Source organism: Bufo bufo, chromosome 7, assembly GCF_905171765.1.
Source record: "Bufo bufo chromosome 7, aBufBuf1.1, whole genome shotgun sequence".
Taxonomy (NCBI): domain Eukaryota; kingdom Metazoa; phylum Chordata; class Amphibia; order Anura; family Bufonidae; genus Bufo; species Bufo bufo.
In genome coordinates this window covers 9,981,910-10,126,088 of record NC_053395.1, presented here as the reverse complement: position 1 = coordinate 10,126,088, position 144,179 = coordinate 9,981,910, and the positions used below count along the sequence as shown (strand labels likewise).

Sequence of the window (144,179 nt, the reverse complement as noted above, 5' to 3'; positions counted from 1 at the left end):
ATAAAAGTGAATGGGGCTGCGTGGAAATCGCAAGCAAGTGCGGATGCAGTGCGATTTTCATGCACGGTTGCTAGGAGACGATCGGGATGGGGACCCGATCATTATTATTTTACCTTATAACATGGTTATAAGGGAAAATAATAGCATTCTTAATACAGAATGCATTGTAAAATAGGGCTGGAGGGGTTAAAAAATAAATAATTAACTCCCCTTAATCCACTTGTTCGCGCAACCCGGGTTCTTTTCAGTCTTTATCTCTGCTGTGCACAGGAAAAGGACCTGCGGTGACGTCACTACGCTCATCACATGAGCCATCACCATGGTAAAAGATCATGTGATGGACCATGTGATGAGCGCAGTGACGTCATCAAAGGTCCTATTCCTCAAAGAAGAAGACAGAAGAGATGCCGGCTGCGCAAACAAGTGGATTAAGGTGAGTTAAATCATTTTTTATTTTTTTTTAACCCCTCCAGCCTCATTTTTCCCTATGTTATAAGGGAAAATAATACAATCTACACAACACCTAACCCAAACCCGAACTTCTGTGAAGAAGTTCGGGTCTGGGTACCAAACATGCCGATTTTTCTCACGCGCGTGCAAAACGCATTACAATGTTTTGCACTCGCGCGGGAAAAATAGCGCATTTTCTTGTGACGCACCCGCATCTTATCCGGGCCAAAAACATGACGCCCGTGTGAAAGAGGCCTTAGAGAAGAGGAGAAGTTTATTGGGGAAAACTTTACAATTGAAAGGAGGCTGTAGGACCCTGTTGCCCTGTCCTGGATACAAGATGAGATACGTTGGACATGGAGGCAGTCAGGTATTGTGATGTGTACTGCCGCTCTAATAGCATAAAAACAGCCCCTAAATGAAATATGAGATGATGAGTGGCTTATACAGTCCCTGCACACTGGTCGGTCGGATGGGGAGCGATTCCCCTGAATCCCGAAGGTTCTACCACTTGCTGACTGCACATAGACTATAAATGTCTGCATGTATCTCTGCAACGACACTCCTGTAGAGTTAGCAGGGGCAGGAAGCCTGCCGTCAGTGACCCCATAGAGCAGGCAGGGGTGGTTTTTTTGCTGTCCCTATCACTGTATATACAAATCAGGAAGCTGCTTTCTGCCGCAGTCCGGTGATCACTGGAGCAGGGTGTCTGCACCAGCTGCTGGGTCTTACCAGATCCACACCAGCTCTGCAGTGAGGCCTTTGTGGGCTGCGCTTTCCAGACCAGGCCGTCCCAGCAAGACCACAAGATGCTGGAAGATGTCAGGACCAAGCCAGGACTCCATGTCAGGACCTGTTAGGCATTGTTTGCGTTCTTGTGGTTAGCTGAGCCGCTTTAGGCCAGATTTAAGAATGGCGACTAGAGATGAGCGAAGTGAGCTTCGAATGTTATATCTGAAGTCGCTTCGTTCAAAACTTTGGATTACTACAGTACGAAGATCTGAGGTACCAGTCAGAACCGAAGCCGAGTTCAGTTTCAAGTTTTAAAGTGGTTTCTCCAGTTTAAAAATCAATTACCAAAGTCATTCAAATAGTCGGGCGCAACTTCACGAATAACTGACTTCGGCTCATTGGAGCCCATACATTCTAATACTGTACGGAGACGGATCTGCGTACAATATTTATATGAAGCTTTGACTTCGGCTGTAACATCAGAAGCTTGCTTCGCTCATCACTAATAGAGACATTTTCAAGAAAGCACAAAAATGTCTCATTACAGTGGGGGAAGGGAGTAACATTTTGAGACATTTAAAGCGGCGGCTGCTTTCTGCTTACTGTTAACCGACGTTCTTACATGGCACTTACTGATATAGTCCTTGGTGACTTTGCACCATTTTCTATATTTTGTTAGGTATGCCTTTTGTTTAACAAGTCTTTTGTTCTGTCCACACACAGAGGTCCTGTCCATAAAATGGCCGCTGATGGAGGGTCATGTGACCAGGCAAATCACCTCCAGTGATGTCTCCTCCGTTCAGATACAGTGACCGGCCACCTGTACCAGTGCGCAGTGTACCTGAATCACACGCCCCTCCATCAGCGGCCATTTTATGGACAGCAAACAACAAAAGTTCTATTAGTAAGTCATATAGTCATCTCATATACACATTGGTCACAAGTAGCCAGAGAATAGCCAAACCCTTTAACCCCTTAACGCCCAGCGCCGTACAGTACGGCGCTGGCCGGGTCTTTAAAGATGGGGCCTGCTTCTGAGCGCTGCAGGCGCCATAGCCGCGGGTAGCCGCTTGCTTTTTATAGCAGACACCCGCGGCTCATGTCCGCAGTCGGCAGTAATGCCGATCGCGGACATTTAGCCCCTCAGATGCCGTGGCCAATCCTGACTATGGCATCTGAGCGCATGAAACACCGGAAGCGTGCGCTTCCAGTGATGCTCCCCCGTGCGGCAATCGAAAGGAGGCGGAGCTTGTGTGCAGCAGCCCCGGTCTTTGTGAATGACGGGAGGCTGCTGCATAGTATTTCCTATGGAGCCCTCGCCTGTAATAGGGCTCCATAGTAAAGTAATAAAATCATCATAGGTGCAAGTGCATTGGAGTCTATGTTAATAGCAATCAGATGACTGCATGTTATAGTTCCCTATGGGAACTATAAAAAAGTGTAAAAAAGAAAAAAGTTTTTAAAAAGATCACCCCCCTTTTCCCAAAATAAAAATAAAAGAACTAAAAAAAAATTAAAAAGATACACATCATGGGTGTCGCAATGTGCGAAAACGCCCATAGTATAAAAATATATTCCCCATACGACAATTTTTTTCTTCCAAAAAATTTAATAAAAAAAGTGATCAAAAAGTCATACACATCCCAGAATGGTATCAGATCGCCCCGCAAAAGTGATTCCCCATATAGCTCCGTACACATAATTACACAAAAGTTATAGGGGTCAAAATATGGTGACAAAAAATAAAACAGATTTTTTTTCCCACTTTTTAATTTTTTTATCAAAACGCAAGAAAAACTATACATATAAGGTATCACAGATTTGTACTGACCTGTAAATAAAAGTAACAGGTCAGTTTTATCGTACATCGAACGTCGTAAATAAAAAATTAAAACTGTGGTGGAATTGATTTTTTTTTTTTTTTCAATTTCACCCCATTTGGAATTTTTTCCCCCCGCTTTCCACTACATCATATGCAATATGAAAGTACAACTTAAATCAAGCCCTCATATGGCTATGTGAACAGACAAATAAAAAAGTTATGGCTCTGGGAAGGCAGGGAACGCAAAACGAAAACATAAAAAAAAAAATTATAAAATCAGGGCCTGAAAGGATTAATTTTACACCAAATTTATCAAAGTGCATCTATATCAGAAAATTATTTAAAAAAATTTAAATAAAATAAAATACAAATAAAAATAAAATGTGCAAAATAAAAGTGTATTCATTGTCCCCAACAGTGTTTTTATGACCTCTTGGAGAAAATATTATGTGGCAAAAATATATTTAAAAAATATTAAAGAAATTATTTAAAAAAATACTAATAAAATACAAATAAAGGTAAAAAATATAAATTAACAAGTGCAAAATAAAAAAAAAGTGTCAGTGTCCCTCAAACGTCTTTTTATGACCATTTAAGGGACATATTATGTAGAAAAAATAAATAAAAATGAAGTAAAGAAATACATAAAATACACCCACACCAACCAAAGCCTTTGCGATTATTGCCCAAATCACATGAATCTATACATATTATATAACAAAATGTTTGACACAAAATAGGGAACTAATTATAATTTATTTTTGTGTAAGTTTGCATTTTTAAAGAATAAGGAGCATATAAATTACTTTTAAAATGTTTTGTACAGTTTTCCCCCAAATAAAACAGAAAAATTAATGATAAAACCCTTTGTGTTATGTAAAAAAAGTTGCAAATATTATTTTGATAGTCCAACAAATAAAAAGAGTTACAACCGCTTGAACCACCATGTGCTCTAAATCAGACAAAAAATGTCTGGTCCGTTAGGCCTTTTCAGGCCTGGTCATTAAAGTGTTAACCATGAGCGCTTTCCCTGCTAGTAAGGTAAAGTGCTTACTGGTTATTGCATGGCGCCTGTCACTGGCAGGAGGCGGTAATAACCAGTGAGCGCCGTCCTCTGCGGTGAAGGAAAGCGTTGATTTATGAATAGGAGGCAGGAAGGAAATGTCGCCACTTTTCTGTGTTTTTCCAGTTTGTTTTTTTTAACGAGTTCCTGCAGCATGGCTTCTGAGATAGAAGATTCATACTTACCTGCTCCCCGCCGCTCCGGTCCTCCACACTGCTCCTGCTGCTTCCATCTTCTGGTCCCCGCTCTGTTTACACCTGGCAGTGCTTGGGCATAGTCATACACCGCTCCAGCCAGTGATTGGCTTCAGCAGTGACATGCTGCTTGTGGCCACATCACTGCTGAAGCCAGTCATTGGCTGCAGAGATGCATGGGACTATGCCCATGCACTGCCAGGTCTAAACAGCGCAGATCTCCCGGTATAATCAGGAATGAGAACTAAATGGGGGAGGAATGATCACTACCACAGTCACTTGGCCTGTGTAATAGGCCGATGCAAATCAGTGCTGATCGACATTTTTTCATTTGCAGCCCTTGAAATAGATGTGACAATGTGGTCCTCAGACCGAAAAAGGTTGTGCACCCCTGGTCTATATTGAGGCAGCTTCTCACATTCTGGTGCATGGGATGAACAGCTGTAGATACCCTGCACCACCGCTGCGATCTAGAGGTCTGCCCCTAGACATTGGAGAGCACGCAGCGCGCGCACAAGCACCATGACCTCTTCAAGCAGACGATCTGCGGGGTGCTGGGAGTCAATGTGTATGGATGACCTGTCCTGAGGATAGGTCAGCAATATCATGACACCAGACAATCTCTGTAAGGGCAGAACAATGGGAAAACTCCTCCAGCAAACACCAGACTAAGCCAGTCGATGACAGAACCAGATAGTCCATATATACGGTAGATGGAAGGAAAGATTGTGAGAATCCCTGTTGCTGGTGACACTTTGTGATTGAACATTGCATTGTCGCAGCGGAGGACACATGGCCGGTACAGCCAGGGTTGAGGTTGGTGGGTCATTTTTGGCCCCAGGGAACCTCTCTTCAGTAGAATGGAGCTCTGTCCCTTCACATCTCCTTCATTGCGGTGATGGTCAGAGACTTTTGCTGCGCACTGAGGTTCTCAATGGGACAGAGAGGCTGAAGGATGGCCATTTGCAGCCTCCATTAACCCCTAAATGTCGCCCTCCATTTTGGATCTTCATTGCAGCAGCGCATTTTGTTTGCTTGTTTTATTCGCCCTGATTTTTTGGGGGGGGGGATTTGATACGGAGGACTCTATCTTATTTCCATAATAGTATTTATATGCAGCAGTCGCCATCTACAACCTGATCCTCGGTGCACGGCTCGGTGACATTAAGATACATGTTGATAGCACATAGATTTGCATCCAGTTCTCGTATTCAGTCATATCCAATACAGAGAAACTAAATAAGATCAGCACCAATGTTTGTAAAAAAGGTCAGGTCTGGTTCTCCAGCCTCACTTCACTGAATCCAAAAAAATAACAAGACATCGACATCCGTCCCAGACTTTATTTTCCTATGCAAACTGTTTACATTGAGATGGAAGCTGCACCCGGCATGGACGCCAATATCTTTGCATCTTTTGGTCCTGTACAATATAATCATCCACTACGAGTAATGTAGCATTAGCTTCACACAACCAGACGAGAGCTTAGACCTCGTCTCCACCATGTTACTTATTCTAAGCTACGTGAACCTGCTCACAGCCTGGACCACCGTCATACCAGGAACCTCCCTGAACCTCTTCATTATTGCTGTGTATTTAAAATTCTGGAGAAAGCCGACCAGAGCCGGAGTCTGTGAGAAGATCCTGCTGTCCACAGCTATCACCCATGTCTGCCTGCAGGTCACACTGGGCCTGGATGCTGGCTTGGACTTTTTTGAAATATACTGCATAGACGCATTAGCATACAAAGCGATCTTCCTAGTTATTGTCTTTTTGATTGATGTTACGTTCTGGAACTCCACGTGGCTCTCCATTTACTGTTGTTTAAGACTGATCAATATCTCCCACCGTTTCTTCTTTGGATTTAAAGCTTGGTTCTCCTCCAGCATAGTCCGTCTTCTTCTTGGATCTGCAGTCATTGGCTTGGTCAATGCCATACCTTTTATCTGGATGTTTAACCTCAGAGGTTGTCCAAATGGGACTGAAGACTCCAGTAGAATAATGAGGGTGACTTACTACTGGGTGCTGGTCAATATTACATTCGGCTGTTGTCTACCATTTTCCTTGACTCTCCTGTGCAATGGACTAAGTGTGATCCACCTCCTGCGACATGTCTGGAGAGTAAAGCAGAACAACTCTCCGATGAGTAGCCCTCAACTCAGTGGCCATGTCCAAGCTGCCAAGACAATGATCCTTCGTGTCCTTGTAGAGTTCGGCTTCCAAGTAGTCATGGTTTTCTTGATGTTGTCAGTCGATATTTACAATTCTGTACAAATGGTGTGCTGGACAATTCTCTGCTACTATCCATCCGCGCAATCCATAGCCATAATCCTGGGAAACCCTAAATTAAGGGAATTGTTCTGTGGTGGAGGAGCATCCTCCTCATGAGGTCTTCTGACCTTCCTGTGCTTCTGTACAGTAGACTAGAAACAGCTAACATACACAGGACCAAAATGGTCGCCAATGTGACTTAGAATTTACAAATGGCGACAAGACTTTTTAGTCTTGTCGCCATTTGCAACTAGACCCGCCGCCGCAGCTCTGCAGTTGAATACAGCGGCGGGGCACAGGAGATGATAGTCCTGTGCCCGCCGCCGCCGATGTTCTTCTCAGCAGCGAAGAGGAGGAGTCTCTCCCTTTTCCCTGTGCTGCTGCTGCCGCTGCCAGTGAGAAGAGGGACGGGAGGAGGAGGGGAGGGGCTGTGGCCACTGCGCCACCAATGAAGATAACTGAGCTGTTAATACAAATACAGGAGGCCGGTGCCGGAATCAAATAGCCGGCACCTGAGGGGTTAACTGCAGCGGATCGCAGCTTCCTGTCATAGAGGTCGGGTGCCGGCTATTTGATTCCAGCACCCGCCTCCTGTATTTGTATTAACAGGTCAGTTATCTTCATTGGTGGCGCAGTGTGCCCCCCCCCCCAAACACCCCATTATAATAAACATTGGAGGTGCAGTGCGCCCCCCCCTAGGGTTGCCATCCGTACGGGAATGACCCGGACAGTCCGGGTTTGCAATCCTGTGCCCGGGTACAAGCCTTTCTCAGACCCGGGCACAGGATCAGCTGTGAATGATGGCGGCAGCGGCTGGGCACAGGGAGATGAGCGCTTCCATTGTGGAAGCGCTCATCTCCATAGTCATCTGTATCGCCGTCCTCAGGACAGCGATACAGACGGCTGTGCTGCGGCAGGGGAGGGAGAGGCGTCTCCCTCCCCTGTTCCTCTGTTAGGCTGCGGGCCTTGTGCCGTAAACTGCCCATACCCCTAAAGACGCCACTGCCCATACCCCTGAAGACGCCACTGCCCATACCCCTGAAGACGCCAAGTGTGTTTGGCGAAACATGTCGGGGGGCAGAGTGTGTTATGTGTGGTTTTAGCCAGTGAATGTCCTGCCGAGCAACGATGTATGACATGATTGTCAGCACTTAGTGCACTGGGAGGACGCTCGATACCTACAAGGGGCGCACTGTGGATTAACAGTGCGCATCAAACTAACTGTGACAACTGTTGTAACAGTGACCGTAGGAATTACTAAAGATAATGGCTTGAGTGCCCCCCAGTGGCCTAAAGTATATACACACCAGATATAATTGCAATAAGGCAGGCATCACTGACAATTTTAAGGTGTAAGGTGTGAGTTCTAGTTATATGTTTTATAGATAATACTAATAAACGTTAAATTTTAACATTGATAATTTAGTAGCACGTGTTAACCCAGAGACAACCTATGGTCATAGTGACCAATTGAAAATATTTAGTGCTTTATGTCTCAACACGCGCTAGTGGGTCCTATGTAATTTCAGTACCATGTGATGAGCACAGTGATGTCACCACAGGTCCTGAAGAAAGAACAGGAGACCGTCAGCTACGCGATCAATTGGAGGAGGTGAGTTAATTTATTTTTTAACCCTCATTGGCACAGCCCACTGCGCCACCAATGTTTATTATACTGGGGTGTTGGGGGGAGGGCGCACTGCGCCACCAATGTTTATTATACTGGGGTGTTGGGGGGGGGGCGCACTGCGCCACCAATGTTTATTATACTGGGGTGTTGGGGGGGCGCACTGCGCCACCAATGTTTATTATACTGGGGTGTTGGGGGGGGGCGCACTGCGCCACCAATGTTTATTATACTGGGGTGTTGGGGGGGAGGGCGCACTGCACCACCAATGTTTATTATACTGGGGTGTTGGGGGGGGGCGCACTGCGCCACCAATGTTTATTATACTGGGGTGTTGGGGGGGCGCACTGCGCCACCAATGTTTATTATACTGGGGTGTTGGGGGGGCGCACTGCGCCACCAATGTTTATTATACTGGGGTGTTGGGGGGGGGCGCACTGCGCCACCAATGTTTATTATACTGGGGTGTTGGGGGGGGGGCGCACTGCACCACCAATGTTTATTATACTGGGGTGTTGGGGGGGGGGCGCACTGCGCCACCAATGTTTATTATACTGGGGTGTTGGGGGGGCGCACTGCGCCACCAATGTTTATTATACTGGGGTGTTGGGGGGGAGGGCGCACTGCGCCACCAATGTTTATTATACTGGGGTGTTGGGGGGGGGGCGCACTGCGCCACCAATGTTTATTATACTGGGGTGTTGGGGGGGGGGGCGCACTGCGCCACCAATGTTTATTATACTGGAGTGTTGGTGGGGGCGCACTGCGCCACCAATGTTTATTATACTGGGGTGTTGGGGGGGGGGGGCGCACTGCGCCACCAATGTTTATTATACTGGAGTGTTGGTGGGGGCGCACTGCGCCACCAATGTTTATTATACTGGGGTGTTGGGGGGGGGGGCGCACTGCGCCACCAATGTTTATTATACTGGGGTGTTGGGGGGGCGCACTGCTCCACCAATGTTTATTATACTGGGGTGTTGGGGGGGAGGGCGCACTGCGCCACCAATGTTTATTATACTGGGGTGTTGGGGGGGGGGCGCACTGCGCCACCAATGTTTATTATACTGGGGTGTTGGGGGGGAGGGCGCACTGCACCACCAATGTTTATTATACTGGGGTGTTGGGGGGAGGGCGCACTGCGCCACCAATGTTTATTATACTGGGGTGTTGGGGGGAGGGCGCACTGCGCCACCAATGTTTATTATACTGGGGTGTTGGGGGGGGCGCACTGCGCCACCAATGTTTATTATACTGGGGTGTTTGGGGGGCGCACTGCGCCACCAATGTTTATTATACTGGGGTGTTTGGGGGGCGCACTGTGCCACCAATGTTTATTATACTGGGGTGTTGGGGGGGGCGCACTGTGCCACCAATGTTTATTATACTGGGGTGTTTGGGGGGCGCACTGCGCCACCAATGTTTATTATACTGGGGTGTTTGGGGGGCGCACTGTGCCACCAATGTTTATTATACTGGGGTGTTGGGGGGGCGCACTGCGCCACCAATGTTTATTATACTGGGGTGTTGGTGGGGGCGCACTGCGCCACCAATGTTTATTATACTGGAGTGTTGGTGGGGGCGCACTGCGCCACCAATGTTTATTATACTGGGGTGTTGGGGGGGAGGGCGCACTGCACCACCAATGTTTATTATACTGGGGTGTTGGGGGGAGGGCGCACTGCGCCACCAATGTTTATTATACTGGGGTGTTGGGGGGAGGGCGCACTGCGCCACCAATGTTTATTATACTGGGGTGTTGGGGGGGAGGGCGCACTGCGCCACCAATGTTTATTATACTGGGGTGTTGGGGGGGAGGGTGCACTGCGCCACCAATGTTTATTATACTGGGGTGTTGGGGGGAGGGCGCACTGCGCCACCAATGTTTATTATACTGGGGTGTTGGGGGGGGGCGCACTGCGCCACCAATGTTTATTATACTGGGGTGTTGGGGGGGCGCACTGCGCCACCAATGTTTATTATACTGGGGTGTTGGGGGGGAGGGCGCACTGCGCCACCAATGTTTATTATACTGGGGTGTTGGGGGGAGGGCGCACTGCGCCACCAATGTTTATTATACTGGGGTGTTGGGGGGAGGGCGCACTGCGCCACCAATGTTTATTATACTGGGGTGTGTATATAATATTTATTATATTGACCTTGTACTTTGCATGCTGTTTTCAGAATGCTATTATTTTCCCTTATAACCATGTTATAAGGTTAAATAATACAATGAATAGACTTTCATCCTAGCAACCATGCTTGCGGATGCTTGCGATTTTCACGCAGCCCCATTAACTTCTATGGGGCCTGCGTTGCGTGAAAAACGTACAAAGAGGAGCATGCTACGATTTTCACGCAACGCACAAGTGATGCGTGAAAATCACCGCTCATGTGCACAGCCCCATAGAAGTGAATGGGTCTGGATTCAGTGCGGGTGCAATGCGTTCACCTCACGCATCGCACCAGCGCACCCGCGCGGAAATCTCGCCCGTGTGAAAGGGGCCTAAGGGTGAATAGGACAAGGGTTTCAGCCCCTAAAAAAAAACACAAACACTAAAAATATTAAGTTTAAATCCCCCCTTTCCCAATTTTACATATAAAATATATAAACAATAAATAAATAAACATATTACATAACGCTGCGTCCGAAAAGTCCAAACTATTAAATTATTAAAAAATATCTCCTATGCGGTGAGCATTCGCCATTTTTTAGACACCCTTGTCACCCCAAAAAATAGGATAGGACTGTTCTATTATGGGCCGAACGTTTCATAAAATGCAAAATGCACGTGGCTTTTTTTTTTGTGCGGTATTGAGTATTGCAATACTTTTTTATGGTGACGAAACGAATCAATATTTTGGTATTGAAACAACCCTACGCCGATCTGATCGGCGTAGCGTTGTCACGATACCAAAATTTTGATTCGGTTTCGATTTGGCGACTAAAAATTTTATTTGGCTCCTAAATTTTTCAGTTCGGGAGCCAATGGCTACTAGGTATTTTTTTTTTTTCGTCTGGAGCACTGATACACATTCGTAAGGTCCTTTTCCACCGGCAGATGATCGGCTGAACGACCTTTTGTTCAGAATCGATGCATGTTTGTTGGCTCATCGCATTTTTCAAGAAGTTGCACAATTGAACATTTGTAAATGATCACAAGTAGTGAGTGGTTGTTCATTCGGATGATTATCTCTCTGTGTGATAGGTCCTTAAAGGGTTTGGCCCATCTGGAACTCTGATCGCGTATCGCTTCTATATAGAGAACAGAGCCCCCGAAGTAAAGTAGAGGACACTGTGCATGCGTGGCGTGCTCTCCACTCAACGGTGAGTGAGTGCGGGGAATGGAGAGCGCACCACACAAGCGTTACCACCTCTCCTATCATTCCAGAAATGCACAATGTATCGATCACTCCTGACCTGTAAAGCTCACACTCTAATCTCTCCACCATATACAATGTATCCCTCCCATCATCCCTGTCTCAAAGATTTATATATTGTCAGATCTCCATCTTCACACTGGTGACGATTAAAGGGATTTTATGTTTAAATATCTGGTCAGATCCCTCGAGAATTCCTGTGTCTCATTCCTAAAGGATACGTTATTACTTATTACATGTGCGGTGCAATCACAGTTTATTATAATCTACGGGAGATCATACCCTGCGTACAGAGAACTGCACCATAAAGTCAGGGAGTCGGCTTTCACTATCCTTTCATGTGAAAATATTCTAAATATGCAGTTGCAAGTATAAAGCAACCCTTTTGAATCGCCTGGATTTCTACATTGACGCATAAACGTAAGTAAGCATCCACGCTGCAGGGAGAAAATTAAGTGAACCTCTGTCTTAATGACTCCCCCTAGAGCTAATTGTCAGAAGGCGTTTCAGTTAAGGAGATAAGATTAGAGATTTGGTCCCACCAATGATTTGTCCAATAAATAGAGGCACACAAAGCCTGGTTACTGGCAAATCTGTTCTGAAGAAAGACTGGTTAGTATGGGTCATTCCTGAATGCAACTTCTGGGCCTGGTAGAGGGAGCATCATGGTTTGGGGCTGATTGGGGGGGGGGTGGCATCACTGTTCGAGGCTGTTGGAGAAGCACCTTGGTTTGGCAATGACCAAGGGAGCATCCTAGTTCTGGGCTCCAGGAGGCGCATCATGGATTGGGGCTCATGGAGGAGCATCATAGTTTGGGGCCCTTGGTGGGGATATCATGCTTTGGGCCTGATGGAGGGAGCATCCTGGTTTGGGAAGACAGAGGGAGGATCATAGTTTTGGACTCCTGTAGGAGCATCATTGTTTGGGGTCATGGAGGGGCATTACGGTTTGGGGTAGGTGAAGGATGCATAAGTCTCTGAGGCTGGTGGAGAGGGCATCATGCCTTGGGGCTGGTGGAGAAGGCATCATGGTTTTGCACTCCTGTCAGGGAACATGGACGCTGGACCAACAAGCACCGCTCAGGCGTCGGCTATTTAAACAGGCAGTTGCAAGCATGCTGTGGCCAGGGCTGAGAGCAAACTGTGGAGCGGAACCAGAACAACAGCACAGAGCGAGCCCAGGACTGCAGCAGTAAAATGGGAAGCACCGGCCGCAGATCACCGCTGAACACGGAGCCCGGAACCGCGGCGGTAAGCAGGGGAACAGCGGCGCACAGCAGCCGCTGTTACAGCTACTTTTATTACTCTGGATTGCTGACCTTTTTCTCTGGATTTACCACTGTTTTCTAATTCTGCCTCTGACGTGACCTCCTGGTATTTGACTGCTTGATCTTGGACTCTGTTTGGTATTAGACTCTGTTATCTTCTGGTTTCACTTTGCTGTGTATTTGACTTAGCTTTTCAGTTCTGAACCAGCCCTGGTTTTGCCCTCTTTCTGTCCGACTGCTCTTTTCCCCATTAGGTTTAGACCCCTGCACTTGGTCAAGTCAGGGATCAAGTTTTGGGCTGTTATTTAGGGCAGACCATGCAAGTAGGTAGAGGAAGCAGTGCGGGTGAAGTACAGGGCCGCACTGTTGCCAACCTTTCATGACAGGTGAAAAAGAAGATTTGTGTTTTGCTATGGCCGAATCAGAATCCTGTCCTCCACCCTATGCAGATGCTGCGACAAGAAGAGGGCTCTGCACACACAGCATCCCGGAAATATCGAGGAACTGAAACACATTTTCAGGGAGGAATGGTCCAAAATACCTCCTCAACATTGTGCAAACCTTATGTATGGCTACAGGAAAAGTTTGGTAGAGGTGATTGCTGGGGATCTACAGGCTATAAAATGCGAAGGTTCACTTAGGGCTCTTTCACATGAGCGGATGCCGTGCAGGTAATCCGCTGCGTGAAAGAGAGCCAAGCCCCGCTCCGGACAGCGGAGACACCGAGCAGTAACATGACTGATAACGCTCCGTGCCTCTCTGTGATCTTTTTACTACAAAATCATGGCGACAACTTTATCTCACTGTGATTTTGTAGTAAAAAGATCACAGAGAGGCACGGAGCCAGTGATGGTCAGTTCGCAGTGTTCGCCAGCGGACACATGCGGGCTGCCATCTTTAGTAAGGTAGACTCACCCGTCCGGCGATGCACAGGTAAGCCCTAACCTGTGCCTGTGCCGGTCTGAAATCAAATGCAGCCACCGGGAGCAGGCAGTTCCGAGAACAGCCGCCGGGGGCCTTCATCGGGCTGTTCCGGAACTGCCTGTTCCCGGTGACTGCATTTGATTTCAGACCGGCTCCCGGCACAGGTAATGGCTTACCTGTGCATCGCCGGACGGGTGAGTCTACCTTACTAAAGATGGCAGCCCGCATGTGTTCGCTGGCGAACACTGCGAACTGACCATCACTGCATGGAGCGTTATCAGTCATGTTACTGCTCGGTGTCTCTGCTGTCCGGAGCGGGGCTTGGCTGTCTTTCACGCAGCGGATTACCCGCACAGCATCCGCTCATGTGTAAGAGCCCTTAGGGCTGCTTCAGACGAGCGTGTCCAGTGCGTATCCTCTGTTCTAGACACTGCTCGTTTCTCAGGAGCACAGGGCATTATACTGATTTATAATGCTGTGTGTATCTGCGTGACCTTACTGCTACAGAATTAGGCTACATGCACACGACCGTTGTGTGTTTTGCGGTCCGCAAATCGCGGATCCGCAAAACATGGATGGCATCCGTGTGCGTTCTGCAATTTGCGGAATGGGAAGTCACGCTCACACACAGAGTTTGATTTCCGCAGTGGACGCGCTCGTCAGTAACAGACATGCAAAGTTTGTATAGAAACATTGTAACCTTCATGGAGCTGCACAATCAGGACCCCTGGAAAGCTGGATGATATCTCCTGTAGATGAGGTGGTCACCCAGCTTCCCACAGCCTCGGTGCATGGACACTGAAGGTCAGATGTATGGTGCACAGTCAGGACCCCTGGAAAGCTGGATGATATCTACTGTAGATGAGGTGGTCACCCAGCTTCCCACAGCCTCGGTGCATGGACACTGAAGGTCAGATGTATGGTGCACAGTCAGGACCCCTGGAAAGCTGGATGATATCTACTGTAGATGAGGTGGTCACCAAGCTTCCTACAGCCTCGGTGCATGGACACTGAAGGTCAGATGTATGGTGCACAGTCAGGACCCCTGGAAAGCTGGATGATATCTACTGTAGATGAGGTGGTCACCCAGCTTCCCACAGCCTCGATGCATGGACACTGAAGGTCAGATGTATGGTGCACAGTCAGGACCCCTGGAAAGCTGGATGATATCTACTGTAGATGAGGTGGTCACCAAGCTTCCCACAGCCTTGGTGCATGGACACTGAAGGTCAGATGTATGGTGCACAATCAGGACCCCTGGAAAGCTGGATGATATCTCCTGTAGATGAGGTGGTCACCCAGCTTCCCACAGCTTCGGTGCATGGACACTGAAGGTCAGATGTATGGTGCACAGTCAGGACCCCTGGAAAGCTGGATGATATCTACTGTAGATGAGGTGGTCACCCAGCTTCCCACAGCCTCGGTGCATGGACACTGAAGGTCAGATGTATGGTGCACAATCAGGACCCCTGGAAAGCTGGATGATATCTACTGTAGATGAGGTGGTCACCAAGCTTCCCACAGCCTCGGTGCATGGACACTGAAGGTCAGATGTATGGTGCACAATCAGGACCCCTGGAAAGCTGGATGATATCTACTGTAGATGGGGTGGTCACCCAGCTTCCCACAGCCTCGGTGAATGGACACTGAAGGTCAGATGTATGGTGCACAATCAGGACCCCTGGAAAGCTGGATGATATCTACTGTAGATGAGGTGGTCACCAAGCTTCCTACAGCCTCGGTGCATGGACACTGAAGGTCAGATGTATGGTGCACAATCAGGACCCCTGGAAAGCTGGATGATATCTACTGTAGATGAGGTGGTCACCAAGCTTCCTACAGCCTCGGTGCATGGACACTGAAGGTCAGATGTATGGTGCACAGTCAGGTAGTTTGACCATTCAGAACCCTTGCAGAGAAGGAGGACATCTACTGTACTGGTTGTCACCCAGCTTTCCCAGAGAAAGATATGAACTGTCTGACTAAGATTACAATTTGACAGGATTTGAGGGCTAATATTTATGGCTCTTTAATACTCATCCCTTTTCCTTTCAGTTGGCATTTCATGGAGGGTTGGGTCTAGATTCTGTTTCTATTGCAGGCCTTCCCCTTTAAGACGATGCAGCAGAGTCCTCTGTGCGATCACATTCAGCAGCACTAGGGAGTGACTGAGCTTAAGTGAAAGTGAAAGAAACTTTTACTTCAAATTAAAATAACAGACAGTAAAATCCTAGGATCCAGCAGGAGACAGACCCCTGAACGCTGGCCTGTCCTCACCGGAGATAGAAGAGGACGCCGCTGCTTCCCCCCAAAAATAGAACAAGAACCTGAAGAATAAGCAGAGCCTTAGAGACGAACCCAAGTCACAGCAGATCAGGAGAGAGGACGAAGAGTAACAAGATGGGGTCATGGTTCAGGTACGGCGTCACCCCTCAGATACCGGAGGTCACGTATCAATGGCGACTACTGTGCGCCTCGTGAAAATAATTAATATATATATTAACCCTGTAAGGTGCAACCTATTTAGGGACTTTACCCCTTAGGCCTCTTTCACACGGGCGTTGCGGATTGGGGCCGGATGCGTTCAGGGAAAATGGTGCGATTTTGACACTAAAACATGTCAGTTTTCACCGCGATTGCGTTCCATGTTTGCGTTTTTTCCACGAGGGAGCAAAACGATGTAATGCGTTTTGCACGCGTGTGAGAAAAATCTGCGTGTTTGGTACCCAGACCCGAAACCTGGACTTCTTCACAGAAGTTCAGGTTTGGGATCGGTGTTCTGTAGATTGTATTATTTTCCCTTATAACATGGTTATAAGGGAAAATAATAGCATTCTGAATACAGACTGCATAGTACAATAGCGCTGGAGGGGTTAAAAAAAAGAATTTAACTCACCTTAATCCACTTGATCGCGCAGGTCGGCGCAACGCCCGTGTGAAAGAGGCCTAAGTGCCGCCGGAGGAGGTGGAGTCATGGAGATGGCCGAGCAGCCGGTGAAAATACCATACCCCACGTGACTTCCGGTGAAGCGATCAGCTGGAGAAGGGGGTGTGCGCCTCAGTGCAAGAGCACTATTGGCCAGGGATCGCTCGCACAGTGAACCACCATCCAAACTCGCTACCCCTCAGTGCGCATGCATGGACTCACGGACACCGCGCGTGCGCCCTCAGGGGTAAGGAGATCTGATGGTTGTTTATCTTCTGAAATCTCCTTACCCTCACACTGCGCACGCGCGGACACAGCGCTTCAGATGCGTTGCTGGCTGGCTTCCATCAGGTCGGTCTCTCCCTGCTCCCAGCACTATCAGCCGTGCGCACTGAGGGGTAGGGAGTTCAGATGGTGGTTCGCTGTGCAAGCGATCCCTGGCCGATAGTGCGCTTGCACACCTGTGGTAGTGCACTTGCGCTGAGGCGCACACCCCCTTCTCCAGCTGATCGCTTCACTGGAATTCACGTGGGGTATGGTATTTTCACGGGGTAGTGCTTTTTGATAGAACACCGGCGCTCCGCTATTTCTGTAATTCCCATAGCAGTCACCGGGGGCCACACGAAGAGCCCCATCCACCACCATAAGAGTGCTGGCCACAGCAGAGCGCTGGGTTTGCTATATATAACGCAATCATTTTTATATTTTATTTCTGAGGGGAAATGCAAAATCTAAATTTTTTTGGTGTTAAAAGTTTTGCTCTGTCCGTCATGTGACATAATTGGACAGTTTGGGTCGTTAATGACGCGCTGATACTAATTCTGACCTTCAGAGCGTCTGCTGCTGGTATCACTGGGGGTACTGTTTTCCTTATGGATAATGACTAGAAGGTGAAAGGAGTCTTAAAGGGTTTGTCTGAGTTATGTAAAAATATATAAAGCTGATGTCGGCAGTATATGGGTCCATTCAGATGTCAGTAGTGTTTTGCAGTCCGCAAATTGCGGACCGCAAAACACTGACACTGCACATCGCCAGCACTATATAGAGAATTCCTATTCTCCGCAGCTGCTCTATTTTTTTGTGGAGCCGCAGACCGGAAGTTCGGGGCCGCGGAATGGAAGTGCGGATGCGGACAGCACACTGTGTGCTGTCCGCATCTTTTCCGGCCCCATTGAAAAAGAATTGGTCCGCACCCGTTCTGCATAATTGCGGAACGGATCTGGACCATTCATACGGACGTCTGAATGGACCCTTAAACTAAGGGTACTTTCACACTAGCGTTGTTGGATTCCGGCAGGCAAGTCCGTTGCCTGCCAGATCCGGAAATCCGTATGCAAACTGATATAATTTGTTTCTAGATTCATCTGACAAATACATTGAAATACCGGATCCGTCTCTCCGGTGTCATCCGGTATTTATTTTTTTCCCCATTTTTAAAGGTAAACCGTTTCAGTCAATGTGGCAATTTCCTGAACTTGGTACCCGATCCGGCATTAATAAATTTCAATGGAAATTAATGTGTGTTCCGGAATTTTGGCCGGAGAAAATACCGCAGCATGCCAAATACCGTAAAAGACATCCTGATGCATACTGAACGGATTGATTTCCATTCAGAATGCATTAGGACAAAACTGATGCGTTTTTTCCGATATTGAGCCCCTAGGAAGGAACTCAATACCGGAAAACTTTAACACAAGTGTGAAAGTACCCTTAGCTAAACAGGTTTTAGGCAAAAAAAAAATGCTATTTCTGCATTTCGCTCGTTCTCTTCTGTCCCTTTTTTTACCTTCAATAACAACAATCTCTGAATATTCGTGTCCCCCCCCCCTGTAAAAGGAAGTGAATAAAAGTGCTGCCCTGAGTGACATGTCTGACTGCTGGGATATGCAGCAGCATGTTATCTGTGTAGCACTACAAGTCCTAGCTGTACAATGACACTGCTGATACACACAGGATCTTTCCCTCTACCTGTTCTTGTGCAATGCTCTGCAGAACTCCTCTAGTCTGTGTCTGCACGATGATGAGGGAAGATCCTGTGTCTCTTCACTACCTGCAACTGCTCTGCAAAGCCTCCAGCCCTGAGTCTATGCTGCTGAAGGGGTTAATCTTTCCTGAAGAATCCAGTGGGTGGGAGACACAGGGCACACAGCAGCAGACAGTGCAGGGGGGCGTGGCCAGCACAGTAAGGACTGGTGCACAGACACAGACCTGCTCCTCAGGCCTGTTTACAAGACCTCATCAGAGCAGGGAGAGAAGCTGACCTCACAGGTCATGTGACCCTCAGCGAGATCTGAGAAAGCAGCCACTGCAGATGAAGTAAGTGAATTGCAAAGCCCTTACATTTGATTAGCTAGAAACATACAAAGTACAAAAAAATAACTCAGACAACCCCTTTAAAGGGCATGCAATTGCCTTAGGTCTACTAGGCAGTCTCCATAAATAGGAATAGTACATCGATGATTGTGATTATAATGATGATAATGATGATAATCCTGTTAAAGATAATGATGATTTATTCTGTCGTTTTCAGATGCTGTATTTGCATTAAAGCAAAAAAAGAGTAAGTAAATTTGTGTCACCTCTCACCTAATATCCTGTTATATTCTGTTTACATGAAGGAACATGTGCCTCACAGTGATGGTGATGAGAGTGATGGTGATGATAGTGATAATTATAGTAATGGCAATGAAAGTGATGATGATGATAATCATGGCGATGATAGTGATTGTGATGAAAGTGATGGTGATAGGAATGGCAATAAAAGTGATGATTTTGGCGATGATTGTGATGATGATGATAATGTTGATGATGCTAGTGATGATAATAAATCCTTGAATCTTCCTCTCCTGTTACATCGCAGCATTTAGTCTTCATAGACACGTATCCTACATAACAATAAGGACTTTCAGGACTGTGGCGCAGCCGTTTTGCAGTGCGCCGTGGTATCACGGATCAGTGAACTACAGGTGGCAGACGGAACATAACGGCGCTTATAATACTAAACACAAAGGTTATATATAAACCAATACCCCATCCTCATATGATAAATTACTGAGGTCCTTAGCAAGTATATTTTGATCAAACCACACCTGTGCCCACCTACCACGGCAAGGTGACCTCCATCCAGATAGGAACCTACCCATCTACATTCAGGAGAGCAGACCCTGCTGTATAGCGTGCTGCTCCTAGTCACCCCTGTGTGCCCCCAGCATCCAGTGAGAGGAGGAGCGGCACAGCTCTATGTACCACCTAATGAAAGCTGCCTGTGGGGTAATAGGAGTGCATTCAGACTGTATAGGCCAAGAACCTCAGAGTTATTGGGGTATTACTTTACATATAACCTTAGGGGGTCATTTATTATACTGAAATAGGCCTAAATTAGGCAGATTTCAAACGCAGGTGGCAGCACAGCGGTTAGTTACGCCGCTATCTGCGACTTCACCCCGCTCATGCCAGGTCTAAAATTGTGGAAGGGGAAGGGTAGGGGCCGGCAATTCCCTCTCATTTACCATTTTCTACGCCTGTTTTAGGTGTACTACCCCGACAATAAACACACGTGTACCAGGACCATTAGAAGTCCAAACGATCATAAAATATCAAATCCTTTATTTCATATCATAATCATATTAATTCAAGATTAAAAACCATAAGAGTCCACATTACATGACTGAGGGACCACCGGAGAAGGCTGGCAATAAAGCTCTATATATCAGAGCAGGCAAACACCATAGTGGCATATTAGTACATCATATTTCACAAAAAGAAAATAATATAATCAGTAAAGTAATATAAACCTAAGTCTAACAGTGAGATTAGATTGTGAACCATGTACACACCCAAAATATCCCTGCCATACCAGTGTCCCTCACCTCAGGTTTCCCCTGACGAAGCCGTTGGGCGAAACGTGTTGGTTCAGTGAGGGACACTGGCATGGCAGGGATATTCTGGTTTATTGTAGGAGTTGTATTAGTATTTATGTGGCCCTGGTAGGTCGGTTCTTATAGGTATTCTGTGTTAGGTGTAGAAAAAGGTCAGCAAGAAAGCTCGGAAGCCGTCTTACATTTAGAACTGGCGCTGGATGCGCTGAAGTTATGGAGAAGCCGGCGCCACTTAATAACTTCGGCGGATCCTCTACCAGTTTAGGGGGCGTTATTAAGACCGCCATCTAAAACGCCAGTCTTAATAACTGTGCCCCTTAGTATTTAGTACTTTGACAGTTATGTTGTGTTCCCTTTACTTGTTGCCATGTACATCCGCGTATCTTTTTTTATAATCTCGCAGGGTGTTTTTATTTTTTTGCATGTTTTCTTTTTAAAGGGATTCTGTCACCAGGTTTGACCCCTGTCAGCTAAACATATGCTGATGTTCGGGGCCTCATCAGGATTCCTAATGTGGGCTTATAAATGTCATCTGTGGGTCATCTGTGGGCTTATTTAGCTAAAAAACAGCTATTACTAACCTGTCAGTCAAACAAATAAGGTGCCCAAGGGGATGTTAATGGGTGCAAGGTGCCGGCCGCACCCACCGCCGTTCGTGCCCAGCGCCGCCTTTCCGGACTTCTGCGCCGCCTCCTAATCCTCTGTGCCGCCTCTCGCTCTCCCTCCCTCCCCCCTCCTCCTGCTGTAAGATCTCGCGCCAAATGGAGAAGTCCGCACGGGCGCATCAGGCAGAGCCCTGTGCGCAAGCGCGAGATCTTACAGCAGAAGGAGGGGGAGGGAGAGCTAGAGGCGGGACAGAGGATTAGGAGGCGGCGCAGAAGTCCGGAAAGGCACGAACGGCGGTGGGTGCGGCAGGCACCTTGCATCCATTAACATCCCCTTGGGCACCTTATTTGTTTGACTGACAGGTTAGTAATAGCTGTTTTTTAGCTAAATAAGCCCACAGATGACATTTATAAGCCCACATTAGGAATCGTGAAGACGCCCTGAACATCAGCATATGTTTAGCTGACAGGGGTCAAACCTGGTGACAGAATCCCTTTAACTACAGGTGTCAGACCTCATCGTGTAGCCTCACCCGTCACTCCAGGAGCTCTGCTGTCTCTCATCCATTGGATGGGCTGGCAGCAGATCAGTGTGGCAGTGTGACTCGCCAACCGCAGCCAATCACACGGCACAGACATTTTGAAAGATTTGTACTATTTTTGACAATCTGTAAATTCACCCTCCCTCTGTCGATACTGATAAATCTCCAATGTACACTGTAACTGCCCCCTGCTGAGGGCCACACAGAAAAGCACTGAGGGCCACAGAGGAAAGTACTGAGGACCCGTGGGGGCATCCAGTGTGTTGTTCTGACCTGTGTTTTTTTTCAGTGATGGACAGTCTACACAGCCGGGTAAGAAGCCGAAATCACCGCGACAACACGATACTGAGACCTCACCACCTGGACCAGTGTACGGAGGTACGTATAAAGTGTGATGTGCAGAATCGCGGGGTGGAGAGACAGCGGAGCTGAATGGCGGCCCTGCCTGGCGTACTGCCCTGAACCATCTCTTGGCATTCAGTCCATCGACTCTTATTGTATAGAAGTCACATGACATGTTTTAGGGCCACATTGCCCCCCCTATGTGAAGTCACCATCACTCCTAATACTGTTACCATCAAACAGTGACGGATATAGGACTGTAAGAAACAACTTCCACACACACATGTATCATACATGCCAGAAGAGGGGGCGATCCCACAGACCCCAATCCATGACTACAGGGAGTGAGGTCTGGGGTCTGTATTTCTTTAGGGGGTCTGATCTTGTCTCGTGGCTTGTCCTCCACCCCTAATCTGGTGTCACCCATTCTCCTCCCTCTGTCCTGTGTGACGTCTCCTCACTTTGGACTTCATCTTCTTGTTTCTTTTTCTTGTAGATGAGTTCGGTGACGACACATTTAAAGGAAAAATGGAGAAGTTGCAAAAAACAATGAAAAGTAAATGTCTTTTCTTACATCTGTTCCCCATTTCTCTGTCAAATATATAAAATGAATCTTTCTGTTCTTTTTTTTAGCGACACATGGCAGTAAGGTAAGTGGAGATTTATTTTGCATACTTTTCCTCCTGTAGAAGCGTGCTCCAAAAGTCTAAACTGTGTACTAGGACCCACCTACCGTGTGCCATTTATAATACCGCTGTCTTCTTATGTGGCAGAGAGGCCTTTGGGCTCCTTGACAGATTAGGGCCCGGGTGTGACTGATGTCTCTGCACCCCTCCCCTGGTCTCCACTACATGCAGTTTTGGGTTGATCCTGGTCATCCTCCAGCTGTAGGGTCATAAAATAAATTAGCTGTAGGATGATACAAGAAATCTAGGTAGACTAACCGTAAAAACCTGCACGAAAAACAAAGAAACAATTGGTGCAATTTATCTGCCAGATAAAGGGATCAGTCAATCAAGGGTCTAACATCCGCAAGTCTCGAAGCATCTACTCAAAAGGATGGCTGACATCTACTTTGGCCACCAGTACGGCTCACAGATGACTTTTCGAGACTCCTGAGTAGAAAAGCTGTTTATTCTGTGATAGATTCCAACTCTAGAGAAAAATGAGGACAACCTCTGTGGGAGCTGTCCTGGTGGCCATATTGAGATTCACTTCCCCCAAAAGAGATATAAAAAAAAGTAATGACCGAACTTTTTCACAGTTTGGAAGTAGAAGATGACTTGGAGACATCATGTGAGAGATAAAAGGCCTGCACTCTGACTGGTTTTAAAGGATAACTGTCACACTTAGACCCTAATTTCAATTTTCATATATGTAGTTACTAATAACATGATATTCCATAATCAGTTACTATTAGACTGACTTACCCCATATTTAATAAGATTCAGCCCTTAGCAACCAGTCTGCATAAAACTGCAATTTCACTATTCAGTTAAGATGGCCGCCACTGCCCTCACCCTGAGGCTAATCCCGCCTGCCCTCACTAGCCAGTAACAATAGCCCCCCAAAAGTGTCAGTAACCAGAGCCCTCCCCCCTAAAGGGTTAATCTCCTGCAGCACAAAGGGGTCCTCTTACCACATGTTGCTTTCAGTTATACACTGAGCAGACGGCAGATCTCCCTTCCTGGTCTGCGCTGCTTCGACTCTGCCTTCTCCAGCTCTGCTGAGTGAGGGAGCGTCTGCCAAGCGCAGGGACAGGGAGAAGTGCACACAGCCCAGGCACTGTTACCAGCTGCTGGGGAGGACCTGGCTTTAATCATTTACTTACAGTCCCTGGCTGTCTGTAATCTGACCTTGCACGCTGCCTGCTTCTGCGTCCTCCGTCCTTCAACAGATAGACGGACCATGCCTAGCAACAGATAGACGGACCATGCCTAGCAACCCTATTTTAAGCACAGGTAAAAGTAGGCAGTACAGGGGACAAAAATGTGGAATTAAGGGGTAATTGAATACACAGTGAAAAGTTGAAATAGGGCCACCAAGGAGATATTAATCACCACAATCCAATACTCCAAAAAATATATATATGACAATTATCCTTTAATGACATGAATTACAATGGATTTTATATTCTGTTTTTTAAGGAAGTCAGAATTTTTTCGAGATCAGCAGATTGTGAATATGAATGGCTGAAAAGAAGGCTGGAATCTGAACAATTCAAAAATATTGTGAAGAGCGTCCGGCCTTGTTGTATCACCAACGACGGATTCGAGCAGTTCCATGCAGACGTGGCTCTGTGCAATTTCGGGATTCTGTATCACAGCAAGAACAGAGGGCGAATCAATATCACTGATGTCACCGACTCTCTGTACGATGAGGAGCTACGATATCTGTCTGATAAGCTAGGTGAGAGAATATGAGTGGCCATGGGAGTGAGCAGACAGGTGAAGCCACTGAGATAGGCTTTGGTTCTACAACTGTGTGTAATCCATTTCAATTCTTCGTCTTTTCATTATATCTTTCACAATCTTCTAATATTGTTTGCTGAGAGAATATTTCATTTCTGAAATACAGGAGCAAAGAACGTGATTGTGGTGATCGATGATCTGGAGGACAGCAGTGAAACGCGTAAAAGCGAAATCCTGAACTCTCAGCACAGCCTAAAAACAATGGCCAAGGACGTCTTCTTATTCTCCCCTGATGAAAAGAAGTAACGGAGAGTCACAAGAAAACAGGGTCAGAAGCTGAGACCCGTCCCCTCTCTGTCACTCGTGTGATCACAAACCTTCTAGAAATCTATACTGAAGTAAATAGTCACATTAGATTATTATTATAATGTTTGTATGTGGAGTGTTTGGGGGTACTATATCTTCTTATGGAGAGGGCCTAATCGGAGTGAGGAGTCTTAAAGGCCAGGCAATGCTCCTCTGGAATTCTGGGAAGAAGGGATGCAAATGAGATCTTAACAAGCTCTGCCTCTAAAGCCACCAGATGTAAGGCAGTTATCCTAGACCTCAATGTTCGACCTTTTAACTAGGCCTTGAGACATAACTTAAATGAGTATTATCATGATTTTGTTTTCTTCGTGAAAGTTGGGATGTACTAGTGCTGGTTTGTTATGGCCCAAAATAGCATGGACAATTATGTCTAAAATTAAAATACTGTAAAAAATCTGTCTCCTGTGGTGTGGCAGCGACCCTCATCTTGATTCTTAATGAGTTAGGCTACTTTCACACTGGCGTTTTGGCTTCCCGTTTCTGAGATCTCACCAGCGGTCCAAAACGGATCAGTTTGCATTCTAATGCATTCTGAATGGAAAAGGATCCGCTCAGAATGCATCAGTTTGCCTCCATTCAGTCACCATTCTGCTCTGGAGGCTGCCTGCAGTGTTTTTCTGTCCGTCCTGGGATCCGGAGCGAGACGGATCCGTCCTGACACACAATGTAAGTCACTGGGGACGTTTTCTCTGACACAATAGAAAACAGATCCGTCCCCCATTGACTTTCAATGGTGTTCAATACGGATCCGTCATAGCTATAGAAGACATAATACAACCGGATCCGTTCATGACAGATACAGGCTGTTGTATTATTGTAACGGAAGAGTTTTTGCAGAACCATGATGGATCCTCAAAAACCACTAGTGTGAAAGTAGCCTAAAGTAAACAATATGAAGAAACATTTCAGTGACTTTTTCAATGGACTCACTGGTGGCTCCATCATCTTTACCCTGTCTGTAAGGCTGGTATTAGACCAGCGACCAACAGATGAGGGAGACGATTGCCCTTCTCGACAATCACCTGCTCGTCAGAGGAGGAGAACGATGCTATTACATGCAGCCATCGCTCGTCCCCATACAAAATCATTATCCACCGGCAGCAGAACGTGATTAGGCAGCGCGATCTGTCGCCAGCAAACAATGATTTTTCAGCCTGATTAAAAATTACAATTGCCCGATGAACAAACGTTTGCTCGTTCATCGGTTAATCGTCGGCACTAGTACACAGGCAGATCAAACATCACTAATGAGCTTTCCTACAAACGCTTGTTAGCTGTGATCTGTCGGACTATCTGTAGGTGTAATACAGAGGAGCAACAAAATGCTGGGCCTGAGCACCTGGAGGAAGTGAATAGAAGGAAGACCGCTGCAGCAGCTTTAGATTTGGTCTAGAAGAGCCTACATACTCTAAAGAATAACCACATAAATCACATCACAATTCCTAAGTATAGAAGGCATTCAGTAATAACACAGCTATACAACTAATCACTTGAAAGTGCAATTAAAACCAACTCAAAAAGACCCAGGCACAATGGCTTGGCCTAGTGTAACCCAAGAACACCCGCATTACCATGATCTTTAAAAGCCTGGTGACAAGCACTGGCCTGGTGTGACCTGAGAACACCCGGACCATGAGCTCCAAAGACCCAGGCACAATGATTGGCCTGGTGTAACCTGAGAACCCCCGTATTACCATGAGGTCCAAAGACCCGGGTGCAATGACTGGCCTGGTGTAACCTAAGAAACCCCGTATTACCATGAGGTCCAAAGACCCGGGTGCAATGACTGGCCTGGTGTAACCTGAGAACACCCGCATTACCATGAGCTCTAAAGACTCGGGCACAATGATTGACCTAGTGTAGCCTGAGAACACCCGTATTACCATGAGCTCCAAAGACCCGGGCACAATGATTGGCCTGGTGTAACCTGAGAACCCCCGTATTACCATGAGGTCCAAAGACCCGGGCACAATGATTGGCCTGGTGTAACCTGAGAACCCCTGTATTACCATGAGGTCCAAAGACCCGGGCACAATGATTGGCCTGGTGTAACCTGAGAACACCCGCATTACCATGAGCTCTAAAGACTCGGGCACAATGATTGACCTAGTGTAGCCTGAGAACACCCGGACCATGAGCTCTAAAGACCTGGGCACAATGATTGGCCTGGTGTAACCTGAGAACACCCGCATTACCATGAGCTCTAAAGACCCGGGCATAATGATTGGCCTGGTGTAACCTGAGAACACCCGCATTACCATGAGCTCTAAAGACCCGGGCACAATAATTGGCCTGGTGTAACCTGAGAACACCCGCATTACCATGAGCTCTAAAGACCCGGGCACAATGATTGGCCTGGTGTAGCCTGAGAACACCCGCATTACCATAAGCTCTAAAGACTCGGGCACAATGATTGGCCTGGTGTAGCCTGAGAACACCCGCATTACCATGAGCTCTAAAGACCCGGGCACAATGATTGGCCTGGTGTAGCCTGAGAACACCCGCATTACCATGAGCTCTAAAGACCCGGGCACAATGATTGGCCTGGTGTAACCTGAGAACCCCCGTATTACCATGAGGTCCAAAGACCCGGGTGCAATGATTGGCCTGGTGTAACCTGAGAACACCCGCATTACCATGAGCTCCAAAGACCCGGGCACAATGATTGGCCTGGTGTAACCTGAGAACACCCGCATTACCATGAGCTCTAAAGACTCGGGCACAATGATTGACCTAGTGTAGCCTGAGAACACCCGTATTACCATGAGCTCCAAAGACCCGGGCACAATGATTGGCCTGGTGTAACCTGAGAACCCCCGTATTACCATGAGGTCCAAAGACCCGGGCACAATGATTGGCCTGGTGTAACCTGAGAACCCCTGTATTACCATGAGGTCCAAAGACCCGGGCACAATGATTGGCCTGGTGTAGCCTGAGAACACCCGCATTACCATGAGCTCTAAAGACCCGGGCACAATGATTGGCCTGGTGTAGCCTGAGAACACACGCATTACCATGAGCTCTAAAGACTCGGGCACAATGATTGACCTAGTGTAGCCTGAGAACACCCGGACCATGAGCTCCAAAGACCCGGGTGCAATGATTGGCCTGGTGTAACCTGAGAACACCCGCATTACCATGAGCTCTAAAGACCCGGGCATAATGATTGGCCTGGTGTAACCTGAGAACACCCGCATTACCATGAGCTCTAAAGACCCGGGCACAATGATTGGCCTGGTGTAGCCTGAGAACACCCGCATTACCATGAGCTCTAAAGACTCGGGCACAATGATTGGCCTGGTGTAGCCTGAGAACACCCGCATTACCATGAGCTCTAAAGACCCGGGCACAATGATTGGCCTGGTGTAGCCTGAGAACACCCGCATTACCATGAGCTCTAAAGACCCGGGCACAATGATTGGCCTGGTGTAGCCTGAGAACACCCGCATTACTATGAGCTCCAAAGACCCGGGCACAATGATTGGCCTGGTGTAACCTGAGAACCCCCGTATTACCATGAGAACACCCGCATTACCATGAGCGGTAAAGCATCTGAACATTATATACCCAGGATTCACTAGACCATCAATCACTTCAGCCGTACCCACCTCAGGCCGTTATACAAATCAGTTTGCTCTCCAGCCCCAGTGTTTTGCAGTATGATGTCAGTAACAGGAGATGGGGCTGTGACAACCTCTCCAAGATGATATACAGGCAGGTTGTCAGCAGTAATAGATGAATAAATGGTGCTGTAGTATAAGGTGCGTGGATCTCATGTCTGATCACAATGGAGTTATATTAATGTTAGTGACAGGATTATAATAATTTTTCTTTTTTTTTTTTTTCTTTTCTGCATTTAAAACTAAAGTTCATTAATCTGAGCAAACTGAACTTGTGAAAGTCTTTAACTACCAAATAGAGATTCACCGCATGCAGCACTCACCATAAAACGTCTTCTCTTTATTTATCCATTACAACACAAGCGGTATAGGACGCGGTACAGGCCAGCAGACATCTGGGCTTCCTGAGATCTGAGGGAAACGGCTGTTGCCTGCTGGTCTGTACCGCGTCCTATACCGCTTGTATTGTAATGGATTAATAAAGAGAAGACGTTTTTATGGTGAGTGCTGCACACTTTGAATCTTTTTTAGTTGTACATTTTGGTTTCTACTATATACTGTGCACCACCGGATACATAACTAGACCTTCTGTGTGTCTTCTACTCCTAGAGGCGGACATGCTTTAGCTCAGCAGTGCTGGTCAGTTCATACCTTTGGTTTCTTAGTACAGACTTGTACAGTCTTGAACGGTATGACAGGATTAAGTCATCCGTGATTTACACATTTCATGCTAAAACAGGTCTACTCCGTCTGTACTGGTGAATTCAGTCTGTTTTCCGAGCTTCATACAATCTTACTAATGTTGAGTGAACTTGTAGTTTCAAGTTTGGCGTACAAGGTTCGGGATATCTAAGAATTCCGTTATGGATTCCGCTACCACGGACCATAACTTAAAGGCTATGGACGCCTTTGTAAAAAATTTTTTTTTACATTTTTTTACACAAATTCATTTATTTTATAATTTCTTCAATTGGTTGTTTTTATCCTTCTTTTTCTTCCTATGCTCAGCAGCTACTCTCAGTGAAATGCAGAGAATCCCTCGTCTGACGGATTTTCTGTAACTCCTCCTGCACTGTCTCCCTCTCCCTGCTAATGACAGCCCCGACCCGCGATGTGTTTTACAGCTCCTAATACACAGCCCAGGCATCTGCACTTTCATTATCAGTCCTACCATGTCTATTAGGTGCTAACACAATGGCCAGTGCTGTCATTAGCATACACATTGTATGCTAACGACAGCGCTCTGGCCACTCATGTCACCTCACATATAGTGCTATCAAACTGGGGGACCGCTCCCTGCTCATTGTCCATTTGTCACGTTCGGGTGTGGGAGGGAAACACCACACCGAACATAGGAGGCATAGGGGGAGGGGATAAGGCCTGAAAACTAAGGAAAGGAGATGGACACCTCCTAGTAAAACCCTAATCAAAGTCCTGACTAACTACCAGTATAAACAGACCCCAGAGGTAGGTGAGTTCATGCACAGGAATACCTAGTGTCCTAACTCACCCTATAGGACCCTAGTACTAATGTCAGGACTGAGACAACCTGTTCCTCCAAAAGGAAGGACTAACTGGAGTCTCCCTTAAGGCCTTAATACAAATGACAGGGATAAGCAACACACAAAATTACCCAAACAAAATACAAAAGGGAAAGAAAACACTTAACTTCAAGTGGCTATGGCAGCACCAGGAACTCAGCCGAGAACCAAACACAAGCTATCCACAACTGAAACAGAAGCTATAAACCGCATAGCATTGTGGGAGAAAGAACAATAAATAGAGAAGGTTAAATGACCATAATAGCCGCACCTGGGGAAAGAAGGTCTGGTAAGCACCAGAAACAACACAGACATCATTTGATCCAAACGGAAAACATGTCAGATCAAACCACGTGTTGCCAGTCTCACCGATCTCCTGCCACCTGATGCGGGAACTTCCGTGACACCATCATCCCATTGCCACTTGCTCTTTCAGGTATGCTGCCTGAGCCCTCGTCGCCAGACAGGACTCGTCTGTCTGTGCTGTGAGCAGAGGAGGATGGACGGCACGGGAAGGGGGGGGCGGGGGGTCCGGGGGGGGTTTGCGAGCAGTGACTTGGAGATACGGGCTGTGCTGGGTGAGATACGGGCTGTGTGAGCAGAGGAGGATGGACGGCACGGGAAGGGGGGGGGCGGGGGTTTGCGAGCAGTGACTTGGAGATACGGGCTGTGCTGGGTGAGATACGGGCTGTGTGAGCAGGGGAGGATGGATGGCACGGTGGGGGGGGGATGCAAGCAGTGAGCGGAGGATGAATGGCACCAGGGGTTGGGTGTCAGGTCAGGCTGTCATGTGAGACCGGTATTATGTAATAAAGCATGCAGTACATGGCAGCCTCCCCTCTCTGCTCTGCCATCTACAGCTGGTTAATTTGGCAGTCATATATGCACACACCACAGGTGATGCCAGGATGGTCCAGGGCTGGCGTTGGGTGTGTGTTTATATGTGCCATAATAAGCACTAGTACATGGCGAACAGCCGGCATAGAGGGGAGGCTGCCAGGTACTGCAAGCTATAGTACAGAATGCTGGCAGAGGTTGGGATGAAAGTTAAAATCACACCATTCCCAATATTTTATATAAAGATAAATGTTAAAAAAAAAGGGCTTCACTATTAAAAATATATAAATGTTTTTACCAGACTAACAACACCCCCACACACACACCAAAAAAAATAGAATTAGGGGCCCATGCACACGACCGAATGCCCTCCAAGACTTACGGTCTGTGAGTGGGTCACAGCATCGTAGGTTACTAAGAATGACTACGGGACAGTACACAGCGTCATAGTAAGCAACCTTATGAAGTTTTGTTTTTTGTTGGACAATTTGTACTTTCCAACACCGTCATGTACATGTAGTGGGAAGTTGGGAAAAAATTCAAAAAGTGGCGGAATTGGAAAAAAATTAACAATTTTTTCATTTTTATAGGTTTTATTTTTTTTACGACGTTCACTACGCGGTAAAACTGACTTGTGATCTTTATTCTACAGGTCAGTATGTGTCTGGCGATACCACATATGTGCAGTTTTCTAGTGCCGGTTAATCTGCCCAATTCTCAGGCTGTGAAAATGAATATTTTGGCCAATGATCGCTAACGAGTGTTCATATGAATCATCTCGCAGTTTAAAGGCCCTATTACACTGTCAGAATATCAGAACAAAGCAGTATTGTGGGTGCACAACCAAAAATATAAAAACCAAGGGGGTACTACACTGTCAGATTATCGTTACTATGATCCCTGACAAGCATTTGTAGTGACGCTCATTAGCGATCATCTGGAAGAGAAATACTGCTGCCGATTACCCAATGAACAATCATCAGTCAACGGGTAATCGGGATCCTTAGACATGTTAGAAAATCGTCATTGTTTGCCGGCGGCAGATTGTGCTGTCTAATCAGCGCTCCGCAATGAGAATGTATAGGGACGAGCGTTGCATTAGCGATCATTCACCCCTATATTGAGGAGATTACTGCATATAATAGCAGCGGTCTCCTCTGCTAACGGGCAGTCAAATGACGGGAGGGAGCTCTTCCCTCTTGACACTCGTATGCTACATCTGCCCGTGCCGCCGATTGCCCGATGAACGAGCAAACACTCATTCATCAGGTAATTCAAACATTTTAACATGTTAAAAAAATATTCTTTGCAGGCGGCAGATTGTGGTGTCTAATCACAACCTGCTGTCTGAAAATAAGTATACTGCGTGAGGATGAGTGATGGCATAGCGATTGCTCCTCCCCATGCTGCAGTAATAGCAGAGGTCTTCTCTGCTAGCGAGCAGACGATTGTCGGGAGGAACATGGTGCTCACTGCATACACCGCTGTGCCACATGGCGCTGACTGCATACACAGCTCTGCCACACAGAAAACTGCACAACATGCTCACATAGCCCTGCTTTATATGTACACATGCTCCACTAAGGAACCTTCATACCAGCACAGTCCTACACGGACTCTCAGGAGTTCGCTTTACTCCTCCCATACATGTGGCTGATCACATGACTGTGACATCACGACAGGTCCTGTACACATAATGCGCTGTTTAGTCTGGATATGTCAGAGAGGGGCGGGGCATCCTGTGTGCGGGACCTGGCAGGCTGCTGATACTCTGGTCCTGACTACAAAAAGACCTGACCATGTACAGGTATTATTGTGACCTCTGGTAGACGCTGAACAAATGTACTCTGCTGTACATAGCATCGTGTCGTCACACTGTACTAATCTGTGTGGGACAAGTGAGCGCTCACTGTGTGGACTGCACACAATACTGTATTCAGAAGAGAGTGCACGTAGTGAGAGCTGTCAGTAATGAGATCTATATCCTGCGTATAACGCCTGGCTCTGACTGTAGATCACTGCATTAACGTTATCAGCAGAAATAGCTATTGTGTCTACAAATAATGGACTTTTTACAGAATGGAAAGTGAGAAACAGATCTGCTGATTACAGGCTGTAAGACTCACCATGTTGTGGATTGGAATGAAATCTTACTACCAACTTACTGGCAATTTCCAGCAGCCTATATGTAAGTGGCTGCTAGCTGTGCTATGTAACAGGATATGGGGGCGGGGCAGCAGAGCTTGTGCTGTGTAACAGGATATGGGGGCGGGGCTGAGGAGCTTGTGCTATGTAACAGGATATGGGGGCGGGGCTGAAGAGCTTGTGCTGTGTAACAGGATATGGGGGCGGGGCTGTGGAGCTTGTGCTGTGTAACAGGATATGGGGGCGGGGCTGTGGAGCTTGTGCTGTGTAACAGGATATAGGGGCGGGGCTGTGGAGCTTGTGCTGTGTAACACGATATGGGGGCGGGGCTGTGGAGCTTGCGCTGTGGAACAGGATATGGGGGCAGGGCTGTGGAGCTTGTGCTGTGTAACAGGATATGGGGGCGGGGCTGTGGAGCTTGCACTGTGTAACAGGATATGGGGCAGGGCTGTGGAGCTTGCACTGTGTAGCATGATATGGGGGCAGGGCTGTGGAGCTTGTGCTGGTACATGTAAAATCCACAGGAACGCCCACAGAGCCTCAGAAGAGATGACAACAATCAGGGCTGGGACAGGGTCCACCACTAACAGAGGCTGAGCTGCCCAAGTGCGCCCCCCCCCCCCCCCCCCCGGGCGTTCCTTGTAATTTTACCCCATCCAGAACCCTATCAGACCTCAGATCAGACGGAAAAGATTATTATCTTTATTTAAGAACTATCTTACTTCACTTTAGGGCAGACTCTCACGCTCTATCCCTGCTGGGGCCTGGGCTGGGTCGTGACACAGTGCTGTGCTGCTGCCCGCGCTGCTCCTGGTCTCCAGAGGGCGCACATGTGACCTGACTGCGTACAGCGCGTCAGGTCAAAGTGCGCGCTGTACTCAGCCAGTCAGGCAAACGACTGAGCAGAGACCAGAGCAGCGGAGCGGCCGAGCCAGGAGGCGGAGCGGGGAGGGAGCACGTAAGTCAGTGCCAAGTGCTCACTACTCCCTCCGTCCTCCAGCGCGGCAGGCGTGGCAGCAGCAGCAACGTGGTCTGTGGCCTGCCTGCCGCCCAGAGGCTGGGGAGCTGGCCTGCACCCTGAGGCTGGAGCCTCCCCAGCCTCTGTGTCGGCCCGGCCCTGACAACAATGAGCAAAACTCATAGAAGAGCATTTCTGAGAGCATGTGAAGCAAAGCTGATACCGGTAAACAAACAAGTGGAATTTTATTATGTGCTGCATTACAGTAAGATATGGGTTTATTGATTTTTAATGCACAAAGGTGTCCATAGCCTTTAAGTTCTCTCAGCACTAAATCTTACGTGTCATGGAGAATGAGGGACTCAAGTCAAGAGCCGTCTATTGTGATCTTCTAGTGACAGGGGACCTCTGAAGATCTCTGACCTAAAGGTCCTTTTACATGGACTGATGTGTCAGGCAATTATCAGGAATGAACCAGACATTCCCAGTAATTGCCTGATCTTCAGCAGCGATGAGGGGTACATTCACCTGCAGTGATCCCCTGTCCTCATAGAACAGGGATCAGCAGCAACCTTGGACACTCCAGCTGCCGTGAAACTACAACTCCCAGCATGCAAACATGCTTGGCTGTTCCAACTCCCACAGAAGTGAATGAAGCATTCTGAGAGTTGTAGCTTCTGAACAGCTGCAGTGCCCGAGGTTGCTGATTCCTGTCACAGAAAGTCACTGTATACGGCAGCACAATCTGCTGCACAGGAACAATCAGCTTTGGTGCCAGCAGAACGGCACGGTCACCCGATGAAGGAGCATCCGTTATTGAGAACAACCATTTATATAAACACTCATCCCGATAATTGGCCTGGTTTGTGGAAAAGGACCTTCACACGTGACCTCACCGGCTGCTGCTTGTGCCTGATCCTGCCTTCCATGGTGCTGAAATCTCAATGAGGAAATTCTGAGCAATGATGACCTCGCCCCAGCGCTGGCTTCACTTCTGATCTTCGCAGCAATAAGTACGGCTGTAATATAAGCTTCCGTATTAGACTGGCACCAGCCGTACTGGACTGGACACTTCACAGTTTTATACTGCTGCACAATTGTCGATATTTGCAGATTTCTCACATAGAACCACGGCTGGCTGCAAATCTCAGCTCTGTGAAGATCTGCATCCTTTCTACCCGAGGAGGCCTTCTCTCCTCACAGAAGATGACAAAGGTTGTGTGTATGTGAAGCGCCGTGTAAAACGGGTGCGCGCCTCTGAAAATACTCTAAAAGTCTTTTACTGCGAGAGGGAAACGAAGGACAAGCAAAAATGTGCAGAAAAAGGAATAAAAACAGAAAAGTCCAAAACCTAGCTTTTCCACATGGAAATGTCTTTTACCTGCTTCTAGGGAGATGATTAGAATATGTTTAACAATCCAATAGGATCGGGCCCCAGCTTGTGTCATTTTTATGTGGATTAGGTCATAATTTGTATACCCTTAGGCCTGGGCAGGTAGAAAGGTTTCCCTTCCTTCTCCCTGGTCGGCCCATGAGGAGGACACGTCCTTACCACAGTATTAGCGCACCAAGCAGCTGCCTATCTGCCCCCACCACCAGTTAGTAAACCTTCTGTAATGGTGTGGTGCTCCACCTCTCATAGCAGTGACCTCTTAGAGATTGTAATTCCCCCTGACGATCAGATACTGCTGGACTGGGCCCATTAACCGAACCAACATTAATACGCCCAAAAGTATAGGATAACTGAGGTTACTACACCTACAGAGGAAGCTGGTGACAAGCATACCAGGTCCTAGCGATCATTGACATGTAGAGCCCAAGAGGAACTTATGAAAACCGTATTTTCTTAGAAACCATATTGTCCAACCAAACGTAGAGGATGACCTAACAGCAAAAACCATGTTGGGACTCCCGAGGTGCGGGGCCATTGCTCTTACTCCACCACTTAGATGGATTCCATGGGTTAGAACACAGTTCGGGGCAGCGAACAGGTGTCTGGATGGAAGATGACGTGTTTCTGGTATCATTGTCTATGACAGAAGCACTAAAAGGTATTAACCTCAATTACTAATCCGAGGGTCTGTTTACAAAAATATTACCGTCTATAACAAATGGGAAATTTGTCCAGCCTGCAGATATGTGACTACTTCACTACTTACCTAGTGCAGTCATAGTCTTCATCAAACCATTTCAGGGATTTTTCTCATTCATATCTGTGCCCTCAAATTCAGCAACGTCCATCATTTTACTATTAATGTAAAGAAACAAACTTCAATAAAAATAATTTAAAATAAATTTAAAAAAGAACTCCTCTCGCCTCTTCCACAACGTAGGGTTATTCCGAGGTTCCAGACTTACCATAAGACCAGCTTCACTTTATTCATCTAATAGAAATTGAAATCTTGCTTTTTCCGCTCTGCTCAATGGCCCGGCCCAGATCTCTCATGTCTATCGCTGGGATGATGGGGGAATATCTCCTCCTTTTCACTCCCCTGAGGGATAGGATGTCATCTTATACTTGCCCTTTTGTAATATTTAGGTTGCCCCATAGGTTATCTGCCCGTCAGAGATTTCACTCCCACCCATGCTCAATGAAGCCGGGCGTGCTTGTATACAGGGGGGGATCAGACGAGACAGCTGTCGGCCAATCGAGTGTTCTGCCGACAGCTGTCTAATGTGTACGACGGGCTTAGTGGCTGCGCATCCTGTACGTTTGTAATAGAAATTGATTGAGGAATTTCTTTCCCCCGATTAATGTTTTCATGCATTAAAATTAAATAAAACATTCTTGAAGAAACCATATACACCATGTGGCGCACATCGGTAATAATATGTAATGAGTGCGGCGCAGGAGCAGTGCTGGGGGCGTCCCCAGAAGACGCGTCCCTACTGTCCCCCCCACCAGTAGTAGTCCCCGGCCTGCAGGTAGGCCTCCAGGACTAGGAACACATTAATACATTTCTACGAATATTTTTTATTCAATCTTATAATGTATAAAAAATAAACGTGAAAGTAAACTCCTCCGAGAATTTAATCCATTTCAATGAAAATAGAAAAAAGTTATGACAGATGAGTGACAGCAGTACAAGAGTAGAGGAGACAGTGTGAGAACCTAAAGTGTTAATATCATCATACAAGGAGGAGGAGTGAGGTTCATCCAACCCCCTACCTCAGCCTATCACATCTCCATAAACACCTAGCTGGGGTGAGGCCACTGGGTGGCTCCGTGATTCTCCCTAGGATATATACCCCACCAGTCCCTCAGCCTCTCTCTTTTCCTGCTGGAACCAGTAAGTAGCCCTTACCTTGGGTCCCTGCTTGTGGTTGGGGCCCCATGACCTCTCTAGCTCTGCTCTGCTGTCTGCTATCATGTTAGATGTCATTGTCATTTCCCTTCTTTACATGGTTGACTTACCTGAGGCTGTAGTTTTCTCTCTTATACAATGTCTCACCGGCGTCTCCACTTGTGGCCTCACGTCTTGGTGAATCCTTGGGAGACATAGTCCTGAATTTCCTGAATCATCTTCTAATATGATCTCATTTATTGAGGAACCCAGGCTTATTCTATTCAATGCAGGCAGCTGTGGACTGGGATGTACTGGGGGCACCTACTTACCCCGGTCCTATAGTCCCTACAGTCGCCATGTTCTGTGTATATTAATACTAGAGCTCCTTTCCATTATTAGAGCTTTTGAGGACACTTTTTCTGCAGAGTTGTCGGCCACATATTGTGTAATCTTTCCAGTTCTTCCCATTTCCTGGTAGGCAGCGGAGACACGAGGTTCCCGTTACTTGCTTGTACTAGGAAGATATCTTCTTTCCTTGTTTATTTGCTTTATTATCTCCTTTTGAAGAAGAAAAACAACATTTTAATGTTTTCGCTGTAATTATTTGAGCCTATTGTAGTTACTCATCAGCCTTAAAGGGAACCTCCACATTTTAATACTGTGTAGTCTTCAGGTTTTCTTCTCTGTACAGAGCATTGCTGTCATTATGATAACATTGTGGCTGCCTACAGTCACCACTAGGGGGAGCTGAGACGCTCACTGCATACTGTCTCATTACTGAGTCCGGTTTATAAATGTTTGCAGAGCTCTCCCCCTAGTGGTGGCTGCAGGGAGCAGGTGTTCTATCATGTTACTATGCTGTGAAGAGGTTTTATCAGAAAAAAACTATCTGCGACTTCTATTAATATATATATGAGATGAATGGGAAAGGAATTTTAGGCCAATTTATATAGACAGTGGTGATGTACGATCCGCCCGGCCACCATAATGTCACCACAAAATCAACCAGAAACAATCATTTATTATCCTACATCCAGAGTAAGGAACTGGTGATATCTGTGTGTTACAGGTTCTGTTTTCTGTCAAGGAATGAAAGAGACGTACAGAGATAAAGTCACCAAGATATCATCGACCACGAATATCACTGAACATAAGATGGCTTCAGGACCCTCTGAAAAGGTAAGAGACACATACAAATGCCCAGGTTATACCAGCCGTACATATATAATTATATACAGGAGATGCCCGGGTTATACCAGCATGGTCCATATCACTATATACAAGAAGATGTATAACCGATACCAGCTGTACATATATAATTATATACAGGAGATGCCCAGGTTATACCAGCATGCTCCATATCACTATATACAGGAAGATGTATAACTTATACCAGCTGTACATATATAATTATATACAGGAGATGCCCAGGTTATACCATCTGTACATATATAATTATATACAGGAGATACCCAGGTTATACCAGCTGTACATATATAATTATATACAGGAGATACCCAGGTTATACCAGCTGTACATATATAATTATATACAGGAGATGCCCAGGTTATACCAGCTGTACATATATAATTATATACAGGAGATACCCAGGTTATACCAGCTGTACATATATAATTATATACAGGAGATACCCAGGTTATACCAGCTGTACATATATAATAATATACAGGAGATACCTAGGTTATACCAGCCGTACATATATAATTATATACAGGAGATACCCAGGTTATACCAGCATGGTCCATATCACTGTATACAAGAAGAGCCCATGTAGAGCTGAACTGGCTCCATGTAGAGCTGAACTCCACATCCAAAATGGTGGTGACTTTCACGAGAGAGGGCAGGGTGTCTGAGTCTCCCACCCTTGTATCTGGATTGACTGAAGATGACTCGGCTTCCCTTATGCCTGAAGGCCCTGTAAAGTGAACCCACCACTGAAGAGGTTTTCACTGCTGTGAAGTGAAGCAATGCAGCCCTGGTATCCCGAACATAATGGATAACGTGAGCGAGGATGGCATCATCATCCATCATGATTTGAACCAGGAGACTGAGAGAAGGGGTGAGGAGAGAAATGTGTGGGAGAGCCTGAGGATCAATGGATCCCTGTGCAGAAAGACCATAGGAGAGCGCTCTCTGATGTCTCTGTCCTCACTGCAAAATCTGATGACCTGGGGGGCAGAATGAGGCCCACAACATAAGGCTTATTGCAAGTTCCCGAGAAAGTGGAAGGTGAACCCTGGTAGCTATTTTAGAGACGTGGTAAGGATAACTTAACAGTCTAACTGCAGTAGAGAGGGCTCATCAGGTCCATGCCTGGCCCGTTCTGCCTGGAGGACTGCAGAGATCTGTTCTGCCTTATACAGTTTGGGACATAATCCTGCAGAAAGCAAGAGATCAGAATCAGCTTACTGTGGAGCGAAGCAACGTTTCAATATTTCCAGACTTTTTGGCAGAAGTCCAACCCGATTAGGGAAGTATCTGGATATTAAGAGATGTCTTCAGTCTCTGGAAGTCCCTCACTCAATGTTCTACCCTGCAGGACTCGGGGAGGTGGCGCTGAATTCTACACACATGAAAATCCCAGAGATACCAGGTCTATGTGAAGGAAGCCTGACCACAGAGTGGTGTCACTTTTACTGGTGGGGTTGTTATTCTTTCACAGGACTCCCCCGACTTCAGGGCATCTGTTCCTCTTTGGTTATGAGAGACCTTCTTTGTTCAGTTTCATGTCAGACATTGATGGTCTTAAACTTGTGCTCATATAATTATCGAAATACGCTCTTTATGGCTTATATGTGGGTCTGATGGAAGTTTTGCAGGTCTTTATTGTTTATTATGCAGTGTCTCAATGTTGCTTTTGGGTTCAGACAGATTTTATGTTCCAATATTTTTTGGTTGCGGAGCTTAGGTAGTTACTTAGGAAATGGCGGCAGAGGAATCGTGGGAGGCGCTGAAAACTTTTGTCCGGGGTCTATTAATTAAAAAGATTAATAATCATAAAAGCCAAAGCAGGGAATGTAATACTGTTCAGCATAAGACTGCTGGTATCCAGGGAAACAGGGGAGGGGGTACCACCTTTAACTCACCCTTGGCCCCTTTACCCAACCTGACCCATAACAAAAGACACCGACAACTGTGTCACTTTATTGCTGGATGGTGATCGGCCACAGCTTCTTTATTAAAGCGGCAAACCTTAATAAACCATAATATCGGAGCGGTGTGCCAAAGGCTGGACTCCCAGCGGGCAAGTTAAACCGTAATCATCAGAGCGGTCTGCCAACCGCTGGACTCCCAGCGGGCAGTTACGCCATCTGCTACCACCATATCTCCGCTGTACTCAAATGCCGCCAGCTGTGACTTCATAAACTCGACCAGAACTTGCAGCTCTCAAAAGCCGTAATCATCGGAGCAATATCGAAAACCACTGGACTCCCAGCGGGGGCTCTTAAGAATAGAAAAAACAAAACAGAATAACCAAGTATCCATAACTGATCATAACCGGCACCTCGACCCGCCTCCCAAGAATAACCGCAAAAAGGGAGGTAGGGAGGGAGGGCCAATCTGCTTCCACTTGCAAGAGAAAGTGACCAGAACAGAGAGGAGGTATATGTGACCTTCAGGATTTCCTGCACCGCCCCCATCCTGTCTAAGGAGGATCCCCAGTGAATTAACCCTTAATGACCCTAATCTGCAACCTACTTAACCATTACTGAGACGGGGCCAGACTCCCTGAACGCCCCTAAGGGGAAAAAGGGGGAGGGGGGAGGACCATCAGTCCCTGAGCACCCTCCCTATACAATTGGGCGCTTGCCAAACTGTGTGAACCTGAAGCTCACTCTATAGCATCGCCCGCTGCGCTATTGGAGGAGGCCGAGGTACATGTGAGGACGATCTTCGCTCTCGGTGGCCGATAAAAAGAGGTATTTCCTCAGGCAGCGATATTTGGAATCAGGGGAAATTTCCGGGGGAACTTGTTGGCTTCTATTGTACGGACTCAGGAGGGTCCTCGAACTATATCTTTTCTCTCCAAGGGAGAGGTGAGTGTTAGATGGTGATACCACTTCTATAGGATACCTGTAGGACTAAGCTGGTGGTTAGCGAGTAATCTGTCAGGAGTCTGTGTCGGGGCTTCTCTACCATCCATGAGAGAGGCTTTAGCTGTGGTCTCGCTGAGGTCTGGAAAGGACCTCTCACTCCCTGAGTCATATCGACCCATCGCCCTGTTGTCTCCGGAAATCACTGTGTTTGTTCAGGTTTTAGCTAATAGATTATTGGGTGTCTGGTCTTCACTGATTCACAGGGACTGACTGGCTCTACACCAGCCGATCCATGGGGGCCAATCTTGGGTGTCAGTTGTTGAATATGCAGTTCTATCCCCAGGGGATAGGGTGGTATTTTCACTTGATGCTGTCAGGACTCTTGACAGCAATTTTGAGAAACAGGGGGCACACCAAATAATCCAAGGAGTGCAAAAGAGTGGTAAGAAAATTAGTACAAGAAACGCCTGACCCAAGAGAGAGTCACAAGAACCACCCTATCAATGCACATCCAATAATAAGTCAGGATAAAATATGTAAAGTTTATTAGACACACCAAAAAACGCACATTTAAAATTGTATACAAAATAGGCAAAGTGTCGGTATACAAAAGAATATATGTAACCGACACATACAGAATCCACTGAGCGTCCACTAAATGGGGACATACAATGTAAACCAGCTATATATAAAATATACCTGTGAACAGCATGAAGAAAATGTAAAATAAGGTGAGGCCACTAATGAGTAAAACAGACCAAGATGAAGTCAAATATCAAGAGCCAAAACCCACATAAACAGCTGGTACAGTGGACCTGGAAACATGAGAAACGCCCAACGCGTATCGCCGGCGCAGTCCGGCTTCCTCAAGGGTAATGAGCTACATGTTGGGGTGTCATATATATACAGATTATATTGAGCAATCAATAAAATGTAATACTATTCACCTGTGCAGTAAGGATAGTGGGGGTGGTGCAGCAGCATGACAAACACAGCAGTATATCGAGGGCCGGAAATAGGGAAGTCACATGACCAGCAGTAAAAGGCAGTGAGAGGCAGATGGAACGCAAAGTGCGTTCCACCGACTCAATCACTGCTATTTAATGTACATGAAACAAACAAATATATAAATCCAGAAGGCACTCCTAGTTATAAATCACATGCATAAATAACATGCATAAATTGCAGACATAGTCCGAAATGTAAGTGGGGACGGAAGCGCCTCTGTAAATAACATACACCGGATGTGCGGGAAGCACATGACCGGAAATAAGAGGCATAATGCGCTCCACAGACGTGAATGGAACGCACGATGCGTTCCACAAGCGGAATGGATCACTAAGGACCGCAAGCAGCACTTGGAGAAGTGGGGGAGGGTTCATTAGACCATAGAGGTCCTTGCATCTGTGGCGAAACCAACCTCGCCACTGGGTTTTGGAGGGGCCTGGCTACTAGCCTCTTGCCCCAGAATTATGGGCCCTCTCATCAGCCAGGCCTCATTTGTTCACAAAGGACTTGGACTAATTTGAACCCTGGTCTAATTCGTGCCATTTTAGGATGTTAAATGTCTATGTGTATTGAAAAGGATGGGACATTGTATACGTTGAGTAGGGAGGTCTGTTCCATTGTCTCTCTGTGTGTATTGGCGTTGTCCTTTGTCCTGAGAGATAATTGAATTACTTCTCGGTTGTCTCCAGGACAGAGGATATTGTGTATTCGCCTGCCTGTGATGAGTGCATCAACCCAGTGTGAGGTAATTCTATCATGGGCAGAGGGGAGGATTTTGTGTGGGAGTGTCTGAGTGTATTGTACGTGGTTATTGGCTGTTTTTACAAAACCCTGTGGGTGGTAACCTTGTTGGAAGATGTGTATAAATCAATGCTTGTGTTAAAATGAAGAGAGTTCCTGTTTTTATACCTTCATGAAGCTTTGGCTCATGTTTGGGGAATGGGATAACTACACTCTTGGGGATTGCTATATCACCATACTCCCCTGAGTATAAGCTCTTGTAAGAGCTTGTTCCTGGTTCCTGTCTCTGCATTTAGGAGCGGTTCACCCACTGGAGCCTAGAGCCTTGTCGTAGGTCCAGGGTGGGTAGGAGACGGCGAGACCTCCACCAAGCTTCGGCGGTTTGTGGGGTCTGCAGTGCTGACGGTGTCAAGTGGAGTGCTTGGAGTCCTCTGGAAGCACTAGGAGCATCTATCAACGGAGGTACCCGGTCGGGGTGCTAGGCGTTCCATTACATTGGTGGCAGCAGTGGGATAGCGTCCTAGTGAGAGGAGAAGCAGCTCGGAGACACCGTTCATGGATTTTACAATTGAGGGCAACGCTAGTATCCGTACAGCACCCCTGGCTACAGCAATATGGATGCCGTTGGTTCCTGCACAGCATTCCATGAGGAAGATCACCCGGATTACAGGGATGCCGAGCGAAAAGGCGTATGGCACCAGGCCCTGGAGGACGTGCAGCGTCGGAGGGGTGAGAGTCTTCCCAGTGAGGAGCAGAGATTACGAATGCGATTGGCGCTGCGACTACCTCTACTGGGAGAGCAACCATTGATGGAGTGGGTGTCAGAGCTTGACACACTGGTATGGCAGGAAACCTGGCTGGATGACGCTTACCAAGCACTATGGTGGGACACAGTACGACAGTCTCCATGGATGGAGGAGTACGCCAAGCTCGAAGATGAGGAATATAATTGCCCTGGTATATTGTGGGAGTCTTTTGAAGACATTGACTTTGGGAGCACAGAAGAGTCTAGATTTTGGGACATTACTGACTACAGGTGGGACTTGCACAATTGGCCTACAACTAGTGGGGTGAGGGCAGATCTGACCTTTCTGGTCCAAAGGGAGTGGGAGCTGGAGCAAGATTATCAACAGTTGTTTTGCTCCTTTCAAGCCCAGTGCAAGATACAAGACAGTTGAATACCAGGCCCAGACCTGCAGCCCTACCCCTGGCAAGTCACAGCTGAGGTATCCCCTACTTCCTCACCAACTGTGGCGGTAGGGGACTTCATAGTCTGGTACTGGGAGGAACCCCAGTCGGCAGGTGGAGATGGGACCGTAGTCACTCCACCGTCCCAACAGCGTGGCTGGGCAGGCGGCCCAGATCCCCAACTGCCACTGGGAGTACAGGGAGAGGAGATTGTCGGTCCCTCATCTCTGCAACAACCAGAATCACTGGTAGTGGAGACAGCCGGTCTCACTACCCAGCGGCAGTATACGCTACAGGGAGAGGAGACAACTGGTCTCTCTCCTCAGCGGCAGATGGGGTATCCAGAGGAGGGGGTAAGTGATAGCCCCCCTCCACAGCTCTCTCCCAGCCCAATACTGAGGGTAGTGGGTAAGGCTTTAAACCCCACTGACCCCTCTCCAGCAGAAGAGCTGGGATCAGAGCAGGGCGCCGCTGGCCTCTGCCCAAACCGTTCATTTACTAGCCAGCAGGAGTTGGCAGCATGCATCCTAGCTGAAGTGCTGGCATCAGGGCAGAGCGCCGCTGGCCTCTGCCCTCCCCTATCCCCTTCTTCAGAGCCGGACTTCCCACAGGCTACCCCAGCGGAAGAGCTGGCATCTGGGCAGAGCGCAGTCGGCCTCTGCCCACCAAGTACCTACAGCTCCAAGCTAGAGAACCACAAGGAAGCAAGGAGTCGCAGATGCCCACTCAACAGCTGGGGACATACAGAACAGAGCCAGGCGCCAAAATTCAACAGGTCCAGTATTGGCTTGTGGTTGGACTGCCAGACTAAGTCAGGTACTGACCGTGAGGTCAGGTATCTGGTTAGTCTTCCCTGGGAGGGGGAGATGTGTGGCGAAACCAACCTCGCCACTGGGTTTTGGAGGGGCCTGGCTACTAGCCTCTTGCCCCAGGATTATGGGCCCTCTCATCAGCCAGGCCTCATTTGTTCACAAAGGACTTGGACTAACTTGAACCCTGGTCTTATTCGTGCCATTTTAGGATGTTAAATGTCTATGTGTATTGAAAAGGGTGGGACATTGTATACGTTGAGTAGGGAGGTCTGTTCCATTGTCTCTCTGTGTATTGGCGATGTCCTTTGTCCTGAGAGATAATTGAATTACTTCTCGGTTGTCTCCAGGACAGAGGATATTGTGTATTCGCCTGCCTGTGATGATTGCATCAACCCAGTGTGAGGTAATTCTATCACGGGCAGAGGGGAGGATTTGTCTGAGTGTATTGTACGTGGTTATTGGCTGTTTTTACAAAACCTTGTGGGTGGTAACCTTGTTGGAAGATGTGTATAAATCAATGCTTGTGTTAAAATAAAGAGAGTTCCTGTTTTTATACCTTCATGAAGTTTTGGCTCATATTTGGGGAATGGGATAACTACACTCTTGGGGATTGCTATATCACCATACTCCCCTGAGTATAAGCTCTTGTAAGAGCTTGTTCCTGGTTCCTGTCTCTGCATTTAGGAGCGGTTCACCCACTGGAGCCTGGAGCCTTGTCGTAGGTCCAGGGTGGGTAGGAGACGGCGAGACCTCCACCAAGCTTCGGCGGTTCGTGGGGTCTGCAGTGCTGACGGTGTCAAGTGGAGTGCTTGGAGTCCTCTGGAAGCACTAGGAGCATCTATCAACGGAGGTACCCGGTCGGGGTGCTAGGCATTCCGTTACAGCATCTACCTGGAATCAGTATGCACCATGTACACTGCTCAAAAAAATAAAGGGAACACAAAAATAACACATCCTAGATCTGAATTAATTAAATATTCTTCTGAAATACTTTATTCTTTACATAGTTGAATGTGCTGACAACAAAATCACACAAAAATAAGAAAATGGAAATCAAATTTTCAACCCATGGAGGTCTGGATTTGGAGTCACACTCAAAATTAAAGTGGAAAAACACACTACAGGCTGATCCAACTTTGATGTAATGTCCTTAAAACAAGTCAAAATGAGGCTCAGTAGTGTGTGTGGCCTCCACGTGCCTGTATGACCTCCCTACAACGCCTGTGCATGCTCCTGATGAGGTGGAGGACGGTCTACTGAGGGATCTCCTCCCAGACCTGGACTAAAGCATCTGCCAACTCCTGGACAGTCTGTGGTGCAACGTGACGTTGGTGGATAGAGCGAGACATGATGTCCCAGATGTGCTCAATTGAATTCAGGTCTGGGGAACGGGCGGGCCAGTCCATAGCATCAATGCCTTCGTCTTGCAGGAACTGCTGACACACTCCAGCCACATGAGGTCTAGCATTGTCTTGCATTAGGAGGAATCCAGGGCCAACCGCACCATTATATGGTCTCACAAGGGGTCTGAGGATCTCATCTCGGTACCTAATGGCAGTCAGGCTACCTCTGGCGAGCACATGGAGGGCTGTGCGGCCCTCCAAAGAAATGCCACCCCACACCATTACTGACCCAATGCCAAACCGGTGATGCTGGAGGATGTTGCAGGCAGCAGAACGTTCTCCACGGCGTCTCCAGACTCTGTCACGTCTGTCACATGTGCTCGGTGTGAACCTGCTTTCATCTGTGAAGAGCACAGGGCGCCAGTGGCGAATTTGCCAATCTTGGTGTTCTCTGGTAAATGCCAAACGTCCTGCACGGTGTTGGGCTGTAAGCACAACCCCCACCTGTGGACGTCGGGCCCTCATATCACCCTCATGGAGTCTGTTTCTGACCGTTTGAGCAGACACATGCCCATTTGTGGCCTGCTGGAGGTCATTTTGCAGGGCTCTGGCAGTGCTCCTCCTGTTCCTCCTTGCTCAAAGGCGGAGGTAGCGGTCCTGCTGCTGGGTTGTTGCCCTCCTACAGCCTCCTCCACGTCTCCCGATGTACTGGCCTGTCTCCTGGTAGCGCCTCCATGCTCTGGACACTACGCTGACAGACACAGCAAACCTTCTTGCCACAGCTCGCATTGATGTGCCATCCTGGATAAGCTGCACTACCTGAGCCACTTGTGTGGGTTGTAGACTCCGTCTCATGCTACCACTAGAGTGAAAGCACCACCAGCATTCAAAAGTGACCAAAACATCAGCCAGGAAGCATAGGAACTGAGAAGTGGTCTGTGGTCACCACCTGCAGAACCACTCCTTTATTGGGGGTGTCTTGCTAGTTGCCTATAATTTCCACCTGTTGTCTATCCCATTTGCACAACAGCATGTGAAATTGATTGTCACTCAGTGTTGCTTCCTAAGTGGACAGTTTGATGTCACAGAAGTGCGATTGACTTGGAGTTACATTGTGTTGTTTAAGAGTTCCCTTTATTTTTTTGAGCAGTGTATATTGGATATTTGATATAAAAAGAATATATATAAGAATATAGGGCAGGGGCCAATAATCAATGATTAATTCAAGACTAAACTTACATATGAATAAATAAATAAATAAAGATTATGATAAAAAAGGGTTATTAAACTAGTACACACCCATATGAATTCATGAAAGATCATAAAGAGTCATAGACAATCATTAAATATACATGATATATCAATTGAACAAAAATATAAAATACATACTTAGTGAGGAATGATAATAGTGATTATTAGAATTAGATGAGAATAATAGTGATGGTGAAGTGCATCAAAATAACATAGTGAAAAAAGATGAGATAATGTGTGCATGCAATAGAGTAAGAAAGAGTGAGAAAAAGTGCAAATCAGGTGAGTGTGCCTGTAAGGAATTAATTGATTATTAAATACATAATTATAACATGTGAAAAAAAAAAGGAGAAGGGTTATTTGTTTTTTATATATGTAAAGTGACTAGTGCTTAATAAATGCCAGTGTATGAAAACATGTGCATGTGTCAACGCTGTCCCCCAAACATATCCTAATTGACCCCTAATATTGTTGCCCTGACAATGCAGAGTACACTAACCTGCCTTGGTGTGCAACCTATTGAACCTAGATTAGTACCTAACTGCAGAACCCTAGGTCAATAAACAAATAATCCTCCACAAATCCTTGTAAGAGGCCCAAAATTAGGTATTATAGAAACCCGTGAATGGGAGTTCTTCATTTAGTCCATGAGGGGCCACTGTGTCCAAGGTAAAGATCCATTTGGACTCTAAGCGTAGTAGCTGGGAAGTGGCCTCCCCTCCCCTCAAATTCGTGCGTACCAAATCAAGGCCCGCAATCCTAAGTCCAGAGGTTATGCATTGATGACAATCCAGAAAATGCGTAGCAACTGAGGTTAAAGGTTTCCTGGCTTGGATCCGGTCACGTCGGGCCAAGGCAATGTTTGATAGATGCTGCTGAATACGTTTCCGCACTTCCTGACCAGTCTGACCAACATAAATTTTTCCACATTCACAAATAAGTGCATAGATCACATTCCTTGTTCGACAATTGATGTAATGTCCAAGAGAAACCCGAGCCGGATGCCAGTTTATCCCGCAAGTTTGGGGCTCTTCGTGCAATGATCTTCGGACTTGGATTGACATATTCAAGCATCTTTGAGTCCGCCAATAAGAGATGCCAATGTGCATTGAGTATTTTATACAGATCACGCCATTGATTATTATATCTGGTGATAAGATGTCCCTGGGTGCTTTGGGATTTTGGTTTTGGCTTCAGCAATTCAGAGCGGTCAGCCGCCTTTGCCATTTCGAACGCCCCTGATATTACTTTCTTGGGGTAACCACGTGCTCGAAATCTGGTCGTCAGGTCACAAGAGGCTTCACTGAAGTCAGGCCTAGTAGTGCAGTTGCGGCGTAGTCTCAGAAACTGTCCCTTAGGGATCCCCTTTCGCAGATGGGCCGGGTGAAAGCTGTTAAAATGTAACAAGCTATTGGTTGCCGCTTCTTTACGGAATAATGACCTACGTATACCCTGGTCATCCAATTGCAATCGCAAATCCAGAAAGTCAGCAGTGGTATCCGAAATCCAAGAATGTATGATGTGCCGGATCTCCGGAAAGGAATTTTTGAAAAAAATATTGAGTAGCTTGAACACCATCAATGTGTGAGATATTTGAATATAGGGACTCTATCAATAGGACTCTTGACAGCATTGATTGGGAGTTTCTTTGGGTGGTTATGGAATGGATAAGCTTCGGTAAAGAGTATGGGGGTCATTTATCAAACTGGTGTAAAGTAGACACCAATCAGATTCTACCTTTTGTCAAAAATGAAAGGAGGAATCTTATTGGTTCTACTTTACACCAGTCATAGATTGCAGTGTAAATCTGTACCAGATTACGCCTGAGATAGGTGTTTGTCAGTTCATAGTTGCAGTCAGTCAGGACTTTGATTAGGGTTTCTCTAGGAGGTGACCGGCTCCTTTCCCTAGTTTCCAGGCCTTTTCCCCTCACCTCTTTCCCTCCTACGTTTGGTGAGGGTTTCCCTCCGACACCGAAGCGTGACAGTGTATTTGTGGATAGTAAATGACCCCCTATATGTCTTGGATGAGGCTTCTATAGGCATCACCACTGGCAAGGACCAGATGTAATGTCTGTTATATCTGAAGTTGGTGATGGGTACCTGGCAGATTTGCCCCTTTTCTCCATTTTTGTTGGCCATGGTGATTGAACCCCTGGCATACCTATTCCAGGCTTCTTCAGAGATAGTGAGTTTCAATATGAGCAGGGGAAGGATCGTTTCGCTCTCTATGCAGAAGACGCGGTGCTCTTTGATGGCTCCTATTATGGTATCTGGCTGTTACCCTCAGCTTTCCATAAGTTGGAAGGTTTTAAGACTGCGAGTTTTGAAAATGCAAAAACATAATAAAAATATCTGATTTAATTAGTTTCATTGTGGAACATTGTGAGCGTGATGTCACCATTCTCCATAGATAGAACATTGTATTGTGTTTTATTATTAATGTGACTTCATATATTTCTTGTCTTTCATGTTTTAGGTTAAAGACTCATCTGCTTTAGCGACACAAATCAGCAGCAACAAATACAGGTGAAGTATAAAACCAAACCTTTGACTGCGAGTCCGGCATTCCAGATGTTATCTAGAAGGTTCTAGTGTGTAATCATCATACCTCCAGCCTTCCAATACATCACTGTCCTCTGTAATATACAGTCCTAAAGGGGTAAATCACAGATTTTTAAGAAATTTTCCTATTTGGACAATCTTTTTTTCACATAACTGGACACGTGGAAGTAATGGAGGTTTGGGGTTACTGATTTGGACTATGTGGGGTGATCACTCATTCAGACACCAGGTGGACACTCATTAATCTAAAGACCTGAAGCCAGGTGGACAATTACTCCTCTAGAGGTCTAAGGGCAGGTGGATGCTCACTCCTGTAGAGATATGAAGCCAGATGGACATTTATTGCTGTTGAGGTTCGAAGCTTTATACCCCTGGATCAGCAACAATCAACTGTCTGTATATATCCTCCAACATGGCAAAATAAAGGTGGTCTTCACAGTGCGCCCGCTCAGGAGCCTCCTCTGCTGCAATAGTAGCAATACATTCATTGTCACTGAGGAACACCCCTGTAGAGGTAGAAGGGCGGCCATACTAGCTTGTCAGTATAGAATTAAGAGATATTTAAAAGCCTGACAGCAAAGTACGACTTATCTTTTTCAGGGTTGAAGTGGAGTCAATGTTCCATTGCCAGGAAACTGGGATAAAGTTTAAAGTCGAAACCAAAACTATTATAGAATATTCACTGGAGTATGGGAATGACTACATCAACCTGATCCAGGAAAACGGATGTGAATTACTGGGTCCCATATTCAATGTGGACATCAAATCTGTCCGGGTGTCAGCCGTCTACCTACCACATTATGTATGTCTAGAAGGTAGGTGAGACAAATCATATATTCTTCTTGTGTCTACCTGACAGCCGAGATGTTGTTTGGTGTGTAAACGAGTAAATTCCATGGATGGGAATCTTATAGAGTAATTTTACTTTCAGTGTAAAATTCAATGCGTTTCAGGACCAGACCGATCCCTTCTTTTACAATGCAATGGTGTAAAGCAGCACCTGAGGTCCCATTTTCTCTGCTCCTGCTAAAAAGGTCACCCATCGATAAGCATTGAGGTCAAATTATCGTCATCTTTTGATTTTACAATGGCTTACAGGAAGCAAATTAGCTTTTTGATGTGTTGCTGTTACAGTAGCTTACTCTACTGAAAATGAAGTTGTTGAGGGTCAAATGAATTACCGGCTGGGAGACAATAACCACACACAGAGTTGGGGTACAGTAGAGTCGGGGTTCCCCTTCCTCAGTGTTTATAAATAAAGACACAAACACAAAGCCAATCAGATGCTTACGGTATAGGACACTGAGCCAATCAGAGGTTTAGGGTATAGGACACTGAGCCAATCAGATGTTTAGGGTATAGGACACTGAGCCAATCAGAGGTTAACGTTATAGGACACTGAGCCAATCAGAGGTTTACGGTATAGGACACTGAGCCAATCAGATGTTTACAGTATAGGACACTGAGCCAATCCGATGTTTACGGTATAGGACACTGAGCCAATCAGATGTTTATGGGATAGGACACTGAGCCAATCAGAGGTTTACGGTATAGGACACTGAGCCAATCAGAGGTTTAGGCTATAGGACACTGAGCCAATCAGAGGTTGACGGTATAGGACACTGAGCCAATCAGATGTTTACGGTATAAGACACAAAGCCAATCAGAGTTTTATGGTATGGGACACTGAGCCAATCCGATGTTTACAGTATAGGACACTGAGCCAATCCGATGTTTATGGTATAGGACACTGAGCCAATCAGAGGTTTATGGTATAGGACACTGAGCCAATCAGAGGTTTATGGTATGGGACACTGAGCCAATCAGAGGTTTACGGTATAGGACACCGAGCCAATACGATGTTTACGGTATAGGACACTGAGCCAATACGATGTTTACGGTATAGAACACGGAGCCAATCAGAGGTTTACGGTATAGGACACTGAGACAATAAGAGGTTTATGGTATGGGATACTGAGCCAATCAGATGTTTACGGTATAGGACACTGAGCCAATCAGAGGTTTATGGTATAGGACACTGAGCCAATCCGATGTTTACGGTATAGGTCACTGAGCCAATCAGATGTTTACGGTATAGGACACTAAGCCAATCATATGTTTACGGTATAGGACACTGAGCCAATCAGATGTTTACGGTATAGGACACTGAGCCAATCAGAGGTTCACGGTATAGGACACTGAGCCAATCAGAGGTTTACGGTATAGGACACTGAGCCAATCAGATGTTTACGGTATAGGACACTGAGCCAATCAGAGGTTTACGGTATAGGACACTGAGCCAATCAGAGGTGTACGGTATAGGACGCTGAGCCAATCAGATGTTTATGGTATAGGACACTGAGCCAATCAGAGGTTTACGGTATAGGACACTGAGCGAATCAGATGTTTATGGGATAGGACACTGAGCCAATCAGATGTTTATGGTATAGGACACTGAGCCAATCAGATGTTTATGGGATAGGACACTGAGCCAATCAGAGGTTTACGGTATAGGACACTGAACCAATCAGATATTTACAGTATAGGACACTGAGCCAATCAGATGTTTACGGTATAGGACACTGAGCCAATCAGATGTTTACGGTATAGGACACTACAGGTGATAAGTGTCTGATTGGTGGGGGTCTGACTTCTGGGACCCCCATGATCAAGGGAAGGTGGTCTTAAGACCCTTGTGTACATAGATTGGCGGTCATGTAATTGAATGTCTCCGGACCCCTTTTTTCATGATCAGTGGGTGTTCCAGCAGTCAGACCCCAGCAATCTGATATTTATCACCGATCCTGTAGATAGGCGAGAGGTCATTATGGTCGGACAACCCTTTTAATTATACTGTAGATTTGTCTCACTTCAGTAAATGGCATTTATCATGCAGTTATTGCAAGGCACTTACTAATGTATTGTGATTGTCCATATTGCCTCCTTTCCATCACATTATACACAGCACTTATCCGTGGTTATGACCACCGTGTAATCCAGCAGTGGTGGCCGTGCTTACACACTATAAGGTAAGACTGGAAGTGCGCATAGGCCAACACCTTTACCTATAGTGTGCAAGCACGGCCACCGCTGCTGGATTACACGGTGGTAATAATAACCACGGATACATGCTGTATATAATGTGATGGAAAGGAGCCAATATGGACCATCACAATACATTAGTAAGTGCCTTGCATTAACTTTCTCTACATGATAAATGCCAATTGCTGAAGTGAGAGGACCCCTTTAACCCCTTTAACTGTGCTACACTTAATAGGGTTAGGCATAAATGTCTTAGTGTGTGCATTGCGTGTTTCCTATGTGTGATTGGTGTGTGCTATATACAGTCAGGTCCATAAATATTGGGACATGGACACAATTCTAACATTTTTGGCTCTATACACCACCACAATGGATTTGAAATGAAACGAACAAGATGTGCTTTACCTGCAGACTGTCAGCTGTAATCTGAGGGGATTTACATCCAAATCAGGTGAACGGTGCAGGAATAACAGCAGTTTGCATATGTGCCTCCCACTTGTTAAGGGACCAAAAGTAATGGGACAATTGGCTTCTCCGCTGTCCCATGGCCAGGTGTGTGTTATTCCCTCATTATCCCATTACAATGAGCAGATAAAAGGTCCAGAGGTCATTTCCAGTCTGTTATTTGCATTTGGAAACTGTTGCTGTCAACTCTCAAGATGAGATCCAAAGAGCTGTCACTATCAGTGAAGCCATCATTAGGCTGAAAAAACACAACAAACCCATCAGAGAGATAGCAAAAACATTATGCGCGGCCAAAACAACTGTTTGGAACATTCTTAAAAAGAAGGAACGCACCGGTGAGCTCAGCAACACCAAAAGACCCGGAAGACCACGGAAAACAACTGTGGTGGATGAGCGAAGAATTCTTTCCCTGGTGAAGAAAACACCCTTCACAACAGTTGGCCGGATCAAGACCACTCTCCAGGAGGTAGGTGTATGTGTGTCAAAGTCAACCATCAGGAGAAGACTTCACCAGAGTGAATACAGAGGGTTCACCACAAGATGTAAACCATTGGTGAGCCTCAAAAACAGGAAGGCCAGATTAGAGTTTGCCAAACGACATCTAAAAAAGCCTTCACAGTTCTGGAACAACATCCTATTGACAGATGAGACCAAGACCAACTTGTACCAGAGTGATGGGAAGAGAAGAGTATGGAGAAGGAAAGGAGCTGCTCATGATCCTAAGCATACCACCTCATCAGTGAAGCATGGTGGTGGTAGTGTCATGGCGTGGGCATGTATGGCTGCCAATGGAACTGCTTCTCTGGTATTTATTGATGATGTGACTGCTGACAAAAGCAGCAGGATGAAGTCTGAAGTGTTTCGGGCAATATTATCTGCTCATATTCAGCCAAATGCTTCAGAACCCATTGGACATCGCTTCACAGTGCAGATGGACAATGACCCAAAGCATACTGCAAAAGCAACCTAAGAGTTTTTTAAGGGAAAGAAGTGGAATGTTCTGCAATGGCCAAGTCAATCCCCGGACCTGAATCCGATTGAGCATTTCAATTGCTGAAGACAAAACTGAAGGGAAAATGCCCCAAGAACAAGCAGGAACTGAAGACAGTTGCAGTAGAGGCCTGGCAGAGCATCACCAGGGATGAGACCCAGCGTCTGGTGATGTCTATGCGTTCCAGACTTCAGGCTGTAATTGACTGCAAAGGATTTGCAACCAAGTATTAAAAAGTGAAAGTTTGATTTATGATTATTATTCTGTCCCATTACTTTTGGTCCCTTAACAAGTGGGAGGCACATATGGAAACTGCTGTAATTCCTGCACCGTTCACCTGATTTGGATGTAAATCCCCTCAAATTACAGCTGACAGTCTGCAGGTAAAGCACATCTTGTCCGTTTCATTTCAAATCCATTGTGGTGATGTATAGAGCCAAAAATGTTAGAATTGTGTCCATGTCCCAATATTTATGGACCTGACTGTATGTTCTATATATCAGTGTTGTATGTGCAGCATGTGACATATACATCAGTGGCATGTGAGCCACGTATAAGTGTCTTGTGTGCCACATGTGTCCAGTGAGTGATTGGTGTGCGCTGCTGTGTCTTGTTTCTGACTGACTTCAGTGCAGGATATCCATATATGTGTAAATGCTGCCACATGTATGTTTGTGCGTGTTGCTGTGAGTGTCCGCCATCATACTTCATCTGTAATATTTCTGTTATCACTGTAAGGGCTCATGAACACGATTGTTGGATGTTTTGCAGTCTGCAAATTGCGGATCCGCAAAACATGGATACCGGGTGTCTGCATTCCACAATATGCGGAGCAGAACAGCCTCTAATAGAACCGTCCTATCCTTGTCTGTAATGCCGACAATAATAGGACATGTTCTGGGATTGTGCAGAACGGCCATGCGGACATACAGCCACGGAATGCACACAGAGTTTTTTTTGCAGCCCCATTGAAGTGAAGTGAACATAATATCATTTTTTAATACAGAATGCTTAGTAGAAGGTCAATTGAGGGTTAAAAAAAAAAAAAAACTCCTCCAATTGATTGCGTAGCTGCCGGTCTCCTGTTCTTTCTTCAGGACCTGTCAAAGGACCTGTGGTGACGTCACTGTGCTCATCACATGATACATCACATGATCCATCACCATGTTATAAGGGAAAATAATAAAATTTACAGAATACTGAACCCAAACCCGAACTTCTGTGAAGAAGTCCAGGTTCAGGTCTAGGTACCAAACATGCCGATTTTTCTCACGCGCGTGCAAAACGCATTAAAACGCTTTGCACTCGCAGGGAAAAATCGCGCATGTTCCCGCAACGCACCCGCATCTTTTCCCGCAACGCCCGTGTAAAACTAGCCTTAATGTTCTTCTACCTGAGATCCATGGATGGTTTGTTTCATTTATTTTTTACAGGCTTCAAAGACACATCAATGATTAAATTTGGTCACTTTAAAGATGGCAAAGTTACATTGCAAATCCCAACTAAAATTGAACCGTCCTATGTCGTACAGAACGATCCGAAGTTCTCCTGCGTTGCTGCTGTTGGGGAACATTCTACCTCTATTTGGAGAAGGAAGAAGACATTTCCATTTAATGGGCAAGTTCTCTTATACTCCCGGGTAGTTGGAGATGATGAATATATGGAGTACAGAATTCATCTCTACTTGGTTCCTACTGACAGACCCCATTTGAAGGTAACACTTGTGTGATCATCATGGTGCAGAATATGGTGAAAAACGCCTAACACAGGTGCATGAGAGCTCAGCTCTTGTGATGCAGGAGGCACAATAATGTCATTGCTCCACATACATCGTTCTGCAGGAGCCACGACTGGCCCGAAGAGGTGAGACCTAGTGACAAAGCGGCTTTTAATTAAAGCCTTTAAGATACACTCTGGTGCTCCGAATCAAGGTACCCCCCAGGGGTTAATATCCACGCGTGGCTGAGAGACTAGACGCTGACACATAGTTGGTCAATGCAATCTCTACTTTATTACAGAAAGTAAGTGGTATATACATCTTCAGAAAAGGGCAGTACTTTCTGAGGCCCAGGCATTATTTCATTGGCTCAAAAGGAAGAAGAGATAAGAGAAGATAAGATAACATTCTAGCATCTGCGCACTGTGCACTACTTTGGAATGTGAACTAATGTAAACATCTGGTTATCGCCGCCATGTTGTAATGGCGTCTATCCTAACAATAATACTGCAATCAGAAAATTCGCCATACGAAAATTTGCGTCAACACTACTCCTAAAGTCAAAGATATTGCAGCCTTTTCATTGTCCCACAAGCAAGAAGCAGTGAGGGATCATGGGTTCTGATGAAAAAAAATCTAGAATATTCGCAATTACGGAGATATAGCACTATATTCTAGATATTCGCAAATTCTCGAAGTGCTAATATTCACAATCAACACTACTGCATATACGCACTGAGCTTCGCCCTTATGTTGAATATATGTACTGAGCTTAGTCCTAATGCTGCATATATGCACTGAGCTTGGTCCTTATGCTGCATATATGTACTGAGCTTGCCCTTGTGCTGCATATATGTACTGAGCTTGGTTGTTATGTTGCATATATGCACTGAGCCTGGTCCTTGTGCTGCATATATGCACTGAGCCTGGTCCTTGTGCTGCAAATATGCACTGAGCTTGATCCTTGTGCTGCATATATGTACTGAGCTTGATCCTTGTGCTGCATATATGTACTGAGCTTGGTCCTTGTGCTGCATATATGCACTGAGCTTGGTCCTTGTGCTGCATATATGCACTGAGCTTGGTCCTTGTGCTGCATATATGCACTGAGCTTGGTCCTTGTGCTGCATATATGCACTGAGCTTGGTCCTTGTGCTGCATATATGCACTGAGCCTGGTCCTTGTGCTGCATATATGCACTGAGCTTGGTCCTTGTGCTGCATATATGCACTGAGCATGGTCCTTGTGCTGCATATATGTACTGAGCTTGGTCCTTGTGCTGCATATATGCACTGAGCTTGGTCCTTGTGCTGCATATATGCACTGAGCCTGGTCCTTGTGCTGCATATATGCACTGAGCTTGGTCCTTGTGCTGCATATATGCACTGAGCCTGGTCCTTGTGCTGCATATATGCACTGAGCTTGGTCCTTGTGCTGCATATATATACAGAGCTTGGTCCTTGTGCTGCATATATATACAGAGCTTGGTCCTTGTGCTGCATATATATACAGAGCTTGGTCCTTGTGCTGCATATATGTACTGAGCTTGGTCCTTGTGCTGCATATATGCACTGAGCTTGGTTCTGGTACTGTGTTAATGAATGTGGTTCTGGCTTTAATGACATTAGATTAACATATAATAGCTGATATTCGTAATATTATAATTGTTTGATTGTTAATATAGGTATAACTTTCCTTGCACATATGTCTTACACAGCGAAGTAGGGAACTTGATGGTAAAAGTTTGAATTCCATTGTGATTGAAAGGCTGCAATCTCTCCATTTACCTCAGTTTGCATTTTTGTCTTTTCACAACTTTCTTCTCTTTTTCCCAGAAACTTAATGAGCAGATGAGACATGACGGGTATAAGAGGATTAATAAACCATCTCTAATCCGCAAAGTGTACACCAACAAAGACTACTCCATCACTGGAAAGCCGAATCCAAAAATATGTCCCAAGGTAAAAATCTCAAAGACGTGTGAATCGACACTGAAATCCCATACAGCCGATCACATTGAACAGACACAGTCCACAGAATGCTTCTATCTTGTTTTACAAGGGGATTAATTAATTCATAGTTGGTTGTTCATAGTTTTAAATAAAACAGTTTCCCCCCCTCGTTGTACAGAATAGCACTATGCTTGAGTCAATAATCTGTAGCTGAAGATCAGCAGTGAAATCATCAGACCTCCCAAAATAGCCATGCCTAATCACTCTGTGACATCACCGGTCCTGCCTATATAGCCCTTCCCCCTCACTCTGTGATGTCACCAGTCCTCCTCATATAGCCTCTCCCCTCTCTCTGTGACATCACCAGTCCTGCTTATATAGCCTATCCCCCTCACTCTGTGATGTCACCAGTTCTCCTCATATAGCCCTTCCCCCTCACTCTGTGATGTCACCAGTCCTCCTCATATAGCCTCTCCCCTTCTCTCTGTGACATCACCAGCCCTGCCCTTATAGCCTCTCCCCCTCTCTCTGTTACACCACCAGTCCTGCCTATATAGCCCTTCCCCCACACTCTGTGATGTCACTAGTGCTCCTCATATAGCCCTTCCCCCTCACACTGTAACATCACTAGATCTGCCCATATAGCCTATCCCCCTCACTCTGTGATGTCACCAGTCCTGCCCATATTGCCCTTCCCCCGCACTGTGTGATGTCACCAGTTCTCGTCATATAGCCCTTCCCCCTCACACTGTGACATCACCAGTTCTGCCCATATATCCTCCCCCCTCACTCTGTGACATCACCAGTCCTGCCCATATATCCTCCCCCCTCACTCTGTGACATCACCAGTCCTGCCCATATATCCTCCCCCTCACACTGTGACATCACCAGTCCTGCCCATATATCCTCCCCCCTCACTTTGTGACATCACCAGTCCTGCCCATATATCCTCCTTCCTAACTCTGTGACATCACCAGTTCTGCCCATATATCCTCCCCCTCAGACTGTGACATCACCAGTCCTGCCCATATATCCTCCTTCATAACTCTGTGACATCACCAGTTCTGCCCATATATCCTCCCCCCTCACTCTGTGACATCACCAGTCCTGCCCATATATCCTCCCCCCTCACTCTGTGACATCACCAGTCCTGCCCATATATCCTCCCCCCTCACTCTGTGACATCACCAGTCCTGCCCATATATCCTCCCCCCTCACTCTGTGACATCACCAGTCCTGCCCATATATCCTCCCCCCTCACTCTGTGACATCACCAGTCCTGCCCATATATCCTCCCCCCTCACTCTGTGACATCACCAGTCCTGCCCATATATCCTCCCCCCTCACTTTGTGACATCACCAGTCCTGCCCATATATCCTCCCCCCTCACTCTGTGACATCACCAGTCCTGCCCATATATCCTCCCCCCTCACTTTGTGACATCACCAGTCCTGCCCATATATCCTCCTTCCTAACTCTGTGACATCACCAGTTCTGCCCATATATCCTCCCCCCTCACTCTGTGACATCACCTGCTGCTGATATCTCTGGACCCTCATTGTGACATATCCCGCCCTCCTCACATAACCCCATTCCCTCATTCTGCCAGCTGTCTGCACTTTTATGTGAAAACTGCTTAGGGCGGGTTCGCCTTGGCGTTACTGAATTCCATTATAGGTTCCGTTATAACAGAGTTATAATGGAATATAACGGAATTCTAGGACTGAATGAAGAACGGAAGCCTTTAAGAGGCGTTCCATTTTGCTCCATCCTAATGCATGTCTATGAGGGGCACATAACGGTTCCTGTCGACAGGACTATTTTTTCCGCCATGTATAACGGAACCAAACGGAAGCGTTATGTGTCCCCATAGACATGTATTAGGACAGGGCAAAACAGAACGCCTCGTAAAGGCTTCCGTTCTGCATTCCATCCTAAAATTCCCTTATATTCCATTATAACTCTGTTATACCGGAACCTATAATGGAATTCAATAACGCCAATGCGAACCCGCCCTTATCTTGACTGTACAATAGATTTTCCGATTTGCCATGTTGGGGTAAGGCAACTTTCACACTACGACATGTTGTAGTTTTATTCCGGCTGCCTCTCGGCATGTATCCCGTACTGTGGTCGGAACTCCTGCCTTCCCCCATTATAGTCAATGTGGCCGGAGCGGACTTCCGGCGGCACGGTGCACTAGCGGCAGCACGGATCCGGCAGGCTGTTCGCCCGCTAGAACAGCCTGCCGGAGAAGCTGATAACATTCCATTTCACAGCAGGAATCCAGCTTGTAGGTTGTCATTTGGTCCAGCTCTAGTAAACATAATGTGATTTCAGAGATGGGAAATTGATAAAATGATGAGTTTTCTTTCCTTTTTTATATCGATGTCCTGTTGGCTTCAGGGTAACGCACTTCTCGTATCTCCTAGACGTTGCAGTTCACTGTTCACACAGAGATAGAACATTGCGAATTCACAGAGATGAACTTTGCAAAAAGCACAGAGGAGATTTTACTTCATGTGAAGGCCGAGAGCAGTTCGCCAGAAACTGTGTGGAGCGGAGAGCTGACAAGAGGTATCACATGGGTGATGTATGGAAGAGGGCCATACCTCTGTGCACATACCGCGCGCCCCATAGATCACATTCCTTCCTGCTCAGTCATGTACTTGGGGTGATCAAAGTACAGTTCCAGTAAAAATGCTGCAGATCAGGATTTTCTGGAATTAGTCCTGGACTGGTGCCAAGTGGATAATGCTACAACCAGCTGCTTATGACCAAGTCGTATTAGAACTACCAAGTCCCTTAACACTGTTATCACAAGCCACGGTCAATGTTGAATTAGTGGCTGACGTTCAGGGAGTCTCCCGCTATTAGATAACGGCTCCCTGATGCCCGCATGTGAAACAATATATCCCGGAAAGGTTTACTCGCAGTAAACCTTTCCGACAACCTCTAGCAGTGTCCCCTTCTTGGCGCGTGCGCACAGTGCAAGAAGAAGCCGATGCCAGCAGTCCGCAATGGCGCATCAGGCTGAGCCTGTGCACACGCGCGGGATCTCAAAGCTGGAGGAGGGGGAGGGAGGGAGAGGGAGAGGCAGCACTGAGGAGTAGAAGGCGGCGCTGGGCACGAACGGCGATGCGTGCGGCCGGGCACCATGCATCCACAGACCTCCCCTGCTTGGGCACCTTAATTCAGTGATTGACAGGTTAGGCTACTTTCACACCTGCGCTAGGTGCAGATCTGTCTGGTATCTGCACAGACGGATCCGAACCTATAAATGCAAACGATGGTATCCGTTCAGTGCGGATACGTGTGCATAACAGCTTTTTCAGATCAGAGTTTTCACGATCGTGAAAACTCAGATCCGACAGTATATCATAACACAGAGGCGTTCCCATGGTGATGGGGACGCTTCAAGTTAGAATATACTGAGAACTGTGTACATAACTGCCCCCTGCTGCCTGGCAGCACCCGATCTCTTACAGGGGGCTGTGATCCGCACAATTAACCCCTCAGGTGCCGCACCTAAGGTGTTAATTATCGGGTGCTGCCAGGCAGCAGGGGCCAGACCCCCCTCCTTCCCCAGTATTAAAAGCATTGGTGGCCAGTGCGGCCCCCCCTCGGTCCCTCCCCAGTATTAAAAGCATTGGTGGCCAGTGCGGACCCCCCTCCCTCCCCAGTATTAAAAGCATTGGTGGCCAGTGCGCCCCCCCCCTCCCTCCCCAGTATTAAAAGCATTGGTGGCAGTGGCCACAGGCTAACAACCCCCCCCCCCCATCATTGGTGGCAGCGGAGCGGCATTTCCGATCGGAGTCCCAGTTTGCAGTAGCGTCCTGGCTGCCATGGTTACTTAGCTTATACTTACATGCGCTGTCTGTGGCCGGCCGGCGCTCCTCTTACTGGTAAGTGACAGGTCTGTGCGAAAGCGCACACCTCGTCATAAATACAGCACATCCTCCGTCAGTCTGTGCGCCCGGAATGAAATCTATGCCAGCTTGTAGATTTCATTCATCATTTACTCCAGAAAACTGGCGTAAATGACTATGAACCGGCTGGGGCCAATGGCCCTGTCCATGCCACGTCTCTTACACACCCCTTTTTAGAAAGGATGGTGGTAAAATGTCATTTATAAAAAACTAATTTATGGAAATTGCATTTAGGAGTTTTTTCCACCAGTTTTCTGGCATAGGTGGGGGTGATTAATGTCCCCCAATGAGTCATCTCTAAATGACAGGCTCCTATGGTCCATATCTCTGAATGTTCACGCACATCGGGAGTATCTGCTGCTAATTATTAAAAAAATCTAGGTGATAAATTCCCTAAAGTAGAACTCCTCCAAAAAAAAATCTTCTCTGACCTCTTAGAGAGCTCCATGATGTAAACTGTGGTGAATGTAATCTTCTATCAGTGACTGTATTTGTGTGTTATAACCTCCCTTCTGATCCTCAGCTGTGTCATGTGACCAACTCTCTGATCTCCAACTGACACAGGACAGGAAGTCACTTACTTCTCTATTCCTCTCTATGAGACTGAGGCTCCCATAGGAATACACAGATAAATTGACTTCCTGTCCACACACAAGATGCTGTGTCACTTGGAGAGTCTTATTGCTGGTCACATGACACAGCTGAGGATCAGAAGGAAGGGGATAGCTCATAAATACAGACACTGGTAAGAAAATAACATTCACCACAGATTACATCATGTACCTTTCTAACAGGTCAGAGACTAGCATTTTGGGCTGGAGTTCTTCTTTAAGCATGGCTGTGTGTGACCGGGCAGAAGAATGCACAAGAAGTAGCTGTGCAGACGGGCGGTCTAGACCTGCACCAGATTTATCACAGGGGTCAGGCTGGATGATGAATCTTGGGTGACTTACTCTGAGACAGGATTTTATGCCAGGATGGTGATGGGACTTTGACATAAAGAGGCACACCTTAGACCCGTCCCCTTTCCCCCCAAAGCCTGCCCGCTTCCTATTACGCCTCTCCTTCTTTCAAGCAAGATTAAAATAAAGATAGATAAACCCTACTTGGGCAAATTTGCACAATTTTTTAGACAGATTGTAGGTGCAGAGACCTTAATAAATGCTACAAACAATATAGAGCGTTGTGCTTCTTCAATTCACCTGAGTCTGGTCTATAAATGTATTATTTTTCTCAGCAGATATAAAGGAGCTGGTAAGAAGAGCCGCCCCGAGAGGTAACGCTGCTGTTTTCTAGCATCTTACTATGTGACCTTCATCCTATGGTAGGGGTTGGTTAGAAATGTGCTTAAACCAGTTCAAAACCAGTTGTCATCTGCCACGGTGTGGGCCTGGTGGGGAGGAGGGTCTTGTGCAAAGCACGTGTAGTGACTAGCACAGGGTGAAGGAGTCATACATCGCCCCAAGACAGAGGGCGTACTCACTAGGCCGGATTTGGAGTGGCCTAAATGCTACACTCGGTCCCTCCGACACTATCGAGGTGTCACCACGTGTTGCTGCTCTCCGGAAGGGATGGTAAGGAGTGGTGCACCCCAATGGGAAATAGGTCCAGAGAGTCAGGGTCTGCATTAAGCTGACTTCTCCAGTCTCCTCCCGGGCAGAAGAAGGGTTTGATGCTGAGGAAAGGCCTGAGCGAGCTGTCCCTCTCTCTCTCAATAGACTGATACTCTGGCCAAAGGCTTGCAATTAAGAGTCTGTGGCTCAGCCATCTTGCTGGAGCCCCGAGGCCCGGGGTCTGTGGCTCAGCATCCCCATCCCAGCATCTTCTTCTGGTCTCTCATGCAATCTGGCAGAGTTTTTCCTATTAATCACTGGTCTGTATCTGCAAACTGGCAAATTTCTGTCTATCATAGACTTGTATAGAGCTTCACTGCAAGTCTATGGGGTAATATAGCAGTTTTATTAGACATAAACAACAGAGCTAAACCAGACAGTCAGAAGATCAGCTTTTCAGTTTTTTTCCCCCCTCTAAAGCTTTGCATAGATAGAAAGTCCCAAAGTCTCTCAGTATTAGCTGGCTGTGCATTAACCCTTTCTATAGCACAGTGCAGCTATAGTGCATATGAACAGAATATATTACAATAAACATATCGATGCAGTTTAACAAAATGAAGCAGTACAAGTGCACACAACAGCATAAATCTGTCACAGACATACCGAGACATAAGGACGTTCGCGCAAGATCTGTGAGACTGGCAACACGTGCTTTGATCTGACATGTTTTCCTTTTGGATCAAATGACGTCTGTGTTGTTTCTGGTGCTTGCCAGACCTTCTATCCCCAGGTGTGGCTATTATGGTCATTTAGCCTTCTCTATTGTTTCTCCCACTATGCTGTGCGGTTTATAGCTTCTATTAGATTTGAGGTCAGCTTGTGTTTGGTTCTTGGTTGAGTTCCTGGTGCTACCGAAGCTTCATTGAAGATAAGTGTTTCCTTTCCCTTTTGTATTTTGTTTATATATTTGTGTGTCTTGCCTTTCCCTGTTGTTTGTCATTAGGCCTGAGGGAGACTCCTGTTCGTCCTTTCCTTTGGAGGAACAGGTAGATTCAGTCCTGACATTAGTTCCAGGGTCCTATAGGGTGAGATAGGATTCTAGGCATCTGGTGTATGAACTTGCCTATCTTTGGGGCCTGTTCATACTGGTAGTCAGTCAGGACTGGAGCTAGGGTTTTCTCTAGGAGGTGTCCATCTTCCTTCCCTAGGTTCCAGGCCTTATTCTGGTATCCCCATTCCCTCCTACGCTCGTTGTGGTGTTTTCCTCCCACACATGAGCGTGACAAAATCACAGCGCAAGTTAACCCTTCAAAGTGCAATACAGTGTTGATGGCTTTGCATGGTAGCAATAAGTGCAAATGTCCACAAATGTCTATATTCCAAAGTAAACTTGCTCCAGGGCAATACATAGAAGGAACTATCAGTTTAGGTAGGTTAGCAGATATTCGAAACAGAAGAAGCTCAGTTTTTGAAAGATTCAGTTTCAGATAGAGAGAGGACATGATGTTAGAGACAGTTAAAGTAAAGAGTTACAAGTGGTGGATGCAAACAGTAACATCTGACTAAACCTCACACTGATGTTAAAAGAGACTTTATCCAGTATATCCTTATATTAAGGACATACCTGAGCCCGCGCACCACGCCAAGGTTTCTCATGTGGCACGGGACCTAACGCTAAACCTACCTGTACCGTATGGGTAGTACCAGGAGCCAGTGGGCAAATTACAGCAGCGTAAGGTCCAACTGACAGCAAACAGCTCCCAGTTCCCTCCAGTGTGACTAACCACACATACAATGGGAGGAGGGAGAAGGCTTAGAGTCCCACCCATGGCTGGCTGATATGTTGCAGGCCTCACAGGTGCACCTAAATGCGCCTATGGATGGTAATCAAGGCACATTTAAATTGGAGTTTATACACCTCCAAATGTAAATATACGATTTAAATGACAAAAATAAGTGGTCTCAAAAGGCAGTAAATGCTCAACCCCAAATGCAGTTGTGCATTTATGCTCGGGGGAGCAGATACTGCGCTTGTGGTCTGTTGCTAAGGGCGATCCCCAGCAAAAAATGCATACAGTGGAGGAATGGAGGATGCCCGCAGCAGACCACAAGTGCCACTGAGACATCCTACACCAGATGGTAAAATGCGTGGATGTGGAATGATATATAGAATACATAGTTACAAGAATAGGTGCACTACTGTGGTGGATGCAAACAGTAACATCTGACTAAACCTCACACTGATGTTAAAAGAGACTTTAGCCAGTATAACCTTATATTAAGGACATACCTGAGCCCGCTCACCACGCCAAGGTTTCTCATGTGGCACGGGACCTAACGCTAAACCTACCTGTACCGTATGGGTAGTACCAGGAGCCAGTGTGCAAATTACAGCAGCGTAAGGTTTAGAGACAGTTAGAGACAGTCTCTGGTGTTCTGATGTACAGCAGGGATGATGTCGGGGGATGAAGTGTATAGTTGGGTGTCATCAGCATAGATATGGTACTGGAAACCAAATCTGCTGATGGTCTGTCCAATAGGGGCTGTGTAGAGAGAGAAGAGGAGAAGACCTAGGACTGAACCCTGAGGAACCCCAACAGCAAGAGGGAGAGGAGGGAAAAGTAGAGCCAGCGAATGATACACTGAAAGAGCAGTCAGAAAGATAGGAGAACAAGGAGAGAGCGATGTCCTTAAGGCCAGTAGATTGGAGCAGGGTGAGGAGGAGATGGTGGTCTACACTGTCAAATGCTGCAGAAAGATTCAGAAGAATCAGTAGAGTGGAGCCATCGATAGATTTAGCTGTCAGATCATTTGACACGTTGGTAGTTTGCAGAAACCACATTGTAAGGGGTATAGAAGGGAGTTATCAGAGAGATAACGGATAAGGAGAGAGGAGACCAGTCGTTCCTAGAGATGAAGAGGAGATTAGAGACCAGTCAGTAGATAGCAGCACAGGACAGGTCTGGAGATACCAGAAGAAAAAGAGGTTAATAATTCAGTTAGGTGGGTAGTGACAGCCGAGGAGAGAGACTGCAGAAGGTGTAAGGGAATAGGATCAGTAATATCCTTGGATGCTTTCCCCTTCTCCACACTCTGATCTGTCGTGTAGAACCTCCTGCTGTTTCTAACACTGTGTGCAGGGAAGAGTAGAACAGAGACAGAGTCATCAGAAACAAGAGCAGAGCTCTAACAGATTTACGTCAGATTCAGCAGCAGGTGAAGGACTTCCACACGCTCTACCAAAGAAAATGGTAGGAAATGTTTAATGATGGGGATAATAGGAATTTATAAAGTTACTTAATTTAGCAAATGAATAATAAAAAAAGACAGTGCAATGGTGTCTACAGGCTTTGAAGAAATATTGTGTAATCTGTTTTAATGAACGGCTGTAGACAATGGAGGAGATGATTTGCTTCATACATTGTATTCTTGCTATTTGTAGGAGATCCTCCCAAGAATTTTGTAGAAATATATCGATCACAACTAGTACAAAAAGTGAAAAACATCATGCCAGTTCTAGATGATCTCAGGACACAGGAGCTTCTGTCAGGAGAAGATTACGATACTGTAACCCGTCAGTCAACGAAACAGGACATGATGAGAAATCTCCTGGACTTCGCACAGAGTTGGGGCAGTGAAGACATGGATACGTTCTACGATGTGCTAAAGAGCCATAATAAGCAAACCATCAAATATATCGAAGAGGAAAACTAAGACCAAAGTCAGATTTGACCTGTGGTAGCAACTGATATTCCTTCCGTAGAGTCCATTGTCTCATACATTCAGCATGAAGTGTCTTCTATTGCTTATATGATATATCGAGTATAAGAAGATCCAGCTATAAAGCCTGTGTCCATCTCCCAGCATGTTGTACACAATGTATACCGCCATACTGATTTCAATGTTTAATGTCTTGTAGAATTTCCCATATATTACTTGAGTTTTGCTAATGGAGAAACAAAGCTCAAGTAATGTATGCTGGGTCCACTCTGTAGCGCGCACCTGCGCCTTGGGATGTGCTGACTGACCCCCTTTTTTTGCAGTTGTACTGGAGCTGGAGGTGTGGATGACTCCTGTTGGTCTTGCACCCCTGACAGGCCTGTCTGAGTAAGTATAAAGCTGTAGCCTGCTCTCATTGTATTTATTGGAAGCCATTTGGCTCCAGGAGAGGTATAGAGTGGGCTCGGCATGCATGTTGGGACCTGCATCCCTGGATTTAATGGAGGCCGTTATGGCACCAAAAATGGTAAAAAGCAGAGTGGACCCAGCATGCATGTGGAACCTGCACTCCCTGAATTTTATGGTGGCCGTTATGGCACATAACATGTAGCATTTACTGTTCCCGTCTTATAGAGATCGCCTTGACGTTTGGCAGACGGGCCCAAATAATTTTGTACAAAATGTATTTGCCAAGAATCTCAAATTTGCAAAATAAGCGCAGCACCAGAATATTTTCTATAACTGTGGCATTATTTACTTTATTTGTGTTTGCAGAGTGCTGCTGCATTGTGTTTTTTTTCTTTGTACCTATAGGTGACACGTTCTGTCTAATGATTTCTAGTAAAGGGTGGTGGCTCAGTATAGGGCACAGCTGGGGGTGACACGTGGTCCCTATAGGTGACACGTTCTATCTAATGATTTCTAGTAAAGGGTTGTGGCTCAGTATAGGGCACAGCTGGGGGTGACACGTGGTCCCTATAGGTGACACTTTGTATCTAATGATTTCTAGTAAAGGGTTGTGGCTCAGTATAGGGCACAGCTGGGGGGGACACGTGGTCCCTATAGGTGACACTTTGTATCTAATGATTTCTAGTAAAGGGCCGGGGCTCAGTATAGGGCACAGCTGGGGGTGACACGTGGTCCCTATAGGTGACACTTTGTATCTAATGATTTCTAGTAAAGGGTTGTGGCTTAGTATAGGGCACAGCTGAGGGTGACACGTTGTCTCTATAGGTCACACGTTCTATCTAGAGATTTCTAGTAAGGGGTGGTGGCTCAGTATAGGGCACAGCTGGGGGTGACACGTGGTCCCTATAGGTGACACTTTGTATCTAATGATTTCTAGTAAAGGGCCGTGGCTCAGTATAGGGCACAGCTGAGGGTGACACGTGGTCCCTATAGGTGACAAGTTCTATCTAATGATTTCTAGTAAGGGTGGTGGCTCAGTATAGGGCACAGCTGGGGGGGACATGTGGTCTCTATAGGTGACACGTTCAGGGCCGGTGCAAGGATTTTTGCCAACACAAGCGAAGCTACATTTTGGCGCCCCCCCACCTCGCAGCTCACCTGGCCCTGGTCTCGTCTGCAGCAGCTGGCTTCTCCTATGTGTGGTCCTGGTATCTTCTCTCTGCTTTAGACAATCACTGGTTTGAGGACCGTAAGGATAAAAATATTTTCCATTCCACCTCAGGTCAGACCAGCAATCAGACCCCCAATGTTAATCAGCCCTCTGATCAGACCCCCAATGCCTCAGATCAGCCCCCCATGTCATTCATTAGCCCTCCATGTTATATTTCTGCCCCTCCATGTCACATTCCCCCCCTCCATGTCACATCCCCCCCCTCCATGTCACATTCCCCCCCCCTCCATGTCACATTTCCCCCCCCTCCATGTCACATTCCCCCCCCTCCATGTCACATTCCCCCCCCCTCCATGTCACATTCCCCCCCCCCTCCATGTCACATCCCCCCCCCTCCATGTCACATTCCCCCCCCCCTCCATGTCACATCCCCCCCCCCTCCATGTCACATTCCCCCCCCCTCCATGTCACATTCCCCCCCTCCATGTCACATCCCCCCCCTCCATGTCACATTTCCCCCCCCTCCATGTCACATTTCCCCCCCCTCCATGTCACATTCCCCCCCTCCATGTCACATTCCCCCCCTCCATGTCACATCCCCCCCCTCCATGTCACATTCCCCCCCCTCCATGTCACATTTCCCCCCCCTCCATGTCACATTCCCCCCCCTCCATGTCACATTCCCCCCCCCCTCCATGTCACATTCCCCCCCCCCTCCATGTCACATCCCCCCCCCTCCATGTCACATTCCCCCCCCCTCCATGTCACATCCCCCCCCCTCCATGTCACATTCCCCCCCCCCTCCATGTCACATTCCCCCCCCCCTCCATGTCACATTCCCCCCCCTCCATGTCACATTTCCCCCCCCTCCATGTCACATTTCTCCCCTTCCTTTTTACATAATCCCATTCCCCTCTGTCACATCACCCCGCTATCAGATTTCTCCCCTCCATGTCACATTTCTCCCCCTCCATGTTACATTCCTTCCCCCCTGCTTGTCACATTTCACCCCCTCAATGTCACATTTCTCCCCCTCCAAACCATGTCACATCACCCCCTTCGTGTCACATCATTTTCACATCATTACCCCCTATTGTGTCCCATTTCTCCCCCCCATGGCACATCATCCCCCCCGGCCGGCCCTGGCCCCATCCCCATGTCACAGACTACAGACATTGTCCCCCCTCCCATCATGTCACGGTCACCACCACACCCCCCCCCCCCCCCTCCATTTATCATTGTTTGTGTAATAATTTTTTTAAAACACATTTATGCCGTGCGCTCTGTCGCTAGTGCGCTCATCAGCGATCACCCACCCACCTGTCCTGCTGCTACGGCAATCTGGCTGTGTGCGAGTCAGACTCACAGACTCAGTCAGCTCCAGTCCCCGCTGCCGCGCCACTCGCCAGTCACACCCCCCTGGCCTGACCCCTTGACCGTGTTGCCGTGCTGGTGCCGTTCTGTGAGTGAGGGCCGCATGGCGCACGCAGGGTCATTTTTTTGCCCCCCCTCCCCCCCTTGGTCTGCCTTATGGTAGCGCCGGCCCTGGACACGTTCTATCTAACGATAACTAGTAAAGGGTCTCATTAATCTGCTTATCGCTCTGTATATCTGTGTATATAATCTGATGTATTTAACCTAAAACATTAGGAAATGAGGATAAAAGGTGTCGGGTGCGGGATTTACTGTCGCTGTGCGTTATTATGTGGCCCCTGTTCTCTGTATGACGTGTGGGATACAATAAATGTCTCTGTGGAGAATTGTGTTTTACAGGTTTTTCTTCATTCTTCTATTCTGTGTTTTTTCTGAATGTTCACATCGTTTTAAAGTATATTCAGTGTACACATCAGCCGTAGAGGGAAAGGACGGGTACAGCTGTATGCAGTTTTGTGGGGCGCTTTTTTTATGTTCTTTTTTTAAAAATATGACTTTAATGGACGGGTATACATTTTATTACATTGGTGTCTATTTTTTGTGAAACCTTTCTAGTTTTAACCCCTTCAGTACCGAGCCACTTTTCACCTTAAATCCCAGGCTGATTGTTTCTCGTGTCACTTTATGTGGTAATAACTTGGAACGCTGTTACTTATCCCGGCCGCTCTGAGGTGTTTTCTCCTGACACATTGTACTTCATGACCGTGGTAAACTAGAGTTGATATATTTCATCTCTTTTTATAAAATAATCCAAAATTTGGGGGGAAAAATGGAAAAAATTCACAATTTTCTAAATTCGAATTTTTCTACTTTTAAAGGGTTTCTGTCATCAGAATTAACCCTATTACACTAGCTGACATTAGCGATGTGCTGGTGTCAGCTGAACCTAACCAGCCTATTCCTACTTGTATCTATGCCCCCGTTACGCTGAAATAATATGCTAATTACCCTCTAGGAGCGGGGAAGGGGGGGAGGGTTGTTCCTGCTCCTAGAGGCTCCGTTCTCCGACCTCTGGACGCCCCCCGCTGCACTTGATTGACAGGGCCAGGCAGCCTTGGTCTCCTCCTGCCCCGTCTGCCATGTATCTCGCGCCTGCGCCGTCCCGTTCAGTATTCGGCGCAGGCGCTGTGAGTGAAGGACTGCACCGAACACTGAACAGGACAGCGCAGGCGCGAGATACAGGGCCAGCAGGCTTTAGCCCCAAATTTTTCATTTTCACAAGGGGTAACAGGAGAAAAAGCACCCTATAATGTGTTACCCATTTTCTCCTGAATACGGCAACACCCCATATGTCCCACTCTGGGACTTGAACTTTTGGGGGTCTGATCCCCTTTACAATGCATTACAATACATCTGTCAGTGTATTACACAGTGTAATATGGGGGGCTGGATCTCTCAGGCTCACGGGGATGGCATCGGGCTGCCTTCCCAGCCATCGGGTCCCCGTCACAGCAGCGCGGCACTTGTGAGGATACCGCACATGCAGCGGTCAGCGCTGAAAACACAGATGCCGACACATACAGCAGGGGTCCGGCTATCCTGCTCGTAAATTAGGTGCATCCTCCGGCAGTCCGTGCACCTATACAGAAATCCCCCGCAGCTCTGAACTTCTGTAGGGACTTCTGTCGTCATTTTTGCCAGGAAACTGCCGGAAATGAATATAAATGTGCCTGTTCCGCTAACCCTGCCCCTCCCTCACCGCGCCTGCTTTTCAGAAGATGGAGAGGGCAGTGTAGAAATGCTATTTGCACTTACATTTTGTCACAGTGGTGATTAAAAAGTCACAAACATGGGCTTTGTGACTTTTTTACACCATAAAGGGTTTTCTTGGGAACACAGTAAAGGGAAAATTCATAATTACCTGTTCTCCGCCGCTCCGGTCCTCCACAATGCCGCTGCTGTCTCCATGTTCCGGTCTCAGTTCCGGTCCATGTTCTATGTCCTTTTTTTTTTCAGTGTCCAGCCTGGGTATGGACACATGCTCCGCTGCAGCCAATGGCTAGGTTCAGTAGTGATATGGCCAGAAGCAGCACCTTACCTCTGAAGCCAGTCATTGGCTGCAGTGGAGCATGTGACCATGTCCATGCAGCGCTGGTAGAAAACAAGCCTGGGAGAGGAACATGGACGCGGCGGAGGCATCGTGGAGGAATGGAGCGGCAGGGTCAGTATTCCTGGAGAACTCTGTAATGTCTTATGCTTCATCTGTTTCTATACATTTCATGAAGGATAGAATAGTGCGGTATACGACTATATATCCTTAGAAAAAACAATCATGTCTTATTATATGACATTGGGATACGTTACACAAGATAAGACAAAATGGAAACTCCTACCCAAATATCTGAGCTCCGTACTGAGGAGGCAGAATGATCGCCCCGCTCTGGAGCAGTCCGGGACTCTGTACATGTAGAAAGTGCAATAAGTGCATTAAAGACAATAAAAGATTGGTGAATGAACTGGTGTATTGGACACCCCCCCCCCCCCCCCCCTACAGAAGAATTTAAAAAAAGTCCCGATAATTTGAAGGCCATTGACGTTACTATAAAGAAAAGGGCCGGTGACTTGGATTGACTCCTTTGGTTTAGCCTCTTGAGACGTCCAGAGGCTTCGCTTTCACTCCTGCTCAGGGTCAGACTGGGTCTCTTTGGGCCCACCAGAGGAAATTATTTTTGGGGCCCAAACCCCTATATTAGGGATGGCCAACCTGCGGCTCTCCAGCTGTTGTAAAACTACAACTCCCAGCCTACAGCTATCAGCCTACAGCAGGGCATAGTGGGAACTGTAGTTTTACAACAGCTGGAGAGCCGCAGGTTGGGCCATCCCTGCCCTATATCATCAAAAAAGTCTAATAGAATTTGATTTAAAGAAATAAACCCTAGGGGAAATCTTTTGGCTCCAAATTTTTTTTTTCTCCTGGACCTTTTGGGGGAAACTATGGAATCAGAACCTAGGCCTCTGGAGGATCCTGGGGTACCCTGGTGGGCCAGTCCGACTCTGCTCCTGCTCCACTTCCTCCACAGAACCTGCTGGTATCCTGAGAATGCAGCAGATCTGCAAGTGTCCAGACAGTCTGCTTCACCATCCCATTCTGGTTCTAATCCCAACCGCCCACCTCCCAGGAATGCCACTCCGAGCAGATATACAGCATGTGCACGAAAAAATCCCCAATGACTATAGTAGCACAGAAGATAAACAGAAGAGGTAACCCCAAAATGGCACAATCTCCCTTCCTCCACAAAGTCAGATACCCTGCTCATTAGTTTACAATCGGATACTTTATATATATTTTTTAAATAGGTGGGTAGATGGGTAGCAAGGTAAGCCCTAGGTGGGTGCCAACCCTCCCCTACCCGTTGTCCCGGCCCTTCAGACAGCTGATCAGTTGGGGGTTCTGGGAGTGCTGAAGACAGGTCACCAGTATTTCAAACCTGCACAAACCCTTTGTTCTTTATGTCTAGGTAGAAGATCTTTTTGCATCTGCAGTTGGCGATAATGGAGGTCATATGGACATGCTATCGGATCTGGCCAATAGGGTTACCACAGTGGATCCAGTTCTGGATGATCTCCTGATTCTTTAATTATCGAGAAAGGAAATTCACATAAAGGTTTGTAATGAGCTGACCGCCCCGCTGAAGATGTTCCACCTGTGCCAGATCGTGAGGTCCTGGTCTGAGCTCTTGAAGAAGTTCATCATTATGTCTCTGAGGAAATATGAAGCCTGGCGATGGAGGTACATGGAGACGAGCGATTGCAAAGTGGAAAAAGTTTTCTTCCCACATTTTAATAACTTTAAACTATGAGGGCAGCACCCCACAGAATCATCTATCTTAGGGCTCGTGATCATATTGCATCTCCATACTTTTTTCCATAGAGGACTGGATCCTGTGATGGTGTGATCATACTCTATCATACACAGTAATATTTCTGTTACTGAAAATCACGCAGCCTATTATACCCTGTCTCTGGCAGGGCCTACTTGGCCTATATACATAGCAGGCCAGGAGGTCAATGTCAGGCCACCGGCTGCAATGGCAAACCTTTGACACCTGGGCAATCAGGTGTAAAAGCTCAGGGCCCATAATAGTGTGTGACGTGTAAAGAGTCATCATAAGAGCAGCATACTGCCTTATTACTGACCCCAGAGTCTATACTATGTAGTCAATGGCAGAGCTCCCCCTAGTGGTGGGGCAGCATGCTCCTATCTCAGAACTGTGCCCTGTCTCTCAGCTGCTGTGAATGGAGTAGCTGCAAGATGGGGCCCTGTTCTCCAGATAGGAGTCGGTCCCAGAGGTGGGACCTGCACCTACCAGATATTAATGGTATAAATGTCTATGAGAATAACCCTTTAATGACTGGCTGTATGCAGTTTTGTTTTATGAGGTAGAAATTGTAATGTTTTGGTGCTGTTTGGGGATACATATAAATGACTGCGTGAGTTATATTTTTTGTTGTAATGGAATATAGAAAAGAAAGTGATTTTTTTTAAACACTGTCCACATTTTACACCTTTTGAAATAATCCTTCAGGTGATTACGGATGTCAGGAGACACGTCTAGTTGTAGTTCTGGTCAAGTTTCTGCTGTTCTCTCCGCTTGGTCGGAGCTTCATTATTTTATCCCTTTTAATTCTGTACTGTTTGCTTGTCTGTCTGTCCTTTTTGTTGTCTTTTTGTAACCTTTTAGCATTGTACCTTTTTATATATTAAATCTTAAATTTAATAACCTGTTCCTTGCTGCTCTAAACTTACCCACAGCCTCCAAGTACGGAACCACTTTGTTGTGTTACCATTGAAGGCCAGTGTGCCAGAGGTTTGCTGGCCGTACTGATAGGTGGTTTGGGGGTCTCTTCACTCTTTGGTAGAATAGTTCCGTAGGCTAATGTGAAAGCGGGGGTGGAAGCAGAGCTCCCCTTTACAGTCACAACCAAGGTCATGGCAGCCGGGCGCCCTCATGGGCCTTTTGGGTTGCATGCGTGCATGATCATGACAATAGTGATGGCGGTTTTAGGTTATTATAGTTGCATATGAAGATGACCTACCAGAGAAGATGAGGGGTGTGGCAGACGCAGCACTATGAAGTGCATTTTGCGCTGTGGCATTGGAAGAATTCCGATATCTCTGACTTTTAGTCTAACCAGACTGTCTATTACTCTGTAATTCCTCTAGTGCTATTCTATGGAAACAGTAGGTTTAAAGAGCACAGCAAATGCTTGAAATAACGTCTTTATTAACTTCAACTTTTATTCATATATAACACTTCCCCCTCTGCAGCAGATAGTCCATGTACAAAACACGTGTTGAATAAAGTATCACAAAATGGCGGTATGCATAAGATGGTGGTTCAACTGTTCAATCTTGTCATTCAACATAAACTGGTGGATATATTTCTCTCTTCAGTATCTGTACTCTCACTTTAAGTTATTTAAGCACTTTATGATCTCTTTGAGAGGTATATCTGAGGTCTAACTAATAGTTCTACTTGCTGAATTTGGTTGCAATTTGCAATATGCAGTTAGCAGTAACTATTTGTAGATTGGTTGAGTATGATCTGGTATGGTTGTATGCAATTTGGATTGCAATATGGAATTTCAATTTGAATTGCGAACTTTGTCGTTTGCAATTGGTGGAACTGTAAGTAAACACACAACTAACTGCTTCAGTATACAGTTCTAATCACTATATTAACAGTAGGAATATTATATAACTGTTTTAAATGCCTATTTTGGCCTCTCTGCTTCCAATAAACACAGGTCTTAGTGGAGTGAATGTCTGTTCAGCTTCTCTCCTCTGGTGTAATGATTCTAGCAGCTCCTGCTAGGGGAATTTCCCACACAGGCTGTGTGAGAGGCTGGCTGTGATTGGCCAAGACTCCTCCTATGTGTGAGGCTGGCTGTGATTGGTCAAGACTCCTGCCTAGCAACAACAGTTTAACTCTATGCTTTCTGCTGTGTCATTGAGCTTACCTTATATTATATAATGAATCTTAAATGCATATTATCTTTTCTGCTTCTGTGAACACAATATATAAGAGTTATATGACATCCAAACATGAAGTCACTGTAAATAACTCTGCTTTTGTCTTTAACACACAAACATGAGAACTGTATTAAGGTTATTCTATATAGATCTCTCAAATAAAGGTCCTTTTACATGGACTGATGTGTTAGGCAATTATCAGGAATGATCCAGGCATTCCCAGTAATTGCCTGATCTTCAGCAGCGATGAGGGGTACATTCACCTGCAGTAATCCCCTGTTCTCATAGAACAGGGATCAGCAACCTTGGACACTCCAGCTGCTGTGAAACTACAACTCCCAGCATGCAAACATGCTCGGCTGTTCCAACTCCCACAGAAGTGAATGAAGCATTGGCAGGAAGGCTGTGATCAGATCGAGCTCGGCAGATAACAGATGTGTTGAGGACGGATACAGGTACCGCCGCAGGGACATTTCATTACCCGCCGCCTGCCATTGTGCACAGAGGGATAACAATCTGCAGACATCAATGGCTTCATATTTTTTTTAAAATCCACCCACTTTATGGACGCAGTTTGCTATGAAAAGCACCCAGTAAAAGTTCTCCCTCTTATTAGCTCCCACGCTTCCTGTGTGCCTTCCTGTGTGCCCCCTTGCCCTTGTCATCGCAGCCCCTGTCTGTGCCTCCCTGGCTCTTTCAGCACAGCCCCTGACCCTTATTTGGACCCCTCTGGGCCTTGTCTGTGCCCGCCCTGGCCTGTGGCCCCCAGGCCACTGTCTGCACCTCTCTGGCCCCTGTCTGCGCCTCCCTGGCCCCTGTCTGCGACCCTGGGCCCTGGCCCTTATCTGTGCCCCATACCTGGATCTTGTCTGCGCCCCTGGTCCTTATCTGCACCCCCCCGGGCTCTGGCCTGTGCCCCCCATGGCCCTTATCTGTGCCCCCCTGGGATGGATGGGGGGGATGGGGGGTGATCTTGACTAGTCACAGGAGTGTGGTGGTTGCATGGGAGGAGAGTTAAGGCTTTGCTAGGGCCCCTACAACAGTATTATACAATGACACTATATGACAGACAGTGTGTGTGTGTGTGTATATATATATTATATAGGAAAAGGATGGCGTGGCAGCCTGGTCTGGTCTAGATCGTGACTAGCCAAAGGAGTGGGGTTTACACAGGAGGATGGAGTTGCGAAGCGCGCGGGAGGGGCCCATACAAAAATTTGCTGTGAGGCCCAGTCACTTCTAGCTACGCACCTGCAGCCAAGTGTTTCCTAATTCTGTGAAACGCCTGATCGCTTCATCTCAAATAACAAATCCAAGGTATTTATTCTTCCAATGTCATTGCCCCCCAGATAGAAAATTAAAACATCTGGTAAAGGCCAAATTGCGTTCAACTTATGCATTTCATTAAGCAAATTCCTCCATTTCAAGCCTCAAACTCCATACCAAAAAACATTAAACATTTTACAATTAAAGCCCAAATTCTCAGAGTAACATCTTGAGCCAGCTCGCCACTGAGCCCAGTAAATGAAGGAGTGGCCCAAGATCCATATAACAACAGGATCTAAAGAGAAAAATTAATTTGTAATTAGCAAATCAGGTCTAACATATAATTTAAATCTATTTGATTCCCACCGTCCAATCTTTTTAACCAATGCATCATTCAATCCTGACCTAGCTGCTTCTGTTGCAGCTCCGATCCTGAAAGAATGATACGAAAAACAAAAGCTCCCTAAACCCAATTCCAACAAGCACTTCTTAAAAACCGAATTGAATTGATACTTAGTAACTGGAAATAAATTTTCATGCAAAAATAAAACTCCCCCGACCTTTGGCCTAATTCCTAACCAACGAATAATGTTCTCAACTGGACAAACAGATGAACCAATAAAGCTAAACAGTCTTAACGAACAACCTCTACCTGGTTGGTCTGTTTTTGACCTCCTTATTCTCACAACCACAGAACCATCATCAACTTTTACATCCTCAATTAATAAACCTGATGGTGAGAAACGACTTCCGGAGAACAGCTCACTTATTTGTAGAGCCCCAAAAAATGCCAAAACAAAAACTGTTCTGAAAAGACAAGTCTCAAAGTTATTGAAACAAATCTTATCCAAAACAACCCACAGACATTGTAATAGGTCAATGGAGATAGTGGAGATTCGAGAAGACCTTACAAAATTCTTACCATAGCCTTTCAACATTTGCTTGACAACAAAATGATTAGTCACTGGTTGATCTCCCAAAAGTTTAAAAAAGAAAGAGATACCTGCTAATGTTTTGTGTATAGAGGAGACTGCTAAACCTTTTTGAATCAAATCACAGACAAAAAGAAGGATTAAACTAAAGTCATCATCTTGCAGACCCGCTCCAACTGAGCCACAGAGAAGCTGCCAATCTTTTCATGCAGCCGTATAACTAGCCCATGTTCTTACAGCAACTGAATTCCTAATATTATTAATTATTAGTCTTTTCAAGCTTTTGAAATCTCAACACGATGACGTCCAGTTCCGATCGGATCACCGTATGTGGTGCTCTTTCTCACCACCGCCCGTAAACGTTCAACATTTCGATTATGGTCCAAGCTGGGTTCTTGCCACCATTCCATCAATGTAATGATGAATTATTTTTGTCCTGTACTTTACACTAACACTGTGGTAGACTTCTAAGTCACCTGTGAGGCAGAAGCAGGTAATTTGCCGGAGGTCACGAAGAAGTGCTTTTTTCAGTACAATATTCTTCAGCTGATCCATTGCAGGAGAGTCTGAGATGAGCCACTTATTATTATTTATTAGTTCTGGAGTAAGCGGTCGGTGTAAGCAAGAGTTATAACTTTCCTCACCTGGTGACGTCACTGCGCTCATCACATAGTCCTGGTGATGGACCATGTGTCGGACCATGTGATGAGCGCAGTGACGTCACCAAATGTCCTTTTGTCCCAGGTCCTCAAAGAAGAAGAAAGAAGAAGAGACGAGCTTCGCGAACAAGTGGATGAGGTGAGTTTAATTATTATTTATTTTTTTAACACCTTCATCCCTAATTTACTTAGCATTCTGTATTAAGAATGCTATTATTTTCCTTTAAAACCATGTTATAAGGGAAAATAATAAAATTTACACAACATCGATCCCCAAACCCGAACTTCTGTGAAGAAGTCCGGGTTCGGGTCCGGGTACTAAACATGCCAATTTTTCTCACGCGCGTGCAAAACGCATTAAAACGCTTTGCAAATCGCGCATTTTCCCGCAACGCACCCGCATCTTGTCCGGCCCTCACACGCGACGCCCGTGTGAAAGAGGCCTAACAGTTTCCACACTGTCTAGTTTCCATTATTGTTTCAATAGACTCTGTTGACGTTGAAGGTTCTCCGGTTATAACAAATGTCTTTTGAAAATAGTGGGTTTGGCATTTGGTCGCAGCCTTCTCCGTTCTTCATGGTAGGTAAAGGCATCAGAGGAAAAATGTAAAGAGCATATGCGGTATGTGTCACACAACTTTCCTTCAGTAACTGTCACCGCCAGTTCTGTGAGAAAATCTGGCAGACGTTTTTCTCTACCTCTTGTATGATGTTCTTTGTTTTGGTTTCACTTTCTCATCTCCTTTCCTTCTGCAAGGTGTCACTTATTACGACTAATCGTCTTCCTTTATAATCCCTCCCATCTTGCCTCACTTTGCGGTTTACACTACTTCCTGGATGAGATGTTCACTGCTGGAGGCTGCTTCTGCTGTTTGTACAGATAAGTCTTTTACTTTATTGTGTTTCCTTGCTGGCTTGATTCTAGGTGACCCTGACTCCGTCCGTTTTAAGTGCAGGGAGCCGGTGGTCGTGTCCCCTCACTATTATAGGGTTTTCAGATGTCACACAGTATTAGGTACGCGGGCATGCAATCGTCTACCATACAGACCCTTGCATGTGCATAGCAGTCAGGGAGAGCTCTTAGGGTTTTATAGGGCTCACCTACGTATAAGCTCCTTAGTTTGGGATCAAGCCAGTCGCTCGTTTATTTATATGTTCCAGCTATCTGCTAACTTCATCTGTGACAGTAACTTTTTTGACCATCATTTCTAGATCGTTTGCAAATTTACCGGTTTGGATTAGCCATTGTCTAATTCTCTCGGGCTGCGTTGGAAAAGGATGAAGAATTATTAATGGATCCCTTCTTTTAGTAGGCGATGAACAACGTCGAACGATGCAGGAAGGCATTCTAAAAAAATCATAAAAATTTTATTTTTATATAAAACAATGTTTTAACAATCAAGTTTGAAAATCAGTTACATTTGTATTGAAATAATTTTTTAATTCTTTCCTGGAAAGATAGTTGTTCAAAGTTAGTCTTCAAAATTGCATATTTATTCCCCTTAATATAATGATTTATATATACACCAGGTATAAGTTTTACATCCTCTTGGATATATTGATAGAGATCAGCGCATTTCATATTTTGAAATTCGTTCACTTTTCGTTTACTGATAAAAGGTGAATTGCGTTATGGATTCCATTACCACGGACCAATAAGCATTATATGACGGATTGCATAGCGAATTGCCTTTAGAGGCATTTCGTTATTCATTCCGTTATAATCGAAGTCTATGGGCCGCTAAAATGATTTTTCAATGATAAGGCTACTTTCACACTGCGGCAGAGTGATCCGGCAATCTGCTCGCAAACGGACACCATTTGTAGACGGATCCGGTTGTATTATCTCTAAAATGGCCAAAAAAGATCCATCACTAAAACCATTGTAAGGGCTTGTCCACACGACCGCGTGAAGCCTGTACTGTGGACCCCAAAATGCGGTCCGCAATGCACGGGCACCCGCCGTGTGCCAGCCGCATGGGGATCACGGCCCCTTTCACTTGAATGGGTCCGCTATCCCTGCCTGTTCCGCAAAAAGATTGAGCAAGTTCTATTTTTTTGGGGTTGCGGAGGTACGGAACGGAACCTCAAAAATCACTACGTAGTGCTTCAGTAGTGTTCCGTTCTGCATCTCCGGATTTGCGGATCCATTGAAATTAATGGGTCCGCACCTTGATGCAGAATTCACACGGAACGTTTCCCGTGTATTGCGGATCTGCAAATGCAGTCTGCAATATGGCACTGGGCTTCACACAGTCGTGTGAATGAGCCCTAAGGACTCTTTCACACAAACGTGTGCGCCCCATGGCTGTATTGTGGCCCGCATACGGGAGGTCCGCAATACACGGTCACTGGCTGTGTGCATCCTGCTTCACGGATCGTGGACCCATTCACTTCAATGGGTACAAAATCCGGGAAATGCGGAACGGAGGCACGGAACGAAAGCCCACAGAAGCACTACGGAGTGCTTCCGTAGGTTTCCTGTCCGTGCCTCCGCACTGCATGCACTACTTTTTTGCGGTGTGGACAGATCACGGACCCATTCAAGTTGAATGGGTCTGGATCTGTCTGCGAACAGCGCACGGATGTTGCAAATTGCGGTCCCCAATGCACGGAACGGCCAGCACACGTCGTGTACATGAGCCCTTACATTGTGAGTCACGACTGATCCCTTTTTGATCAGTTAATCAGTACGCACTAAGAAACGCTGTTTGCAGCTCTTTTGTGTGCGTCATGGGAACGCAATGAAACGTAACGCGTTCTGGTGCATTGCATTCCCTTCAGTTCAGTTTTGTCCCCATAGACAATGAATGGGGACAAAACTGAAGCTTTTTCCCACCGTATTGAGACCCTATGAAGGATCTCAGCAGCGGAAGGGGAATGCGCAGATGTGAAAGTAGCCTTAGGCGTATTTGAGGAGCAGTTTGTGGCGCAACGCTAGTGTTGGCGCAATCTGTGAATTCTCCCTGCACACGGCAGGTCTACAACAGCGGGTGTGGCGTCGGTGGGTGGAAGAGGAGGTCTCATTTAACATTTTCTATGGCTGTTTCAGGCAATGAAGCTATGAAGATGTATGACTTTTTTTAGCGGGGTGGATCCGCGGAAGTTATGAAGAGGCGGCTCCTTATTTCTATAGCGCAAATACTAGTTTTAAGTGGTTTTCCTATTTCTGACAATGTGGGCAGATCGCTAGGATGTGACCCCACGTCTTATCATTGCGGGTCCCATCTCTGGTACCCGAACCTACTCTGAGAACGGATCTGGGAAGGTGGTCGCAGGAGGACCCCGGGTTTTCCTGGGTCCGGCCACCACCAAGCGCTCTACCCATAGCAGTGAATGGGAGCGCACGGCGCTTGTGTGGCCGCTACTCCCGTTCATTTCCATTGTGTCGGCGTAAATGGCTGAGACAGCGCTCGGCTATTTTCCGCGTCCCCATAGAAAAGAATGGAGCAAGGCTTCACATGTGCAGTACGCCCGGCGCTAATGTGCGCTCCCCATTCTTGGTGTAGGTGCGGGTTCCAGAGCTGAGATCTAGACCGATCAGATAACGGGAGTTTATCCTAGCGATACGCCCTTTGTCTGAAATGGGAAAACAACTTTAAATAAAGATGTGTTTTTGGGAGTGCGATTCTCATTTTTTATAGGTTGTGTGTGTTCGGTGGCTCACCAATTGGGTACAATAAAATGGGTGCACACTTCACTGGACTCGCCCGTCCCAAGAAAAGCTAAATGAAATTGGAATGTGGAAGGGCACTCACTAAATGGGAAAAATTATAAAATTTATAAAATTGCATAGATATATATATCCACTTGGACAATAAGATAAAACAATGATGATGATAAAATAATAAAATGTAATGGCGCAGCAATATCAAACACCAGACGCGAAGACAAATGTATGCGCAATCTTAAATACGCTGCCTGATGATTGCACAAGCCTAATGATAAACAACCCGCTGAATAGGATCCAGACAAAAGCTGAATTAGAAGTCCACACTTTCCATAGAGAACAATAGTTGTTCTCTATGGAAAGTGTAGACTTCTAATTCAGCTTTTGTCTGGATCCTATTCAGCGGGTTGTTTATCATTAGGCTTGTGCAATCATCAGGCAGCGTATTTAAGATTGCGCATACATTTGTCTTCGCGTCTGGTGTTTGATATTGCTGCGCCATTACATTTTATTATTTTATCATCATCATTGTTTTATCTTATTGTCCAAGTGGATATACACTGCTCAAAAAAATTAAGGGAACACAAAAATAACACATCCTAGATCTGAATTAATTATATTTTCTTCTGAAATACTTTGTTCTTTACATAGTTGAATGTGCTGACAACAAAATCACACAAGAATAAAAAAATGGAAATCAAATTTTGAACCCATGGAGGTCTGGATTTGAAGTCACCCTCAAAATTAAAGTGGAAAAACACACTACAGGCTGATCCAACTTTGATGTAATGTCCTTAAAACAAGTCAGAATGAGGCTCAGTAGTGTGTGTGGCCTCCACGTGCCTGTATGACCTCCCTACAACGCCTGTGCATGCTCCTGATGAGGTGGCGGACGGTCTCCTGAGGGATCTCCTCCCAGACCTGGACTAAAGCATCTGCCAACTCCTGGACAGTCTGTGGTGCAACGTGACGTTGGTGGATAGAGCGAGACATGATGTCCTAGATGTGCTCAATTGGATTCAGGTCTGGGGAACGGGCGGGCCAGTCCATAGCATCAATGCCTTCGTCTTGCAGGAACTGCTGACACACTCCAGCCACATGAGGTCTAGCATTGTCTTGCATTAGGAGGAACCCAGGGCCAACAGCACCAGCATATGGTCTCACAAGGGGTCTGAGGATCTCATCTCGGTACCTAATGGCAGTCAGGCTACCTCTGGCGAGCACATGGAGGGCTGTGCGGCCCTCCAAAGAAATGCCACCCCACACCATTACTGACCCAATGCCAAACCGGTCATGCTGGAGGATGTTGCAGGTAGCAGAACGTTCTCCACGGCGTCTCAAGGCTCTGTCACGTCTGTCACATGTGCTCAGTGTGAACCTGCTTTCATCTGTGAAGAGCACAGGGCGCCAGTGGCGAATTTGCCAATCTTGGTGTTCTCTGGCAAATGCCAAACGTCCTGCACGGTGTTGGGCTGTAAGCACAACCCCCACCTGTGGACGTCGGGCCCTCATATCACCCTCATGGAGTCTGTTTCTGACCGTTTGAGCAGACACATGCACATTTGTGGCCTGCTGGAGGTCATTTTGCAGGGCTCTGGCAGTGCTCCTCCTGTTCCTCCTTGCACAAAGGCGGAGGTAGCGGTCCTGCTGCTGGGTTGTTGCCCTCCTATGGCCTCCTCCACGTCTCCTGATGTACTGGCCTGTCTCCTGGTAGTGCCTCCATGCTCTGGACACTACGCTGACAGACACAGCAAACCTTCTTGCCACAGCTCGCATTGATGTGCCATCCTGGATAAGCTGCACTACCTGAGCCACTTGTGTGGGTTGTAGACTCCGTCTCATGCTACCACTAGAGTGAAAGCACCGCCAGCATTCAAAAGTGACCAAAACATCAGCCGGGAAGCATCGGAACTGAGAAGTGGTCTGTGGTCACCACCTGCAGAACCACTCCTTTATTGGGGGTGTCTTGCTAATTGCCTATAATTTCCACCTGTTGTCTATCCCATTTGCACAACAGCATGTGAAATTGATTGTCACTCAGTGTTGCTTCCTAAGTGGACAGTTTGATTTCACAGAAGTGGGATTGACTTGGAGTTACATTGTGTTGTTCAAGTGTTCCCTTTATTTTTTTGAGCAGTGTATTTATCTATGCAATTTTATAAATTTTATAATTTCTCCCATTTAGTGAGTGCCCTTCCACATTCCAGTTTCATTTATATACTCATTTTCTGCATATCGCACATGGACCCATGGGTTCTGACAGAAAATGATGTCAGGACACGGATAACATCTTTGTACTGTCCAAATCCGTGTAGCCGAGCCGCACATTAGAGAACGTTTCCTGTTCTTCTACCTTTTGCGCACCAGAATAGTCAGTATTTAAATGATAAATGGATGAGGTCTTGTGAATGGCCATTGTGTGTATGTATATAAATAAAAAACAAAATGGCTGCACACCATTATATATACAAACAATAGAGCTAAGAAATGGGGGTCATTCTAGATAAAAGTGGTACCATACGACTATAAATGAGTATACATGAATATGCACCTATGATCCTGAAGGTTTTAGTCTAAATTGTCTTGCAATATATTGGGGGTGGCGCCCCTTTTAGACTGGACACGCCCATCTACCTGGGACTTCTGAGCAGAGTACGTTTGTAGCTGGTTCCTGCACTGCCCTAAATATTGTAGGCTTACGTAAGTCCAAAGTGAGGCAGTATATTTAGTGATAGGGACCCATCTGCGGAAGCCACCTTGACGCCTGGCGGATGGGCCCGACACGTATGTGCGCTAAGAGCTTTCATTATTAATGTAAACTCATTTATAGTCGGTATTGTACCAATTTTATCTAGAATGACCCCCATTTCTTAGCTCTATTGTTTGTATATATAATGGTGTGCAGCCATTTTGTTTTTTGTAATTATGTTTGCTTCATGGATATGCACCTGTGATCCTGAAGGTTTTAGTGTAAATTTTCTTGCTGTATATAAATAAAAGCAGATATATTGCAGCAATAGAGCCAGATAAATAGAAAAATAGGCGCACGCTTGAGGGGACGATACCATTGCCCAATATACAAAATAGCCTAAATGCACTTTTCAAAAAATATAAAAATGCTAAAAGTTTATTCACCCCTGTGGATGTGCGACGTTTCGGCTCTAAAGTTGAGATGAAACTTCACGTATCCACCTGGGTGAGCATTTTCATACATTTTTGATTGCTGCCTTTGCAGTACGGAACCCTGCAGGGTATTGCGATTGTGAGGTCACGATTACTAGGCAAACGAGGGTTGCTCTGGGTTACTCACAGTCTTTAGGGGGACCCTGGGCAGGCGTACAGCAGTGATAGAGAGGCTGGCACAGGAGTCCTCTGGGGCACCTGGCCTGATGGTGGGTGAGGTGCCCAGATGTTGCAGATGTTTAATGTGTCGGGTCAAGGTCCCTTTAAGGTTCGTGACGCCAGAGCCTGTAACGGTGGCACACCGGTTGAAGATAGGAATAATTGAGGAACACGATTTTGTGGTGAACCAAAACTTCCTTTACTGGAAACAGTTAACTTTATACAGTCTTTGGTAAAGTTCCATATGACAGCAGCAGTTATAAGCAGGCTATATGTACATATATATGGCAGGCACAATGTTCTTGCAAGATACTCAGAGGGTAAAAACACTTACAGACCAAGCTGCACCTTTCCTCAGAAATCCTGTGCACTATTCCTCAGAACTCCTGGCTGTCTTTATCCCATGGCCCGTATGCCCTTATGCTGGCTTTATCCTTGGTAGAAAACTTCCTCAGGTATATATCCTTTCTTTAGGCAAAATACTTTTGCCCTTCAGCTCTCTTGTCTAGCTGCAATACTGGCTCTGCTCTGCTTGGTTATGGGAACTTGGTTTCTCAGGAGCTAACTCTGGCTCAAATATCCTCAAGCAGGCTAGACCACACTTACTAGCCTCCTGGTCTACACTGCCCTTTTCCTGTCTGGGCCTAACTATATATATTAGGGGTTCCCTAGCTCCCTCTACTGTCTTGGAGGCTGAACTACACCCTAACAGGCCTGATACACAGATAAACAGGAAAAAGCACATAAAACATCATATACATTACAATGGTCATATTAGCCCTTGTGTAGTGCCCACATTTACCTAGTGGGACACTACATACCCCGTTGCTTTAACGTTGACCGTCCTCGGCGCAACATAAGGGGCCCGTCCAGCTGGAAACTGCAACCTGAAAGACAGAAAGTGCAAAGCAGGAACACACATCTACATTTGCAGTACATATATATATATATATATATATATCAGGCAGCTCCACTGGCAAGTGCGGTGAAAAGGGGCGTCGTTCTCTTAACTCAGGATAGTATAGGGAACAGGGGGCGCTGACCTGGTACAGCGTATTAAGGATAACCAGGATAGTCCATAATGATAATAATAGAAGATGCAAAAATTATATAAGTTCCTGGAGGCTCAAAGGAACAAAAAGAGTCCGTACCCGGGTCTTGTAAACAGTTAAACAGGGGTTTCCCGGGAGGGGCTACTCGGGCCCATAAGGTAATCTCCGAATCTCACAGGTGGGTGCCCCTTAGTAGACCGTGTGGACCTTATTACTGGCAGAGGTTCTTCCTAGAAAAAATGTGGGGGGTTCAGTCAGCACAACCCTGTATACAGGTGCACATCGCTATGGCAAAATACACATACAAACGCAAAAACACAAATGCAATAGCACTCTGCAACCAGCACTCTGCCCTGCTTCTATGCTGGATGCAGAGTGCTGGTTGCAGAGTGCTATTGCATTTGTGTTTTTGCGTTTGTATGTGTATTTCGCCATAGCGATGTGCACCTGCATGCAAGGTTGTGCTGACTGAACCCCCCACATTTTTTCGCAGAGTGCTATTGCATTTGTGTTTTTGCGTTTGTATATGTATTTTGCCATAGTGATGTGCACCTGCATACAGGGTTGTGCTGACTGAACCCCCCACATTTTTTCTTTGTAGTATATATTGGAGGCGTGGCGATCTCCATGCAGTCATGCACACCTGACCAGTTAGTCTGCCCTGGAGGCTGGTTTTAAAGTCAGTATAAAACTGAGTCTGCTTTTACAGCGCCTACCAGTAGCCATTTGGCTCCAGGAGAAGTATATAGTGGGCTCAGCATGCATGTTGGTACTTGCATCCCTGGATCCGATGAAAGCTGTCACGGCACCGGACGGGGTTAAAAGCAGAGTGTGCCTGGCGTGCATGCTGTACCTGCGCTCCCTGGATTTTGTGTGGCTATCATGGCCCATAACAGTTAGGTACTAGTGTTAAGGACCACTCATAGAGGCGACCTTGACGTGGTGAGTGGCTTATTACGCTTTGGCCAAAATGTACACCAATGCCTCATTCAACATCCAGCATAGAGGCAGGGCAGAGTGCTGGTTGCAGAGAGGTTCTTCCTGCCTTGGTTCAGGAGGGTCAGAGGAGCCCACAGGTTCTGGAGCTCTTTCAGGTACACTCTGGGACAGGTCATCCTGAGGTGGAGGACTAGCAGGAACTGGAGCTGGTACCACCAAGTTCAACCAGGGTGTGAGGAACCAATGAAGTGGCTCTTTGTCATGTATCAGGTTCTCAACAGCCTGCATAGGATCAGCAGGTTTGGCCGGCAACTCGGGCTCAAGAGACTCCGGCTCAATGTCCTCTGCTGCAATTATTCCTTCTATACAGGGTTTTAAACAATTCCTGTGTACAATTTGGGAGCCTTTATCTTCTCTGGAAATTTGATAAATGTGGGCCTCAGCATTAGGGATAGCAGAAATGACGTAGGGAGTCCTTTCCCACTTACTGTCCAATTTACTGGTTCGGTGGTTATTTTTTAACCACACCATGTCCCCTAAAGCTAGAGGTTCTGCATGAGCAGCCAGGTCATAGTCTCTCTGCTGTTGCTCTTGGGCATTTTCCATGCGCTCCTGAACAATCTCCTTAGCATTAAGGAGACGTCTTTGATGCTCCACCACCCAATCAGTCTTTAGTAGTGGATTGATGACATCAGGCACCTGTACATCCAGGGAGTGGTAAGCAGGTAGCCTCCCTTGACGGCCAAACATCAGATAGAAGGGCGTGTACCCGGTGGAGCAGTGAATTGTATTGTTATAGGTATACATGAGTTGTGGCAGCAGAGTAGGCCAATTACCCCTTGTCTCAGGGGGTACTGCTCTCAGCATTTCAATGAGAGTTTGATTCATCTTTTCACAGAGTCCGTTACCTTGCGGATGATAGGCGGTGGTCCGGACTTTCTGGCAATTATGTAGCAGGCACATCTCTTGGAACAACTGTGATTCAAACGCAGACCCCTGGTTGGTGAGGATCCTCTCTGGGCAGCTGTAGGGCAGAAGGAAATGCTTCCAGAACGCCTCCGCCGAGGTCTTGGCTGTCAGGTCCTTCACAGGCACTTCTAAGCAACAGGCCTTTTTGAAGGAAGAGTTGGTGGCGATGTCTCCACAGTCTCAATAGTTCTGGGTCTGCACTCTTCCTGCGGACTCTCTCTGGAGTTCTCCCACTAGTAAGGAAGTCGAACAGTTCACCGAGGACTCTACTTTCTGACTGGAGCTTAATCCACCTTTTTTGCTCGCCCCTGGACTCAGGAATATTTGATGAAGAGGATTCAGCAGATGAGTGATTTTCCGTGCGAACATTATCTTGCTGAGCGAATTTGTTGTAAAACGCCGGCATCTCCACTTCTTCCCAGGCATCCTTGGGTTCATCTGGTGCTTCTGTAGTGGGAAGCCGAGACAGGGCATCAGCATTATCATTGGAGCGGCCTGCCCGGTATTTCACAGTGAAGTCATAGTTGGCAAGGCGTGAGGCCCATCTTTGCTCCAGCGCCCCTAACTTGGCTGTATTCAGATGCGCCAGAGGGTTGTTGTCAGTGAAGGTGACAAACGGAGTGGCAGCAAGATAGTCCTTGAATTTTTCAGTCACAGCCCACACTAAGGCAAGGAACTCCAGCTTGAAGGAACTATAATTCTGATTGTTTTTCTCAGCTCCCCTCAGGGATCTACTGGCGTAGGCAATCACCCTCTCTTTGTTGTCTTGCACCTGAGCCAACACGGCTCCCAGGCCTCTTTTACTGGCATCCGTATAAAAGTGGAACGGCTTCTGATAATCCGGGTAACCCAGAACAGGGGGTTCAGTCAGCTTCTTCTTTAGGAGCTGGAAGGCAATCTCCCGTTCTTCATTCCATTCAACAGGGATAGGAGTCTTTGGACTCTTTTTGGGATGCCCCCTTAGGAGTTCCTGGATCGGATCTGCAATCTGTGCAAAATGCGGGATGAAGCGTCTGTAATATCCTGCAAAGCTGAGGAAACTTCTCACCTCTTTCACGGTGGTGGGAGTAGGCCAATTACGGACAGCAGCGAGTTTATCAGGATCAGGCTGGACTCCTTCGGCACTGACAACGTGCCCTGGGTACTTTACTGCTGGTTTCAGCAGATGGCACTTGGACGGCTTGATTTTAAGGCCATATTTAGCAAGGACTTGAAACACTTCAGTCAGGTATTTTAAATGGTCCTCATACGTCTTGGAGTAGATAATGACGTCATCCAGGTATAGTAGTACAGTCTCAAAGTTCTTATGGCCTAAAAAACGCTCCATCAACCGCTGGAACGTTCCTGGAGCGTCACACAGTCCGAAAGGCATATAATTAAATTCAAACAGACCCATAGGTGTAGTGAAACCGATCTTCTGGGGCCATGAGTACCTGCCAGTACCCACTAGTTAAGTCCAGAGTGGAGAAGTAGGCTGATGACCCCAGGGCAGTCAAGGACTCCTCAATGCGTGGCAACGGATAAGCGTCTTTATGGGTGATTTGATTGATTTTTCTATAGTCCACGCAGAACCTAATGCTGCCATATTTTTTTCGGACAAGAACTAGGGGCGCAGCCCAGGGACTATGACTGTCCCGGGGGATATTAGTATCATGTTACACATCATGGTTTGCCTTTTCATCATGTGTGTCCCTTCTCTCTTCCCCTAGCTTCTGCTCTCTCTCTTGTCTCCTCCCCTCTTCTTCATTCTGGCTTCACCCCTCATCTCAGCTACTTGCTCTGTTAGCTGCTCACTGCATGATTTTTTGACCTATCCATCTGTTCATCGGTGTATGATCTGCACAGTTTGGAATAAACTTCTTCACGATCTACAAGGTGTCGTTTGGATCGAGTCACTGTCAGCCAATTCACCTAAGATTATGGTTATCGCCATCTCAGCAGAACTGTAAGTTCAGAGATCACATTGTAATGCTTAGACTGGAGAGGCAGAACAGTCAAAAAATCAGTGAAGGGATCTTACAAGATCTGCAAAATATCTTTCAAGGGATCCTTACTAGCTATGCATGTATAGTGAGATGTATATGGACACTGGAATATAGCAGAATATATGTACAAGCCCGTATACTCCAGCCAGCAAGTAAATCTCAGCATAAGATTCATCAGCTTTCTGCACAGATTATTGAAGAAACTGTTCATGCGACTGTTATTTAATCAGCTCCTAGACTGTCTGTATTGTCACATGCATTCTGCCTGCAAGTCAATCTAAGCTCTGTATGCAATCAAAACTAACTTTGCAGCAGTAATTGCTAAACTTCTGACTCCCCCTCCCACTGGTTGCCTAGGAAACCCTCTCCCAGAGCCAGAAGATTGATACATTTCTATGCAAACACATAGCTTGTGATTTAACCCTCTGGTTGCCATCACAATGCAACAGCAAGGCAATGTACAATCTGAGGAACCTAATACACAGAAAGAACCTGAACTTCCAACAGCTCAGGAGTCAGATCCTCAAGGCCACATAAAACAATAACATTTAGTGAAGCCTGGAAAGTCCAAGGGAACTATGAGGCTGACAAAGAGGAACTGCTGCAGAACATCAGCCACTCGTGGTCTAAAACTATTTAATGCATGTCAGCTCTGTCTCAACCAACTCATAAGGTATTGCACCTAGAGGGCGCTGTTAAGCAGTTGAATGCTGCCTATGAGAACTACCAAAGACTGTCTGCTAAATATGCTGATCTCTTAAAGCGGTACAACACAGAAAATTCCTTTAACCACCTCCCGACCGCCTAACGCACGGATGCGTCCGGAAGGTGGTTGATTCATTCCTCCTGGACACATCCGTGCGTCATCTCGCGAGACGCGAGATTTCCTGTGAACGCTCGCTCACAGGCGCGGAAGGTAAGCGAGTGGATCTCCAGCCTGCCAGCGGCGATCGTTCGCTGGCAGGCTGGAGATGTGATTTTTTTTAACCCCTAACAGGTATATTAGACGCTGTTATGATAACAGCGTCTAATATACCTGCTACCTGGTCCTCTGGTGGTCCCTTTTGTTTGGATCGACCACCAGAGGACACAGGTAGCTCAGTAATATGTTGCACCAAGCACCACTACACTACACCCCCCCCCCTGTCACTTATTAACCCCTTATGAACCACTGATCACCCCATATAGACTCCCTGATCACCCCCCTGCCATTGATCACCCCCCTGTCATTGATCACCCCCCTGTAAGGCTCCATTCAGACGTCCGTATGAATTTTACGGATCCACTGATAGATGGATCGGATCCGCAAAACACATACGGACGTCTGAATGGAGCCTTACAGGGGAGTGATCAATGACGGAGGTGATCACCCCATATACACTCCCTGATCACCCCCCTGCCATTGATCACCCCCCTGTCATTGATCACCCCCCTGTAAGGCTCCATTCAGACGTCCGTATGAATTTTACGGATCCACTGATAGATGGATCGGATCCGCAAAACACATACGGACGTCTGAATGGAGCCTTACAGGGGAGTGATCAATGACGGAGGTGATCACCCCATATACACTCCCTGATCACCCCCCTGTCATTGATCACCCCCCTGTCATTGATCACCCCCCTGTAAGGCTCCATTCAGACGTCCATATGATTTTTACGGATCCACTGATAGGTGGATCGGATCCGCAAAACACATACGGACGTCTGAATGGAGCCTTACAGGGGAGTGATCAATGACGGAGGTGATCACCCCCCTGTCATTGATCACCCCCCTGTAAGGCTGCATTCGGATGTCCGTATGATTTTTACGGATCCACTGATACATGGATCGGATCCGCAAAACACATACGGACTTTTGAATGGAGCCTTACAGGGGGGTGATCACCCCATATAGACTCCCTGATCACCCCCCTGTCATTGATCACCTTCCTGTCATTGATCACCCCCCTGTAAGGCTGCATTCAGATGTCCGTATGATTTTTACGGATCCACTGATACATGGATCGGATCCGCAAAACACATATGGACATCTGAATGTGTAACGCACCTAGTTGATCAGTTAGGATCTCAACTGCGGAAGCAATGGACATGCACTATTATCCCACTGCCCTTGTTCTTGGCTGTGGGATTCGCGGTTACTCAGTATGTACCCCAGGCGTCTCTCTCAGGCTTGGGCGGAGAGTTTGGGGTAACAAAATCATTTACCGCTATCCATCTATTTAGTATTACTGCTGGAGAGGAAGGTCTCCCAGTATTACAGGAGTCACAAGTTAGTATAAGCTTGTGCACAGTTCAGAGTTAGTATCTATTATGCAATAGGTTCAGGGTTAGTACACTGCTCAAAAAAATAAAGGGAACACAAAAATACTACATCCTAGATCTGAGTTAATTAAATATTCTTCTGAAATACTTTGTTCTTTACATAGTTGAATGTGCTGACAACAAAATCACACAAAAATTAAAAATGGAAATCAAATCTTTCAACTCATGGAGGTCTGGATTTGGAGTCACACTCAAAATTAAAGTGGAAAAACACACTACAGGCTGATCCAACTTTGATGTAATGTCCTTAAAACAAGTCAAAATGAGGCTCAGTAGTGTGTGTGGCCTCCACGTGCCTGTATGACCCTCCTACAACGCCTGTGCATGCTCCTGATGAGGTGGCGGACGGTCTCCTGAGGGATCTCCTCCCAGACCTGGACTAAAGCATCTGCCAACTCCTGGACAGTCTGTGGTGCAACGTGACGTTGGTGGATAGAGCGAGACATGATGTCCCAGATGTGCTCAATTGGATTCAGGTCTGGGGAACGGGCGGGCCAGTCCATAGCATCAATGCCTTCATCTTGCAGGAACTGCTGACACACTCCAGCCACATGAGGTCTAGCATTGTCTTGCATTAGGAGGAACCCAGGGCCAACCGCACCAGCATATGGTCTCACAAGGGGTCTGAGGATCTCATCTCGGTACCTAATGGCATTCAGGCTACCTCTGGTGAGCACATGGAGGGCTGTGCGGCCTTCCAAAGAAATGCCACCCCACACCATTACTGACCCAATGCCAAACCGGTCATGCTGGAGGATGTTACAGGCAGCAGAACGTTCTCCACGGCGTCTCCAGACTCTGTCACGTCTGTCACATGTGCTCAGTGTGAACCTGCTTTCATCTGTGAAGAGCACAGGGCGCCAGTGGCGAATTTGCCAATCTTGGTGTTCTCTGGCAAATGTCAAACGTCCTGCATGGTGTTGGGCTGTAAGCACAACCCCCACCTGTGGACGTCGGGCCCTCATATCACCCTCATGGAGTCTGTTTCTGACCGTTTGAGCAGACACATGCACATTTGTGGACTGCTGGAGGTCATTTTGCAGGGCTCTGGCAGTGCTCCTCCTGTTCCTCCTTGCACAAAGGCGGAGGTAGCGATCCTGCTGCTGGGTTGTTGCCCTTCTACAGCCTCCTCCACGTCTCCCGATGTACTGGCTTGTCTCCTGGTAGCGCCTCCATGTTCTGGACACTACGCTGACAGACACAGCAAACCTTCTTGCCACAGCTCGCATTGATGTGCCATCCTGGATAAGCTGCACTACCTGAGCCACTTGTGTGGGTTGTAGACTCCGTCTCATGCTACCACTAGAGTGAAAGCACCGCCAGCATTCAAAAGTGACCAAAACATCAGCCAGGAAGCATAGGAACTGAGAAGTGTCTGTGGTCACCACCTGCAGAACCACTCCTTTATTGGGGGTGTCTTGCTAATTGCCTATAATTTCCACCTGTTGTCTATCCCATTTGCACAACAGCATGTGTTGCTTCCTAAGTGGACAGTTTGATTTCACAGAAGTGTGATTGACTTGGAGTTACATTGTGTTGTTTAAGTGTTCCTTTTATTTTTTTGAGCAGTGTATATAGCATGTCCTCAGTTTAGTATATAGTATGCAGTAGGTTCAGAGCATGTCCACAGTTTAGTATATAGTATGCAGTAGGTTCAGAGCATGTCCACAGTTTAGTATATAGTATGCAGTAGGTTCAGAACATGTCCACAGTTTAGTATATAGTATGCAGTAGGTTCAGAGTTAGTATAGCATGTCCACAGTTTAGTATATAGTATGCTGTAGGTTCAGAGCATGTCCACAGCTTAGTATATAGTATGCTGTAGGTTCAGAGCATGTCCACAGTTTAGTATATAGTATGCAGTAGGTTCAGAGTTGGTTTGGGAGTATCGTCTCACACCAGTCAGGAACCACCCCACTCAGAGTTCCAGGACATTAATCAGAGCAGGTAACAGGCATATACTTGCGGTTAGTTGGTCCTGGCTAGGAAGCCAGCAGTGGGGAAGCCAGTGGCAAGAAGGTAGACAGTCCTTCACGCTGTTGTTAGGGATCCAGGTCTAGATATGTGGACAGAGTCCTCAGATGCAGTGGAGCTAGCAGGGTGCGCACTCCATTAGTGGAACACCCTGCTTAGCACCTGTCTTCTATTTAAGGGCCGGACGGTAAGTGGGCGGAGTCACAGGAGGGCCCAGCAGCCACTGCGTTCCACGCTGGAGCGCAAGCCAGCGTAACAACACAGGCGGTCGCTGCGTTCCACGCTGGAACGCAAGCCAGCGTATCATCGCAGACGGCCGGTGCGTTCCACGCTGGAGCGCAAGTCAGCGTATCGTCACAGGGAGCCGCTGTGATCCAGGCTGTACTGTTACAGAATGGAGCCTTACAGGGGGGTGATCACCCCATATAGACTCCCTGATCACCCCCCTGTCATTGATCACCCCCATCTGCATTCAGATGTCCGTATGATTTTTACGGATCCACCGATACATGGATCGGATCCGCAAAACACATACGGACATCTGAATGGAGCCTTACAGGGGGGTGATCACCCCATATAGACTCCCTGATCACCCCCCTGTCATTGATCACCCCCTTGTAAGGCTGCATTCAGATGTCCGTATGATTTTTACGGATCCACTGATACATGGTTCGGATCCGCAAAACACATACGGACATCTGAATGGAGCCTTACAGGGGGGTGATCACCCCATATAGACTCCCTGATCACCCCCCTGTCATTGATCACCCCCCTGTCAGGCTGCATTCAGATGTCCGTATGATTTTTACGGATCCACTGATACATGGATCGGATCCGCAAAACACATACGGACATCTGAATGGAGCCTTATAGGGGGCGTGATCAATGACAGGGGGGTGATCACCCCATATAGACTCCCTGATCACCCCCCTGTCATTGATCACCCCCCTGTAAGGCTCCATTCAGACATTTTTTTGGCCCAAGTTAGCGGAAATTATTATTTTTTTTCTTACAAAGTCTCATATTCCACTAACTTGTGTCAAAAAATAAAATCTCACATGAACTCACCATACCCCTCACAGAATCCAAATGCGTAAAAATTTTTAGACATTTATATTCCAGATTTCTTCTCACGCTTTAGGGCCCCTAGAATGCCAGGGCAGTATAAATACCCCACATGTGACCCCATTTCGGAAAGGAGACACCCCAAGGTATTCGCTGAGGGGCATATTGAGTCCATGAAAGATTGAAATTTTTGTCCCAAGTTAGCGGAAAGGAAGACTTTGTGAGAAAAAAAAAAAATATCAATGTCCGCTAACTTGTGCCAAAAAAAAAAAAATATATGAACTCGCCATGCCCCTTATTGAATACCTTGGGGTGTCTTCTTTCCAAAATGGGGTCACATGTGGGGTATTTATACTGCCCTGGCATTCTAGGGGCCCTAAAGCGTGAGAAGAAGTCTGGGATCCAAATGTCTAAAAATGCCCTCATAAAATGAATGTGGGCCCCTTTGCGCATCTAGGCTGCAAAAAAGTGTCACACATGTGGTATCGCCGTACTCAGGAGAAGTTGGGCAATGTGTTTTGGGGTGTCATTTTACATATACCCATGCTGGGTGAGATAAATATCTTGGTCAAATGCCAACTTTGTATAAAAAATGGGAAAAGTTGTCTTTTGCCGAGATATTTCTCTCACCCAGCATGAGTATATGTAAAAAGACACCCCAAAACACATTGCCCAACTTCTCCTGAGTACGGCGATACCACATGTGTGACACTTTTTTGCAGCCTAGGTGTGCAAAGGGGCCCACATTCCAAAGAGCACCTTTAGGATTTCACAGGTCATTTACCTACTTACCACACATTAGGGCCCCTGGAAAATGCCAGGGCAGTATAACTACCCCACAAGTGACCCCATTTTGGAAAGAAGACACCCCAAGGTATTCCGTGAGGGGCATGGCGAGTTCCTAGAATTTTATATTTTTTGTCACAAGTTAGCGGAAAATGATGATTTATTTATTTTATTTTTTTCTTACAAAGTCTCATATTCCACTAACTTGTGACAAAAAATAAAAACTTCCATGAACTCACTATGCCCATCACGAAATACCTTGGGGTGTCTTCTTTCCAAAATGGGGTCACTTGTGGGGTAGTTATACTGCCCTGGCATTTTAGGGGCCGAATGCGTGAGAAGTGGTTTGAAATCAAAATCTGTAAAAAATGGCCGGTGAAATCCGAAAGGTGCTCTTTGGAATGTGGGCCCCTTTGCCCACCTAGGCTGCAAAAAAGTGTCACACATGTGGTATCGCTGTACTCAGGAGAAGTTGGGCAATGTGTTTTGGGGTGTCATTTTACATATACCCATGCTGGGTGAGAGAAATATCTTGGCAAAAGACAACTTTTCCCATTTTTTTATACAAAGTTGGCATTTGACCAAGATATTTATCATATATGATACTGTCACACTACTCCATCCACTGACGTTCCCCCCAGGGCAAAGCTTGGCAGGGAGCACGCTGAACAAACAGCAAACTCCACCCCAGTGTTCTCAACATGCACTGAAGTCTGTGGGGAAGGACTTTGTGGGAAATCCTGCGCTAAGATATGCTTGGTTCGCGTATACGCAAAGGGCAAACCTGAAACGGCCGTAAGACTGTATACCATTCTCGCAAGTACAAGGTTCTTTGATCTCTTAGGCATAACAGGAGGTGCTTGGATTGGAGGAAAAATAATCCATTCAGCTTGATTCCTGAGAAGATTGCACTTGCTGCTCCTCAGGATGGAGCCCATCATCAACCTCCTACAGGGGTCACCTGTAATACTCCACATGTCTCATTGTCCTGACTGGAGGAGACAGAGGTGAAGTTTCCTTTACTCTACCCAACATTTTTTTTTAACTGCCGTTTAGTGGGTTTTCTGCTTTTTTCTCAATGGAATGCAATCTCTGAGCTGCAGGGGTTAATTCTTCTACAAGAGCTCTCCGCCCTCTTATCAGAAGAGACTTTTCCACTTTTGGTTCCTGCTCCTCATACCACAATGGCGTCTGCTGATCTGAGGGCCGAGCTGGACTGCTCCATCTGCCTGAGCCTCTATACAGATCCCGTATCCCTGAGATGTGGACACTACTTCTGCCGCTCGTGTATTGTGAGTGCGCTGGATGCACAGGAGGCAGCTGGAGTGTATTCCTGTCCTGACTGCAGAGCAGAATATCCAGAGCGTCCGGCCCTGGAGAAGAACAGGAAGCTGGGGAACATAGTGGAGCGTTTCTTATCTGCTCAGCCTGATATGGAGGAGACCGGGATCTTCTGTACTTACTGTACTAAGTCTTCTGTACCGGCTGTGAGGACATGTCTGCAGTGTGAGACCTCCATGTGCCATGAACATCTCGGAGCCCATAACAAGTCAGTGGATCACAGTCTGATTGAACCTACTGTGTCGTTTCTGCACAGAAAATGCTCCACACACAAGGAGGTGCTGAAATACTATTGTCCGATGGACGCCGCCTGTATCTGTGTGTCCTGCTGGATGGCCGGAGACCACAAGGGACATGACGTGGAGCTACTGGACGTGGCCTCTGAGAAGGAGAAAGAGAAGCTGAGGAAATATCTGGAGGAACTAAACCCACAAAAAGCAGAAATTCTGACTAAACTTCAGAATCTGCAGGATCGTCAGAGGAATATCCAGGAGAAGGCCTCTGATAAGAGGAAGAAGGTCAGGGAGTTATTTATGGACATTAAGAAACAACTGAAAATGGCAGAAAAGAAAGCGTTGAGCGAGATCTCCAGGCAGGAGGAGAAGATTGTGTCCCAGATATCTGATCTGATCAAGAAGCTGGAAAAAGAGGAGGATAAGCTGTCCAGGAAGATGCGTCACGTGGAGGAGATGTGTCATGTCACCGACCCAATAAGACTCCTACAAGAAAGTGACATTACAGTATGTGGTCATGGAGATGATGAGGACACAGAGGCAGATGGTGGAGAGGGCAGGTCTGAGGATGATCTGGATGAGGTTCTGATCTCACTGACCTTACACCGATCTATGAGGGATATTGTCACCAATGTCACATCAGAGCTCGGGCTCCATGTTCCAGACATATTGCTGGATGAGGACACTGCTTATAGATATGTGAAGATATCAGAAGATCTGAAAACAGCAACAAGATCTAAAGATAAACAGAACAGACCAGAATCACCGGGAAGGTTCCTGTATTGGGACCAGGTGTTAAGCAGATGTGGCCTCTCCTCAGGAAGACATTACTGGGAGGTAGAGTGGGACCAGATAGGAAGATGTGGCATCGGACTGTCCTATCCCAGTATAAAAAGGAAAGGCGATGAGTCTGGTATTGGATATAATGATAAATCTTGGTGTCTGCTTATGTATGGTGCAGTATGTACAGCGTTTCACCGCTCAGGCAGATCCCCCCTCAGTGTAGATACAACATGTCCTAGACTTGGGGTCTTCTTAGACTATGAGGCCGGGCGTCTGTCCTTCTATCGGCTGTGTGACCCCATCAGACACTTACACACCTTCACCGCCTCCTTCTCTCAACCCCTACATGTTCTCTTCTTTGTGAAGGATGGAGCCTCTATTAGAATAATAAGCTGAGGCCGATGCGTCCACGTCCCGTTATAATCTCCGCCTATAAGTCACTATATAGCGCTGTATGGGCGGAGCCTCCGATCCCACAATGTATATGGCGGCTCTATGGGGGGGGTTCCTGTCTGATTATTTTATATTCCTCGGAGATCAGATCCAGAATCGATGCTTGAGACAAATGAGAAGTTACGTCGTCTGCACACGAGTTCGGGTGAACGCACATTAGATCTGCAGCGTATCCGCACCAATACCTGCAATGTGTGATTACGGTTTTTGGTGCGGATAAGATGCGGTTTTCCACTGAAAAGGGTGAAACCCGCAGCTAAAACCACAAACATAACTGACAGGCTGCAGATCTGGGAATCCGCACGGAAATAATCGGCGAAGTGTACGTGATCGGGGTAGTCTCATACACTTTGCTGGTGCTGTAATTCGTTACGGTTTTTCCATATGGGAATTCGCGTGGAAAGACTGAGCGTATTCCGCAGCGTGCGCAGATGGTCTTCGGGTACAAGCGCACGCTGCGTATTACCTGCTGGTTTTCCAGAGTGAAATAATACCGCCTAAGCAGATGGGATTCTCAGTATCTCATCTACACAGAGCGGAAGTTTCCGGCGTCAGGAGTGACCTGCGGAGCGGATCCGGAGATCTGCGGCCGGTGGATTGTCCGTGCGAATTTCTCCCTTTACAATGCAGAGGGGGAGATCTGGGGAAATCCGTGTCAGGATCTGCAGGTAACAGGTGTGGATCCTGGAGCGGAGATACACCGCCGAGTGCACGTACCTCATGGGGGCATCATTAACCCTTCCCCGTCCTCCACTGATGTCGCTGTAGGGGCTTCTTTATGTTTCTGGGACACATTTGGGGAACATATAATTATTAATCAGCTTTTCCTATTTCTGTAGAGATGTGACAATGTGACGCTTCTTTCCGCACTATACGCGGCATTTGTTGTGTTTTTTCCCTTTTTATGGAATAAATGTCCGACTACTTCTGTCCCATCAGAGTTGTCAGTCCTATCATCTGGGTGTCTGTGGTCTCCTCCGCCATCATGTCTGTTATAACCGCAGGTAATGAGTTCTGCAATACACTGGATCTGTACAGCGCCACCTGCTGTTCTCTTCCTTATCTTTGGCCGGTCGCGCTGAGCTGGTCGCACGCGCTCAGTTTAAGGTGACGTCTACACGACGAGGTGTCTTGGTCCCAACTATATACATTGTTTTAGTGTGAGAACTGTATGCAGCAGATCTGTATGTCTGTGTAGCTGAGCAGTGTATGTAGCAGAGCTGAATGTCTTTGTAGTTGAGCAGTGTATGTAGCTCTGCTTTGTGATACTGTCTATGGAAATGTGAAGAGACACAATATATAGTATATACAGCAGTGTACTGATATGTGAGGTACGAGGTATAATAGATGCAGTGTACAGATATATAGTATATACAGCAGTGTACTGATATATGAGGTACGAGGTATAATAGATTCAGTGTGTACAGATATATAGTATATACAGCAGTGTACTGATATATGAGGTATAATAGATGCAGTGTACAGATATATAGTATATACAGCAGTGTACTGATATGTGAGGTACGAGGTATAATGCAGTGTACAGATATATAGTATATACAGCAGTGTACTGATATGTGAGGTACGAGGTATAATAAATGTAATGTGTACAGATATATAGTATATACAGCAGTGTACTGATATGTGAGGTACGAGGTATAATAGATGCAGTGTACAGATATATAGTATATACAGCAGTGTACTGATATGTGAGGTACGAGGTATAATAGATGCAGTGTGTACAGATATATAGTATATACAGCAGTGTACTGATATGTGAGGTACGAGGTATAATAGATGCAGTGTGTACAGATATATAGTATATACAGCAGTGTACTGATATGTGAGGTACGAGGTATTATAGATACAGTGTGTACAGATATATAGTATATACAGCAGTGTACTGATATATGAGGTACGAGGTATAATAGATGCAGTGTGTACAGATATATAGTATATACAGCAGTGTACTGATATATGAGGTATAATAGATGCAGTGTACAGATATATAGTATATACAGCAGTGTACTGATATGTGAGGTACGAGGTATAATGCAGTGTGTACAGATATATAGTATATACAGCAGTGTACTGATATGTGAGGTATGAGGTATAATAGATGTAATGTGTACAGATATATAGTATATACAGCAGTGTACTGATATGTGAGGTATAATAGATGCAGTGTGTACAGATATATAGTATATACAGCAGTGTACTGATATGTGAGGTACGAGGTATTATAGATACAGTGTGTACAGATATATAGTATATACAGCAGTGTACTGATATGTGAGGTACGAGGTATAATAGATGCAGTGTACAGATATATAGTATATACAGCAGTGTACTGATATGTGAGCTACGAGGTATAATGCAGTGTGTACAGATATATAGTATATACAGCAGTGTACTGATATGTGAGCTACGAGGTATAATAGGTGCAGTGTACAGATATATAGTATATACAGCAGTGTACTGATATGTGAGGTGTGAGGTATAATAGATGCAGTGTACAGATATATAGTATATACAGCAGTGTACTGATATGTGAGGTACGAGGTATAATAGATGCAGTGTGTACAGATATATAGTATATATTGCAGTGTACTGATATGTGAGGTACGAGGTATAATAGATGCAGTGTGTACAGATATATAGTATATACAGCAGTGTACTGATATGTGAGGTATGAGGTATAATAGATGCAGTGTGTACAGATATATAGTATATACAGCAGTGTACTGATATGTGAGGTACGAGGTATAATAGATGCAGTGTGTACAGATATATAGTATATACAGCAGTGTACTGATATGAGATGTGAGCTGTAATTTATACCTCGTACCTCACATGTTAGTACACTACTGTACACTGCGTGCAGAATTATTAGGCAAATTAGTATTTTGACCACATCATCCTCTTTATGCATGTTGTCTTACTCCAAGCTGTATAGGCTCGAAAGCCTACTACCAATTAAGCATATTAGGTGATGTGCATCTCTGTAATGAGAAGGGGTGTGGTCTAATGACATCAACACCCTATATTAGGTGTGCATAATTATTAGGCAACTTCCTTTCATTTGGCAAAATGGGTCAAAAGAAGGACTTGACAGGCTCAGAAAAGTCAAAAATAGTGAGATATCTTGCAGAGGGATGCAGCACTCTTAAAATTGCAAAGCTTCTGAAGCGTGATCATCGAACAATCAAGCGTTTCATTCAAAATAGTCAACAGGATCGCAAGAAGCGTGTGGAAAAACCAAGGCGCAAAATAACTGCCCATGAACTGAGAAAAGTCAAGCGTGCAGCTGCCAAGATGCCACTTGCCACCAGTTTGGCCATATTTCAGAGCTGCAACATCACTGGAGTGCCCAAAAGCACAAGGTGTGCAATACTCAGAGACATGGCCAAGGTAAGAAAGGCTGAAAGACGACCACCACTGAACAAGACACACAAGCTGAAACGTCAAGACTGGGCCAAGAAATATCTCAAGACTGATTTTTCTAAGGTTTTATGGACTGATGAAATGAGAGTGAGTCTTGATGGGCCAGATGGATGGGCCCGTGGCTGGATTGGTAAAGGGCAGAGAGCTCCAGTCCGACTCAGACGCCAGCAAGGTGGAGGTGGAGTACTGGTTTGGGCTGGTATCATCAAAGATGAGCTTGTGGGGCCTTTTCGGGTTGAGGATGGAGTCAAGCTCAACTCCCAGTCCTACTGCCAGTTTCTGGAAGACACCTTCTTCAAGCAGTGGTACAGGAAGAAGTCTGCATCCTTCAAGAAAAACATGATTTTCATGCAGGACAATGCTCCATCACACGCGTCCAAGTACTCCACAGTGTGGCTGGCAAGAAAGGGTATAAAATAAGAAAATCTAATGACATGGCCTCCTTGTTTACCTGATCTGAACCCCATTGAGAACCTGTGGTCCATCATCAAATGTGAGATTTACAAGGAGGGAAAATAGTAAACCTCTCTGAACAGTGTCTGGGAGGCTGTGGTTGCTGCTGCACGCAATGTTGATGGTGAACAGATCAAAACACTGACAGAATCCATGGATGGCAGGCTTTTGAGTGTCCTTGCAAAGAAAGGTGGCTATATTGGTCACTGATTTGTTTTTGTTTTGTTTTTGAATGTCAGAAATGTATATTTGTGAATGTTGAGATGTTATATTGGTTTCACTGGTAAAAATAAATAATTGAAATTAGTATATATTTGTTTTTTGTTAAGTTGCCTAATAATTATGCACAGTAATAGTCAACTGCACACACAGATATCCCCCTAAAATAGCTAAAACTAAAAACAAACTAAAAACTACTTCCAAAAATATTCAGCTTTGATATTAATGAGTTTTTTGGGTTCATTGAGAACATGGTTGTTGTTCAATAATAAAATTAATCCTCAAAAATACAACTTGCCTAATAATTCTGCACTCCCTGTATATACTGCAGGAACGGGTAGTGGGAGGGGCTAAGAATGAGGCATTGGGGCCCCGTGTAGACTCTTGCTGTGGGGCCCGGTGATGTCTCTGTACGTCCAGCAGGTTGGGATATCTGATGAAGATTGTGATGTTTTCCTGGCACATTGTGTCCTGGGGGCAGCAGCCTCCCCCAGTCCAGCGGTTATAGGACTACAACTCCCAGCATGCACACTTGCTCAGCTGTTGAAAAGAATCTAGAAGTGACTGGAGCATGCTGGGAGTTGTAGTGACACAACAGCTGGAGCTGTCGTCACCTTTATATGTTTTGTCAGAACGGCGCCAGAGACTCTGGGAGGAGAGAAAAGAGACTACAACCCCCATCGTTACTCACATCCATAAATCTCTATCTGGGAAGGTTTTGCACGGAGTTATCCAGACCTGTGTTTTGATTCCGTTGGATGTACTACAACTCCCATTCTGCTCTTTAGCAAAAAAAGGTTTGTTTTCTCCCTCCTGCACCGTACGCCGGCCGCTGCATCTCCTCCTCCTTCCTTACTGCAAACCAACAACATGAAGGGCCCCCGACCGCCATCAGGCAGGGGCCCCAACATCAGGGTGTGCCCCGAGGGAAGAAGGGTGTGCCCTCCTGTCACTGCCTCTGTGAGCCACTACCACTCCCATCCTCCGCTCCTCTCCTCCGGGGCTGGTGCAGAACCACAAATTGTTTCACCCCCGTCGCTGTGATTATCGGACGCATGATTTTTACAGGTGAAATAAACGTTTAATAAACGGAGGTCAATAACTGCGCGGAAAAATGGTGGTAAAACCGCGTAAGTGACGTTTTACACAACCGCGGTCCGGGGACAGGCGACATATACAGCGATTACCTCTCCCCATAGAAAATCATTGTCTCAGTATCACGGTCGGCGTGGCTATTACATACGTGACACAGAGGGAGGGAACGAGGAAGGCCCTGCCCAAGTGAGAGGGAAGGTGGTGACCCCTGACTCACCTAGCGGCTGGCACCTGGCTGCCCTGACGTCCCTAGACGGGTTCCTCACCCGTACGCCGATCACGTGCCTAAAGCCCTGGCTTTCCCTGAGCTGAGCCCTAGATAGTGAACAGGGCGATGGGAACACTAGTCCGCACCACTAGCTCTAAAGGAAAACACCAAGGGAAGGACAGACAACACAGACTCAACATATATTCCCAGGTGGGCGACAACAGGAGACAACAAGAAGCCCAACAGGGATCCGGAGGGTAGCACTCTGGAACGACAACCAGGATTCACAACTCCAGTGGGTCAGTATAGATGTCCAGGCAGGAAGCTCTATAACTGGCAACTAGAGAAGTGTGAGGGGAGAATATAAGGAGGTAGGGAGTGGCAGACAAGAAACAGCTGAGGAGGAGAAGCTACGGATCCCTGAGAGAGACAAAAAGGATAGCAAGGCAAACACAGAAAACAATAACTAAGAAACACCGTGATCTTTAGATATAGAGCGCGCAGCCACCCGCTGCGACTTCCTGACCCCGGGTATAACGGAGTCAGACGTGGCTCTTGATACCCTCGTGACACTCAGCGCAGCAGATCGGTCTTTATACACCAGGATCGCCTGCGCAGGAGCCATGATTTTCCGGCCGGCAGAACGGCGATCACCCGAGGAATGAGCCGCCATCTTTCATGAAGGCAGATTATCCGGAAGGAGCATTTCTACAAACACGTATCCCGGATAATCGCTCCCTGTAAAAGACCTTTAGTCCTGGGGGCGGTTTTCGATGCGTCTCATGTAAACGCGCCTTCAGGGTAAGACCCCGGGGAGCGGCCGGGGGTTGTATGTGCCCTTCAGGATCCATGGAAGGCTGGGAAACTGGAAATACTTACTGGGAGCAAACCAGTGCCTGTACTGGGAAATGAGGTACAGCTGACTCCTGGGAGCAAGAGCTGGTGGGTGAGGACTACAACTCCCATGATCCCTCAGAATGTGTCAGGTGAGTATAACTGACGGATCAGGGGTTAAAGGCAGAGTCATATGTTACTGACTAAACTGCATCAGGTAAGAGAGGAGCCGTGTATCTAATCCTGTCTTGTGTGATACAGTCTGCTGAGCTGTGTATCTAATCCTCTCCTGTGTGATACTGTCTGCTGAGCTGTGTATCTAATCCTCTCCTGTGTGATACTGTCTGCTGAGCTGTGTATCTAATCCTGTCCTGTGTGATACTGCCTGCTGAGCTGTGTATCTAATCCTATCCCGTGTGATACTGTCTGCTGAGTTGTGTATCTAATCCTATCCCGTGTGATACTGTCTGCTGAGCTGTGTATCTAATCCTATCCCGTGTGATACTGTCTGCTGAGCTGTGTATCTAATCCTATCCTGTGTGATACAGTCTGCTGAGCTGTGTATCTAATCCTGTCCTGTGTGATACTGTCTGCTGAGCTGTGTATCTAATCCTATCCTATGTGATACTGTCTGCTGAGCTGTGTATCTAATCCTATCCTGTGTGATACTGTCTGCTGAGCTGTGTATCTAATCCTGTCCTGTGTGATGCAGTCTGCTGAGCTAAGTATCTAATCCTATCTTGTGTGATACTGTCTGCTGAGCTGTGTATCTAATCCTGTCCTGTGTGATGCAGTCTGCTGAGCTAAGTATCTAATCCTATCTTGTGTGATGCAGTCTGCTGAGCTGTGTATCTAATCCTGTCCTGTGTGATACCTGCAAAAACTCATTTCAGGGAGGTTTTCTTTTTTTTTCTTTCACAAACTTTTTATTACATTTTCCAGACATCTGCAGTATCTGCACACTGTGCTCTATGGTGTGGAGGACGGGGCTCATTACCTTGCCCCAAATTATCCTATTTATGTATATGATTAGAGGGGTTCTGTCACCACCTATAAGTCCTGTGAGCTAAACATCTGCTCATGTCCAGGGCAGCATTCTGATTTCTACGGTGGCCTTATAAAAGCTATTTGTGGCTTTATTCTGTGGAAAAACAGGTTTTACTAACCTGTCAATCACTGAATTAAGGTGCCCAAGCGGGGGAGGTCTGTGGATGCATGGTACCCGGCCGCACGCATCGCCGTTCGTGCCCAGCGCCGCCTTCTACTCCTCAGTGCCGCCTCTCCCTCCCTCCCCCTCCTCCCGATTTGAGATCCCGCGCGTGTGCACAGGCTCAGCCTGATGCGCCGTTGCGGACTGCTGGCTTCTTCTTGCACTGTGCGCACGCGCCGAGAAGGGGACACTGCTACAGGTTGCCGGAAAGGTTTACTGCGAGTAAACTAGAGATGGGAAGTTCGGATCTTTCACATGAATCGGTTCATTTGAATCAGTTCATTCGAATGAACCGATTCATGAATCGAATCTTCGGTTCATTCGCTGAGCTGACAAGAAGCAAGTGAACCGAAGCTTAGGTTGCGCAATGCGGATGCTTCGATTCACTTGCTGAATCGGCTCTTGGGTCTGAGTCAGGAAGTTTATTCTTTAAAACCCTGTGTGTAATTTTCTACCCCACTGTAGGAAAAAAAACAAGCATCCAGGGGGGTGAATTTAACACTGGGGTAAATAATATAATTAAAATGGAGGGTTAAATGTGTAAATGTATTTAAAAAAAATACATCTCTCTCAATAGTTATATAGCTACTGAATGAGACAGAAGAAGGGATGCCTTTAACATATACACTCACCTAAAGAATTATTAGTGCCCCCATACTAATACGGTGTTGGACCCCCTTTTGCCTTCAGAACGGCCTTAATTCTACGTGGCATTGATTCCACAAGGTGCTGATAGCATTCTTTAGAAATGGTGGCCCATATTGATAGGATAGCATCTTGCAGTTGATGGAGATTTGGGGGATGCACATCCAGGGCACGAAGCTTCCGTTCCACCACATCCCAAAGATGCTCTATTGGGTTGAGATCTGGTGACTGTGGGGCCATTTTAGTACAGTGAACTCATTGTCATGTTCAAGAAACCAATGTGAAATGATTGGAGCTTTGTGACATGGTGCATTATCCTGCTGGAAGTAGCCATCAGATGATGGATACATGTTCTCTTTCTGTTTACGCCAAATTCAGACTCTACCATTTGAATGTCTCAACAGAAATCGAGACTCATCAGACCAGGCAACATTTTTCCAGTCTTCAACAGTCCAGTTTTGGTGAGCTCGTGCAAATTGTAGCCTCTTTTACCTATTTGTAGTGGAGATGAGTGGTACCCGGTGGGGTCTTCTGCTGTTGTAGCCCATCCGCCTCAAGGTTGTGCGTGTTGTGGCTTCACAAATGCTTTGCTGCAGACCTCGGTTGTAACGAGTGGTTATTTCAGCCAACGTTGCTCTTCTATCAGCTTGAATCAGTCGGCCCATTCTCCTCTGACCTCTTGCATCCACAAGGCATGTTCGCCCACAGGACGGCCGCATACTGGATGTTTTTCTCTTTTCACACCATTCTTTCTAAACCCTAGAAATGGTTGTGCGTGAAAATCCCAGTAACTGAGCAGATTGTGAAATACTCAGACCGGCCCGTCTGGCACCAACAACCATGCCACGCTCAAAATGGCTTAAATCAGCTTTCTTTCCCATTCTGACATTCAGTTTGGAGTTCAGGAGATTGTCTTGACCAGGACCACCCCCCTAAATGCATCGAAGCAACTGCCATGTGATTGGTTGACTAGAGAATTGCATCAATGAGAAATAGAACAGGTGTTCCTAATAATTCTTTAGGTGAGTGTATATCTCCTTGAGAAGCCAATTTGACCCTAAAGGGTTAATTCAACCTGTAATCTAAACTCTGTGTCCTGTCACTTCTCTTATCTCTCTGCTATCAGTAAACCTTTCCGGGATATATTGTCTCACATGGGGCATCAGGGAGCCACTATCTAATAGCGGGAGACTCCATGAACGTCCGGGAGACTTGAGATCCCTGGTGATACAGTCTGCTGAGCTGTGTATCTAATCCTGTCCTGTGTGATACAGTCTCGGTGATTCCAGCATACCTTTCCCCGGTTATAGAATATTATTATTATGAAGCAGAGGTGATCGGACATATCGACTACACAATTCTTCAGCCCCACCCGGCCGCTAAGCTTTGGTGCAGTGTTTGGTGTCTGGATCCCCCTTGTGGACGCTCCCGGTTCCTGCTCCTCTGAGGTTGTACCCATGGGATGGGCAGGAGTGGACATATCTGAGAAGAAGCCCCATAGCCATAACGCCAGTGCCCCTTACTCTGCATTGTCTCCCCAGCTTTCCACCCACCGGGGACAGAAGGGCCCGCTGCTTGTCGGGGCCAATTACTACTGAGCGTGGGAGAAATCCGACACACACATAATGCAACCACCCTGAGCTGGGCCCTCTCTCCCTAGGGGCCCCATAGCAGAGGCCTTCACTACATCTGTACTAGATGCTTCCATGGAGATGGCCAACAGCCCTACAATATGAATAGAAAACTTGTCTTCTGCACTGAAGAACATTTTTAAAGGGTTCGTCCAAAAAGGGTTGAAAAGGGGGCTCGTCCTTGTTTTTCCGGAAACAGCGCCTCCTGGTCCTTTTTGTTTGATATTGCAGCTTTGTACTTTTAAGTGAATTTGAATAAAATACCCAACATAATCATCTAGAAGGGAGGCGCTGCTTCTAGAAAACAAATGCGGATCCCTTGTATCCAGATTCTAGACAATCCCTCTAAGTTCCAACCAATGTAACAGCATGTAGAGAGTTCACTCTTCCCTGCTCTTCCAGAATATGGCGTCCACTGATCGGAGGGACGAGCTTGCAAAATATCCAGAGAGTCCGGCCCCGGAGAAGACCAGGAAGCTGGGGAATATAGCCAAGTGTTTTGTATCTACCTATCTAGAGCAAGATGAGGTCAAGACTAGAGATGAGCGAATTGAAGCTGACCAAGTGGAATTTGATCCGGATTTCAGAAAAAATTCGATACGCAACGAATGCGAATTTCCTCGCGCTTCGTGGTAACGAATCACATTTTTCCTAAAATGGCTGCTGCACCTGTGAGGACATGGAGAAAGGAAGTCTGGGAAGGCGGGATCACCCATAATGCCATGCATGCAGCAAGCCCTGTGATGTCACAGCCCTATAAATATGGCGGCCATCTTAGATTCAGACATTTTCCAGCGTTCTTAGTGCAGGGACAGACGTGAGAAGGCGCTAAGGACAGCAATAGGAAAAACCTCATTGTGAGAAAAAACCTGATAAAACGATTTCTAAGTGCAGGGAAATGATAGGGAGGAATCACTTCACAGCATCTTAGTGCAGGGAGAGATGTCAGAGGCGCTAGGGACAGTGATAGGAAAGAGATTTACAAGTGCAGGGAAAGGATAGGGAGGAATCACTTCACAGCATCTTAGTGCAGGGAGAGATGTCAGAGGCGCTAGGGACAGTGATAGGAAAGTGATTTACAAGTGCAGGGAAAGGATAGGAAGGAATCACTTCACAGCATCTTAGTGCAGGGAGAGAGGTCAGAGGCGCTAGGGACAGTGATAGGAAAGAGATTTACAAGTGCAGGGAAAGGATAGGGAGGAATCACTTCACAGCATCTTAGTGCAGGGAGAGAGGTCAGAGGCGCTAGGGACAGTGATAGGAAAGTGATTTACAAGTGCAGGGAAAGGATAGAGAGGAATCACTTCACAGCATTTTAGTGCAGGGAGAGATGTCAGAGGCGCTAGGGACAGTGATAGGAAAGAGATTTACAAGTGCAGGGAAAGGCTAGGGAGGAATTACTTCACAGCATCTTAGTGCAGGGAGAGAGGTCAGAGGCGCTAGGGACAGTGATAGGAAAGAGATTTACAAGTGCAGGGAACGATTGGGGATCAAAATAGTCATTATACCTCTCTGTCCTTCTAGCAACTTGTTATCGGGCTGCTGTGCTGAAAAGCCTTTAGTGGGCTATTTCAATATTTCAATGCAAAAACAGAAATATAGACGCACTTCACTTCTGCTGTTATATGTGGTGAAAGCGTTTAGTGATGGATTTCGGTAGAAAAACAATTTATTCAGCGTTCAGCGCTGCAGTAATATTTGTGGTGAAATCTTTACTGATGTATTTCAATAGAAAACTAAAAATGTATTCGGCGTGAACGACGTCATTCCACTGCTTCTTGTCCTCGAACAGATACTGGTAAATGTGGCTGGTCAGGGGACAGGAGACGTGGCGTCTAGATCTCACGGCCACATGAGCCCTGTGGGGGCTGAACTGGAAGGAGGAGGAGGTCATTAGAGCGCAGGCAATGTGTAGCCAAATGGGTGGTTTTTCTACTCAGGGGACAGGAGAGGAGGAGCAGGAGCAGCCAGAGGAGATACAGGGCGATGAGGAATACGAGGCAGAGGACCCGGACACACCGTGGCAGTATGCAGTGGAGATGGAGGCAGGTAGTCCCTCCGAGTCACTTACACAGATAGCCCGATGCATGCTCACTTGCTTGCGTAGTGACAGCCGAATTGTTACCATTCGGCAGAGGGATGACTTCTGTCTCTCCACCTTGTTGGACCCTCGCTACCGGTCAAAAATGGGGGCCTTTTTTTACACCCGCTGAGAGGGAGGACAAACTGAACTACTACAGAGACATCCTATGCATAGGCGTGCACAGACTATTGCATTAGGGGGGGTGCACCCTAAAGCACAAACACACGCTGCCACGTGTATATGTATGTATGTATATATACAGTCAGGTCCATAAATATTGGGACATCGCCACAATTCTAACATTTTTGGCTCTATACACCACCACAATGCATTTGAAATGAAACAAACAAGATGTGCTTTACCTGCAGACTGTCAGCTTTAATTTGAGGATATTTACATCCAAATCAGGTGAACGGTGCAGGAATTACAAAAGTTTGCATATGTGCCTCCCACTTGTTAAGGAACCAAAAGTAATGGGACAATTGTCTTCCGGTGTGCGTTATTCCCGCATTATCCCAATTACAATGAGCAGATAAAAGGTCCAGAGTTCATTTCCAGTCTGCCATTTGCATTTGGAATCTGTTGCTGTCAACTCTCAAGATGATGATCCTAAGCATACCACCTCATCAGTGAAGCATGGTGGTGGTAGCGTCATGGCGTGGGCATGTATGGCTGCCAATGGAACTGGTTCTCTTGTATTTATTGATGATGTGACTGCTGACAAAAGCAGCAGGATGAATTCTGAAGTGTTTCGGGCAATATTATCTGCTCATATTCAGCCAAATGCTTCAGAACTCATTGGACGGCGCTTCACAGTGCAGATGGACAATGACCCAAAGCATACAGCAAAAGCAACCAAAGAGTTTTTTAAGGGAAAGAAGTGGATTATGCAATGGCCAAGTCAATCACCGGACCTGAATCCGATTGAGCATGCATTTCGCTTGCTGAAGACATGACGAGGGCATTGGTTACCAACCACTCGACCCCTTAACCAATACCTACCTGGTCTGCTGCGTCAACCCAACCTTCTTCCTGCCCCTGGCCCCTAACCAACCCTCCCGAGTCCCCCCAATAAGACTCGGACAACAAGTTGGATTTAATTGGCCACAGCAGCCGTTTATTATAAAATAAATAAATATCTAAAAATATAACTTAACATAACCATTTCCCCAAATCCTTCATTCATATGCAACAGCATATACCACCTAAATGGCTAATACAGAGGGAGATCCTTGGAGCCCCGGCACGAAGGTCTATCTTGCCTCCAGCCGTTGATCCTAGCTCAGAGGCAGCACTGATGGCCCCCCAATTCCAGCCACAATCGACTTGCCTCCATGGGAGTCCAGCCGCAACCGTGGGGCGCTCCCATCCTCACCACTTGATATTAACTCCAACCCCAAGGACCTCCCCCTGCCACTGGCGCGCAGCCTTGACTCCCTTAAGACTGCATGTCCCTCCAAATTCTCAAAGCCACCTCGATTCCATCCTGTAAGCCAAGGCTCCACATGTCCGTCCCCACTGCATTTAAGTGCACCCCATCTGACCACCAAAAGGCCCCAACGCCCTTTTCCAACTCAGAGTGCCTCACCACCACCGTGCCATTTCTTGCCATAAGACACCCTATAGCACGGTTAACCTTAACCCAGGCTCTATTAACAACCTCCACTGACCGGGCCCCCCTCCATTTCTGCCTCGGAACTATGTCCGACCATACTGTAACTATTCCAGGGAACAGCGACCATAATCTCAAAAGGTCAAACTTCACATCCCTTACCAGTTCACGGAACGGGCGTGCACCCAAATCATCCCCCCCACGTGCAAAACTAGAACATCCGGGGCCCTGTCCTGCCGAAGAAACCTGTGAAACTCGGGTAGAACTTCTCCCCCAAACCATTCCCCGTCGACCAATCCATCTTACCAAAGTCTCCGAATGACTAAAACCAAGTTGCCGACCGTCCGGCCGGACTGCCGCCCGATCGGCTCCCCAGAATACAAAGGAATGTCCCAAAATCCATACGAGAACTGGCCCAGCACCTGAAACAAGAAGGAAAAACAGGCACAATAACCAACCCTACCGTAATCTCACACTCTATCCATACGAACGTACGACCTGAAAGGAATCTACTCCCAGCGGCCTATCCTCTTAATCACCTCGTCCCCTAACCCCCACCTCGCTGGCTCCGTAGCGGCACCTATTCTGAACGAGTGGCCTGAGTATCCCTCCTGGCTTAACCCTAACTGACCCAAACATTTCCTAAAAACTGCTATAAATTGATACCTGGACAAGAACGAACCATCTGCATGCACCAGTAAAGGCGCAACCCCGCCCTTACCGACCAAACCAAACACCTGAAAAACAGCGCACTGGACACATTATGCACCCAGATATACCAAAGAGCACTACCCGGCGCCCTCTACCCTCCCTGTCCATCTATCTGGAAACAGAGAAGCAAAGCAGACCAAGGGTGTCCCTGGGGAGGGTGGAAAACAGTGCCCACCCAATGTGACTGTAACGGCTACCCAGATAGTGAGAGGGTATCAGCCGTTGGGGACGTCCTTTTCCTGGCAAGCTGCTGGGTACGAGGGCAGCTGGTATAACCCCATCCACGCGGTCCAGAGGTAGAGTCGGGTTCAGCGGTAAAAAGAGCAGCGTAACGATCCCATATTTTCCCTCTCAAGAACGAGACAAGGCTGCGTTTTGAAGGGTTAGAAAAACATGAACTCTTTATTGAGGGCTACCCGCCCGTATTTATGCAGGTCCCCACAATGCATCATGGTCTCCTCCTCTCTGCCTGGAGACACCCGAAGTGCAATTCAATTATCTCCTAGGACAAAGGGAGATCACCAATACACATGCGGGAACAATAGGAGAGGAATCCCCACCCGAATACACAAAATCCTCCTTTCTGTCTGGGATATAATTATGGATTAACATAACTATCACAGACAGTAAAAATACAGTTTTTAAACATACACGGTAACTTTAAAACCATACATTCCATCTCCATAAAAATTACATATTTAAACTCTGCATAAATCAAACATAAACACTTCCAAAAATCACACAAATCCCTCCAGCGGATCAAAAGTTTAGTGGAAGTCCTTTATGACCGACCGCAAGCACAATTTCCTGCCCAAAACACTTCCATAGATTTGGGCTGTGCGGTCGGTCAATTTCATGCAGAAAAACGACTAATCTTCAAACGGGACTTAGTCTCTGGAGCTGAAAGTTCAGTATGGAAGAAGGTAATATGTCCCAGGGCCATAGTCGTAGGGCAGGAGGCTAGCCATAAGTCCTCTACAATGCCCAGTGGCAAATAGCAGTTTGTCACACATCTCCCCTTTGGGGGGAAGACTAACCAGGCACCTGACCTTCTGTCGGTCAGTGCCTCTGTTAGTCGATCCACCAACCCACCGTAACCAGATGCCCGAGTAGCCCACCCACAACAAACAGGTACAAGGGTGACCTACCCACAAGAAACAGTTACTGCACCTGGGTATTTTGCTGTGGTGATGGGGCAACATGCTGTGGGGACTTGAGGGAGGGCAGAGGCCGACTGCACTCTGCCCAGCTGCCAGCTCTTCTGCTGGGGTGCTGAGACCATAGTCCGGCTCAGTAGCCAGAGGAACATGGGAGTCAGTAGGGGTTAACATCGCCTCTGTTAACCCTGAGGCCACGTTAGGAGTTAACTGGGGAGGGGAATTTGTACTTACCCCCTCCTCCTGTTGTCCTGGTGAGGGTAGTGGGGGATCTGGACAGGCTGTCCAGCATTCCGGTAGGTCAGGCGCAGAGACCACGGTCCCATCTGCGCCGTCTGGGAGATTGGTGTCTCCCCTTGCTATGGTAAGCTGCCGCTGGGGAGAGAGGGTGCTTCGCTCCTCTCCCTGAAACACAGGCTGCCGCTGGGGAGGTAGGACGACACCTTCAGCTCCCTGGGGTACACACTGTCGCTGGGGGGGAAGGAGGACACCTTCAGCTCCCTGGGGTTCACACTGCCGCTGGGGGGGAAGGACGACACCTTCGGCCCCCTGGGGTACACACTGCCGCTGGGGAGGAAGGACGACACCTTCAGCTTCCTGGGGTACACACTGCCGCTGGGGAGGAAGGACGCCATCTTCAGCTCCCTGGGGTTCACACTGCCGCTGGGGGGGAAGGACGACACCTTCGGCCCCCTGGGGTACACACTGCCGCTGGTGGGGAAGTACGTCACCTTCAGCTCCCTGGGGTTCACACTGCCGCTGGGGGGGAAGGATGACACCTTCGGCCCCCTGGGGTACACACTGCCGCTGGGGGGGAAGGACGACACCTTCGGCCCCCTGGGGTACACACTGCCGCTGGGGGGTAAGGACGACACCTTCGGCCCCCTGGGGTACACACTGCCGCTGCAGGGGAAGGACGACACCTTCGGCCCCCTGGGGTACACACTGCCGCTGGGGGGGAAGGACGACACCTTCGGCCCCCTGGGGTACACACTGCCGCTGGGGGGGAAGGACGACACCTTCAGCTCCCTGGGGTACACACTGCCGCTGGGGGGGAAGGACGACACCTTCGGCCCCCTGGGGTACACACTGCCGCTGGGGGGGAAGGACGACACCTTCGGCCCCCTGGGGTACACACTGCCGCTGGGGGGGAAGGACAACACCTTCGGCCCCCTGTAACTCACGTTTTTGCTGGGGCGCAGGGACGGAATACTTCGCCATCTCTGCCCGATATTCTGCTTCCTGCTGCAGATACTCCGCCAGTTCTCTCCTCACTTCCGGTACAATTTCCTCTGTTAGGTGGGGCCCGTAGATAGCCAACCGCCTCTTCAGCATAGCGTCAAACCGTACGTGACTATACCAATAGTCCAGTTTTGCTTGGTGTTCCCAGGATGCTGCTCCTCGCACTAGGGAAGCCATCCCACTGCTTGCCACCAATGTAACGGATCCCAGATAGTGAGAGGGTATCAGCCGTTGGGGACGTCCTTTTCCTGGCAAGCTGCTGGGTACGAGGGCAGCTGGTATAACCCCATCCACGCGGTCCAGAGGTAGAGTCGGGTTCAGCGGTAAAAAGAGCAGCGTAACGATCCCATATTTTCCCTCTCAAGAACGAGACAAGGCTGCGTTTTGAAGGGTTAGAAAAACATGAACTCTTTATTGAGGGCTACCCGCCCGTATTTATGCAGGTCCCCACAATGCATCATGGTCTCCTCCTCTCTGCCTGGAGACACCCGAAGTGCAATTCAATTATCTCCTAGGACAAAGGGAGATCACCAATACACATGCGGGAACAATAGGAGAGGAATCCCCACCCGAATACACAAAATCCTCCTTTCTGTCTGGGATATAATTATGGATTAACATAACTATCACAGACAGTAAAAATACAGTTTTTAAACATACACGGTAACTTTAAAACCATACATTCCATCTCCATAAAAATTACATATTTAAACTCTGCATAAATCAAACATAAACACTTCCAAAAATCACACAAATCCCTCCAGCGGATCAAAAGTTTAGTGGAAGTCCTTTATGACCGACCGCAAGCACAATTTCCTGCCCAAAACACTTCCATAGATTTGGGCTGTGCGGTCGGTCAATTTCATGCAGAAAAACGACTAAGTCCCATCTTCAAACGGGACTTAGTCTCTGGAGCTGAAAGTTCAGTATGGAAGAAGGTAATATGTCCCGGGGCCATAGTCGTAGGGCAGGAGGCTAGCCATAAGTCCTCTACAATGCCCAGTGGCAAATGGCAGTTTGTCACAGTGACCACAAAGGACACCCGTAGTTTGTAACTCGGTACAAGCTCCCGAGTGAAATAGCAAAAAAACAGGAGAACGGAGCTCATAGTACCAGAAGTGAAAATATATTTTATTGTAACATATATAAAAAAAAAAATATATAGATAAAGATATAGATAAAGAAACAAGTAAATAGTATGCCATTAAAAAGTGAATGGGAGCAGAACAGAAGCACCACCCTGGGATAGCACACAGATCAATTGTAAGGCATGTGGGTATGGATTAATGCGTGGTACAATGACCAACAAATGACCAAAAGGCAATGTAGTAACCTTAGTGCACAGGTGAGTCAACAGTCAAAAACTAAACCTGCACGGCAAGAACACAGGGTTTATATTGCAAGTGCAATGTGGAGAGTGAAAAGCCACAATAAAACCAGGTATGGAATGTCACCTGGGTCAGATGCCGTGCAGGAAAAAGAAAAAGGCTCACCTGAATAGAAGAGACCGTGTGCTATGTCTCCCAGGATGGCATGACCGTGTGTATTTACGGACTCTCTCAACCAATGGGAAGTTGATTGTACCTACTCGTCCTCAGCTGTGGGTGTACGTGGCACGCGAAGCTCCAGTCGAGCCGCGTTCAGCTACCTCTATCTGGAAACAGATTCACATCATCCCCCCTCAAACCGCCAGCGCGCCCGATTGATGGAGCAACCAACTCCCCCAAACGCAGCGCCCCGAAAAAGGCTAACAAGAAGGCCAATTGAAACAACCGAACCTCCCACTCCAAACTGCACACTTGCCCCAAGTGCACCCCCAACCCGCACCAACAACTCAAAAGACATTGGACGTCTGCAATCGACCCCCACACGCAACCTATGCCAGCCTTTTAACGCCCGAGCCACCAAAAAAGATTTTGTGAAATCTTCCATCTGCCTCAATCTAAAACCGAATGCCAACCCAGCCACATAACCATTGATTTTACTCACCGCCCACCCCTCCTCCTTGCACTGGCCTAAGAACAACAGAAGCGGAACCTCCAAGTCCTCATCCATCACGCCCAGCCTAACACACCAATCCTCCCAACACTTCCAAGCATTCATATACAACCACCACGTACCGGGCGCCAAAGATGCTCGGATCAGCTCCGCCACTGCTCCTCCAGCAGCTCCCACAGACAACTCGGGCAGCCCAACCCCTCCTCCTCCGGCTCTGGAGCCAACCGCCGGAAACGGTACCACTGCGAACTAGAGAGCGTCAGCAATACAGTTGTCAACCCCGGGTACATGCACCGCCACCACCCATGCATTGATGGACAAGCACTCCAAAACCAAACGCTGAAGTAGCCTTACCACCAAAGGGGACGAAGCTGACAGCCCGTTAATCGCATTAACCACTCCCAAGTTATCGCAGTGAAACCTCACCTTTTTGGCCCGAAACACAATACTGCAACCACAATGGGGAAAAGCTCCAACAGAGCCATATTCTTCACCCAACCCCTCTCTACCCAAGCCGCGGGCCACCTCCCCGTGCACCATTGCCCACCACAGTACACACCATACCCACCACCTCCAGCCACATCCGAATAAAGCTCAAAATCGAATGACTCCACTGTGTCCCCTATAAATAACGAACGACCATTGTACTGATCAAGAAAAGAGCCCCAAACCCGCAAATCCTCCATAATTCCCTCCCCAACCGTACAAATACATAGGCGAGACAATCCCACCACAGATAACTCTCTGAGTACAGATAATGTAGTAGATGTCACCTGCAGTCCTATGTAACACCACAGATAAGTGATGATTGAGTACAGATAATGTAGGATATATTACCTGCAGTCCTATGTAACACCACAAATAACAGTGATAACTGAGTACAGATAATGTAGTAATGTCACCTGCAGTCCTATGTAACACCACAGATAACACAGTGATAACTCTCTGTGTACAGATAATTTAGTAGATGTTACCTGCAGTCCTATGTAACACCACAGATAACACAGTGATAACTCTCTGAGTACAGATAATGTAGTAGATGGGTGTGAGGCCCCAGAATTCAGAACACGTACAGTGTGACCTGAAGTATGGGGCCGGACTGGGGCAGTACAGAGTACAGATAATGTAGTAGATATCACCTGAAGTCCTATGTAACACAACAGATAACAGTGATATCTCTCTGAGTACAGATAATGTAGTCGATGATACCTGCAGTCCTATGTAACACCACAGATAACTCTCTGAGTACAGATAATGTAGTAGATGTCACCTGCAGTCCTATGTAACACCACAGATAACAGTGATAACTGAGTACAGATAATGTAGTAGATGTCACCTGCAGTCCTATGTAACACCACAGATAACACAGTGATAACTCTCTGTGTACAGATAATGTAATAGATGTTACCTGCAGTCCTATGTAACACCACAGATAACAGTGATATCGCTCTGAGTACAGATAGTGTAGTAGATGTCACCTGCAGTCCTATGTAACACCACAGATAAGTGATAATTGAGTACAGATAATGTAGGATATATTACCTGCAGTCCTATGTAACCCCACAGATAACAGTGATAACTGAGTACAGATAATGTAGTAGATGTCACCTGCAGTCCTATGTAACACCACAGATAAGTGATAATTGAGTACATATAATGTAGGATATATTACCTGCAGTCCTATGTAACACCACAAATAACAGTGATAACTGAGTACAGATAATGTAGTAGATGTCACCTGCAGTCCTATGTAACACCACAGATAACACAGTGATAACTCTCTGAGTACAGATAATGTAGTCGATGATACCTGCAGTCCTATGTAACACCACAGATAACTCTCTGAGTACAGATAATGTAGTAGATGTCACCTGGATCTTCCAGGCCGAGTTTTATGTAGTATGTCACCTGGATCGTCCAGGCCGAGTTTAATGTTGTATGTCACCTGGATCGTCCAGGCCGTGCTAAATGTTGTATGTCACCTGGATCGTCTAGGTTCAGCTACCACTGATACCAGGTCACATCATTTGTCTTGCCTCTGGGTCACCCCAGGATGAGCTAAATGTTGGGCGACAACTGGACCTTGAAGTTAGCCATTGCTGTTTCCACGCCATATGTCATATTGGGTCCGCCACACCCCACTTCAGTCTATCCAGGCTCGGCTTTTAGTTAGGAGTCCCCCGGATGGTCAAGGGTTCTCATGGTCCTCATCCTATTCCCACGGTTACGTTATTCAGTTTACTTAATGTTTCCCCCAGATTCCTAGAAGTGTCTCCGGCCACTATCATTCTCAAAGCAGGCAAAGCCCCGCAAGGTGAGAAATGCGCAACAAGGGTAATGGCACCGGTAGGTTCTATTCTTGCATATTCCAGTCTGTACATACTTTGTTAGTTCTTATTGTTGGTTTTTCTGTTAGCGGCAATCCAGATCGAGTCATTCGTCAAAGTCCGGTTCAGTTAAAGGCGGATCCACGATGTCACAGGTGTCCGACATAGAGGATAATGTCTCTACCCTAGGCTCATCGGTTTCGGGCCGGGTCAACAACAGGTCCCTCCGGAGCTGGACCATCCCAAAACTAATTGCCGAGCTGAACAGAAAAGGGATCCGGTATCCAGCATCTGCCAGAAAAGCAGAACTTTATAGACTACTAATGTCAGAGGCCGGGCCCTCAGGGGAACAAACTTCCCTTTCGTCAATTCAGCTTTCGTTGTCCCAACTCCAATCCTCTATTAGTGGCTTAGTTAGTTCCGTCTCAGACATCCAGTCCAGAGTTGAGGTCCTGGAAGTTCAGCCGTCAACATCCGGTCGAAGCCAGGCATCAGCACCAACTCTGCCCTCCCCACAGCCTCTCCCAGGTACTCACATACCTACCCCCCAAATTGCCCCATCTCACTTTCTGCCAGACAGTCTCAAAAAGAATATTGTGGCAGGGAGGGATATAAACTTAGCATCCATCCTTATAGCGTCCCAAGATGTTCCAGAAAATCGTGTGATTAATTGTGGGGATGTGTCGATAGTCATGAAAGCAAAAGACGCACGCCTTAATAGGAAGTTGACCATTCCTGAATTCGTGCTAGCTTTCAGCATATACAGGGATGTGGTCTGTTCAGCCCAGCCAGATAGGAGGGAAGAACTGGATAGATACCTATATCGGGTCACCGACCTGGGTCAGAAATATGGTGGATCGGCTTTTTACGATTACCACCGATCCTTTCCCGCCAAAGCAGCAGCAGCGCTCTCTCAATTTCAGTTCGTCACTAATTGGGCGGAGATGGACATGGAACTATTCTGCCGGCACTTTGCGGGTCTCCGGGCCCCCACCTGCTCAAATTGCCAATCCATATTTCACTACACTGAACGGTGCCCGAACTCCAACCCTGCCATGCCGCAAGGGGCGTGGCCTGGTCCCTCCGGTACTCAGGGGAATTCTAGCACAGTCGACAAACTAGGCAGGCCCATAGTGTACCTCGGCAAGAGCCAATTATGTAATAATTTCAATTTGGGAAGTTGTGCCTTCAACGCGTGCAGAGCCCTACATATTTGTTCATTATGTTTTAGAGCCCACCCTCGTTCCTCGTGTCCCAGGAAGGCTTCTAAGCAGTTATGACTGACCGACATCAATGTCGAACTGCTGTCGGTTCTCCTAAAAAATCATCCTGACCGAGTCTTCATAGATTTTTTGATCTCTGGCTTCCATGAGGGTTTTCATACAGGGATAATTGCTCTTCCTCAAGCTAATTGGGAGGGTCGCAACCTGCTGTCAGCTAGTCATGACCCAGATACGGTCGAGACACTGATCCAAGCAGAGGTCAATAAAGGTTTTTTGTTGGGCCCCTTCACTGATATCCCTTTTCAGCACTGGCGCATTAACCCAATTGGTATCGTGTCCAAACAGTCGTCAAATAAAAAACGTCTAATTTACGACCTATCTCCTCCACATGCTTCGTCCACTCCAAGCCTGAATTCACTGATTCCATCAGACGAGTACTCGATGAGATATTCTTCTATCGACCAGGCAGTACAATTTATTTTGCTCTCAGGCAAGGGTTCTTGGCTCACGAAGGCAGACATAGCCGACGCTTTTAAGCTGCTGCCTATCCGGCCGCAGCTTTGGGGTTATTGCGGCATCAGATGGTTCAATAAGTTTTACTTTGCAAACCGGCTCACTTTTGGCTGCAAAAGCAGTCCCTGGCTTTTTGACCAGCTAGCAGAGGCTCTCCACTGGATATTGGTTCACCACGGTGATTTGCCAATGGTCATCCACTATCTGGACGACTTCCTGATAGTCGAGAAGCAGCATCCCCACCCGGCCGGCCTAGCCACGTTGAAGGAAACCTTCAAACAATTACATGTCCCGATAGCTCAGAATAAGACAGAAGGGCCAGCCACCCTGGTCACCTTCCTAGGTATCATTCTGGATACGGTCCGGATGGAAGCCAGGCTTCCAGCAGTGAAGTTAACCAAGATCCGAGCAGCCATAGCCAAAGCCGTGATCCGACCGCCGCCTATTCAACTCCGCTACATCTGCGGACACTTTGGTAACTACGTTTCTTCTTCCCACATACTCATGCCGTTACTTTTAGTCCTACATAAGTTATGAATGTCGTGACCAGCCACGGTTGGCCTCCCTAGGGTTTAGTAGCCACCAGGTTTAGTGCCTGCCGTTCAGGCTCTTGTTTTCTAAACCAATTGCTTGTGGCTTTTTCAGGCTTATGTTTATTAGTCACCATATCTGTTGCCTGTTACGTTTTAGGCTCACGTTCTTCAATTACCATGTCTGTTGCCTGTTACGCTACAGGCTTACGTTCATCAATTACCATGTCTGTTGCCTGTTACGTTTCAGGCTTACGTTTATTAATTACCATATCTGTTGCCTGTTACGCTTCAGGCTTACGTTTACTAATTACCATGTTTATGGCCTGTCACGTTTTCAGGTTTACATTATTGATTGCTACGTTTATTGCCTGTTACGCTTCAGGCTTAAGTTTACCAATTGCCATGTCTGTTGTCTGTTACGTTTCAGGTTTACGTTTATTGATTACCATGTCTTTTGCCTGTTACGCTTCAGGCTTACATTTATTGATTACCATGTCTGTTTTTATTTTATTGTTTTCACGTTTTTATTTTATTTTTTTCATCCTTTCCTCTAACCTTCCTGTTTTTCGCCACGTCACTTTAGCTTCCCCAGGCCATTTCACGCTCTAGTCCGCCCAGGTCATCCATGGTAGCGCCCGTTTTCCATCAAGCACCAGGCACTCGCCAAATCACTAGTTTCTTTCTACCACCATTCACGGCTCTTCCGAACGGCAGGGCCTCCAGCTCCGCTATTAATTTCTGTTTGTCATCTCGCAGTTGCAGTATGTCGCACACGTCCAACATTGAGGAGGCCTCGTCTGTTCCTGAAACGCCCGCATCCGAGCAGGCCAGCATTTCATCATTACAGAACTGGACAATTCCGAAATTAATCGCACAGCTAAATAGGAGAGGGATTCAACATCCTGCTTCCGCCTGGAAGGCAGAATTATACAGACTTCTGATGGCTGAACCGGCAGCCCCAGACTTGGAGCAAGTCTCCATGTCTACTCTCCAGCTATCACTGACTCAACTTCATTCTATGAGTAATAACATTGCCTCCTCAGTCTTGGACGTGCAGACTAGGCTCCTGGCAGTCGAATCCTACCAAGGGTCGGCAGCTACCCAGTCTGCTCCACCCTTGCCAGTAACCTCCACTCCAGGGCGCATTCCCCCAGGTAGGGTCCTAAGCACGCCTGAAGTAGCGCCCTCACATTTCATCCCTAGCAATATCAAAAAAGATATCCTAGAGGGTAAAGACGTCAACCTAGCGTCCATCCTAATATCCACGCATGACAGAGTAGATAGCAAAACGATTGCGTGTGGCGACGTGTCCATCGTCCTCAAGGCCAGGGATCCCCGCCTAAACAAAAAGCTGTCCATCACGAGTTTGTCCTGGCTTTCAGTCTGTTCAGGGATGTCCTTTGCTCAGTTCACCCTGAGAGGCGGGAGGAGTTGGATACTTACCTTTACCGGGTAACGGACTTGGGTCATACGTACGGTGGCCATGCTTTCTATAACTACCACCGCTCGTTTTCGGCCAAAGCTGCCGCCGCTCTGGGCCAATTCTAACACGTCACAAATTGGGCTTCCATGGACATGGAGCTTTTTGCCGGCAATTTGCAGGGCTCAAGGCCCCGGCGTGTGCCTCCTGCCAGTCAATCGCCCACTCCTCAGATTGGTGCCCCAATGTAGGACTCTCCATGTCCCAGGGCAGATCTCTTCCCAGTAGCTCCGGGTCCCAACAAAGGTCTAGCCCAACCACGGACAAGTTGGGGCGTCCCATTGTTTTCTTGTGTAACAGCCAGGTCTGCAACAATTACAACCAGAACGCCTGTTACTACAATAAATGTAGGGCCCTCCACGTATGTTCCGTATGTTTCAGGGCACACCCCCAAATGGCTTGTCCTCAAAGACCCTCCAGACCATCCTGACTAACCAGGGTCAATGTGAACTTACTGGCAGCCCTTCTGCAGGGCTACCACAATCCGCAGTTCGTCCAATTTTTGGTTTCTGGGTTAACTGCAGGCTTTTACACAGGCCTAGTAGCTCTTCCCCAGTCCACTTGGGAGGGTCCCAACCTCTTGTCAGCAGCCAGGGATCCTGAGTTGGTGGGGACACTAATCAAGTCTGAATTAGAGAAGGGGTTCCTCATCGGTCCATTTTCCGTTGTCCCCTTCGGCCTTTGGAGAATCAACCCCATAGGCATCGTGTCGAAAAAAAAGTTCACCAATAAAAAAAGTTTGATTTTATGACCTGTCTGCACCTCATGGCTCTAGTATACCCAGCTTAAATTCCTTAGTTCCCTCTGAGGAGTTTTCGATGCGCTACTCTTCAATAGACGAGGCCATTCAGCTCATCCTTTAGGTAGGCAGGGGGGCATGGTTGGCCAAGGCGAACATCGCTGACGCTTTGAAGCTGCTGCCCATCCAGCAGCAGCTTTGGAAGTTCTATGGATCAAGTGGCAGGACCAATACTACTTTGCAAACCGCCTGACTTTCGGGTCTAAAAGCAGCCCCTGGCTGTTTGACCAGTTTGCGCAGGCTTTGCACTGGATTTGGTCAACCACTGCGACTGTCCGCTGGTCATCCATTACCTGGATGATTTCCTTTTGATAGAAAGGCCAGACTGCAAGCCAAGCAAGCTCCAGGCTCTTTTCCAGCTTTTTTCAAGACTCAATGTACCGGTGGCACCCTCAAAAATAGAAGGCCCTGCAACGGTAATCACCTTCCTGGGCATAGTCTTGGACACAGTCAAAATGGAGGCCAGGTTACCAGCAGAGAAGCTCACAAAAATCAAGGAGGCCATCTCCAAGGCAAATTTCGGCACTAGAGTCATGCCCCAAGGTAGAGCCTTCATGTCCAGGCTGCTGCAGTTACTCCCCTCAGCTCCCGAGCAAGACAGCCTCATTAGTTTAGATGCCCAAGCCATGGCCGACCTGGCCATGTGGAGGGACTTTCTGGCCGAATGGAACGGAGTCTTCCTGTTCGTTCCGCAACTGGGGCCAGCATCCACTTTGATTTTCTTGGACGACAACGCCTCAGGGGGTTTCGCGGCAATCTGCGGGAATCAGTGGTTTGCGGGCGCTTGGCCATCAGAGATTTAATCAGCCAAAGTCGCTTTGAAATCTTCTCCGTTGTTGGAGTTCTACCCGATTGTGGTGGCCGCCCAAATCTGGGGCAGGCAATGGGCCAATTCTTCCATGGCTTTCATCATCGACAACCAGACAGTGGTAGAAATCATTGCATGGGGCAGATCCCAGTCACCCCAGATCATGTCTTTTTTCTGCAGGCTGGTTTGGCTCTCCCTGCAGTATAATTTTCATGTTTCATGCAGGCACATTCAGGGCATACGTAATGTCGCCGCAGATGCATAATCACGTTTTAATTTCAATGCTTTGTTCCAGATCATGCCGGAGGCAGAACGAGTGGGGCTCCCCCCTCCGGTTTATCAAACACTAATAATGGATTAAAATCATTAATTTCCTCAGCCAAGTCTCTGATGCAGAAGTCTCTGTCTGTTAACACGGCCAGGAATTACAAAACCGCTTGGAACACTTTCAAGAGTTTCACAGTCCTTCATCCAAGAAAGGATACCGACAGGACCACATACATCACAGCCTTCATAGCTTACTGTCATACTGACCTCAAACTGTCCTACGACACTATCAAGTTGTACTTGGCCGGGGTCCAGCATTTTTCCATGTTGGAGGATCCAGAAAGTAGGTCGGTTTTCTTGTCCCAGGCAGTTAGAGCGACACTCAGAGGCATTCAGAAGAGTAGTAAAGGGGCCGTTCCGAGTAGACAGCCGGTGTCAGGGGAACTCTTCAGGAAGCTTTCCACCTCCTTAGGCTACTTTCACACTTGCGTTATTCTTTTCCGGCATAGAGTTCCGTCACAGGGGCTCTATACCGGAAAAGAACTGATCAGGCATATCCCCATGCATTCTGAATGGAGAGTAATCCGTTCAGTTTGCATCAGGATGTCTTCAGTTCAGTCGTTTTGACTGATCAGGCAAAAGAGAAAACCGTAGCATGCTACGGTTTTATCTCCGGCTAAAAAAACTGAAGACTTGCCTGAATGCCGGATCCGGCATTTTTTCCCATAGGAATGTATTAGTGCCGGATCCGGCATTCAGAATACCGGAATGCCGGATCCGTCCTTCCGGTATGCGCATGCGCAGACTGAAAAAAAGGTGAAAAAATAAATGCCGGATTCGTTTTTGCCGGATGACACCGGAAAGACGGATCCGGCATTTCAATGCATTTTTTCGACTGATCAGGCATTTTTAAGACTGATCAGGATCCTGATCAGTCTTACTAATGCCATCAGTTAGCATACATTTTGCCTGATCCGGCAGGCAGTTCCGGCGACGGAACTGCTTGCCGGATCTCTCTGCCGCAAGTGTGAAAGTAGCCTAAGATGGTCTTCCTTTTGGGCTCCATTCCAGCACAGTCATTAAGGCAGCCATGTACCTTAGCTTCTATGGGTTCTTAAGACCTGGCAAATTCACCAGCGTTTCGGCCAAGGCAAAGGGCTTAACTAGGGATCAGCTGGTATGGTGTAGCGACCATTTCTCCCTATACCTTCTGGCGTCCAAAACCTCTCATGTAGGGCCACCAGTGGAGGTAAAGTACTTTCAGACTTTCAATGCATGGTGCCCAGTTCAAGTTCTCAGGAGTTTGCTGTGTGAGATTGTGGATAAACTCTGCCTGTATAATGTTTATGTTTAAATTGTATTGGAGCTGTCATTTGGCATTCCGGGCACTAGAGGTCACTGTTTTGCAGCACAGTCAGCACACTCTGGGATCTGCATATGCAAAGCAGATGATGACTCATGCAAGCTGTTTCTGAAAAACAGAAAGTCTGAGCTGATCTGACATGGTGGAAGGATTGTGCTGTGAGGGACTGAAGCTGATTCCATCCTGGCTTGCAGATGTCCGGCAGTGAATGGACACTCAAAGGAAGGAGAGTATCTGTTTTCCCCTTTCTGGATCCAGCTCTTTGAAAGAGAGGTTGTCCCAGGAAGGCCAGTTCCAGTGTGTGGACAGAAAGCCTTATCGCCAAGCAAGGCCGCACGGTTGCTGAGAGCTTGGTGGCCATCCCGGGTAAGCAGCATCCTAGGGCCCAGAACGGACGCAGGTCAGTACACCTGATTACCAATAGTACTATACTGTTTGGCGCCTAAAGTAACAGAGACTAGCCTAGGCCTTGTATTAGCTAGTTAGTTAGGGTTATAGATTTGTTAGGCCTTACTGTACTGGACTGCAGCGCAGTAATTGACTTGCAGACTCTGCTGCGTCTGCCACCGGTTAGGTGTGTCCTCTATAGCGGCACAGCACGACTTGTAGGCTCTGCTGTGTGCGCCAACGGGCTAGGCCTGTCCCTCGGACAGGGACGGTGACTGTGGGCCTGGGGTATTATTGATTCTGTTTGTTACTTGTGTTATTACTGTTTCCAAAGTAAAGTTTCTGTTCTTGCATATAAAGCTGGTGTCAGTGTCGCTTTCCTTGTCTGTGACTTCGCTGTATCCTGGGGAGCCCACCCCGGTACACGGCTTACAACTTGGCATAGTCGGCAGGATACAGCAACCGTTATGGAAGGGAACGAGGTGGGAGATCGTCCCCCGGCGCCATTGGTGGCGGATCAGGACCCAGCCCAGGGTGCACAGGCGCAAGTCCAGCTTGCCCCCAACAATATGGCTACCCCAGTAGGATACATCCCTGTAGGGGCACTGCTGCATCATCTGCCAAAGTATGACGGTAGAAACATGACATTGCAGGACTGGACTGAAAGGGTGCGAAGTGCGGTTAAAATGTGTAACCTGACCCCCGAACTGCGGGACAAGGTTGCATTGGGAGCCCTAGAGGGTGACGTCAGGCAGACAGTGATGGTAAGGCCTGACTCCGAGAGAGATACCCTAGAGAAGATATTCTCCCTGCTAGAGAGAGCCCAAGGGGGGCGGGGCAAAGTGGTACAGTTACAGAGTCACTTCTTTAACCGACCCCAGCGAGAGGGGGAGACCCTGATGCAATATTCCAATGCTCTACAGGAGACGGTGAATGAGATACAACGACGAGACCCTAAGGCCATGGGCGCCTTCCGGGAGGTGGATCGGCTTCTACGAGATCAGTTCATAGTGGGGCTCTCCAATAAATTTTTACAAGATAAATTACAAGAGGTGACCCGAACAATGGCCGATATAACATTCTACAGTGTCTACTTAGCCGCCGTAGAGAGAGAGGAAGAGCCCATACCTGCGGCAGCAAGAGTGGTGAATAGCACGCATGTTACAAGGGACCGGTCGGGGTCTAAAGAATCAGAGTCCTTAAAGGATGTGGTCCAGGCCCTGCGGGCGGAATTGAGAGAGCTTCGGCTGGAAGTGTTCCAGATGAAGGCAGAACCATCCCGGCATCCGGAAACGGTCCCTGCACCTCGTGCCACTCCACCCAGAACAACCCCGGTGAGGGATCCGGTCAGAAGAGGGCCCCTCTGTTGAGCTTGCCAAAAGTACGGCCATATGGCCAGAGAGTGCCCAGAACAGGTAGCGTCTGAGCCGACGTTAAACTTCCGACCGCTGCAGTAGCTGGGCATCCTGCGGCGGTGCACCAGAAGTTAAGCCCTCTGCGTGAAGAACGTGATCTGTATGCCAGCAGCCCCGTATTAGAAGCCGAGTTGGAAGGCCCAAAGGTCTGCTGCCTAGTTGATACAGGGTCAGAGTGTACCCTAATGCCTCTGGAGTTCTTCGAGAGGCACTTTGGGCATATGATGGAGCCCGAAGACGGGAGCGTCATCAGGCTGACGGCTGCCGATAATAGAGAGATGGATGTCCGAGGGATAGTCTGGATGCGGGTCCGACTGTTTGGGCAAGACATAGGCAAGAAAGGGGTCGTGCTTGTGGACCTTTCGTCCCGGAAAGGAATGGACGTGACCCTGGGCATGAATATACTGAGAGACCTGGACCATCAACTTTATGCCAAGGAAGGGCCGAAGTACTGGCAACGGGCCACCGCACACCGGCCTACCCAGAAGGTTTTACAACAGATGGTTAAGAGCTGTAGCCTGCAAAAGAGTAACCTGTCCAGTCAGGCCAATGGAGATGTGAGGGTGCTCCGGAGGACCCCGCTGAAGATCCCACCTCGACAAGAGCAAATATTGATGCTGCCAGTGGGGGCTGGACGACGATTGAATGGACTGGAGGTCCTAATCGAACCCGCTTATCAAGAAGAAACGCAGATTCGCCCACTGGTAGCCCGGGCCCTCGCCAATGTGAAGGACGGATGTATGCCTATATGCTACTGTAATGTTGAGGACTGCGAGTTAACCGTCCCCGCAAACACCCTGCTGGCCAAAGTTTATGTGTCCGAAGGGGGTATCGCTCGACGAAGGGGCTTCACGCTGCAGCCGGATAGGAGATCAGCCTGGACCTATGCTGTGGAGATCCATTCAAGGGAAACACCGACAGCGGAGTGGAACGGTCGAGTGATCATGGCCCGTATGGGGGTGGACTGCAGAACCCTGACCCCGGGGGAACAAAAGCTGCTGGAAGACACCCTCTGGGAATTTCAGGAGGCCTTCTCAAGACATGATGAGGACTTTGGGTGTGCTACTGCTAAGAAACATGAAATCCCAATCGGCGATCCTGTGCCGATCAGGGAACGTTACCGGCAGATCCCACCTAAGATGTATCAGGAGGTGAAAGATATGGTGGCCAGCATGTTGGAGAACTGGGTGATCCAGGAGAGTCAAAGTCTGTGGGCTGCTCCAGTAGTCTTGGTGCGGAAGAAAGACGGGAGTCTCCGGTTCTGCGTGGATTATCGGAAGCTAAATGCTCAGACCGTCCGGGATGCCTTCCGCCTTCCGCGAATTAAGGAGTCATGTCAGCCCTAAGCCAAGCAAAGTTCTTCTCAACTCTTGACCTGGCTAGTGGGTACTGCCAGGTGCCGGTGACCAAAAAGGACAAAGCCAAGACTGCCTTCATTCTACCTATGGGACCCTACGAGTTCAACCGGATGCCCTTCGGCCTCTCCAATGCTCCATGGACATTCCAGCGATGGATGGAACACTGTCTGGGGGACCTCAACTTCGAATCAGTATTGATATACCTGGATGACATAGTAGTGTTCGGGGCTTCCTTTGAAGATCACCTCCAGAAGCTGCGAAAAGTCTTGGGACGGCAACGAGACCATGGGTTCAAGATCAAGCCCAAAAAAATGCCAGCTGTTCCGACAGCAGATAGAGTACTTAGGACATGTGGTCACCTAGGATGGGGTAAAACCGGCCCCCAGCAAGGTGGAGGCCGTTCAGAGGTGGCCCCGGCCAAGTACGCTATGGGAGGTACGGGCGTTCGTGGGACTGGCCGGCTACTACAGGAGGTTTATACCCAAATTCGCTCATCTGGTGGGCCCGTTAAATGAGTTGCTAAGAGGCACGGCTGGGGGCCCAAAGAAACGTCCCATCGACTGGGGGCCCCGGCAACAAGAGGCCTTTGAAGCGGTGAAAGAGGCGCTGACCAATGCCCCGATCCTGGCTTACATGTGGTTTGATACCCCATTCCTGCTGTATACTGATGGAAGCCTACATGGTCTGGGGGCCGTATTGTCCCAAGTCCAGGATGGACGGGAGAGAGTCATCGCCTATGGGAGCCGGTCCTTAAGAGAGTCAGAACGCAACCCTGATAACTATAGTTCCTTTAAACTGGAACTACTGGCACTGGTGTGGGCCATGACCGAAAGGTTTGCAGAATACCTGACTGGTGCAGAAGTTACCGTGATGACGGACAACAACCCGTTGGCACACCTGGAGAATGCCAAGCTCGGTGCACTCAAGCAAAGATGGTTGGCCCGCCTCTCTAAGTACCAATACCGCATCAAGTTCCAGTCCGGTAGGGAGAACGGCAAATCCGATACACTCTCTCGAGTTCCAGTAGGACAGTCGATTCAGAGAGCCGATGAGGAGTTAGAAGATACTGAAACTCCTGACCTTGGTCGCTTACCTCTGTTCCCGGATGTGGCACATTCAAGTGGGGTGGCGTCTGGAATGACGCCAGTGCTGGGGAAAACGTTGACTGATTGGGAGAGAGTCCAGGATAGTTGCCGGAATTTGTGGAAAGTGAAAGAATGGGTTCGGAGCAAGATCTGGCCTCGGCCAGAAGAATGAATCCGCCTGACCCCAGAGGGTCAGAAGTTGTTAAGGCAGTGTGACAAGCTGACAATTACCCAGGGCCTCCTGTGCCTGATCATATACAGTACTTACAGTCAGAGCTGCAGTACCGGCAACAGATTGTCATTCCCATGTCGTTGGGCCCGGAGGCCGCCAGGGAAGCTCATGAAAAGGGAGCATATTTTGGGAGCGACAAAACGTTCAAGTGGCTCCAACGGCTGGTATACTGTCCAGATCTGGCTGACATGGTGGCCGCGGCATGTCTCAAGTGTCGACCTGTGGGTTGAGTAAGAGTACTGAACAGCGGGCTCCTGTGCAGACCATCCGCACCTCAGCGCCCCTAGAACTTCTGATGATCGATTATGTACAGATTGGGTACTCTACCTCGGGACACTCGAACTGTCTAGTCATGACAGATCACTTTACCAAGTATGCGGTGGCTGTGCCCACCAGAGACCAAACCGCAGATTCGGCCGCCGAAGCTGTCTGTAAACACTTTATACAGGTGTTCGGGTTTCCACAGAGGATACATTCTGACCAGGGAGCATGCTTTCAGGGTACTCTAATGAATGAACTGTACCAGCTGTATGGGATGGAACGCTCCCGCACCACTCCGTATCACCCACAAGGAAACGGGGCATGCGAACGCTTCAATCGCACCTTGCTTCAGATGCTACGGACTCTGGAAGACAGTCAGAAAGCCCAGTGGCCCGCGTACCTACCTGAGTTGATGTGGGCCTATAACAACAGAGTACACAGTACCACCGGATACTCTCCACATATGCTCATGTTTGGACGAGCCGGACGGCAGATTGAAGATCTCCACATGCCCAACCCGATGGAGCCCCCACCAAGAAGTACCACCGCATGGGTGCAGGAGCACCGCCGCCAGCTGAGAGCGGTCCACAAGGTTGTGGGGGAGCGCCTGGGACAGGTGATACACCCTAACCCAAGACAAGTGCAGAAAGATGGGTATGTCCCTGGTGATCGGGTGATGGTCAAAGCCAAACGGCCGTCAGGGAAGTTGGATGGACGGTGGGAGGCAGTTCCATACACTGTGAAGAGAAGAGTAGACCCCGCTATTCCGGTCTATGAGGTAGAGCCAGTAGGGACAGGGGGACCCTCACGGAACTTACACCGTAATATGTTGAGACGTTGCAATTTTGATGAACCGGTGTGCGTAGAGGGGGTGCCTCCTCACGCTCAGGGTATGGAGGAAAGTCCCTCAGATGAGGAAGAGGATGAATGGTGTTTGTGACTACGCTGTATCCTGGGGAGCCCACCGCGGTACACGGCTTACACACACATTACAGATATACATACATATAAATATATAGTTGAAAATATATATATATATATATAATTTTTGTGCATATATTAATATATATATACAGAGCGAGATATTAGATAAATGTCGGTGAAAAAAAAAAAATGCACACACCAGGACAGGACTCATCTCAGGGACAGGACTCATCTCAGGTTAATTTGCATATGTATCAAATCATTTTTTTTACACAATAAAAGCACACAGAGCTATGGGGGACTGGGTATTGCAGATGTGCTAGCGGCCATCTAGCAACCCAAAATCCCGGTGAGAGGTTCCCTTTAATAAAATAAATGATAATTGGAGGAAAAATAATCCATTCAGCTTGATTCCTGAGAAGATTGCACTCGCTGCTCTTCAGGATGGAGCCCATCATCAACCTACTACAGGGGTCACCTGTAATACTCCACATGTCTCATTGTCCTGACTGGAAGAGACAGAGGTGAAGTTTGCTTTACTCTCCCCAACATTTCTGATGGACTCTTTTTTTTTGTACTGACGTTTAGTGGGTTTTCTGCTTTTTTCTCAATGGAATGCAATCTCTGAGCTGCAGGGGTTAATTCTTCTACAGGAGCTCTCCGCCCTGTTATCAGAAGAGACTTTTCCACTTTCGGTTCCTGCTCCTCCGTACCACAATGGCGTCTGCTGACCTGAGGGCCGAGCTGGACTGCTCCATCTGCCTGAGCCTCTATACAGATCCTGTATCCCTGAGATGTGGACACTACTTCTGCCGCTTCTGTATTGTGAGTGCGCTGGATGCACAGGAGGCAGCTAGAGTGTATTCCTGTCCTGACTGCAGAGCAGAATATCCGGAGCGTCCAGCCCTGGAGAAGAACAGGAAGCTGGGGAACATAGTGGAGCGTTTCTTATCTGCTCAGCCTGACATGGAGGAGACCGGGATCTTCTGTACTTACTGTACTAAGTCTCCTGTACCGGCTGTGAGGACATGTCTGCACTGTGAGACCTCCATGTGCCATGAACATCTCGGAGCCCATAACAAGTCAGTGGATCACACTCTGATTGAACCTACTGTGTCGATTCTGCACAGAAAATGCTCCACACACAAGGAGGTGCTGAAATACTATTGTCTGATGGACGCCGCCTGTATCTGTGTGTCCTGCTGGGTGGCCGGAGACCACAAGGGACATGACGTGGAGCTACTGAACGTGGCCTCTGAGAAGGAGAAAGAGAAGCTGAGGAAATATCTGGAGGAACTAAACCCACAAAAAGCTGAAATTCAAACGAAACTTCAGAATCTGCAGGATCGTCAGAGGAATATCCAGGAGAAGGCCTCTGATAAGAGGAAGAAGGTCAGGAAGTTATTTATGGACATTAAGGAACAACTGGAAATGGCAGAAAAGAAAGCGCTGAGCGAGATCTCCAGGCAGGAGGAGAAGATTGTGTCCCAGATATCTGATCTGATCAAGAAGCTGGAAATAGAGGAGGACGAGCTGTCCAGGAAGATGCGTCACGTGGAGGAGATGTGTCATGTCACCGACCCAATAAGACTCCTACAAGAAAGTGACATTACAGTATGTGGTCATGGAGATGATGAGGACACAGGGGGAGATGGTGGAGAGGGCAGGTCTGAGGATGATCTGGATGAGGTTCTGATCTCACTGACCTTACTCCGATCTATGAGGGATATTGTCACCAATGTCACATCAGAGCTCGGGCTCCATGTTCCAGACATATTGCTGGATGAGGACACTGCTCATAGACATGTGAAGATATCAGAAGATCTGAAAACAGCAACAAGAACAGAAGAAGAACAGAACAGACCAGAATCACCGGGAAGGTTCCTGGATTATGCCCAGGTGTTAAGCAGATGTGGCCTCTCCTCAGGAAGACATTACTGGGAGGTAGAGTGGGACCAGAAAGGAATATGTGTCATCGGACTGTCCTATCCCAGTATAGAAAGGGAAGGAGATGAGTCTTGTATTGGAGATAATGATAAATCTTGGTGTCTGGTTATGTCTGGTGCAGGATGTGGAGTGTGTCACCGCTCAGTCACATCCCCCCTCAGTGTAGATACAACATGTCCTAGACTTGGGGTCTTCTTAGACTATGAGGCCGGGCGTCTGTCCTTCTATCAGCTGTGTGACCCCATCAGACACTTACACACCTTCACCGCCTCCTTCTCTCAACCCCTACATGTTGTCTTCTTTGTGCGGAATGGAGCCTCTGTTAGAATAATAAGCTGAGGCCGATACGTCCACGTCCCGTTATAATCTCCGCCTATAAGTCACTATATAGCGCTGTATGGGCGGAGCCTCCGATCACACAATGTATATGGCGGCTCTATGGGGGGGGGGTTACTGTACGATTATTTTATATTCCTCGGAGATCAGATCCAGAATCGATGCTTGAGACAAATGAGAAGTTACGTCGTCTGCACACGAGTTCGGGTGAACGCACATCAGATCCGCAGCGTATCCGCACCAATACCTGCAATGTGTGATTACGGTTTTTGGTGCAGATAAGATGCGGTTTTCCACTGAAAAGGGTGAAATCCGCAGCTAAAACCACAAACATAACTGACAGGCCGCAGATCTGGGAATCCGCACGGAAATAATCGCAGCGTGCGCAGATGGCCTTCGGGTACAAGAGCACGGTGCGTATTACCTGCTGGTTTTCCAGAGTGAAATAATACCGCCTAAGCAGATGGGATTCTCAGTATCTCATCTACACGGAGCGGAGGTTTCCTGCGTCAGGAGTGACCTGCGGAGCGGATCCGGAGATCTGCGGCCGGTGGATTGTCCGTGCGGATTTCTCCCTTTACAATGCAGAGGGGGAGATCTGGGGAAATCCGTGTCAGGATCTGCAGGTAACAGGTGTGGATCCTGGAGCGGAGATACACCGCCGAGTGCACGTACCTCGTGGGGGGCATCATTAACCCTTCCCCGTCCTCCACTGAGGTCGCTGTAGGGGCTTCTTTATGTTTCTGGGACACATTTGGGGAACATATAATTATTAATCAGCTTTTCCTATTTCTGTAGAGATGTGACAATGTGGCGCTTCTTTCCGCACTATACGCGGCATTTGTTGTGTTTTTTCCCTTTTTATGGAATAAATGTCTGACTACTTCTGTCCATCAGAGTTGTCGGTCCTATCATCTGGGTGTCTGTGGTCTCCTCCGCCATCATGTCTTTTATAACCGCAGGTAATGAGTTCTGCAATACACTGGATCTGTACAGCGCCACCTGCTGTTCCTTTCCTTATTTATGGCCGGTCGCGCTGAGCTGGTCGCACGCGCTCAGTTTAAGGCGACGTCTACACGACGAGGTGTCTTGGTCAGAACTCTATACATTGTGTTAGTGTGAGAACATACCGCGCGCTCCGTATTGTGCCGCCTATAGAGCTCCCATTGTTGTGCTCGCCGCCTGGACTCAGCACTTTTCTAACTATCCCCTGTAATGGTCGCCTTCCCTGCGGCGCAGCATGTCGGACGGCGCCCGCACTACGTTACTGTCGGCCGCACTTCGCCATGTCTAGTGATTAATACTGTACGGTTTTCATGCACATTCTGTTCTGTTGTTAGCAGCATTATATGGCGGTGTATGTGGCTCGGGGTGCGGCTTTCTAATACTTCCCTCTCTGTGTCGCTGAACTATTGTAGAGCAGCCGCGCAGCGACCGCCTCACGTCCTGGAGGCACGAGGTTCCTGGCGCCTCTCAGTGTAACTGACGCTTTTCTTCCCTGGAGGGTTTTATTTTGTGCTTCTCATTTCATCATTCTCTGTTTGTCGTCCTGCGGAAAAGTGTTAGGAATACGCTATACCTGCCGTTACTTACTGTATGTAGCAGAGCTGTATGTCTGTGTAGCTGAGCAGTGTATGCAGCAGAGCTGTATGTATGTGTAGTTGAGCAGTGTATGTAGCAGTGCTGTATGTCTGTGTAGTTGAGCAGTGTATGCAGCGGAGCTGTGTGTCTATGTAGTTGAGCAGTGTATGCAGCAGAGCTGTATGTCTGTGTAGTTGAGCAGTGTATGCAGCGGAGCTGTAAGTCTGTGTAGATGAGCAGTGTATGTAGCAGAGCTGTATGTCTGCGTAGTTGAGCAGTGTATGCAGCAGAGCTGAATGTCTGTGTAGTTGAGCAGTGTATGCAGCAGAGCTGTATGTCTGTGTAGTTGAGCAGTGTATGCAGCAGAGCTGTATGTCTGTGTAGTTGAGCAGGGTATGCAGCAGAGCTGTATGTATGTGTAGATGAGCAGTGTATGTAGCAGAGCTGAATGTCTGTGTAGTTGAGCAGTGTATGTAGCAGAGCTGTATGTCTGTGTAGTTGAACAGTGTATGCAGCGGGCCTGTATCTCTGTGCAGTTGAGCAGTGTATGCAGCAGAGCTGTATGTCTGTGTAGATGAGCAGTGTATGCAGCAGAGCTGTATGTCTGTGTAGTTGAGCAGGGTATGCAGCAGAGCTGTATGTATGTGTAGATGAGCAGTGTATGTAGCAGAGCTGAATGTCTGTGTAGTTGAGCAGTGTATGTAGCAGAGCTGTATGTCTGTGTAGTTGAACAGTGTATGCAGCGGGCCTGTATCTCTGTGCAGTTGAGCAGTGTATGCAGCAGAGCTGTATGTCTGTGTAGATGAGCAGTGTATGCAGCTGTGCTTTGTGATACTGTCTATGGAAATGTGAAGAGATACAATATATACAGTATATACAGCAGTGTACTGATATGTGAGGTATGAGGTATAATAGATGCAGTGTACAGATATATAGTATATACAGCAGTGTACTGATATGTGAGGTACGAGGTATAATAGATGCAGTGTGTACAGATATATAGTATATACAGCAGTGTACTGATATGTGAGGTACGAGGTATAATAGATATATAGTATATACAGCAGTGTACTGATATGTGAGGTACGAGGTATAATAGATGCAGTGTGTACAGATATATAGTATATACAGCAGTGTACTGATATGTGAGGTATGAGGTATAATAGATGCAGTGTACAGATATATAGTATATACAGCAGTGTACTGATATGTGAGGTATGAGGTATAATAGATGCAGTGTGTACAGATATATCGTATATACAGCAGTGTACTGATATGTGAGGTACGAGGTATAATAGATGCAGAGTGTACAGATATATAGTATATACAGCAGTGTACTGATATGTGAGGTATGAGGTATAATAGATGCAGTGTGTACAGATATATTGTATATACAGCAGTGTACTGATATGTGAGGTACGAGGTATAATAGATGCAGAGTGTACAGATATACAGTATATACAGCAGTGTACTGATATGAGGTATAATAGATGTAGTGTGTACAGATATATAGTATATACAGCAGTGTACTGATATGTGAGGTACGAGGTATAATAGATACAGTGTACAGATATATAGTATATACAGCAGTGTACTGATATGTGAGGTACGAGGTATAATAGATGCAGTGTACAGATATATAGTATATACAGCAGTGTACTGATATATGAGGTGTGAGCTGTAATTTCTACCTCGTACCTCACATGTCAGTACACTACTGTATATACTGCAGGGACGGGTAGTGGGAGGGGCTAAGAATGAGGCATTGGGGCCCCGTGTAGACTCTGGCTGTGGGGCCCGGTGATGTCTCTGTACGTCCAGCAGGTTGGGATTTCTGATGAAGATTGTGATGTTTTCCTGGCACATTGTGCCCTGGGGGCAGCAGCCTCCCCCAGTCCATCGGTTATAGGACTACAACTCCCAGCATGCACACTTGCTCAGCTGTTGAAGTGACTGGAGCATGCTGGGAGTTGTAGTGACACGACAGCTGGAGCGGCGGAGGTCGGAGACTATGGTGAGATGCGGTGTGTGACACGGCGATCTGGTGACCTCCGTTTCCTGATGTCGTCACCTTTATATGTTTTATCAGAACGGCGCCAGAGACTCTGGGAGGAGAGAAAAGAGACTACAACCCCCATCGTTACTCACATCCATACATTTCTATCTGGGAAGAGTTATCCAGACCTGTGTTTTGATTCCGTTGGAAGTACTACAACTCCCGGTCTGCTCGTTAGCAAAAAAAGGTTTGTTGTCTCCCTCCTGCACCGTACGCCGGCCGCTGCAACTCCTCCTCCTTCCTTACTGCAAACCAACAACATGAAGGGCCTCCGACCGCCATCAGGCAGGAGCCCCACCATCAGGGTGTGCCCCGAGGGAAGAAGGGGGGATGTATTGTCTCTGTAAAACCTGCTTGAGCCAGATTGCCAAGCTGCCAGCCAGGGCCCAAAAGATACTTTAACTAACTATATAGATATGACAGTTTATAACCTTTGTCATGTTGTTTGTGTCTGAATAAAGTTGTTGTTGAATTACCTCACATCGCCTCAGGAAACATGGTGTCAGAAGTGGAGAGGGCTTCGGTGTTTTAGAAACCACTAAAGTCCTAATATCAGAACAAAAGATCAACAAGAATTGTTTCTCTGGTAATTTATTAATAAGAGACACACAGCGCTACAGAAAATGGCTGCAAACAGCTTCCCTGTGCCGTCTCCCACGGACTGTAAAGGGGACCTGGCAGTTAACTGGACATATTTCAGATGCCAGTGGGAAGATTATGAGGTGGCAACTGAACTTGATAAGAAAGACTCCGAGGTCAGGACAGCGACACTGCGCTCAGTGATGGGAGAGACGGTCTGCGTATTCATCAGCACCTCTCACTATCTGATGCCGACAAGCAGGACATAGAGAAAACTCTGGATGCATTACAGCTATGTTATGCCTTCATGTAACATCATTTATGAGAGGCACATATTCAATACCACAAACCAAGGCCCATTGGAAGCTATAGATCAGTATGTGACTAGGCTGAGGCAGCTCGCCGCTACATGTGAGTTTGGAGTATTACATGATGAACTTATCAGAGACAGAATAGTTCTGGGATCAAAAGACATTAATGCTAGAAAGAGACCTGAACCTACAGAGAGCCATGGACATGTGGAGAAGCCATGAACTTACAGAAATGCAAATACAAGCAATGCAAGAAAGCAAAAGTGAAAGTGAAGCTGTACATTATACTGCTAGAACTTAAAAACAATCAGATGTAGATACTGTGGAAACAACCACCCCTGGGGCAGAGACCACTGTCCTGCATATGGAGAAACCTGCAGTAAATGCAAAAAGCAAAACCATTTCTCTAGAGTTTGCAGGCAGAAAGCACATGGCAGAACACATATGGCTGCACAGATCAAGAGCAGCGGCTCAGAAGAATCAGTATTCACTATTATTCATCAGATAGGAGCAGTAAGCAGCCCCGGAGCAGTAAGCAGTCCAGGATCACAGTGGTTTGTACCACTAGACCTCAGCACTGACAGAGAAGCGGGGGAAAGGTTACACTGTCAGTTAGACTGTGGTGCCACCTGCAACCTTATGGCATACAAAGACTATTGCAAAATTGTGAAAGAAGGAAAACCAACATTACAGAAGAGTAATGTCAAATTGAAATGGTACAATGATACCTATATGATACCTATGGGCCAATGTAATCTAAATTGTACATATAAAGATAAAACATGTACGCTGCAATTCCAAGTTGTCCAAGGTAAACACAAACCACTTCTCTCAGCAGAAACATGTCAGAAAATGGGCCTCCTTACACTGAATGTAGAACATAATGTATTATTACAGGATGACCAGCAAACAACTACAACTTCACCCTTTTCTTATGAAATGATCACAACTGAATATAGAGACATTTTCAGAGGACTAGGGTGTCTACCTGGAGAGTATCACCTAGAAATAGATGAAGCAATACCTCCTGTTCAGCACCAACCACGTAGAGTGCCGGCTCCACTTAAAGCAGACTTAGGCCTCCTGCACACGACCGTTGTGTGCACCCGTGGCCGTTGTGCCGTTTTCCGTTTTTTTTTTCGCGGACCCATTGACTTTCAATGGGTCCGTGGAAAAATCGGAAAATGCACCGTTTTGCAGCCGCATCCGTGATCCGTGTTTCCTGGCCGTGACAAAAATATGACCTGTCCTATTTTTTTCACGGCCAATGGTTCACGGACCCATTCAAGTCAATGGGTCCGTGAAAGAACACGGATGCACACAAGATTGGCATCCGTGTCCGTGATCCGTGGCCGTAGGTTAGTTTTTATACAGACGGATCCGAAGATCCGTCTGCATAAAAGCTTTTTCATAGCTGAGTTTTCACTTTGTGAAAACTCAGATCCGACAGTATATTCTAACACAGAGGCGTTCCCATGGTGATGGGGACGCTTCAGGTTAGAATATACTAAAAGAACTGTGTACATGACTGCCCCCTGCTGCCTGGCAGGTGCTGCCGGGCAGCAGGGGGCAGCCCCCCCCTCCCCTGTAGTTAACACATTGGTGGCCAGTGCGGCCGCCCCCCCCCCCCTGTAGTTAACTCATTGGTGGCCAGTGGGCCCCCCTCCCTCCCCTGTAGTTAACTCATTGGCGGCCAGTGCAGCCGGCCCCCCTCCCTCCCCTGTAGTTAACTCGTTGGTGGCCAGTGGGCCCCCCCTCCCTCCCCTGTAGTTAACTCGTTGGTGGCCAGTGGGCCTTCTCCCCTCCCTCCCCCTCCTAATTAAAATCTCCCCCCTATCATTGGTGGCAGCGGAGTGTACCGATCGGAGTCCCGCTGGGGCTCCGATCGGTAACCATGGCAACCAGGACGCTACTGCAGTCCCAGTTGCCATGGTTACTTAGCAATTTGTAGAACCATTATACTTACCTGTGAGCTGCGATGTCTGAGTCCGGCCGGGAGCTCCTCCTAGGGTTGGGCGATATACCGGTATCACGATATACCGCGGTATTAAAAAAACGGCGATATGGCGATATCGCTGTTTCCAAAATACCGCGGTATTTTGTGACATCATCAAAGCGGTCAGCTCACATTGTGCGCTGACCGCTTCTAAACGTGCGCCCGCCCCTGCACCTTGCATAGCGCTGCCGCTGAGTAACATTACTTCCTCTTGCTCCTGGCCTGGCTCCTTCTTGCTCCGCCTCCCTTAGTCAAGTCTCCACCCACCATCTGACATCATCACCGTCGTCACCCACCAGTGCCGGCTCTATTGTATATGTGGCGAATCGATCCCCTGTGTGAGTACTGGTGTCTCTGGAGAGACTTTTCCTGCGGCTGCCTCACTAGTGTGTGCTCTGGTGACGAAATTATAAACTTACTACTTCCCGCAGCGGCCGCCCCGGCTCTCCCACCTCCTTGCTCCCATATTCAAATCTCTGCCCACCGGCATCTGATGTCAGAATCAGAGCACACAAGCGAGGCAGCCGCGGGAAAGGTATATCGCAAAGTATTACTGCATGTATGGTGGCCTGTGGCCACAAGACCTTATTATAACGCCTCCTTGTGGCCCCCCATACAGTGTAACGCCTCCTTGTGGCCCCCCATACAGTGTAATGCCTCCTTGTGGCCCCCCCATACAGTGTAACGCCTCCTTGTGGCCCCCCCATACAGTGTAACGCCTCCTTGTGGCCCCCCCATACAGTGTAACGCCTCCTTGTGGCCCCCCCATACAGTGTAACGCCTCCTTGTGGCCCCCCCATACAGTGTAACGCCTCCTTGTGGCCCCCCCATACAGTGTAACGTCTCCTTGTGGCCCCCCCATACAGTATAACGTCTACTTGTGGCCCCCCATACAGTATAACGTCTCCTTGTGGCCCCCCATACAGTATAACGTCTCCTTGTGGCTGCCCCCATACAGTATAACGTCTCCTTGTGGCTGCCCCCATACAGTATAACGTCTCCTTGTGGCCCCCCATACAGTATAACGTCTCCTTGTGGCCCCCCCATACAGTGTAACGCCTCCTTGTGGCCCCCCCATACAGTGTAACGTCTCCTTGTGGCCCCCCCCATACAGTGTAACGTCTCCTTGTGGCTGCCCCCATACAGTATAACGTCTCCTTGTGGCTGCCCCCATACAGTATAACGTCTCCTTGTGGCCCCCCATACAGTATAACGTCTCCTTGTGGCCCCCCCATACAGTGTAACGCCTCCTTGTGGCCCCCCCATACAGTGTAACGTCTCCTTGTGGCCCCCCCCATACAGTGTAACGTCTCCTTGTGGCTGCCCCCATACAGTATAACGTCTACTTGTGGCCCCCCATACAGTATAACGTCTCCTTGTGGCTGCCCCCATACAGTATAACGTCTACTTGTGTTTTTTTTCTTTTAAACGGGTATTTATCGCGATATATATCGTTATCGCGATAAATTTTTTAATATCGTTATCGTCTGAATATTTTTGATATCGTCCAACCCTAGCTCCTCCTACTGGTAAGTGACGTCCCCAGTGGGTGGAGAGCTGGGGAGACAA

At 47.2% G+C, this 144,179-nt stretch overlaps 4 protein-coding genes across 8 annotated transcripts; all 4 read left to right on the top strand.

Annotated features, from left to right (window-relative positions):
- Positions 1 to 5,764: 5,764 nt before the first annotated feature.
- On the top strand, positions 5,765 to 6,649 carry LOC121007990 (taste receptor type 2 member 9-like). The gene has a single exon (XM_040440263.1). It carries the CDS (start codon positions 5,765 to 5,767, stop codon positions 6,647 to 6,649), a length of 885 nt encoding a protein of 294 aa, XP_040296197.1.
- Positions 6,650 to 38,273: 31,624 nt separating this feature from the next.
- On the top strand, positions 38,274 to 68,007 carry LOC121008506 (NACHT, LRR and PYD domains-containing protein 1b allele 3-like). 5 transcript variants are annotated; one of them, XM_040441105.1, is made up of 8 exons: positions 38,274 to 38,372; positions 50,073 to 50,122; positions 50,759 to 50,973; positions 56,090 to 56,370; positions 58,209 to 58,334; positions 60,758 to 60,902; positions 63,495 to 63,530; positions 67,250 to 68,007. In XM_040441105.1, exons 1-8 carry the CDS (start codon positions 38,283 to 38,285, stop codon positions 67,519 to 67,521), a joined length of 1,215 nt encoding a protein of 404 aa, XP_040297039.1. In that variant the 5' UTR covers positions 38,274 to 38,282; the 3' UTR covers positions 67,522 to 68,007. The 5 variants fall into 5 exon arrangements, with proteins under 5 accessions (XP_040297039.1, XP_040297038.1, XP_040297043.1 ...); XM_040441104.1 differs by having other exon boundaries at positions 63,492 to 63,530; XM_040441109.1 differs by having other exon boundaries at positions 63,495 to 63,578; positions 67,250 to 67,367.
- A 30,617-nt stretch (positions 68,008 to 98,624) lies between these two features.
- LOC121007898 (E3 ubiquitin/ISG15 ligase TRIM25-like) lies at positions 98,625 to 100,338 on the top strand. Its single transcript, XM_040440172.1, has one exon. The coding sequence runs from the start codon at positions 98,662 to 98,664 to the stop codon at positions 100,228 to 100,230; it is 1,569 nt and encodes a 522-aa protein (XP_040296106.1). The 5' UTR covers positions 98,625 to 98,661; the 3' UTR covers positions 100,231 to 100,338.
- Positions 100,339 to 134,428: 34,090 nt separating this feature from the next.
- On the top strand, positions 134,429 to 137,001 carry LOC121007896 (E3 ubiquitin/ISG15 ligase TRIM25-like). The gene has a single exon (XM_040440169.1). It carries the CDS (start codon positions 134,522 to 134,524, stop codon positions 136,088 to 136,090), a length of 1,569 nt encoding a protein of 522 aa, XP_040296103.1. The 5' UTR covers positions 134,429 to 134,521; the 3' UTR covers positions 136,091 to 137,001.
- Positions 137,002 to 144,179: the final 7,178 nt, after the last annotated feature.

What these genes read in the sequence shown, in the direction of transcription:
- LOC121007990 (XM_040440263.1), top strand. Translation starts at nt 5,765, where the DNA reads ATGTTACTTATTCTAAGCTACGTGAACCTGCTCACAGCCTGGACCACC.
- LOC121008506 (XM_040441104.1), top strand. Translation starts at nt 38,283, where the DNA reads ATGAAAGAGACGTACAGAGATAAAGTCACCAAGATATCATCGACCACG. An exon ending in CTTCAGGACCCTCTGAAAAG is followed by an intron (nt 38,373 to 50,072) that starts GTAAGAGACACA and finishes TTCATGTTTTAG; the next exon opens with GTTAAAGACTCATCTGCTTT. An exon ending in AAGAAGAGCCGCCCCGAGAG is followed by an intron (nt 63,531 to 67,249) that starts GTAACGCTGCTG and finishes TGCTATTTGTAG; the next exon opens with GAGATCCTCCCAAGAATTTT.
- LOC121007896 (XM_040440169.1), top strand. Translation starts at nt 134,522, where the DNA reads ATGGCGTCTGCTGACCTGAGGGCCGAGCTGGACTGCTCCATCTGCCTG.
- LOC121007898 (XM_040440172.1), top strand. Translation starts at nt 98,662, where the DNA reads ATGGCGTCTGCTGATCTGAGGGCCGAGCTGGACTGCTCCATCTGCCTG.